We start from the raw sequence: 118,693 nt of genomic DNA on the forward strand, positions 1-118,693 counted from the left end.
TCTTTCACAAAGCAGAAGGCATTGGTATTTTTTAAAATAAGGTCAGCACTGCCCCTCCTATTACCCTTGCTTTCCAGTGAGCCATGACTCAGACTTCACATGGGACAATTTTCCGAGATTTTAGGGAATTTCACAATGTATTCTCTAACCTTTTTATACATAGCCCTCCTCCCACACAGAAAATGAGCACCACCCCTCCTGTATGCAAAGTCACACATGTAAATCATTGCTGCTTTAAACTGTCAGGTCATGTACTACGGAAAAAAAATATATAGATATTTGCACTCATTCTGGTTATTGCCTTTTCAAATTCTGGTTCTTCAAAGGTTTACCTGGAAGACAGGTTAAAAGGACCAAACAACACCTTAGCACAATGCTTCAGTTTGCAGGCTTTTCGTACTCGGTTATATGCTAATTTAATAAAGTCATAGAATGGCTTGGGATGGAAGGGACACCAAAAAACATTTAGTTCCAACCCCCTGCCATAGGCAGGGATGCCACCCAATAGATCAGGTTGATCAGGGCTTCATCCAACTTGGTGTTGAACACCTCCAGGGGTGGGGCATCCACAACCTCTCTGGGCACCATCTTGCAGTGCCTCACCACCCTCTGAGTGAAAATGGTGGTACGCCACCTGAGCTCCCGTAACCTCTCATCTAAATGTCTCCTCGTTTAGTTTAAAATGATTCCCACTCATCCTGTCAACATCCAAATGAGCAAAGAGTTGCTCACCATCCCTTCTACAAATCCCCTTCAAATACTGAAATGTTGCAATGAGGTCACCCGGGAGCCTTTGCTTCTGTAGGCTGAACAGCCCCAGATCTCTTAGCCTTTTTTCATATGAGACATGCTCCAGCCCCATGATCACATTTGTGGCACTCCTCTGGACCTGCTCTAACAGATCAAAATCCTTCTTGTGCTGGGAGCTCCCGACCTGGACACACTACCCCAAGTGGGGCATCACAAGGGCAGATTAGAAGGAGACAATCATCTCCCTCAATCTGATGGACAGTACTCTATTACTGCAGCACAGGATGCAGTTGGCCTTCTAGGCTGCAAGCACACAATTCTGGCTCACGTCAAGCTTTTATTCCAGCAGAACCCCCACGTCCTTCTCAGCAGGGCTGCACTCTAGGAGTTCTTCATCCAGTCTGTACTCATGTCTGGGATTGCTCTGGCCCAGGTGTAGCACCTTACACTTAGACTTGTGGAACCTCATTAGGTTCATGTGTGCCCACTTCTCAAGCATGTCCAGGTCCCTTTGGGTGGCATCCCTTCTTTCTATTCTATCAACAACAGAATTTGCCTACAGGACAAAGTGTGTGGATTTTCTGTGAGGGCTGGCATGCACAGGCGTATCTGTTGTTCTACATAGCCCACTCTCAAACGGATTTTGCTTGTAATTTCCTGAGAGCTTAGCCTCTTCCTCTGGACAGGTACACTGTAGCTACTTGCTGCCTCCTGGGTACTTGCAGTGCAATTAGGATGAGCCGTAGCCTGAGGCTAGGGTGGGAGAGAAGATTTTTGAGCAACAAGGGATTCTCCCAGTCTTTCCCATACTATCTTCTATGGAGTATCTCCTAGAGAAAGACCTTGGGCGCACTGCAGGAGATTCAGCAATCCCATTCTCTGCAGCAACTGTACAGGCCTAGGGCTGTAGTAGCCTCCTTGGCCCTTGTCTGGAGCAAGTACTGCCAACTGGGATGCTGCTGGTGACAGGCCATGTAAATATAAGAAGCTTTGAACCTATAAGTGCATTGCAGGGTTTCTGTGTACTGTGCTGAGCCCCTCAATGCAGACTTCATTGCTTGGATCGTACTGCCCTGAAACACAATTGGAGTCACAGCACAGCTCTTCACACAACTGCTTTTTTTTTTTTCCAGCTCATGGAAATGGCACAGGGATGGGTCACTGAGGGAAGTAACAATGGAAATAGGCAACATTTTTTCTAAAGCCCAAGTGAAGAAGTAGACCAAAGGCAGGCAGAGAGGGGCTGCAGGCAGCTAAAATAGGCAAGCTGTTTTGGTGGCCAGAAATATGCTGAACATCCTCCTCATATTACATTATGGGTTTTGGGGACTTTGGAGAAATAAAGAAGTGATTAAGAGAAAAGAGCTCTTGCAGAAAGGACAGGGCCATCGGTTGTATACAGTGATGCACCCTTGCTCCATGGGAGTAGCCTACAGCTGACACAGCCCAAACCAGCCCTTCAGCTCACAGTTTTCACAATGCCAAGGGAAGGGGTTTTTGTTAAAGCTCTGCTATATTTCCTGTCCCTGTGTGAGCAGCACAGAAATAGCGGGCTGAGTCCCCCACATGCAGATGCTGGAGGAACAGAGATGACTCGGCCCGTGAATTGTCCCGGGAGGCTGTGGCTCGACCTTGTACTGCAGCCCCGTATTGCTTTTTAGTACCATATGGCATGCTGATGTAAGACACCCATTCAAGACTGCCACCAGGTGCCTGACGGTACCACTGTATAGCAAATAAACTTAAGTTGAATCCAGATCCGTGGCAGGAGAGATTCACAGAGTTCCCACGTGTTCGCACACCTCCACCAGACTCCACCAACCTCCACTGTGCCCATACGCCTGGAGGAGAGTACATGGAGTGAGGCAGTGAGAACACAGAAAGAAGAGGATGCTAAACAGAAGGACCAACAACCCCAGGCCAGCACAGCCTCAGCCGCTAACGCCCTTACTCTTGAGAAAGCCCCTCGCTAGGGGCACTGCCCCGACTGCCCTCCTCGGGGCTCAGACGAGGCTGCTCCCAAAGCCTCCCCGACCCCGACAGCCTCCCTCTCCCGCACACACCGGACACGGCCCCGGCCCCGCTGCCCTCCCCGCCCGCCGCTCACCTGCCGGCCCCAAGGCCAAGGCCAAGGCCAGCAGCCGCGGCCCCAGCCCGCCCGCCATCGGGCCCTGCCGCGCCCGGCGGGAGGCGGACAGCAGCAGAGCGGGGCCAAGCTCGGGCCGCTCCTGCCCGCACCACAAGTCGGGCCCTCGCCGGGGCAGCGCCCACCGCTCCGCCCGCCCACGCCCGGCCCACACCGCCCCCCGCGGGGCCGCGGCCCCTTCGGCGGAGGAGGAGGCGGCCGCGGGGCGGGGCGCGGGGCAGCTCGGCGGGCAGCGGAGGAGCGCGGCGCCCCGGCAGCCGGAGGCAGGGAGGGAGCCTCCTGGCCCTGGCCTCACCGTCAGCTGCGCGGTGGACCAACAACCCATACATCAGGATGGATTCCACTGAGGCTAAATAGCAGAAAAGTCACAATTCAACCTGGTCTGTCTCAAATATTTTGAGTGCATTCCGGGAGAAAGTGATATTGGAGTGTTGCTTCATGCACGTGTCTTATTTGGAGTAAGGCCTTAAAAAATGCATAAATTGTAAATACCTCTCCCGAAGCTGTACAGAACTAAAAAACAAAAAACACAACAACAACAGCAACAAAACCAACAAAACCACTCATTTCTTTCTTTCTTTCTTTCTTTTAATGCATGCTCTGCAACAACTACAACATCAGTGTGTTAGCGACATTATTCTCATCATAGGTTCAAAACAGGACTCCCTACCAGATGCTTGGATGGAAAAATAACTCTATCCTGGCCAAAACCAGGATATGACTCACTTGTAATGAGGGATAGCTTGAGTAGTCCAACAATTTGAAAGAATCCCTGGACACCCCTCTACTGGTGTATCACACAGGAATTTGGACCTGTGTGCCTGCTGGTATCATGAGATGCTATAGTCATTGACAAGTAGCCTGCATCCCCAGCTGGCGACATGCATGGAAATCACAGAACTGTAGAATCATTAAGGCTAGAAAAGACCTGTAAGATTATCAAGTCCAACCATCAACCTTACCTAACAAATCCTGTCATGGATAGGATAAAAAATAACATACCACCGAGTGCCCATCTCGCCTCCCACAGGCCTGTAACTTTTTCCATTGGAGAAGGAGGTGGGCAGGGAGCAGTGGAGAGGAGTGTGTCACCCCAGCAGCCACAGGCTTCAGGCCCTAGCCTCCTCATGCTACCCCAGTCTCACAGAGCATGGCAAAGACGTTCCTACTGAGGGGATGGCAGACCTCCTGAGGAGGGCTTTAAACTATAAAGAAGGGGGGAAAGGAGAGAGTAACCAGAAGCCCTGTGAGGGAGTGACTGATGCAGCTGCTGAGCAAAAGGCATGGGGTGATGTGATAGGAAGGATTCACAAAATCATCAAAATGGGGCTTAAGCAGGACAAGCACTTCCCTAGTCCTGATGGCCACACTGTTTCTGATGCAAGTCAGGATGCCATTGGCCTTCTTGGCCACAGGGGCACACTGCTGGCTATTGTTCAGCTGGCTGTCAAACAAAACCCTCAGGTCCTCCTTTTCTATAAGGACACTTTTCATCCACTCTTCCACAAGACTGAATGAGATTGTTATTTCCACAAATCCTACTGAATGGGGTTGTAAGGACTCAAGAGCAGCACTCAGCACTTACTCTCATGAGGAAGCCTTTGCAACTCTTCTTGCTGCACTCCACCTGACCAGGCCATTTGCCCCTGACACTGCTGTTGATCCCATGTGCCCCGACGGGCAAAGTGGGAAAGTGCTGAGCTGAAGGCAGTTCTCTGCCCTCTTCAGCAAGGAAATATGGTTCTGTTGCCCCTCCTTGTTCTCTGTGGCAGCAATGCACATAGGAAAGGCAAGGGGAGTAGGTTTCTGCTAAAGCTCAGCTGAATTTCCCTGAAGTTCTCTGTGGCAGCAACACATGTAGAAAAGGAAAAGGACCCTGGGAGCAGGTTTGTGTTTAAGCTCAGCTGGGTTTCCTGTCCCTGTGGGAACTGCACAAAAGTAGTGGGCTGAGTCCTGGGGTAGTAGGGCATGTAGGGACAGATAAGCTTTGGACTGGGAATTGTCCTTGGAGGCTGTGACTCGGCCCTCCACTGCTTTGCCATATTTTGTTGTTCTAACATCAAATTTAATGTAGGACACCCACTCGAGGCTTCCAACAGGTGCCTGACGGTACCACCAGACAGAATGATCTTGGAATCTGAATCCGGATCCCTTGCAGGAGAGCTGCACGGAGTCCCCAGGTGCCCGCAGACCTCCACCAGACTCCACCAACTTCCACTGAGCAGCACCTGCAGCAGAGCACATGGAGTGGGGCAGTGTGTGCACATAGAAAGAAGAGGATGCTAACCAGAAGGACCAACAACCCCAGGCCAGCACAGACAGAAACGCCAACACCCTAATGCGCAAGAAAACCCCTGGCCAGGTGCACTGCCCCGACTGCCCTCCTCGGGACTCAGACGGGGCTGCTCCCAAAGCCTCCCCGACCCCGACAGCCCCCCTCTCCCGCACACACCGGACACGGCCCCCTACCAATCTGCCCTCCCCGCCCGCCGCTCACCTGCCGGCCCCAAGGCCAAGGCCAAGGCCAGCAGCCGCGGCCCCAGCCCGCCCGCCATCGGGCCCTGCCGCGCCCGGCGGGAGGCGGACAGCAGCAGAGCGGGGCCAAGCTCGGGCCGCTCCTGCCCGCACCACAAGTCGGGCCCTCGCCGGGGCAGCGCCCACCGCTCCGCCCGCCCACGCCCGGCCCACACCGCCCCCCGCGGGGCCGCGGCCCCTTCGGCGGAGGAGGAGGCGGCCGCGGGGCGGGGCGCGGGGCAGCTCGGCCTGCAGCGGAAGAATCGATCACCTGGCGAGACACATGATAAATCATCTCTAACTCACTCAGCCTCATTGACCTCCCGGGAAACTAGTGCTTCTTCCACAGCAAATAAATTCAGCAGTTCATCTCTTCTGCACAAGAAAATAGTCCCATTTAGGATCAGAGGGAAAAGCTGTCCAGTGTTTAACCATGGAATCATAGAAACATGGAGAACGACACCTCCATGTGAGGTGACACCTCCATTGCTGAAACCTTCTCTCAGACAGCTGCAGAGAATGATCGGGTCTCCCCTCAGCCTACTTTTCTCTACACTAAAAAAAAACAGTTCCCTCGGCTGCTGATGAGAACACTTGCTTTCTAGTCCCCTCACCAGCTTTGTTGCTCTTTGCACATACTCAAGCAACTCAATATCCTTCTGTGGTCATTTTACTTGGGTGGACAGCTGAGTTCCACCACAGTCGCTCTCTCACTCCCCCTCCTCAAAGAAAAAGGGGGAGAAAAAACAATACAAAGGCCTCAAGGTTTGACATAAGGATGATTTAATTAAAGGCAAAAATAAGAAGGGGAAAAAAAAAAAAGGCAAAGGCTGCACGGAAGCACAGAGAGAGAAAAGCAGTCACTCTCTACTTCCCATCAACGAGCAACATTCAGCCACATCCTGGGAAGCAGGGCCTCAATACACATAGTGGTTGTTTGGGAGAACACAGCCTTCCACAACGAGGCCCCCCACCTCTCCTTCACCTTTCCCACATTTATTGCTCAGAGTGACATCATATGGCATGGAATAGCCCTTTGGTCGATTTTGGTCAGCTGCCCCAGTGATGTCTCTCCCAATCACTTACACACTCCCAGCCTGATGGCTCTTGGGGGGATTGCAGGAGGACCTGATGCTGTGCCAGTAGTGGGCAACAATAAACGAAACGCTGGTGTGACACCAGTGCCCTTGTACCTACAAGTGCAGGGCACAGCATTGTATGGGCTGCTGCAGGGAGAGTTAGCATGTCAGCCAGACCCAGCACACCTCCTTGTAGTGAGGGGACCAAAATGAACCCAATGTCAGAGATGTGTTGTCACCAGAGCCACATACCAAAGGACCATTACTTCCCAACTCCTGATGGCCTCACTGTTTCTGATGAGATTGGCCTTCTTGACCGCAGGGGCACACCAATGGCTCATGTTCATCTGGCTGTCAAACAAAACCCTCAGGACCTCTTTGGCCAAGACACTTTCCATTCACTCTTCCACAAGCCTGAACGGGATTGTTACATCCATCAATCCCACAGAACGGGGTTGTTAGGACCCAAGAGTAGCACTAGGCACTTCCTTTCATGAGGAAGCCTGTGCAGCCCTTCTTGCTGCACTCCAGCTGACCTGGCCTTTTGCCCCTGACACAGCCGTTGATCCCATGTGCCCCGACAGGTAAAGTGGGAAACGGTTGAGAACTATATGGTTCTGCTTTTCCTCCCAGTTCTTGGTGGCAGCAACACATATAGAAAAGGGAAGGGACCCTGGGAGCAGGTTTGTGTTCAAGCTCTACTGGGTTTCCTGTCCCTGTGCGAACTGCACAGAAGTAGTGAGCAGAGTCCTGGGGTACCAGGGAGCTCAGGGACAGAGAAGACTTGGACTGGGAATTGTCCCGGGAGACAATGGCTCGGCCCTCCACTGCTTTGCCATATTTTGTTATTCTACCCTGATAGTTGATGTAGGACACCCACTCTAGACTGCCACCAGGTGCCTGACGGTACCACAAAACATGATAACTTCCAAAGGTGAATCCAGATCCCTGGCAGGAGAGACGCACGGAATCTCCAGGTGCTCGCAGACCTCCACCAGACTCCACCACACTCAACTGAGTCCAAACGCCTGCAGAAGGAGAGCACAGGGAGTGGGGCAGTGTGTGCCCATGGACAGGAAGGATGCTTTCTAGAAGCTTCGACTACAGCACAGCACAGCCTGAGTGACCAACCCCGTTGCTTCCTTGAAAGCCCGTGTCCAGGGGCACTGCCCCGACTGCCCTCCTCGGGACGCAGACGGGGCTGCTCCCAAAGCCTCCCCGACCCCGACAGCCTCCCTCTCCCGCACACACCGGACACGGCCCCGGCCCCAGCCCCGCTGCCCTCCCCGCCCGCCGCTCACCTGCCGGCCCCAAGGCCAAGGCCAAGGCCAGCAGCCGCGGCCCCAGCCCGCCCGCCATCGGGCCCTGCCGCGCCCGGCGGGAGGCGGACAGCAGCAGAGCGGGGCCAAGCTCGGGCCGCTCCTGCCCGCACCACAAGTCGGGCCCTCGCCGGGGCAGCGCCCACCGCTCCGCCCGCCCACGCCCGGCCCACACCGCCCCCCGCGGGGCCGCGGCCCCTTCGGCGGAGGAGGAGGCGGCCGCGGGGCGGGGCGCGGGGCAGCTCGGCGGGCAGCGGAGGAGCGCGGCGCCCCGGCAGTCGGAGGCAGGGAGGGAGCCTCCTGGCCCTGCCCTCCCGGCGCTGCCCCGGCCTCGAGCCCCGCGCAGCCCCGCGCAGCCCGGCAGAAATGTCCCGGCCTTCGGCTCAGCCATGCTGTCGGCCCGGAGCATCGCTTCTCAGGTGCCGCCACACACCCCAGTGTCGTGCAAGTTCGACACGGTGCCAGTGATGCCATGATGTCCCTGATGCTAAGTGCAAAGGAGGGAGATGTGATTTAAACCAGTGTAGATTCCAGGGGGAAACCAGTACTACAGGGGTTTCTCACGGAATGTGGATGAAAGTGTCAATTCACACACCTGTTATCTGGAGGAAGACCTTAAAGAGTGAGATGCCTGTAAATACCTGTCTAGCTGCAGTAGAGGAAAAAAAGCTTTTCCCTTCCCTTCCCTTCCCTTCCCTTCCCTTCCCTTCCCTTCCCTTCCCTTCCCTTCCCTTCCCTTCCCTTCCCTTCCCTTCCCTTCCCTTCCCTTCCCTTCCCTTCCCTTCCCTTCCCTCATCAGGTGGATCCCATCTGGCCCCATGGACTTGTGACAGTCCAGGTAGAGCAGCAGGTCTCTAATTTTTTCCACCTGAACTGTAGGGGGGTTTCTTTTACTCCCCATCGCAGACTTCCAGATCAGAAGGCTGAATACCCTGAGGATACATGGTCTGGCTAGTAAAGACAGATGTAAAGAAGGCATTAAGAACATCGGCCTTTTCCTTGTCCTTGGTAGTCATGTTCCCTGTCTCCAGTAAAGAATGGAGATTCTCCTTGGCCCTCATCCTGCTGTTAATATATTTACTAAAAAAAAATAAAAAAAATAATTAAAAAAAGTTATATTTAACCACAGTTGCCAGGTAGAGCTTGTATTGGACTTTGGCCTTCCTGATTTTTGATTTTTTCTCTGCGTATGCTGCCAACTTCCTTGTACTCTCTGTGAGTTGCCTGCCCCTTCTTCACAGAATCACAGAATTTCTAGGTTGGAAGAGACCTCAAGATCATCGAGTCCAACCTCTGACCTAACACTAACAGTCCCCACTAAATCATACCCCTAAGCTCCACATCTAAACATCTTTTAAAGACTTCCAGTGATGGTGACTCCACCACTTCCATGGGCAGCCTGTTCCAATGTCTAACAACCCTTTCAGTAAAGACGTTCTTCCTAAGATCCAACCTAAAACTCCCCTGGCGCAACTTAACCCATTCCCCCTCGTCCTGTCACCAGGCACGTGGGAGAACAGACCAACCCCCACCTCACTACAGCCTCCTTTAAGGTATCTGTAGAGAGCAATAAGGTCACCCCTGAGCCTCCTCTTCTCCAGGATGAACAATCCCAGCTCCCTCAGCCACTCCTCGTAGGACTTGTTCTCCAGGCCCCTCACCAGCTTCGTTGCCCTTCTCTGGACTCGCTCAAACACCTCGATGTCCGTCTTGTAGTGAGGGGCCCAATGTCTCTTTTTCTCCCAGGCACTCAGCAAAAGTTCCCTGTACAGCCACGCCAGTCTTCTTCCCCACTTGTTCATCTGTCATCCCAGTGTCTTTCTCTGACACATGGCAGGGAGTTGCTTCACCAGTCCAACTCCTGCTCACACTCCCTGATAGTCCTTAATCTATGCACCTTCTCCTGAAGCTCTGCCACCAGGATGATCAGATTCCCCACCTCCTCGTACCTCAAGCAGGCAATATCTCTGTCACCCTCCATTGGCAGCATCAGGCTCAGGCACTCCCTGTAGCCAAAGACCTGAAAAGCCGCATCTTTGGGCAGGCACTCGGTCTGAGTTGCCAGTCTTTTTGATGAGTGCATTGCCAAGCGCTTGCCGCCTGGTGGTGACCATGGCTGGGTTTGCTGTCTGGGAGGTAGCTGGTAGGTGAGCTGGTGGCCTGAGTGGGGAGGGATACTTCGCCCTCCTTGGTCACCCTGCTGTGCAAACTGATTCACCATGCCCTGTTTGCCTGCCTTGGTCGCCAGGCTGATGGTTTCTCATGCTCCCCAGGGGCTCCCTTTGTACCACACGGGGTTCTTCTGGCTCCGATTAAGCCTCATCAGCCACCCTCACGAAGGCTGACGGGTCCTGCCTGGCTGCCCTGAGAGGACTCCTGCAGAAAACTGAGTGGCCTCCATGCTTTACGGTAACAGGGGCACACCACTGGCTCGTGTTCAGCTGGCTGTCAAACAAAAAGCAATGCGCTCTTGCAGGTACTCTTTGGCCAAGACACTTTCCATTCACTCTTCCACAAGCCTGAACGGGATTGTTACATCCATCAATCCCATAGAACGGGGTTGTTGGCACCCAAGAGCAGCACTAGGCACTTCCTCTCATGAGGAAGCCTGTGCAGCCCTTCTTGCTGCACTCCAGCTGACCTGGCCTTTTGCCCCTGACACTGCTGTTGATCCCAAGTGTCCTGACAGGCAAAGTGGGAAAGGGCTGAGCTGAAGGCAATTCTCTGCCCTCTTCCGCAGCACAATATGGTTTTGCTTCTCCTCCTGGTTCTCTGTGGCAGCAATACATGTAGAAAAGGGAAGGGACCCTGGGAGCAGGTTTGTGTTAAAGCTCAGCTGGGTTTCCTGTCCCTGTGCGAACTGCACAGAAGTAGTGAGCAGAGTCCTTGGGTACTAAGGCATGCAGGGACAGAAAAGACTTGGACAGGGAATTGTCCCGGGAGACACTGGCTCGGCCCTCCACTGCTTTGCCATATTTTTTTATTCCACCCTGATAGTTGATGTAGGACACCCACTCTAGACTGCCACTGGGTGCCTGACGGTACCACAAGACATGATAACTTCCAAAGGTGAATCCAGATCCCTGGCAGGAGAGATGCACGGAGTCTCCAGGTGCTCGCAGACCTCCGCCAGACACCATCAACCTCCACTGTGCCCATACGCCTGTAGGAGAGCACATGGAGTGAGGTAGTGAGAATACAGAAAGAAGAGGATGCTAACCAGAAGGCCCACCAACCCCAGACCAGCACAGCCTCAGCCGCTAACCCCTTTATTCTTGAGAAAGCCACTCACCAGGTGCACTGCCCCGACTGCCCTGCTCGGGACTCAGACGGGGCTGCTCCCAAAGCCTCCCCGACCCCGACAGCCTCCCTCTCCCGCACACACCGGACCCGACCCCGGCCCCAGCCCCGCTGCCCTCCCCGCCCGCCGCTCACCTGCCGGCCCCAAGGCCAAGGCCAAGGCCAGCAGCCGCGGCCCCAGCCCGCCCGCCATCGGGCCCTGCCGCGCCCGGCGGGAGGCGGACAGCAGCAGAGCGGGGCCAAGCTCGGGCCGCTCCTGCCCGCACCACAAGTCGGGCCCTCGCCGGGGCAGCGCCCACCGCTCCGCCCGCCCACGCCCGGCCCACACCGCCCCCCGCGGGGCCGCGGCCCCTTCGGCGGAGGAGGAGGCGGCCGCGGGGCGGGGCGCGGGGCAGCCCTTTGAGGGAGTGACTGACTCGGGTGCTGAGCGAGGAGTAGTAATGTAAGAGTAAGTATCAGTAGAGATCCGCACTGGCCACTGTCTGCAACGGCCATTGGCTGCTCTATCTAGGAAGAGGTGTCTTTTGCCCCTTTAGTTGTGAACATAGTAGGGGAAAGAGAGGGGAACTCCAAATCACCCCTTTATGGTCTTACAGCCATGTGTACACACAACAACCTTCCAGGGTAGTTGGTGTGTGGCTGTTCTTATCCATGGGGGTTGCCACAAGGGTGAAGACAAAAGAGAGTTTTGCTTGGTTTATAAATATAAATCATGGTGCCACAGGGGACTTGGACCTGGTTTGTTGTGAGTCAACATGGAAAGTCACATTCTCCCAGTGCCACAATGCAGTCTATCTCATGCTTGAGCCCCAGGCTGTCCTACCCTTCATGGGGGGCCTGTGGGGATTAGAAGGGCCCCAGCCCAGGCCCCTACTACCTCATGGGAGGAAAGGGGAAAAGTGGGAGGTGGCAGGCACAGGGGACACCCTCTTCCCTGATGTCGTGATCTAAAGGGTTACTTGAGCTGCGAGTGTATAGAAATAGGTCAATACAGAAAATCAATCTCAGAAAATATTGACACCCAGAAAATGGCCCAGAAGTGGGGCTAAATAAATAACGAAGTCTCACTTTGAAGGTCCATGACATGGAGTTTGGAGTCAGTCAAATATCCCCAGTTAGGGTTTGATTTCTTTAGGAAATCTTGTAGGAGAAATACAAGTTTGTGTAGCATGGGAATTTGTTAGATAGAGAAGCTCCATTTTGGATAGAAAATGAGTCATCCTTACCTCACAGAGATATAAAAGATTGTAGGAAACCACCTCTTAGAACAGCCAGTAGGTGCTTCTAACTTCTATTTTTCATCTGAGACAACCTACAGATGATGATTACTTTCTCAGAAGATGACAAATTACTTTCTCAGACTCTCAGACTTTTTTATTTCCTTTCAGGTAAAATACACAATAGCAGTTGCCAGTTCCTAACTTCTCAGGATGTCTTCTCCTTTTTCCAGACAATTTTCACTTTTTCAGATAAGTTGTTTTTACAGTTCCTTGGTTTTGCGCTTATTGATGGTATCTTCAGGATGTCTCTAGTTTACAGGTATGCAGCTGCACTACAAAGAGGCCAGCTGCACTTCTCAAGGATGTTGCTTGTTCACCGACCTGGCAGTTCTCAGGCAGATGTGCATTTTCTTTTGTCAGTATTTTAGCAAACATTTTCTAATGGTATTTTTCCCATCGGGGATAGGTCACTTTTACAGCTGCTCCACATGAAAGAAGCTGGGAGGGTTTTCTTCCCAAGCACAGCAGGAGAGATGGGGCAAGAGCAGTTTCTTGTTGCCACGGGTAATGCTGAGTCCTACCTGAGCTCAGGACTGACCAAATCAAATTGCCTTTGGGTCCCCAGTGCTAACAGACACCAAGCAGAACCTACCCATCTTCATGTTCATTTTCATCTTCATCTCCATCTCCATGTTCGTCTTCATCTCATCTATTGCCGTCTCCTGGATCTCAGGAGTGGGGACACCTTTTATTAACATATAGATCCTCTCATTTTGTATGCACACACAAAAAACAAACAAACAAAGAAACAAACCCAATGGTTTCTATTGTTTGATTGAGCATTTCTTAGTTTTACTGTGCTTTCTTAAGATTTTCTCTGTGTTTTTACTTTGCAAAAAGCTGACTTCATACTGGCTGGGTGGTGGGAGGATCATCATCTGATCATCTGTAGAACAGGGAAGGATACTCAGCTCAGTGATCAGACATTAGGGTTTTGCCTGCTCTTTGGCAGCTCTGCAAAGAGGTGGAGGATGAAGGTCTGTGGACAATCAGATAGCTGTGGCAAAAGCTGGGAACAAAGCAGAGCCACAGAGACTCTGGTTCTGACCAAAGCTGGATCAGGACCTCTGCCAAAATACTGCTATACTTGTTTGACTGTATGCTGGGGTGTGAGCAGGTGATGTTGATGTGCGGGGAGATGTGCTAGTAGTCTCTGTTGCTGGCTCCTGCTGCACTTAGGCTCTGCCTGCAGCCACCGCTGAGAAAGGAGGAGGACAAGCCAAAGATCACTAGTGATCATGATCACTCAGCTCTGATGGCTCTTTTCCCAGAAAAAAAAAAAAAAAAGAGGAACATTGTTGGTGAGACAGAGCCAAGCCAGAATGTATGGAGGATTGTACCCTGCTGTACATGGGCTCTGTCTTCAGCCTCAGCTGAAAAGAAAAGAAGAATAAAACTCAGAAAATTACTTGCTCACTCAGCAGGAAAGGGGAGAAGAAGACAGTTCACAGATGAACATTTTTTTTGGACCATTACCCTGGAGTGACTAACTCAAGTTATACGCCTGGTAATTCCAATGAACACTGGTGTCTTAATTTCCCTATTCATAATTAATTACTCTGAATGCACAAGGAGTCTGTTAGTGGTAATATAAACCTGGGGTGAAGATCTTGATGAATGTCATTGGCATGAAACAAAAACAAAAACAAAACAAAACAAAACAAAACAACAGTGGGTGGGAGCTGCTGATGTGTTTGAACAAGGGAGCTCAGCTTGGATGAGACACCCACTAAGCTGAGCATCCCTCTGGTGCACAGGGAGATCATTTTACCCTCGTCACCATGTGATCCCTATGCTGTGAAATTCCTCACAGGAAGGAGCGACAGCTGCACTTTGCTTTCAGGAGAACCAGCCTGACATGGGCTGGATGGGAATCTGTCTCCTCTGCAATGCATTTCTGAGACAATGCTAGCAGGCCTTTATAAACAGGTGTGAGGAGATGAGCCTGACTCCAGCATTGACTCCCAGGAGGACTGGGCAGTGTCCAGGGGTGGAAATCCCTGACTGACAGTCAATATCAGGAGCATCACAGCAGTCTGCTTCTCCTATACATCCCAAGGCACAAGACAGAGGGGACTGGAAGAGATCTCTGATAGTCTTAAAAGATCTATGAGGTTTCCAGTGTCCTCCCTTCAGGCAGATCTGTCGGCCATGGCAGAGTTAACATTGAACATACCATTAATATGATATGGTTGAATGTTCACAGAAGGCAAAAAGAACTCAACATTCTCACCAAGAGGAGCACAGAGGCTGAGAGGAAGAGGCACAGGACTTGGGAGACACCCTGTAGCAGTGGGAGAAAGGCTAGGAAAGGAGAGGGGTACCCACAGAGTGAAAAGAGATTTCCCAAAGCTAAAGGTGAAAAAAGGACAAAGGGGGATCAAAGTGGCCATGAAGCAGCTGAGACTGGGTCTGAAGAAAGGAGAGAAGGAGTTTGGTCGAGGTGGTGTTAATGTGTTGTTTGTATTCACGGACGAGCTTTGCAAAAGTGGCTTCTGGTATGGAAAATAAGCCTTCAGGGATCGTGAGGCAAAGAAGCAAAACATTCCAGTCAGAGTCTCCTCGAGGTCTATGTTGTCATCTGTTGGCAGGAACCTGACACGGCCTGGAAGGCTTGGCATGGACAGTGACAGTCTGAAGGGCCTGCTGGGTTGTTCCTGCAGTCTGCAGGGCTGTTCCTTCAGGTGTCCCTGAGAGCCAGAGCCTTCAGGTGTCCCAAGAGGTCTTTGGAGCCAGACACAGTGCAGTAGCCAGGGCAGGCAAGGAACAGGGGAGGTGGTAGAGGAGATACAGGCATTGAGGAAAAAGACTTGCAATCATATGGCTGGGGCACATGGGTGAGCAAGGCTGGCTGTCGGGATGAGGACTTTCTCCATTAATGTGAGCACAGAGGGAGGGAGGGAGGGATAGGAAGGAAGGAAGGAAGGAAGGAAGGAAGGAAGGAAGGAAGGAAGGAAGGAAGGAAGGAAGGAAGGAAGGGAGGGAGGGAGGGAGGGAGGGAGGGAGGGAGGGAGGGAGGGAGGGAGGGAGGGAGGGAGGGAGGAGGGTTTGGGAGTGCCCTGAAGATTAACTCTGACCCCTGTGTATAATTTCCATCCTCTGTTGATTTGCAGATTTCTGCAAGGTTGCAACAGGAGAGAAACCAAGACAATAAGGGACAAAACAAGAAAAGCCAAAGCTCATCTAGAATTGACACTGGTCACTGTGGTGTCAGACAACAAAAAGTCTTTTATAAATACGTCAACAGCAAGGAAGGTCAAAATAAAACATTGAATGGATACCTGATGAAGATTGTCATCTTACAAGTAAGAATGAGGAAAAGGTGGAGACATTGAATGCCTTTTCTTTGTTTGCCTCAGTTTTTAATATTAATGGTAGACCTTGGGGTGCCTAGTCCTCTGAGTTAGAGGATGATGACTGGGGGAGCAGTGACTTTCCCTTTGTGGTCACTGAAATTGTAAGGGACCAGCTGTATCAGTTGAATGTTCATTATTCCACGGGTCCTGATGGGAATCACCCCAGAGTACTGAGGGAGTTAGCAGTTACTATAGATGGAACCCTCTCAACAGTTTAGCAAAGGTTTTGGGAATCTGGGGAGGTCCCTTATGAACGGAAGCTAGACAAAGTTATACCAATCTATGAGAAGTGCAGGAGAGAAGACCCAGAAAACTACAGATCTATTAGTCTAACCTCACTACCTGGAAAAATTGCTGAGAAGATTATCCTGAGGGCTATGAAAAGAAATTTCAAGAACAAAGCTATTATCAGACATAGTCAACAAGGGTTCATGAAGGCAAAGTCATGCCTTAGTAATCTGATATCCTTCTACAATAAGATCATCCACTTAGTGAATGAAAGGAAGGCAATGGGAGTTATCTTTTCATATTTCAGTAAGGCTTTTGATACCATCCCTCACAATGTCTTTCTGGATAGATTGTCCAACTGTGAAATGAACAGGTTTATGCAATGCTGGGTGAAGAACTGGCTCAATGGCAGGGCTGAAAGTGTTATAGTGAATGGGGCTAGATCTGGCTGGCAGCCAGTCACTAGAAGTGTTACAAACACAGAATCATAGAATGACTGGGGTTGGAAGAGACCTTAAATATCACCTAGCACCAACCTCCACTAGACCAGTTTGCCCAAAGTCCCATCCAGCCTGGCTTTAAACATTTCCAGGGATGGGGCACCCACAACTTCTCTGGGCAACTTGTTCCAGTGTCTCAGCACCCTCAGTGTACAAAATTTCTTCCTAATATCTAATCAAAATCTACCCTCTTTCAGTGTCCTATCACTACACTCCCTGACAAAGGGTCCTTCCCCAGCCTTCCTATAGGCACACTTTTGTTACTGGAGGGCTGCTAGAAGGTCTCCCCTGAGCCTTCTCTTTCCCAGGCTGAACAACCCCAACTCCCTCAGCCTGTCTTCATAGGAGAGGTGCTCCAGCTCTCTGATCATCTTTGTGGCCTTCATCTGGACTCATTCTAATAGGTCCATAGCCTTCTTGTGCTGGGGACCCCAGAGCTGACACTGCTCCAAGTGGGATCTCATAAGAGCAGAGTAGAAGGAGAGAATCACCTCCTTCTACCTGCTGGCCGCGCTTCTTTTGATGCAGCCCGGGATACAGTTGGCTTTCTGGGCTGGAAGTGCACATTGCTGGCTCATGTTGAGCTTCTTGTCAACCAGCACACCCTCAGGTACTTCTCCTCAGGGCTGCTCTCAATCCATTCTCCACTCAGCCCATATTTGTGTTTGGGATTGCCCTGGCCCATGAGCAGGACCTTGCACTTGGCATGAAGAAAATGGGGATTATGTTTCCCCTTTTTCAGTCAGTGGGAACTTCATTGGAAGTCTAGCCCCTAGTCTTCTTTTATCACAGATGTAGTCACAGAAACCTTTCTTCTTGTCCTCAATGTTCCTGGCCAATTTTAATTCTAAGACTACTTCAGTTTTCCTAGCCTGTATGCTCAGACAATTTCTGTGTATTCCTCCCAGGTTACCTGTCCTTTCTACAACCCTCTGTAGGCCTCCTTTTTTTTTTTTTTTTTTTTTTTTCTGTTTGAGTTTGGCCAGGAGCTCCTGCTTCATCCATGCTGGACTCCTGGCATTTTTGCCTGACATCATCACTCTTGGGATGCATCACTCTTGAACTGGGAGGAGGTGATCCTTGAATATTAACTAGTTTTCCAGGGCCCCTATTCTTAAGGACTCAATTGTAGGGGCAGTTTTGTTCAATATTTTAGTATGCGATCTGGAGGCAGGAGTGGAATGCATGCTTAGCAAGTTCATTGATGATATTAACACTGAAACATCCTCTCTGGAGGGAGGCCTTGCAAAGAGATCTTTATTGATTTAAGCACTGAGCCATCAGCAGCAGCATGAAATTTGACAAGAGCAAATGCTGGGTTCTGCACATGACATGGAGTAATTCTAGATGCAAGTACAGACTGACAGATGAGAGTCTTGAGAGTAGCCCTGCAGAAAGGTGTCTGGGAGTGCTGGTTGAGAGCAGGCTTAATATGAGTCAGCAGTGTGCCCTGGCATCCAAGAAGGTAAAACATTATTTTTGGGTGCATCAAATACCGCTTAGCCAGTCAGTCAAAAGAGGTGACTCTCCCACTATATTTATCATTGGTGTAGTCTCATCTGTAATAGTGTGTGCACTTCTGAGAACCACAACATAAAAATGATATTAAGATACTTGAAGGTGTCCAGAGGAGAGCAATAAAGCTGATAAACAGGCTGGAAGGCATGTCCAATGGGGAGAGGCTGAGGACACTTGGGTAATCTCGTACAGAGGAAAGGAGGCTAAGAGGCAACCTCATTGCTCTCTTACAGCTTCCTTTGGAGGGGAAATGGAGAGGAACGTCTCTTCTCCCTGGCAACCAATGAATGTTACATGAATGGTATAAAGCTGCACCAGGGGATGTTCAAACCAAATACTAGGAAAAAATTCTTTACTGTGAATCTTCAGCAATGCTAAGTCCTGACATTCACTTTTCAGCACATCCAGGGAGATACCACTGTGAAGGAAGGGAGAAGGATTAGCCTAATGTGCAATCAGTATCTGATGGATGATGGGGAGGAGGGAAAAAAAAAAGAAAAAAAAAAAAGAACAACATTTATAATGTAATTTTGGAATGAGTTAGCATTGCCCCCATCTTCAAGCACATTTATTATCTGGTCTTCCTGTTGTCCTTTTCTCACAAAATGCAGAACCCTCTTTCACATGGGTAATTCTCAAGCATGAGAACAGTATAAAATACATCTTTCTGCCGACACCCAAACCACAACTTTCTTGATCCATCCAGCAGTGGGACTGGGGCTAGCCACATACCTTCCTGTTACCACAGGCAAAGGCTATCTCTTTCAATTGCCTCCTTCTTGCATCCCTCCTATTTGCTCCACCTTGTCCCTCCTTGAGACACATCCTTCCCCTGTTCCCCTTAGCCCAAAGATGGAACTTTGTGTGTCACATTGGAAGGCCTCATTTCAAACACTTAAATATTTCCTTCCATTGTGAGCAAAATCCAACTAAGGTCACATTTAAGTCACCATGGCTCGTTATGTTGGCTTCCACCAGAGCTGCTCTCAAGGGACAGTTCACTGTGCCACCAAACAGACAGCATGTAAAGAGTACTGTGTGCAGATGGACAAACAAGTCTTGAGGTTTGGGATGACCAGCAGTTTTGTGATGGGCAGAGAATCTAGCACAGATGCAGGGACACAGAAACATCTCTAGATATTCACTGGTGATGCTCCAGAGCAGAAGGATGGTATGAAAAGGAGTGAGATACCTCTCTGCGGTGAACAGAAAGTCTTCCCCAGTCTCCAGCTGATGAAGGCTTTTCACTTGCTGAGGGTTTAGCTGATGCCTAGATGTAGGGCTGAGAAGGGAGTTTCCCTCCCTAGGCTGTTTTGCCTGGCAGGTAAAACCACAAGAGTAATCATATCTCTCAAGAAGAGCCCCATTCCCCAACAGCGGTCGTCAGTGTAGGCAGTGGGAAGCAGGTTAGTAGATGTGTCTTAATACTGACTCCCAGTCCCAGGTAGTTTCATGAGCTCATGTAGCAGCTCTCAACAGCTCTTTTCTGGCCTTATTGATTCCTTCCCCATGACCCTGGACATAGACACAGCTGCAAAAGATAATACAGCATGTTCTTAATAGTACTTGTCCCTGTTACACAGGCCATGGAGGGAGATAGCCAGCCCCATGACAAGCCCCATGTGTCCTTGCTAGGCAGGCTCAACTCAGAGCTCCATGTGAACACTAGTGAGAGGGAGCTGCTCTTCACAGCACCTGCACCTTCCTGTATAAAGCTGCAAGCTGAGGGCACCAGTGTGGGCTCAGTGCACACAGGTAGACAGCGCTGTCCTGGAGCTTGGCATCTTGCACGTGGAGAATGACCTGGGAGTTCTCCATGGAGAGCACAGAGGAGAACCTCCCAGAATCCTCACGAAACTTGTACGTGCTCACCAACAACAAGAACTGAGGGGACTGATTCAGGTGCTGCTGATACCAGAAGATGGAGAAAGTAGAGAAGCTGGTGGAGAAATTGCAGTGCAGAGTTGCATTGTGTCCCACCTGGATGGTGGTTTCTTCTGGAAACTGCAGCATGGTGTCCTTCTGTGCATGACCTGCAAAGCCAGAACAGCATTTCAGCACTGCTTGAAGGCCTATCTGTTCTCCCCCTCTCTCTCCCGTGTCTATCATTTCACCAACTTTCTCATTGTCTCCACTCTCCCATCTCCTTTTTCACGGGCTGTAAAATGCTGCGCTAAATACACAGGAACTCTTCTATCTGCAGATGCTATTCAATTCCAACACCCAAGTCTGTCAGTTTACCTGCTTTTTAGCAGTATCTCACCAGGCTTTGAGTCTATCTGTTCTCTCTGTCCCTCAGCTCAAACTGTCCCTCAGTTTGTCTCTATGCCTGCAGCACAAGAGATGAGCCATTCCTACCCTACCTCACTTCATCATTTCTTACTACAATGTTTACTCCGTAACTTCTCCTGATGTGGTATGTTCTTGCTTTTTCCTCGTGCAGCATCTCAGGTCTTGTATGGTTTTAGCCTTCTTTCCAAGTCTACCGAGGATTACATCCAACTCCACATATGCTGACATTATTTTGTCAAGGACATCTTAGGAGGGCACAAGCTCCTATCTACCATTCTGATCTGTTCCCTACCAAGAACCTCTCTTTCACCATCCATACCTATGAACAATGCATGTAAGAATGCTAGGCATCTGCAAAGAAAAATGCAGAAGCTTATTCATCCCTCTACATGCGTTGCTCCCATCTGCAGCCCCTGCTCTCCCTACAGAAAACACTTCCACTTCTTCCAGGGAGAAAAGGAGTCCAATTTCCCCCCTCCAGAAATGATGGGATGCCATCTTGACCCTAGCTTGCCCTCCTGAATGTCACATCTCACCAAAGTCTGACAGTGCCATCAAGGCTGCCAGGAAAAGCAGGACCATGTCACGCTCTCGCCTTCACAGGGTGCCCACGTAGTGCCTGGAAAGAGGGAGCTCAAGTTTGCAAGTTCACTTCCCCCTCTGCCAGCTCAAAGCAGCCTCTAAACCTCAGCACAGAGGGTGGAGCAAAGCTCTCCCCCTGCTGCTCCTTGGGGCTCACCTCTGCCCTAGCAAGGCTCTCAAGAGAGAGATGGACTAGTGGCTAAAGCAGTCAGAAAGGAATCCAGTCAGTCTTTGCTGTGCTCCACGTTCCCCATTGCCAGTTGCAGGTTTTCCAGCACCATGAGTGTCACACTTGTGCAGTTAGCTCACAGCTGCAGGCCTGTGAAGGCTAGGACATTTCACTTGGTCAGCGGTAAGGCAAAAGGACACCACCATGGCCACCGTGTGCTTCCCTCTTTTTGCCCCTTCTGGCAGGTGGGCAGCCCCAGCAAGGGGCAAGAATCCCCAGTGGCCTCCCCTTGCTATCCAGAACCCGTCCAGACACAGAGGCCTGCACCCACCTCTGCTGTCAATGGAGATGGGATGCCTTCTGCTGCCCTTGTCCTCTTCTTCCCTAGGGGCGGTCTGGACGGACATATGACCACGCACAAACAAAGGCACCTAGACCCAGATGCCCAACATTCTCTGCCAGTCTGGTTATCCTTCACCTCTTCCCTGGGCAAGGGGGAAGGTTCTGCAAGGAAATGTCTCTATGGACAGTGCCAGCTGCAGAAAGCCCCTCCCCCAAGGAGAGCCACACTCTCATGCTGGCAGGGAAGGACACCCCACCAGAACCCTCTGCTCAGCAGTCAGCACCTCTGCACACACACACAGGAGTGAATCCTGCACCAAGGGCAGACCTTCAACAGCGCTGGCTAGTGCAGCAAACTCCGCTACAACTTAGTCCTTTAGAAAGATCCAAGGTTCCAAAAGTTGTCATTAGAGTGAGTATCTAGTGAAGGTATTTGTTGTATTGCCAGGACATAATCACAGCGCCACAGGTGCTGGATTAGGCCTTGGGATAAAGCCTGTACAACAAGCTCTTAAAACACAACTACAGAGGATGAAGGAAACCAAACTTGACTGCTGTGATGCTCCCTCGGGCCCGTGCTGTTTAACTCCAGGCCCAGAAAGGGGACTTCCAAGCACCGGCAGCGCCCCCACGCGTCCGGGCTGTGGCTGTGCCCCCGCCTCGCCCTCGCCCCACCTGCCCGGCCCCACGCACTGCGGGGCACCCCTGGACCCCTCAGCTCCGCAGGCCGTTGGCTGCCTTTGCTGCAAGGGCACACTGCTGGCTCGTGTGTGGCTGGTTGCCTCCTGCACCCAAAACCCTTTCTTGAGTTTCTGCTTCCTTGGCAGCCAGCCCTGCATTAGTATAGGGGTGCTTCTTGACCAAGAGGAAAAGCCTTTTCTTTGCTCCTTTGCACCATCATGAGGCTCTGCTCTGACCCTTTCTCCAGCATGACCCCTTTTCTCTGAAGCCCACTTGTGACCCTATGCTGTCACCACCTGTGTGCCCTGGTAGGGGACCATGCACAAACTCACCAAGGGTGCCTTCCTTCTGACTGCTCATGGCCTTAATGAAAGGATTCAGCAGGACTGGATGTCTCTGGCATTGCCAGCTGCTACTCAGGCACAAGGTGCCCTCCATGCCAAAGCTGCTGGACAGGGCCCCTGGGAAGGGCTCCCAGGAACCACAAACATGGTGCAGATGGGGAGGGAAGGAAGCATTGTGTCTCTATGTGAGAAATCAACACCTGTTCATTTGCAGGCCTTTCTCTGCCAGGTGTTAGCAACTTGAAAGAAGCAGCAAGAGCACGACTGTGTGGAGGTCTCTCTGGTGCTACGCACACAGCTCATGCAGTCAGGTGTGCCCCTCCACTCTCTTGACATTGCTGGGTGTGACGTCTTGACCCCTCACACCCAAATGGGTCTGCCCGCACCTGACCCCCATCCTCGGACCCAGAAGAAACAAAGGGCCTCAGTGGGGACGGGTCTGGACTGGCGGGGGAACCCCCGCGGCTGCGGGACGAGGTGGTCCTGGCGGGCGGAGCGGCAGCGCCCCCTGGGGGCTGTGCCCCTGCCTCGCCCCCGCCACACACGCCCGGCCCCGCCCGCCACGGTTCCTGCACGGCCGCAGCCCCGGCTCCTCTCCCCGTGGCTCTCAGGGCGCAGTAATACACCGCCGCGTCCCGAAGACGGGGCCGGGCGAGCCACAGGGTGCTGGACCGGCGGTCTCCTGCCACCGAGAGCCGCCCTGCCGGGTCCGTCACATCTCTGGACCCACTATTAGCCCACACGAGGAATGCGGGTTCTCGGCCCGGGAGCTGACGGTACCAGTATATGTCGTCGTTTGACTGGATGTTGGGATGTGAGCAGGCGATGTTGATGCCTGTGCCCTCGGTGGTCTGTGCCCACGGCTCCTGCTGCACCTGGGCTCTGCCTGCAGCCACTGCCAAGACGGAAAGAAGGAAAAAACTCAGAAAATGGCTTTGCTTCCACCAAAAATGTCAGGAAAGGGGAAAGGGCAGAAGAAAACGGTTGATAGCCGATGCAAGCTTTTTCTCAGAAGAAAGCACACAAAGGACATTTCTCTGGGAAGGGTTATTTAGGGACCAGGTCGGAGCAGGGCTGTTTGGAAGGAGAGTCCGAGCCAGGAGGAGAAGGGAAGCAGGCAGGAATGAGTGGGGGTGTGCCGAAAGGAGAGGAGGAAGGCAGGGAGCAAGGCAAGGTGGGATGGAACTGCCAACTGAGCTCGCTGGAGGCAGGCGGGATGGCTGCAGAGGGAGGCCAGAGGGGAGCGAGGTCCGTAAGAAGCCGGCGGGCCAGAAGCGAGGGCAGCCCCGTCCCGTCCCGTCCCGTCCCCGGCGCCGGCAGCCCCGCGCACCCAGGAGCACCGCGGCCAGCGCCGCCAGCCCTGCGGCCCGGCCCTGCCGCATCCCGCCGCTCCGCCGCCCGCGCCGCGCTGCCCCCGCCAGCCCCGGCTCTGCTCCGCCCGCGGCGCCTCCTCCCCGCCGCCGCCGCCCGGCGCCGCCAGCTCCGCCCCGGGGCCGCTCGGGGGCTGGCCCGGGCTGCGAGTGCTGGGCGCCTGTGGGCGGGCAGGGCTTCGGCTGCTGCCCGCGGGGCTCTGCCCGTCCTGCAGCCCAGCCCGGGACGCGGAGGCGTGGAGGCGTGCGGGGAAAGGCTGAGGCAGCTCCTTCGGCACGGGAAACGAGAGGGGAGGGTAGGAGAAGGGAGTGGGAAAGGGAGAGGGAGCGGAGAAAGCAGCTGCCCATCTGCAGCGTCCCCAGCAAGAGGGGTAGGCGGAGGGCAGCGGGCCGGGGTGTACTCGGTCTGGTAGTGTGGTGATGCGAATCACTGGTTTCCCAGCTGTGGCCGGTAGTGTTTGGAGCTCCACGGGTATCGGAGCTGAGCACGTTTTTAGGGAGACACACAGACAGGGTAATTCACACCCCATTTGGGAAAGATACAGCCGGGCTGGTACCCCTAGTAGTTGCTTTTGGAGACCCAAACACTCCTGCCGTATTTGCCTGGAGGCTGAGACCTGCTTCCCCTTCTCCAGGATCTGCAGGATGATGCAGCTGACAGCACAGGCCAGGGGCGACCTTGGCCCCAGTCTGACTCAAGTTCCTGGCACCAAATCCACTCCTGCTGCTCCACCAGCAGCTGGCACTTTCTCCTTGCATTACTTGTGCACATGGGACAGAGCGAGACTATACAGAGGTAATCTCTGAGTAGACAAGTGCATGGAGTGGCCCCTTTTGCCCCCCCTGCTCTGTCTGCCCTCATGTGCTCCTCCTAGCTTCATGTGCCCTGCTGTCCCCTCATGGGTTTGTAGAGGTTTGTCCCTCACCCATCCCAGCCAGTGTCCTAGCCCACAGCTGTAGGAGGTGCAAGGCCCAGGCTGATCTCCCTGGCAGTGGCACCTGTGGCTTCTTGATAGGCCAACAACTGGTGTGAATGGTGAGGTTTGTCTCTTGTCACTGCCTCTGTGTTTGTTTTCCCTGGTCCCTGTCTCTGCATGCTTGTTGCTTGCCTCCTCGTTTCTTAGCATCCCCATTGACAAAGTCCCCAATGTGATAACTTCTGAGGCTTAAAGAGAGCCGCAGACCCATGAACCACACATAAGTCGTTCAAGTGCCCAGATTTGGTCTCCTCATTGCCTCCCTCATCATCTGTCAGTCAGGCTTGTGTCCGTGCATGTACTTCTTTCCAGCTTTCTGCTGTTCTTTCTCTCTGCCCCCCTCCCTAATGCTTGTAGAGAAGGCATCTATAAGTGTAAGAGGCATCCCGACCAAGACATGGCGCATGTCAGTGAAGGGGAGGTTGCCAAAGACAAACTACACAGAGGGATGCAAGTGCTGGTTGGGCACCACCATCACCATCACAGGTGTATTTTCAATTGGGATGAAGAGGTCGATGACTGAGTCCAGGATGAAGAGCAGCAGCTCTCAGCTATCAGACAAACTTGGCAGCAAGAAAAGAAAGCACTTTGTAGACCTTCCCCCACCTCTAGGCGAAGACAGCGGCAGCAGGAGGAAGGAGGAGATGGAGTTGCTGCTCAGGATTCATTGTCCTCCACCACTCGATATCTTCTGGACAGACAACACAGCAGGGCCTCAGCAAGCAAGGATGTTCCTGCAGAGACAGTAGAGATTAAGATCCCAACCCTGGGCTTCAAGTGGGCAGATTTTGCTCTCTTCACTGTGTGCACAGTTATGTCTGTGTGTGTAGTTGACAGTACTTCAAAATGCATCCAGGAGTGTTTGTGAGTGGACTGATGAGTTCATGTATGTTTTTATAAGAGCAGCAGTGTGCATGAGTGCTGTTCCCTCCACCTGCTTTTGATGTTATGAATGATATCAGTATGAGAACAAGCGGTACACTGGGAATTAACAGAAACAGTGATCTGACATCAGCATCAAACCAAGGCTGAGATGTGGTGATCATGCAGGTCGCCCCAAGACTCCTGAGCATTCCTAGCCAGTGGTCATCTGAGAAACCCTCCCAGAGGATCACAGGCTGCACCGCCAGCATGCACATAATCCAACCCTAAGTTCAGAGCAGGTCTCATCACATCAGGTTGCTCAGGATTTCTCAGCCTGTCTCCCTGGCGATGGTGGTCATGAGAGAGGCATTAGGAAAGGTGTGACTCAGAGACCGTGTAGGACCTGGCTGAGTTGGATTTTCATCTAAGAGAAGGGCAGCAGCCTTATTGGTCCTAACCACTCTTTTTATATCATGTCTGAATGAAGACATTTTGCTCCTCACTTTTCCCTGTGCTCTTCTTCCTGCCTGCCCTCTCTCCCAGGTTCACCTGCAGCCTTAAGACATGTCGCTGTATGACCAGTGCATGCTGTGCTGGCCCAGTGGCCCAACCCCACTGGTCAGCAGCCGCAATGAGCCCTGCTTCAGGCAGTGCCAGAACTCCACTGTCATCATTCAGCCCTCCCACAGGGAGAACACCTTGAGGGCAGGGCCTCTTTCACCACCTTCTCCTTCCTTTCAAGCCACTGACACCAGTCCCATTGGGAAAGAGGATCTGGCTGGCAGATCTCGGAGTGCACAGGGGAAGCAGTCAGCCAAAAGAGAGAAGAGGGCCCCATCCCAGAGCTCTGCCTTGCACACATACATCCCCTCCCCATCCGGGGTTGTTGCACAGCCAGTGTAGCTCCCTGCACCAGGGTGTCATTCACAGCACAGAGGTACAAGGCGCTGTCAGAGAGCTCGGCTTCCTTCAGCTGCAGAATGCTGGATTTCCCCACAGTGTTCATCTCCATGGTGAAATGGATATTCTGCATGCTGCCTGTTGTGGTGTAATATGCGAGCAGCTGAGGGGCTTGTCCCTTCTTCTGCTGGTACCAGTACAAGCCATACAAGCTGGGGATTTGATACGTGCAAGTGGTCTGGAACGTTTCTTTCTGTTTCACGGTGACTTGTCCTTCTTGCTGGGTGACGGAGGTCTGCCCCATGGCATCTGAAAGAAACCAAATGTCCCCAACTGATCACAGAAACCAAGGGGAGAATTAAGCTTTCTGGGTGGGATGGATCTTTATGCCTTTGACTGAAGCAAAAATCCCATGGATTTTGGCATCTTTGGGCAGAAGGTCTATGACCAGAGGTTAGAATGGATCCCAGAGCATGGTAATATCCATTACCTCCCACATGTAGGGCCATTACCATCCCCCCAGGGTAGAGCTGTCTTTAGTTCCTTCTCTCAGGAGAAGAAACTGCCCAGAGTGTCAGGAGAGAGAGGCAGAGTGGCATGGATGGTTGGCAACAGGAAAGGAAGGGAAGAAGATCTGAGATGATCAGGAGAGGAGGTTTTTTATGCTGCCTCATCTTTCTTCCCAGCAGTAAGAGCATCTTCAGAAAAGACGCACAAAACAGGCATGATCTAATACTAGCCATCATTTTCCCAGTAATTGATGAGCAGCTCCCTGCAGAGAGCTGTTGATGGGGGTGATGGTCTCCTGAAGAGAAGGAGAATCATGCTGCCATCCACAGGCAATGCTTACCCAGTGGTTGCCTCAGGAAGGCAGCGAGGATGAGATAAACAAGGCGCATTGTGAGACCAATCCTCCGGCATGTGTGAGAGAGCCTCAGAAGAACACACGTCCCCACCAAGAGCCCCGGGAGAGCAGAGCTGCAGGAAATGACTCGGCAGGGGGAACAAAGAATGCAAGTGGGAGGAGAAAATGCTTGTGCTTGGAGTGCTTGAAATACCCGGCTGGGGTCCTCCTCCACCAGTGACAGTACTGCTTCTGCAGCCAACATCTGCACAGCTGGGGAACATGGTGGCTCTTTTCTCCCCATGGTCGGAAGGGTCTGTTCCTGCACTGATCCTCCATTGGCATCCTCCCCACTACAGTGAGAAATTTCTGCTGTTCTACACCCTCCTGATGGCCCATTTAGAGTCTTCAGGGCTCATGCTCCACTGGGGTTTTACATCACCTCCTGGGGTCCTCCTCTCTCTAGGGATGGTTCTTTTTCTTCTGGGAACAACTTGCACCCTCTTTCTAACCACTCTCTTCTTTCTTTCCTATAGCAACTGGGAACATTGCCTTGTAAGCAAGTCCCCAGAAATTGGTGAGGAACCCTGTGGTGCAGCATCCCAGCAGTCCGGCTGTGTCCTGATGGGGTGGGATGAGGAATGGTGTAGTCACTGTATCATTCAAGGTTCCAGAGGTATCATTAGACTGAGTGTCCACTACTGACATTTCTTGCTGGGACGTTATCTCAGTCCCAAAGGTAGAATCAGAATCATTGAATATCCCGACTTGGAAGGGACTCAGAAGGATCATAGAGTCCAACTATTGGCACCACACAGGTCTACCCAAGTTCATATGACTAAGAGCATATTAAACTTCTTAAACTCCAACAGGCTTGGTGCCATGGCTACAGCCCTGTGGAGCCTGTTCCAGTGTGCAACTACCCTCTCAGTGAAGAACCACTTCCTGATATCCAAACTGAACCTCTCCGCAACTTGACACCATTCCCTTGGGTCCTATCACTGGTTACCAGAGAGAATACATTAGCTCGGGCCACTCTACTCCCCGTTGTGAGGAAGCTGGAGACCATGATGAGGTCTCTTTTCCAGGCTGAACAGGCCAAGTGACCTCAGCCACTCCTCAATGACTTCCCCTCAAGGACCTTCACCATCTTTGTAGTCCTTCTCTGGACACTCTCCAATAGTTTCATGTCTTTTTTTACTGTGGTGCCCAAGACTGCACACAGTACTCGAGGTGAGGTCACACCTGCACAGAGTAGAACAGGACAATCACTTCTCCCAACCAGATAGCAATGCTGTGCTTGAAGTATTGTGCTGGATTTGGGCTTGGGACAAAGCCTGTACAACAAGATCTTAAAATGTGACCATTACAGAAAATACAGGAAACCCAACATAACCACTCTGATGGTCTCTCAGGACAGTGTCGTTTAACCCCAAGCTCTGCAAGGGGACTTCCAAGGACCAGAAGCGTCTCCCAGCGAGCATGGCTGCAGCTGTGCCCCAGGCTCAACCCCACACACCGTGTGGCACTCCCTGTCCCTCCCAGCTCTGCAGGCCATTGACTGCCTTTGCTGTAAGGGCATGCTACGAAATTGTGTCCAGCTGGGTGCCTCCTGTACCCAAAAGGCTTTCCTGTGTGTCTGCTTCCTTGGCAGCCAGCCCCCACACTGCATTATTCTGGGGGTGCTTCCTGACCAAGAGGAAAAGCCTTTTCTTTGCTTCTTTGCACCATCATGAGGCTCTGACCCTTTCTCCAGCCTGCCCGCATTCTCCAAAACCCACTTGTGACCTACGCTGTCACCACCTGTGTGCCCTTTTCGGGGACCAGGCTTGGCCCATGCCAAGGGTGCCTTCCTTCCGACTGCTCATGGCCTTAATGAAAGGATTCAGCAGGGCTGGATGTCTCTGGCATTGCCAGCTGCTACTCAGGCAAACAGGTTACTCAGGTGCCCTCCATGCCAAAGCTGCTAGATAGGGCCCCTGGGAAGGGCTCCTAGGAACCACAAACATGGTGCAGATGGGGAGGGAAGGAAGCTTTGTGTCTCTATGTCAGAAATCAACACCTGCTCATATGCAGGCCTCTCTCTGCCAGGTGTTAGCAACTTGAAAGAAGCAGCGAGAGCACAACTGTGTGGAGGTCTCTGTGATGCTACACACAGCTCATGCAGTCAGGCGTGCCCCTCCACTCTCTTGACATCGCTGGGTGTGACGTCCTGACCCCTCACACCCAAATGGGTCTGCCCACACCTGACCCCCAGCGTCTGACCCAGAAGAACCGAAGGGCCTCAGTGGGGACGGGTCTGGACTGGCGGGGGAACCCCCGCGGCTGCGGGACGAGGTGGTCCTGGCGGGCGGAGCGGCAGCGCCCCCTGGGGGCTGTGCCCCTGCCTCCCCCCCGCCACACACGCCCGGCCCCGCCCGCCACGGTTCCTGCACGGCCGCAGCCCCGGCTCCTCTCCCCGTGGCTCTCAGGGCGCAGTAATACACCGCCGTGTCCCGAAGACGGGGATCGGTGAGCCACAGGGCGCTGGACCGGCGGTCTCCTGCCACCGAGAGCCGCCCTACCGGGTCCGTCATATCCTCGGACCCACTATAAGCCCTCACGAGGAATGAGGGTCCTTGGCCCGGGAACTGACGGTACCAGTGGATGTAGACGTTTGACTGGATGTTGGGGTGTGAGCAGGCGATGTTGATGCCGGAGCCCTGCCTGGTCTGTGCCCACGGCTCCTGCTGCACCTGGGCTCTGCCTGCAGCCACTGCCAAGAAGAAAAGCAGGAGAAAACTCAGAAAATGGCTTTGCTTCCACCAAAAATGTCAGGAAAGGGGAGAGGGCAGAAGAAAACGGTTGATAGCCGATGCGAGCTTTTTCTCAGAAGAAAGCACACAAAGGTATTTCTCTGGGAAGGGTTATTAGGGGACCAAGTCGGAGCAGGGCTGTTTGGGAGGAGAGTCCGAGCCAGGAGGAGAAGGGAAGCAGGCAGCAATGAGTGGGGGTGTGCCGAAAGGAGAGGAGGAAGGCAGGGAGCAAGGCAAGGTGGGAGGCAACGGCCGGCTGAGCTCGCAGGAGGCAGGCGGGATGGCTGCAGAGGGAGGCCAGAGGGGAGCGAGGTCCGTAAGAAGCCGGCGGGCCAGAAGCGAGGGCAGCCCCGTCCCGTCCCGTCCCGTCCCGTCCCCGGCGCCGGCAGCCCCGCGCACCCAGGAGCACCGCGGCCAGCGCCGCCAGCCCTGCGGCCCGGCCCTGCCGCATCCCGCCGCTCCGCCGCCCGCGCCGCGCTGCCCCCGCCAGCCCCGGCTCTGCTCCGCCCGCGGCGCCTCCTCCCCGCCGCCGCCGCCCGGCGCCGCCAGCTCCGCCCCGGGGCCGCTCGGGGGCTGGCCCGGGCTGCGAGTGCTGGGCGCCTGTGGGCGGGCAGGGCTTCGGCTGCTGCCCGCGGGGCTCTGCCCGTCCTGCAGCCCAGCCCGGGACGCGGAGGCGTGGAGGCGTGCGGGGAAAGGCTGAGGCAGCTCCTTCGGCACGGGAAACGAGAGGGGAGGGTAGGAGAAGGGAGTGGGAAAGGGAGAGGGAGCGGAGAAAGCAGCTGCCCATCTGCAGCGTCCCCAGCAAGAGGGGTAGGCGGAGGGCAGCGGGCCGGGGTGTACTCGGTCTGGTAGTGTGGTGATGCGAATCACTGGTTTCCAAGCTGTGGCCGGTAGTGTTTGGAGCTCCACGGGTATCGGAGCTGAGCACGTTTTTAGGGAGACACACAGACAGGGTAATGCACACCCCATTTGGGAAAGATACAGCCAGGCTGGTACCCCTAGTAGTTGCTTTTGGAGACCCAAACACTCCTGCCGTATTTGCCTGGAGGCTGAGACCCGCTTCCCCTTCTCCAGGATCTGCAGGATGATGCAGCTGACAGCACAGGCCAGGGGCGACCTTGGCCCCAGTCTGCCTCAAGTTCCTGGCACCAAATCCACTCCTGCTGCTCCACCACGACCTGACACTTTCTCCTTGCATCACATATGCACATGGGACAGAGCGAGACTATACAGAGGTAATCTCTGAGTAGACAAGTGCATGGAGTGGCCCCCTTTCACCCCCTGCTCTGTCTGCCCTCATGTGCTCCTCCCAGCTTCATGTGCCCTGCTGTCCCCTCATGGGTTTGTAGAGGTTTGTCCCTCACCCATCCCAGCCTGTGTCTTGGCCCATAGCTGTAGGAGGTGCAAGGCCCAGGCTGATCTCCCTGGCAGTGGCACCTGTGGCTTCTTGATAAGCCAACAACTGGTGTGAATGGTGAGGTTTGTCTCTTGTCACTGCCTCTGTGTTTGTTTTCCCTGGTCTCGGTCTCTGTATGCTTGTTGCTTGCCTCCTCGTTTCTTAGCATCCCCATTGACAAAGTCCCCAATGTGATAACTTCTGAGGCTTAAAGAGAGCCGCAGACCCATGAACCACACATAAGTCGTTCAAGTGCCCAGATTTGGTCTCCTCACTACCTCCCTCATCATCTGTCAGTCAGGCTTGTGTCCGTGCATGTACTTCTTTCCAGCTTTCTGCTGTTCTTTCTCTCTGCCCCCCTCCCTAATGCTTGTAGAGAAGGCATCTATAAGTGTAAGAGGCATCCCGACCAAGACATGGCGCATGTCAGTGAAGGGGAGGTTGCCAAAGACAAACTACACAGAAGGATGCAAGTGCTGGTTGGGCACCACCATCACCATCACAGGTGTATTCCCAGTCCGGATGAAGAGGTCGATGACTGAGTCCAGGATGAAGAGCAGCAGCTCTCAGCTATCAGACAAACCCGGCAGCAAGAAAAGAAAGCACTATATAGACCTTCCCCCACCCCTAGGAGGAGATAGCGGCAGCAGGAGGAAGGAGAAGATGGAGTTGCTGCTCAGGATTCATTGTCCTCCACCACTCGATATCTTCTGGACAGACAACACAGCAGGGCCTCAGCAAGCAAGGATGTTCCTGCAGAGACAGTAGAGAGTAAGATCCCAACCCTGGGCTTCAAGTGGGCTGATTTTGCTCTCTTCACTGTGTGCACAGTTATGTGTGTGTGTGTAGTTGACAGTACTTCAAAATGCATCCAGGAGTGTTTGTGAGTGGACTGATGAGTTCATGTATGTTTTTATAAGAGCAGCAGTGTGCATGAGTGCTGTTCCCTCCACCTGCTTTTGATGTTATGAGTGATATCAGTATGAGAACAAGCGGTACACTGGGAATGAACAGAAACAGTGATCTGATGTCAGCATCCCACCAAGGCTGAGATGTGGTGATCATGCAGGTCGCCCCAAGACTCCTGAGCATTCCTAGCCAGTGGTCATCTGAGAAACCCTCCCAGAGGATCACAGGCTGCACTGCCAGCATGCACATAATCCAACCCTAAGTTCAGAGCAGGTCTCATCACATCGGGTTGCTCAGGATTTCTCAGCCTGTCTCCCTGGCGATGGTGGTCATGAGAGAGGGATTAGGAAAGGTGTGACTCAGAGACCGTATAGGACCTGGCTGAGTTGGATTTTCATCTAAAAGTGAGGCAGCAGCCTTATTGGTCCTAACCACTCTTTTTGGATCATGTCTGAATGAAGACATTTTGCTCCTCACTTTTCCCTGTGCTCTTCTTCCTGCCTGCCCTCTCTCCCAGGTTCACCTGCAGCCTTAAGACATGTCGCTGTATGACCAGTGCATGCTGTGCTGGCCCAGTGGCCCAACCCCACTGGTCAGCAGCCGCAATGAGCCCTGCTTCAGGCAGTGCCAGTACTCCACTGTCATCATTCAGCCCTCCCACAGGGAGAACACCTCGAGGGCAGGGCCTCTTTCACCACCTTCTCCTTCCTTTCAAGCCACTGACACCAGTCCCATTGGGAAAGAGGATCTGGCTGGCAGATCTCGGAGTGCACAGGGGAAGCAGTCAGCCAAAAGAGAGAAGAGGGCCCCATCCCAGAGCTCTGCCTTGCACACATACATCCCCTCCCCATCCGGGGTTGTTGCACAGCCAGTGTAGCTCCCTGCACCAGGGTGTCACGCACAGCACAGAGGTACAAGGCGCTGTCAGAGAGCTCGGCTTCCTTCAGCTGCAGAATGCTGGATTTCCCCACAGTGTTCATCTACATGGTGAAATGGATATTCTGCATGCTGCCTGTTGTGGTGTAATATGCGAGCAGCTGAGGGGCTTGTCCCTTCTTCTGCTGGTACCAGTACAAGCCATACAAGCTGGGGATTTGATACGTGCAAGTGGTCTGGAACGTTTCTTTCTGTTTCACGGTGACTTGTCCTTCTTGCTGGGTGACGGAGGTCTGCCCCATGGCATCTGAAAGAAACCAAATGTCCCCAACTGATCACAGAAGCCTAGGGGAGAATTAAGTTTCTGGATGGGAAGGATCTTTATGCCTTTGACTGAAGCAAAAATCCCATGGATTTTGGCATCTTTGGGCAGAAGGTCTATGACCAGAGCTTAGAATGGATCCCAGAGCATGGTAATATCCATTACCTCCCACATGTAGGGCCATTACCATCCCCCCAGGGTAGAGCTGTCTTTAGTTCCTTCTCTCAGGAGAAGAAACTGCCCAGAGTGTCAGGAGAGAGAGGCAGAGTGGCATGGATGGTTGGCAACAGGAAAGGAAGGGAAGGGAAGATCTGAGATCATCAGGAGAGGAGGTTTTTTATGCTGCCTCATCTTTCTTCCCAGCAGTAAGAGCATCTTCAGAAAAGACGCGCAAAACAGGCATGATCTAATACTAGCCATCATTTTCCCAGTAATTGATGAGCAGCTCCCTGCAGAGAGCTGTTGATGGGGGTGATGGTCTCCTGAAGAGAAGGAGAATCATGCTGCCATCCACAGGCAATGCTTACCCAGTGGTTGCCTCAGGAAGGCAGCGAGGATGAGATAAACAAGGCGCATTGTGAGACCAATCCTCCGGCATGTGTGAGAGAGCCTCAGAAGAGCACACGTCCCCACCAAGAGCCCCGGGAGAGCAGAGCTGCAGGAAATGACTCGGCAAGGGGAACAAAGAATGCAAGGGGGAGGAGAAAATGCTTGTGCTTGGAGTGCTTGAAATACCCGGCTGGGGTCCTCCTCCACCAGTGAGAGTACTGCTTCTGCAGCCAACATCTGCACAGCTGGGGAACATGGTGGCTCTTTTCTCCCCATGGTCGGAAGGGTCTGTTCCTGCACTGGTCCTCCAATGGCGTCCTTCCCGCTACAGTGAGAAATTTCTGCTGTTCTACACCCTCCTGATGGCCCGTTTAGAGTCTTCAGGGCTCATGCTCCACTGGGGTTTTACAACACCTCCTGGGGTCCTCCTCTCTCTGGGGATGGTTCTTTTTCTTCTGGGAACAACTTGCACCCTCTTTCTAACCACTCTCTTCTTTCTTTCCTATAGCAACTGGGAACATTGCCTTGTAAGCAAGTCCCCAGAAATTGGTGAGGAACCCTGTGGTGCAGCATCCCAGCAGTCTGGCTGTGTCCTGATGGGGTGGGATGAGGAATGGTGTAGTCACTGTATCATTCAAGGTTCCAGAGGTATCATTAGAGTGAGTGTCCAGTACTGACATTTCTTGCTGGGACGTTATCTCAGTCCCAAAGGTAGAATCAGAATCGTTGAATATCCCGACTTGGAAGGGACTCATAAGGATCATAGAGTCCACCTATTGGCACCACACAGGTCTACCCAAGTTCATATGACTAAGAGCATATTAAACTTCTTAAACTCCAACAGGCTTGGTGCCATGACTACAGCCCTGTGGAGCCTGTTCCAGTGTGCAACCACCCTCTCAGTGAAGAACCACTTCCTGATATCCAAACTGAACCTCTCCGCAACTTGACACCATTCCCTTGGGTCCTATCACTGGTTACCAGAGAGAATACATTAGCTCGGGCCACTCTACTCCCCGTTGTGAGGAAGCTGGAGACCATGATGAGGTCTCTTTTCCAGGCTGAACAGGCCAAATGACCTCAGCCGCTCCTCAAATGTCTTCCCCTCAAGGACCTTCACCATCTTTGTAGTCCTTCTCTGGACACTCTCCAATAGTTTCATGTAGTTTTTGTTCTGTGGTTCACAAGACTGCACGCAGTAATCGAGGTGAGGTCACACCTGCACAGAGTAGAGCAGGACAATCACTTCTCTCAACCAGATAGCAATGCTGTGCTTGAAGCATTGTGCTGGATTTGGGCTTGGGACAAAGCCTGTACAACAAGATCTTAAAATGTGACCACTACAGAAAACGCAGGAAACCAAATATAACTGCTCTGACACTCCCTCAGGCCAGTGCCGTTTAATCCCAAGCTCTGCAAGGGGACTTCCATACACCAGAAGTGTCTCCCGGCGAGCTTGGCTGCAACTGTACCCCCAGCTCTCCCCCACAAACCGCATGGCACCACCTGTCCCTCCCAGCTCTGCAGGCCGTTGGCTGCCTTTGCAACAAGTGAACCCTGCTGGCTTGTGTGTGGCTGGGTGCCTCCTGCACCCAACAGGCTTTCCTGTGTGTCTGCTTCCTTGGCAGTCAGCCCCCACACTGCATGATTCTGGGAGTACTTCCTGACCAAAAGGAAAAGCCTTTTCTTTGCTCCTTTGCACCATCATGAGGCTCTGCTCTGACCCTTTCTCCAGCCTGACCCTTTTTCTCTGAAGCCCACTTGTGACCTACACTGTCACCACCTGTGTGCCCTGGCTGGGGACCATGCACAAACTTCCAAGGGTGCCTTCCTTCTGACTCCTTGTAGCCTTAGTGAAAGCATTCAGCAGGACTGGATGTCTCTGGCATTGCCAGCTGCTACTCAGGCACAAGGTGCCCTCAATGCCAAAGCTGCTGGACAGGGCCCCTGGGAAGGGCTCCTAGGAACTGCAAACATGGTGCAGATGGGGAGGGAAGGAAGCTTTGTGTCTCTATGTCAGAACTCAACACCTGCTCATATGCAGGCCTCTCTCTGCCAGGTGTTAGCAACTTGAAAGAAGCAGCGAGAGCACGACTGTGTGGAGGTCTCTCTGGTGCTACGCACACAGCTCATGCAGTCAGGTGTGCCCCTCCACTCTCTTGACATCGCTGGGTGTGACGTCCTGACCCCTCACACCCAAATGGGTCTGCCCGCACCTGACCCCCATCCTCGGACCCAGAAGAAACAAAGGGCCTCAGTGGGGACGGGTCTGGACTGGCGGGGGAACCCCCGCGGCTGCGGGACGAGGTGGTCCTGGCGGGCGGAGCGGCAGCGCCCCCTGGGGGCTGTGCCCCTGCCTCGCCCCCGCCACACACGCCCGGCCCCGCCCGCCTCGGTTCCTGCACGGCCGCAGCCCCGGCTCCTCTCCCCGTGGCTCTCAGGGCGCAGTAATACACCGCCGCGTCCCGAAGACGAGGCTGGGTAAGCAATAGGGTGCTGGACCGGCGGTCTCCTGCCAACACGAGCCGCCCTACCGGGTCGGTCACAGCTTCGGACCCAGTATGAGCCCTCACGAGGAATGCGGGTTCTCGGCCAGGGAGCTGACGGTACCAATAAATGATATCATACCACTGGATGTTGGGGTGTGAGCAGGTGATGTTGATGCCGGTGCCCTCGGTGGTCTGTGCCCATGGTTCCTGCTGCACCTGGGCTCTGCTTGCAGCCACTGCCAAGAAGAAAAGCAGGAGAAAACTCAGAAAATGTCTTTGCTTCCACCAAAAATGTCAGGAAAGGGGAAAGGGCAGAAGAAAATGGTTGACAGCCGATGCGAGATTTTTCTCTGAAGAATGCACACAAAGGACATTTCTCTGGGAAGGGTTATTTAGGGACCAGGTCGGAGCAGGACTGTTTGGAAGGAGAGTCCGAGCCAGGAGAAGGGAAGCAGGCAGGAATGAGTGGGGGTGTGCCGAAAGGAGAGGAGGAAGGCAGGGAGCAAGGCAAGGTGGGAGGCAACGGCCGGCTGAGCTCGCTGGAGGCAGGCGGGATGGCTGCAGAGGGAGGCCAGAGGGGAGCGAGGTCCGTAAGAAGCCGGCGGGCCAGAAGCGAGGGCAGCCCCGTCCCGTCCCGTCCCCGGCGCCGGCAGCCCCGCGCACCCAGGAGCACCGCGGCCAGCGCCGCCAGCCCTGCGGCCCGGCCCTGCCGCATCCCGCCGCTCCGCCGCCCGCGCCGCGCTGCCCCCGCCAGCCCCGGCTCTGCTCCGCCCGCGGCGCCTCCTCCCCGCCGCCGCCGCCCGGCGCCGCCAGCTCCGCCCCGGGGCCGCTCGGGGGCTGGCCCGGGCTGCGAGTGCTGGGCGCCTGTGGGCGGGCAGGGCTTCGGCTGCTGCCCGCGGGGCTCTGCCCGTCCTGCAGCCCAGCCCGGGACGTGGAGGCGTGCGGGGAAAGGCTGAGGCAGCTCCTTCGGCACGGGACAGGAGAAGGTTGCGGAGACAGCAGCTGCTCATCTTCAGCGTCGCCAGCAAGGGGGACATGCGGAGGGCAGCGGGCCGTGCTGAACTGGGCCTGGTACCGTGATGCTGCAAAGCGCTAGTCCGTTGGCTTGCAGTACTGGGAGCTCCACTGGTATTGGAGCTCCGATACCAGCGGAGGCGTGCGGGGAAAGGCTGAGGCAGCTCCTTCGGCACGGGAGAGGAGAGGGGAGGGTAGGAGAAGGGAGTGGGAAAGGGAGAGGGAGCGGAGAAAGCAGCTGCCCATCTGCAGCGTCCCCAGCAAGAGGGGTAGGCGGAGGGCAGCGGGCCGGGGTGTACTCGGTCTGGTAGTGTGGTGATGTGAAGCACTGGTTTCCCAGCTGTGGCCGGTAGTGTTTGGAGCTCCGCTGGTACCGGAGCTGAGCACGTTTTTAGGGAGACACACAGACAGGGTAATGCACACCCCATTTGGGAAAGATACAGCCAGGCTGGTACCCCTAGTAGTTGCTTTTGGAGACCCAAACACTCCTGCCGTATTTGCCTGGAGGCTGAGACCTGCTTCCCCTTCTCCAGGATCTGCAGGAGGACCCCCTGGTTCCAGTAGCTGACAGCACAGGCCAGGGGCGACCTTGGCCCCAGTCTGACTCAAGTTCCTGGCACCAAATCCACTCCTGCTTCTCCGCCAGCAGCTGGCACTTTCTCCTTGCATCACTTGTGCACATGGGACAGAGCGAGACTATACAGAGGTAATCTCTGAGTAGACAAGTGCATGGAGTGGCCCCTTTTGCCCCCCCTGCTCTGTCTGCCCTCATGTGCTCCTCCCAGCTTCATGTGCCCTGCTGTCCCCTCATGGGTTTGTAGAGGTTTGTCCCTCACCCATCCCAGCCTGTGTCCTGGCCCACAGCTGTAGGAGGTGCAAGGCCCAGGCCGATCTCCCTGGCAGTGGCACCTGTGGCTTCTTGATAATCCAACAACTGGTGTGAATGGTGAGGTTTGTGTCTTGTCACTGCCTCTGTGTTTGTTTTCTCTGGTCCCTGTTTCTGCATGTTGTTACTTGCCTCCTCTTTTCTTAGCATCCTCATTGAGAAGGTCCCCAACATGATAACTTCTGAGGCATAAACAGAGCCGCAGACCCATGAACTGCCCATAAGTCGTGCCCAGGTTTGGTCTCCTCACTGCCTCCGTCATCACCTGTCAGTCAGGCTTGTGTCCATGCATGTTCTTCCTTCCAGCTTCCTGCTGTTCTTTCTCTCTGCCCCCCTCCCTAATGGTTAAGGAATGATTCTAGGGAAGGAAAGAAGGAGGCGGAAGCTAAAAGGTAAGAAAGAAAGGTCCTCTCTGCAGAGAAGGCATCTAAAAGCATAAGAGGCATCCCGACCAAGACATGGCACATGTCAGTGAAGGGGAGGTTGCCAAAGATAAACTGCATGGAAGGATTCAAGTGTTGAGAGGTCAATGACTGAGTCCAGGACGAAGAGCAGCAGCTCTCAGCTATCAGACAAACTTGGCAGCAAGAAAAGAAAGCACTCTGTAGACCTTCCCCCACCCGTAGGCGAAGACAGTGGCAGCAGGAGGAAGGAGGAGATGGAGTTGCTGCTCAGGATTCATTGTCCTCCACCACTCGATATCTTCTGGACAGACAACACAGCAGGGCCTCAGCAAGCCAGGATGTTCCTGCAGAGACAGTAGAAAGCTCTCAACCCTGGGCTTCACATGAGCAGACTTTGCTCTCTTCACTGCGTGTGCACACACGTGTGTGTGTGTGCCTGACAGTACTTCAGTATTGTTGTGTTAAGTGGTGTAGTCAATTAACCGTTATTGGCCTGGTCGGATTCAGCGTACTATACTATCACAATCACAGATTCACCAATAACGCTTTAACCATTGGGGTCTGGTTGGATTCAGAGCACTGAACTGCCACGGTCACAGATTCACAAATAACATATTACCACTCTTACTCTAGTTGCGTTTAACGAGAACTATCATGACTAGGAACAATGCAATCAAGTGCAATTTATTACAGCAACAGGTACACACGTTCTTTGGATTGCCGGTGATAGTGACTGTCTGCAAAAGCAAGCTAGCATGCATGAAATACACAGGTGACACAGGTGTGTAGCCTGGAAATTAATGCGTTAAAAGGCTCAAAGACTCTAGAGAAATTTATAACCAAGCGTTCAAATATCACCTAAAGGTGTCCCAATTCAGGGGGAAGAGAGGCTCAGCTCATCAACTGGTCCTAGGAGTCAGGAGGTCCTCAGGATGTTGTATTACCTTGGGATGGTATCTCCCTTGACGGTGGTGTCTTCCCTAACAAGAATGCATCCAGGAGTGCCTGTGTGTGGACCCATGAGTTCATGCATCTTTTTACAAGAGCAGCAGTGTGCATGAGAGCTGTTCCCTCCACCTGCTTTTGATGTTATGAATGATATCAGTATGAGAACAAGCGGCACACTGGGAATGAACAGAAACAGTGATCTGACGTCAGCATCCCACCAAGGCTGAGATGTGGTGATTATGCAGGTTGCCCCAAGACTCCTGAACATTCCTAGCCAGTGGTCATCTGAGAAACCCTCCCAGAGGATCACAGGCTGCACCGCCAGCATGCACATAATCCAACCCTAAGTTCAGAGCAGGTCTCATCACATCAGGTTGCTCAGGATTTCTCAGCCTGTCTCCCTGGCGATGGTGGTCATGAGAGAGGCATTAGGAAAGGTGTGACTCAGAGACCGTGTAGGACCTGGCTGAGTTGGATTTTCATCTAAGAGAGGGGCAGCAGCCTTATTGGTCCTAACCACTCTTTTTATATCATGTCTGAATGAAGACATTTTGCTCCTCACTTTTCCCTGTGCTCTTCTTCCTGCCTGCCCTCTCTCCCAGGTTCACCTGCAGCCTTAAGACATGTCGCTGTATGACCAGTGCATGCTGTGCTGGCCCAGTGGCCCAACCCCACTGGTCAGCAGCCGCAATGAGCCCTGCTTCAGGCAGTGCCAGAACTCCACTGTCATCATTCAGCCCTCCCACAGGGAGAACACCTTGAGGGCAGGGCCTCTTTCACCACCTTCTCCTTCCTTTCAAGCCACTGACACCAGTCCCATTGGGAAAGAGGATCTGGCTGGCAGATCTCGGAGTGCACAGGGGAAGCAGTCAGCCAAAAGAGAGAAGAGGGCCCCATCCCAGAGCTCTGCCTTGCACACATACATCCCCTCCCCATCCGGGGTTGTTGCACAGCCAGTGTAGCTCCCTGCACCAGGGTGTCATTCACAGCACAGAGGTACAAGGCGCTGTCAGAGAGCTCGGCTTCCTTCAGCTGCAGAATGCTGGATTTCCCCACAGTGTTCATCTCCATGGTGAAATGGATATTCTGCATGCTGCCTGTTGTGGTGTAATATGCGAGCAGCTGAGGGGCTTGTCCCTTCTTCTGCTGGTACCAGTACAAGCCATACAAGCTGGGGATTTGATACGTGCAAGTGGTCTGGAATGTTTCTTTCTGTTTCACGGTGACTTGTCCTTCTTGCTGGGTGACGGAGGTCTGCCCCATGGCATCTGAAAGAAACCAAATGTCCCCAACTGATCACAGAAACCAAGGGGAGAATTAAGCTTTCTGGGTGGGATGGATCTTTATGCCTTTGACTGAAGCAAAAATCCCATGGATTTTGGCATCTTTGGGCAGAAGGTCTATGACCAGAGGTTAGAATGGATCCCAGAGCATGGTAATATCCATTACCTCCCACATGTAGGGCCATTACCATCCCCCCAGGGTAGAGCTGTCTTTAGTTCCTTCTCTCAGGAGAAGAAACTGCCCAGAGTGTCAGGAGAGAGAGGCAGAGTGGCATGGATGGTTGGCAACAGGAAAGGAAGGGAAGAAGATCTGAGATGATCAGGAGAGGAGGTTTTTTATGCTGCCTCATCTTTCTTCCCAGCAGTAAGAGCATCTTCAGAAAAGACGCACAAAACAGGCATGATCTAATACTAGCCATCATTTTCCCAGTAATTCATGAGTAGCTCCTTGCAGAGAGCTGTTGATGGGGGTGATGGTCTCCTGAAGAGAAGGAGAATCATGCCACCGGCCACAGGCAATGCTTACCCAGTGGTTGCCTCAGGAAGGCAGCGAGGATGAGATAAACAAGGCGCATTGTGAGACCAATCCTCCGGCATGTGTGAGAGAGCCTCAGAAGAGCACACGTCCCCACCAAGAGCCCCGGGAGAGCAGAGCTGCAGGAAATGACTCGGCAAGGGGAACAAAGAATGCAAGGGGGAGGAGAAAATGCTTGTGCTTGGAGTGCTTGAAATACCCGGCTGGGGTCCTCCTCCACCAGTGAGAGTACTGCTTCTGCAGCCAACATCTGCACAGCTGGGGAACATGGTGGCTCTTTTCTCCCCATGGTCGGAAGGGTCTGTTCCTGCACTGATCCTCCATTGGCATCCTCCCCACTACAGTGAGAAAATTCTGCTGTTCTGCACCCTCCTGATGGCCCATTTACTCTTCAGGGCTCATGCTCCACTTGTGTTTTACATCACCTCCTGGGATCCTCCTCTCTCTAGGGATGGTTCTTTTTCTTCTGGGAACAACTTGCACCCTGTTTCTAACCACTCTCTTCTTTCTTTCCTATACCAACTAAGAACATTGCCTTGTAAGCAAGTCCCCAGAAATTGGTGAGGAACCCTGTGGTGCAGCATCCCAACAGTCTGGCTGTGTCCTGATGGGGTGGGATGAGGAATGGTGTAGTCACTGTATCATTCAGGGTTCCAGAGGTATCATTAGAATGAGTGTCCAGTACTGACATTTCTGGCCGGGACGTTATCTCAGTCCCAAAGGTAGAATCAGAATCATTGAATATCCCGACTTGGAAGGGACTCATAAGGATCATCGAGTCCAACTATTGGCACCACACAGGTCTAGCCAAGTTCATATGACTAAGAGCATATTAAACTTCTTAAACTCCAACAGGCTTGGTGCCATGGCTACAGCCCTGTGGAGCCTGTTCCAGTGTGCAATCACCCTCTCAGTGAAGAACCACTTCCTGATATCCAAACTGAACCTCTCTGCAACTTGACACCATTCCCTTGGGTCCTATCACTGGTTACCAGAGAGAATACATTAGCTCGGGCCACTGTACTCCCCATTGTGAGGAAGCTGGAGACCATGATGAGGTCTCTTTTCCAGACTGAACAAGCCAAGTGACCTCAGCCACTCCTCAATGACTTCCCCTCAACGACCTATACCATCTTTGTAGTCCTTCTCTGGACACTCTCCAATAATTTCATGTTGTTTTTCACTGTGGTGCCCAAGACTGCACACAGTACTCGAGGTGGGGTCACACCTGCACAGAGTAGAGCAGGACAATCACTTCTCTCAACAAGATAGCAATGCTGTGCTTGAAGTATTGTGCTGGATTTGGGCTTGGGACAAAGCCTGTACAACGAGATCTTAAAATGTGACCATTAGAGAAAATGCAGGAAACCCAACATAACCACTCTGATGGTCTCTCAGGACAGTGTCGTTTAACCCCAAGCTCTGCAAGGGGACTTGCAAGCACCAGAAGTGTCTCACAGCGAGCATGGCTGCAGCTGTGCCCCAGGCTCACCCCCACACACCGTGTGGCACCCCCTGTCCCTCCCAGCTCTGCAGGCCGTTGGCTGCCTTTGCTGTAAGGGCATGCTACCAAATTGTGTCCAGCTGGGTGCCTCCTGCACCCAAAAGGCTTTCCTGTGTGTCTGCTTCCTTGGCAGTCATCCCACATCCCGCATTACTCTGGGGGTGCTTCCTGACCAAGAGGAAAAGCCTTTTCTTTGCTCCTTTGCACCATCATGAGGCTCTGACCCTTTCTCCAGCCTGCCCGCATTCTCCAAAGCCCACTTGTGATCTACGCTGTCACCACCTGTGTGCCCTTTTTGGGGACCAGGCATGGACCATGCCAAGGGTGCCTTCCTTCCGACTGCTCATGGCCTTAATGAAAGGATTCAGCAGGACTGGATGTCTCTGGCATTGCCAGCTGCTACTCAGGCAAACAGGCTACTCAGGTGCCCTCCATGCCAAAGCTGCTGGACAGGGCCCCTGGGAAGGGCTCCTAGGGACTGCAAACATGATGCAGATGGGAAGACAAGGAAGCTTTGCACCTCTGCGTCAAATTTCAACTCCTATCGATGTGCAGTCCTCTCTCTGCCAGGTGTTAGCAACTTGAAAGAAGCAGCAAGAGCATGACTGTGTGGAGGTCTCTCTGGTGCTACGCACACAGCTCATGCAGTCAGGTGTGCCCCTCCACTCTCTTGACGTCGCTGGGTGTAACGTCCTGACCCCTCACACCCAGATGGGTCAGACCCACACCTGACCCTCATCGTCTGACCCAGAAGAACCGAAGGGCCTCAGTCGGGATGAGTCTGGGCTGGGGCTTTGGCTCGGATGGCGGGGGAACCCCCGCGGCTGCGGGACGAGGTGGTCCTGGCGGGCGGAGCGGCAGCGCCCCCTGGGGGCTGTGCCCCTGCCTCGCCCCCGCCACACACGCCCGGCCCCGCCCGCCACGGTTCCTGCACGGCCGCAGCCCCGGCTCCTCTCCCCGTGGCTCTCAGGGCGCAGTAATACACCGCCGCGTCCCGAAGACGGGGCCGGGCGAGTCGCAGGGTGCTGGACCGGCGGTCTCCTGCCACCGAGAGCCGCCCAGCCGGGTCCGTCACATCTTGAGACCGACTATAAGCCGTCACTAGGAATGCGGGTTCTCGGCCCGGGAACTGACGGTACCAGTATATGTCGTCGTTTGACTGGATGTTGGGGTGTGAGCAGGTGATGTCGATACCGGAGCCCTCCCTGGTCTGTGCCCACGGCTCCTGCTGCACCTGGGCTCTGCCTGCAGCCACTGCCAAGACGAAAAGAAGGAAAAAACTCAGAAAATGGCTTTGCTTCCACCAAAAATGTCAGGAAAGGGGAGAGGGCAGAAGAAAACGGTTGATAGCCGATGCGAGCTTTTTCTCAGAAGAAAGCACACAAAGGACATTTCTCTTGGAAGTGTTATTTAGGGACTAGGTCGGAGCAGGGCTGTTTGGAAGGAGGGTCCGAGACAGAAGGACAAGGGAAGCAGGCAGCAATGAGTGGGGGTGTGCCGAAAGGAGAGGAGGAAGGCAGGGAGCAAGGCAAGGTGGGAGGCAACGGCCGGCTGAGCTCGCTGGAGGCAGGCGGGATGGCTGCAGAGGGAGGCCAGAGGGGAGCGAGGTCCGTAAGAAGCCGGCGGGCCAGAAGCGAGGGCAGCCCCGTCCCGTCCCGTCCCCGGCGCCGGCAGCCCCGCGCACCCAGGAGCACCGCGGCCAGCGCCGCCAGCCCTGCGGCCCGGCCCTGCCGCATCCCGCCGCTCCGCCGCCCGCGCCGCGCTGCCCCCGCCAGCCCCGGCTCTGCTCCGCCCGCGGCGCCTCCTCCCCGCCGCCGCCGCCCGGCGCCGCCAGCTCCGCCCCGGGGCCGCTCGGGGGCTGGCCCGGGCTGCGAGTGCTGGGCGCCTGTGGGCGGGCAGGGCTTCGGCTGCTGCCCGCGGGGCTCTGCCCGTCCTGCAGCCCACCCCGGGACGCGGAGGCGTGGAGGTGTGCGGGGAAAGGCAGAGGCAGCTCCTTCGGCACGGGAGAGGAGTGGGGAGGGTAGGAGAAGGGAGTGGGAAAGGGAGAGGGAGCGGAGAAAGCAGCTGCCCATCTGCAGCGTCCCCAGCAAGAGGGGTAGGCGGAGGGCAGCGGGCCGGGGTGTACTCGGTCTGGTAGTGTGGTGATGCGAATCACTGGTTTCCCAGCTGTGGCCGGTAGTGTTTGGAGCTCCGCTGGTATCGGAGCTGAGCACGTTTTTAGGGAGACACACAGACAGGGTAATGCACACCCCATTTGGGAAAGATACAGCCAGGCTGGTACCCCTAGTAGTTGCTTTGGAGACCCAAACACTCCTGCCGTATTTGTCTGGAGGCTGAGACCCGCTTCCCCTTCTCCAGGATCTGCAGGATGATGCAGCTGACAGCACAGGCCAGGGGTGACCTTGGCCCCAGTCTGACTCAAGTTCCTGGCACCAAATCCACTCCTGCTGCTCCACCACGACCTGACACTTTCTCCTTGCAGCACATATGCACATGGGACAGAGCGAGACTATACAGAGGTAATCTCTGAGTAGACAAGTGCATGGAGTGGCCTTTTTTACTCCCTTGCTCTGTCTGCCCTCATGTGCGCCTCCTAGCTTCATGTGCCCTGCTGTCCCCTCATGGGTTTGTAGAGGTTTGTCCCTCACCCATCCCAGCCAGTGTCCTAGCCCACAACTGTAGGAGGTGCAAGGCCCAGGCTGATCTCCCTGGCAGTGGCAACTGTGGCTTCTTGATAGGCCAACAACTGGTGTGAATGGTGAGGTTTGTCTCTTGTCACTGCCTCTGTGTTTGTTTTCCCTGGTCCCTGTCTCTGCATGCTTGTTGCTTGCCTCCTCTTTTCTTAGCCTCCCCATTGACGAGGTCCCCAATGTGATAACTTCTGAGGCTTAAAGAGAGCCGCAGACCCCTGAACCACCCACAAGTCTTGCAAATGCCCAGATTTGGTCTCCTCACTACCTCCCTCATCATCTGTCAGTCAGGCTTGTGTCCGTGCATGTACTTCTTTCCAGCTTTTTGCTGTTCTTTCTCTCTGCCCCCCTCCCTAATGCTTGTAGAGAAGGCATCTATAAGTGTAAGAGGCATCCCGACCAAGACATGGCGCATGTCAGTGAAGGGGAGGTTGCCAAAGACAAACTACACAGAGGGATGCAAGTGCTGGTTGGGCACCACCATCACCATCACAGGTGTATTCCCAGTCCGGATGAAGAGGTCGATGACTGAGTCCAGGATGAAGAGCAGCAGCTCTCAGCTATCAGACAAACTTGGCAGCAAGAAAAGAAAGCACTTTGTAGACCTTCCCCCACCTCTAGGCGAAGACAGCGGCAGCAGGAGGAAGGAGGAGATGGAGTTGCTGCTCAGGATTCATTGTCCTCCACCACTCGATATCTTCTGGACAGACAACACAGCAGGGCCTCAGCAAGCAAGGATGTTCCTGCAGAGACAGTAGAGATTAAGATCCCAACCCTGGGCTTCAAGTGGGCAGATTTTGCTCTCTTCACTGTGTGCACAGTTATGTGTGTGTGTGTAGTTGACAGTACTTCAAAATGCATCCAGGAGTGTTTGTGAGTGGACTGATGAGTTCATGTATGTTTTTATAAGAGCAGCAGTGTGCATGAGTGCTGTTCCCTCCACCTGCTTTTGATGTTATGAGTGATATCAGTATGAGAACAAGCGGCACACTGGGAATGAACAGAAACAGTGATCTGACATCAGCATCCCACCAAGGCTGAGATGTGGTGATCATGCAGGTCGCCCCAAGACTCCTGAGCATTCCTAGCCAGTGGTCATCTGAGAAACCCTCCCAGAGGATCACAGGCTGCACTGCCAGCATGCACATAATCCAACCCTAAGTTCAGAGCAGGTCTCATCACATCAGGTTGCTCAGGATTTCTCAGCCTGTCTCCCTGGCGATGGTGGTCATGAGAGAGGGATTAGGAAAGGTGTGACTCAGTGTCGTGGTTTGACCCGGCCGGCAGCTAAACACCACGCAGCCGTTCGCTCACCCTCCCCCCTCCCTCTCTGGGACGGGGGAGAGAAATGGAAAGTGAAGCCCGTGAGTTGAGATAAAGACAGTTTAATAAGACAGGAAAATAATAATAATAATAAAATAATAATAAAATAATAACAATAATAATACAATGGTGATAATAGGAAAGTAATAATAGTATGTACAAACAAGTGATGCACAATGCAATTGCTCACCACTCGCTGACCGATGCCCAGCCTAACCCCGAGCAGTCCGGCCCCCTCCCCCCGGCTAGCCACCCCTATATATTGTTTAGCATGACGTCAGATGGTATGGAATACCCCTTTGGCTAGTTTGGGTCACCTGTCCTGGGTCTGTCCCCTCCCAGCTCTTACTGCACCCCCAGCCTGCCCGTTGCCAGGACAGAGCAAAAGGCTGAGATGTCCTTGGCTTAGTATAAGCACTGCTCTGCAACAATTAAAGCATCGGGGTGTTATCAGCACTCTTCTCATCCTAAGCCAAAACACAGCATTCCACCAGCTACTAGGAAGAAAATTAATTCTGTGCTAACTGAAACCAGGACACTCAGAGACCGTATAGGACCTGGCTGAGTTGGATTTTCATCTAAGAGAGGGGCAGCAGCCTTATTGGTCCTAACCACTCTTTTTGGATCATGTCTGAATGAAGACATTTTGCTCCTCACTTTTCCCTGTGCTCTTCTTCCTGCCTGCCCTCTCTCCCAGGTTCACCTGCAGCCTTAAGACATGTCGCTGTATGACCGGTGCATGCTGCGCTGGCCCAGTGGCCCAACCCCACTGGTCAGCAGCCGCAATGAGCCCTGCTTCAGGCAGTGCCAGTACTCCACTGTCATCATTCAGCCCTCCCTCAGGGAGAACACCTTGAGGGCAGGGCCTCTTTCACCACCTTCTCCTTCCTTTCAAGCCACTGACACCAGTCCCATTGGGAAAGAGGATCTGGCTGGCAGATCTCGGAGTGCACAGGGGAAGCAGTCAGCCAAAAGAGAGAAGAGGGCCCCATCCCAGAGCTCTGCCTTGCACACATACATCCCCTCCCCATCCGGGGTTGTTGCACAGCCAGTGTAGCTCCCTGCACCAGGGTGTCATTCACAGCACAGAGGTACAAGGCGCTGTCAGAGAGCTCGACTTCCTTCAGCTGCAGAATGCTGGATTTCCCCACAGTGTTCAGCTCAGTGGTGAAACGGCCACTCTGCTTGGTGCCTGCTTCGGTGTGATATATGACCAGCTGAGGGGCTTGTCCCTTCTTCTGCTGATACCAATACAAGGCATAAAAGATGGGGATTTGATACGTGCAAGTGGTCTGGAACGTTTCTTTCTGTTCCACGGTGACTTGTCCTTCTTGCTGGGTGACGGAGGTCTGCCCCATGGCATCTGAAAGAAACCAAATGTCACCAACTGATCACAGAAACCAAGGGGAGAAGTAAGTTTCTGGATGGGAAGGATCTTTATGCCTTTGACTGAAGCAAAAATCCCATGGATTTTGGCATCTTTGGGCAGAAGGTCTATGACCAGAGGTTAGAATGGATCCCAGAGCATGGTAATATCCATTACTTCCCACATGTAGGGCCATTACCATCCCCCCAGGGTAGAACTGTCTTTAATTCCTTCTCTCAGGAGAAGAAACTGCCCAGAGTGTCAGGAGAGAGAGGCAGAGTGGCATGGATGGTTGGCAACAGGAAAGGAAGGGAAGAAGATCTGAGATGATCAGGAGAGGAGGTTTTTTATGCTGCCTCATCTTTCTTCCCAGCAGTAAGAGCATCTTCAGAAAAGACGCGCAAAACAGGCACGATCTAATACTAGCCATCATTTTCCCAGTAATTCATGAGTAGCTCCTTGCAGAGAGCTGTTGATGGGGGTGATGGTCTCCTGAAGAGAAGGAGAATCATGCCACCGGCCACAGGCAATGCTTACCCAGTGGTTGCCTCAGGAAGGCAGCGAGGAAGAGATAAACAAGGCGCATTGTGAGACCAATCCTCCGGCATGTGTGAGAGAGCCTCAGAAGAGCACACGTCCCCACAAAAAGCCCCGGGAGAGCAGAGCTGCAGGAAATGACTCGGCAAGGGGAACAAAGAATGCAAGGGGGAGGAGAAAATGCTTGTGCTTGGAGTGCTTGAAATACCCGGCTGGGGTCCTCCTCCATCAGTGACAGTATTGTTTCTGCAGCCAACGTCTGCACAGCTGGGGAACATGGTGGCTCTTTTCTCCCCATGGTCAGAAGGGTCTGTTCCTGCACTGATCCTCCATTGGCATCCTCCCCACTACAGTGAGAAAATTCTGCTGTTCTGCACCCTCCTGATGGCCCATTTACTCTTCAGGGCTCATGCTCCACTTGTGTTTTACATCACCTCCTGGGATCCTCCTCTCTCTAGGGATGGTTCTTTTTCTTCTGGGAACAACTTGCACCCTGTTTCTAACCACTCTCTTCTTTCTTTCCTATACCAACTAAGAACATTGCCTTGTAAGCAAGTCCCCAGAAATTGGTGAGGAACCCTGTGGTGCAGCATCCCAGCAGTCTGGCTGTGTCCTGATGGGGTGGGATGAGGAATGGTGTAGTCACTGTATCATTCAAGGTTCCAGAGGTATCATTAGAGTGAGTGGCCAGTACTGACATTTCTGGCCGGGACGTTATCTCAGTCCCAAAGGTAGAATCAGAATCATTGAATATCCCGACTTGGAAGGGACTCATAAGGATCATCGAGTCCAACTATTGGCACCACACAGGTCTACCCAAGTTCATATGACTAAGAGCATATTAAACTTCTTAAACTCCAACAGGCTTGGTGCCATGGCTACAGCCCTGTGGAGCCTGTTCCAGTGTGCAACCACCCTCTCAGTGAAGAACCACTTCCTGATATTCAAACTGAACCTCTCCGCAACTTGACACCATTCCCTTGGGTCCTATCACTGGTTACCAGAGAGAATACATTATCTCCGGCCACTCTACTCCCCATTGTGAGGAAGCTGGAGACCATGATGAGGTCTCTTTTCCAGGCTGAACAGGCCAAATGACTGCTCCTCAAATGTCTTCCCCTCAAGGACCTTCACCATCTTTGTAGTCCTTCTCTGGACACTCTCCAGTAGTTTCATGTTGTTTTTGTTCTGTGGTTCACAAGACTACACAGTACTCAAGGTGAGGTCACACCTGCACAGAGTAGAGCAGGACAATCACTTCTCTCAACCAGATAGCAATGCTGTGCTGGAAGCATTGTGCTGGATTTGGGCTTGGGACAAAGCCTGTACAACGAGATCTTAAAACATGACCACTACAGAAAACGCAGGAAACCGAATATAACTGCTCTGACACTCCCTCAGGCCAGTGCCATTTAATCCCAAGCTCTGCAAGGGGACTTCCATGCACCAGAAGCGTCTCCCGGCGAGCTTGGCTGCAACTGTACCCCCAGCTCTCCCCCACAAACCGCATGGCACCACCTGTCCCTCCCAGCACTGCAGGCCGTTGGCTGCCTTTGCAACAAGTGAACCCTGCTGGCTTGTGTGTGGCTGGGTGCCTCCTGCACCCAAAAGGCTTTCCTGTGTGTCTGCTTCCTTGGCAGTCAGCCCCCACACTGCATGATTCTGGGATTGCTTCCTGACCAAAAGGAAAAGCCTTTTCTTTGCTCCTTTGCACAATCATGAGGCTCTGCTCTGACCCTTTCTCCAGCCTGACCCTTTTTCTCTGAAGCCCACTTGTGACATACGCTGTCACCACCTGTGTGCCCTTTTTGGGGACCAGGCATGGACCATGCCAAGGGTGCCTTCCTTCCGACTGCTCATGGCCTTAATGAAAGGATTCAGCAGGACTGGATGTCTCTGGCATTGCCAGCTGCTACTCAGGCAAACAGGCTACTCAGGTGCCCTCCATGCCAAAGCTGCTAGATAGGGCCCCTGGGAAGGGCTCCTAGGAACTGCAAACATGATGTAGATGGGAAGAGAAGGAAGCTTTGCACCTCTGCGTCAAATTTCAACTCCTATCGATGTGCAGGCCTCTCTCTGCCAGGTGTTAGCAACTTGAAAGAAGCAGCGAGAGCACGACTGTGTGGAGGTCTCTCTGGTGCTACGCACACAGCTCATGCAGTCAGGTGTGCCCCTCCACTCTCTTGACATCGCTGGGTGTGACGTCCTGACCCCTCACACCCAAATGGGTCTGCCCACACCTGACCCCCATCCTCGGACACAGAAGAACCGAAGGGCCTCAGTGGGGACGGGTCTGGACTGGCGGGGGAACCCCCGCGGCTGCGGGACGAGGTGGTCCTGGCGGGCGGAGCGGCAGCGCCCCCTGGGGGCTGTGCCCCTGCCTCGCCCCCGCCACACACGCCCGGCCCCGCCCGCCACGGTTCCTGCACGGCCGCAGCCCCGGCTCCTCTCCCCGTGGCTCTCAGGGCGCAGTAATACACCGCCGCGTCCCGAAGACGGGGCCGGGCGAGTCGCAGGGTGCTGGACCGGCGGTCTCCTGCCACCGAGAGCCGCCCTACCGGGTCCGTCACATCTTGAGACCCACTATAAGCCGTCACGAGGAATGCGGGTTCTCGGCCAGGGAGCTGACGGTACCAATAAATGATATCATATGACTGGATGTTGGGGTGTGAGCAGGCGATGTCGATGCCGGTGCCCTCGGTGGTCTGTGCCCGTGGCTCCTGCTGCACCTGGGCTCTGCTTGCAGCCACTGCCAAGAAGAAAAGCAGGAGAAAACTCAGAAAATGGCTTTGCTTCCACCAAAAATGTCAGGAAAGGGGAAAGGTCAGAAGAAAACGGTTGACAGCCGATGCGAGCTTTTTCTCAGAAGAAAGCACACAAAGGACATTTCTCTGGGAAGGGTTATTTAGGGACTAGGTCGGAGCAGGGCTGTTTGGGAGGAGAGTCCGAGACAGAAGGAGAAGGGAAGCAGGCAGCAATGAGTGGGGGTGTGCCGAAAGGAGAGGAGGAAGGCAGGGAGCAAGGCAAGGTGGGAGGCAACGGCCGGCTGAGCTCGCTGGAGGCAGGCGGGATGGCTGCAGAGGGAGGCCAGAGGGGAGCGAGGTCCGTAAGAAGCCGGCGGGCCAGAAGCGAGGGCAGCCCCGTCCCGTCCCGTCCCCGGCGCCGGCAGCCCCGCGCACCCAGGAGCACCGCGGCCAGCGCCGCCAGCCCTGCGGCCCGGCCCTGCCGCATCCTGCCGCTCCGCCGCCCGCGCCGCGCTGCCCCCGCCAGCCCCGGCTCTGCTCCGCCCGCGGCGCCTCCTCCCCGCCGCCGCCGCCCGGCGCCGCCAGCTCCGCCCCGGGGCCGCTCGGGGGCTGGCCCGGGCTGCGAGTGCTGGGCGCCTGTGGGCGGGCAGGGCTTCGGCTGCTGCCCGCGGGGCTCTGCCCGTCCTGCAGCCCAGCCCGGGACGTGGAGGCGTGCGGGGAAAGGCTGAGGCAGCTCCTTCGCACGGGAGAGGAGAAGGGAGAGGACAGGGATTGGAGAAAGCAGCTGCTCATCTTCAGCGTCGCCAGCAAGGGGGGCAGGTGGAGGGCAGCGGGCCGGGCTGAACTGGGCCTGGTAATGTGGTACTGCCGAGCACTAGTCCTTTGGCTGGCACTCCTGGGAGCTTCACTGGTATCAGAGCTGAGCACGTTTCTGGGAGACACACAGACAGGGTCATGCAGACCCCATTTGGGGAAGATGCAGCCAGGCCTGTAACCCCAGTAGCTGCTTTGGGAGACCCAAAACGCTCCTGCCGCATTTGCCTGGTTGCTGAGACCGGCTTCCAGTGCTCGAGGAGCTACAGGGGGACAGCCTGGTTCCAGTAGCTGACAGTACTGGCCAGGGGTGACCTCGGCCCCAGTCTGATTCCAGCACCTGGTGCCAAATCCACTCCTGCTGCTCCACCAGCAGCTGGCACTTTCTCCTTGCATCACTTGTGCACATGGGACAGAGCGAGATCACACAGAGGTAAGGAAAGATTCCAGAAGAGGACAGGACAGACGATGGTGCTCAGGTGCAGGGCCTGACCAGACAAGTGCATGGAGTGGCCCCCTTTCACCCCCTGCTCTGTCTGCCCTCGTGTGCTCCTCCCAGCTTCATGTGCCCTGCTGTCCCCTCGTGGATTTGTAGAGGTTTGTCCCTCACCCATCCCAGCCTGTGCCCTGGCCCACAGCTGTAGGAGGTGCAAAGCCCAGGCTGATCTCCCTGGCAGTGGCACCTGTGGCTTCTTGATAAGTGTTGTGGTTCCGCTCGAGTGGGCAGCTGAGCTCTGTAATACACAATAAATGTTTGTTCATTGTCTTTTGTAAAAACAAGGAGTTCTGTTTGAGGAACGGGAGTTGTGAAAACTCCCTGCTGAAGTAAGGAGCTGTATAATGCTTAGCTAGACACTATGAAAATTCCTTTGCTTAATGTAACAAAAAAGAGAACCCTCTCCCCTTCTCTCCTTCTGCATCTCAGTAGCCTCTTTTGTTCAAAATAACACTGCTGCAAAGTTCATGTAACCATCTCCTGATAAGTTGTTAAACTAGTGTATCAACATCTTGCCTTCCTGTCTCACGCTGGGCCAACATGACCAAATAAAGAACGAAGTTGAACCACAACGCCGAGGAAGACTACGGCCTTCATCTTCACGACCACCAGAGGGACAGAGACGACCCCCTAGCAACAGTGCGCGCAGTCGCAGAACATACCCGGACGTGCTGCGTAATCCTGAAATCACCAAGATATAAAAAGGGACCCTGGGGGGGGTGAGGTGCGCGCCGTTGGCGGAGCCGAGACTCCCCGGCCGCCCAGCGCTGTTTTGCTTGCTGTTGCTTACTCAATAAATTCCTTTCTATTATTAATGCAATGCTCTCTGAAAATTAATTAAGGGGGCAACTTATAACAAGCTCCACTACAGCCGCTCTATCACTCCCCCTCCTCAAAGAGGAATGGGGAGAAAATATGATGAAAAGGGCTCCAAGATTGAGATAAGGACAAGAAGGTCACACAGTAATTATTGTAACGGGCAAAACAGACTGCATAGAGAGATAGTAAGATTTATTGCTTATTACTAACAAGCTAGAGAAGTGAGAAACAAAGGAAAGAAACCAAAAGCACCTTCCTCCCCCATCCTCCCTCTCCTACCTCCTCCCCTCGAGCGGTGCAGGGGAACGGGGGAATGGGGGTTATGGTCAGTCTACAGCTCTTCTTCTCTGTCGCTCCTTCTCGGTCACTCTCGTCCCCTGTGCTGTGGGGTCCCTCCCACGGGATGCAGTCCTTGATGAACTGATCCGGCATGGGCTTCCCACAGGCAGCAGCTCTTCCAGAACTGCTCCAGATATGGGACCGTGCTACGGGGTCCACCCCTCAGGAGAAAACTGCTCCAACCTGGGTCCCCCACGGGCAGCAGCTCCTGCCAGGTCACCTGCTCCTGCATGGTCTCCTCTCCACGGGCTGCAGCTCTGTCCTGGAATCTGCTCCGGCAGGAGTCTTCCACAGGCGGCAGCCTCCGTCGGTGCAGGGCTACCTGCTCCACCGTGGTCTCCTCCATGGGCTGCAGCGTGGAACCCTGCTGCATGGTGGTGCTCCATGGGCTGTAAGGGGACATCCTGCTTCACCATGGTCCTCACCAAAGGCTGCAGGGGACTTCTGCTCCGGCACCTGGAGCACCTCTCGCCCTCCTTCTTCACTGACCTTGGTGCCTGCAAGGCTGTTCCTCATTCCTCTCACTCTCCCAGCTGCTGTGTGGCGTAGTGTTTTGTTTGTTTGTTTGTTTGTTTGTTTTTCCCTGTCGTAAATATGCTCTCACAGAGGCGCAAAACAACATCGCTTATTGGCTCGGCTCTGGTCAGCAGTGGGGCCCTTACCAAACATGGGGCAACTTCTAGATCCTTCTCACAGACACCTATGGCCACCTGCTACCAAAACCTTGCCACGTAAACCCACTACAACAGGCCAACAACTGGTGTGAATGGTGAGGTTTATGTCTTGTCACTGCCTCTGTGTTTGTTTTCTCTGGTCTCAGTCTCTGTATGCTTGTTACTTGCCTCTTCTTTTATTAGCATCCCCATTGAAAAGATCCCCAACATGATAACTTCTGAGGCATAAACAGAGCCGCAGACCCATGAACTGCCCATAAGTCGTGCCCAGGTTTGGTCTCCTCATTGCCTCCGTCATCACCTGTCAGTCAGGCTTGTGTCCATGCATGTTCTTCTTTCCAGCTTCCTGCTGTTCTTTCTCTCTGCCCCCCTCCTTAATGGTGAAGGGCTGATTCTAGGGAAGGAAAGAAGGAGGGGGAAGCTAAAAGGTAAGAAAGAAAGATCCTCCCTGCAGAGAAGGCGTCTAAAAGCATAAGAGGCATCCCGACCAAGACATGGCACATGTCAGTGAAGGGGAGGTTGCCAAAGACAAACTACACAGAAGGATGCAAGTGCTGGTTGGGCACCACAATCACCATCACAGGTGTATTCCCAGTCCGGATGAAGAGGTCGATGACTGAGTCCAGGATGAAGAGCAGCAGCTCTCAGCTATCAGACAAACCCGGCAGCAAGGAAAGAAAGCACTCTATAGATCTTCCTCCATCCCTAGGTGAAGAAAGCGGCAGCAGGAGGAAGGAGAAGATGGAGCTGCTGCTCAGGATTCATTGTCCTCCACCACTCGATATCTTCTGGACAGACAACACAGCAGGGCCTCAGCAAGCCAGGATGTTCCTGCAGAGACAGTAGAGAGTAAGATCCCAACCCTGGGTTTCACATGAGCAGACTATACTCTCTTCACTGTGTGTGCACACCTGTGTGTGTGTGTGCCTGATGGTACTTCAGTATTGTCGTGTTAAGGGGTGTAACTGATTAACCGTTATGGGCCTGGTCGGAGTCAGGGTACTGAACTATCACAGTCACAGATTCACAAATAACGTATTACCACCCTTACTCTAGTCATGTTTAATGAGATCTATCACGACTAGGAACAATGCAATCAAGTGCAATTTATTACAGCAACAGGTACACAGGTTCTTTGGATTGCCGGTGATAGTGACTGCAAAAGCAAGCTAGCATGCATGAAATACACAGGTGACACAGGTGCGCAGCCTGGAAATTAATGCGTTAATAATAACAGTATGAGAACAAGCAGCACACTGGGAATGAACAGAAACAGTGATCTGTCTCATCACATCAGGTTGCTCAGGATTTCTCAGCCTGTCTCCCTGGCGATGGTGGTCATGAGAGAGGCATTAGGAAAGGTGTGACTCAGAGACCGTGTAGGACCTGGCTGAGTTGGATTTTCATCTCAGAGTGAGGCAGCAGCCTTATTGGTCCTAACCACTCTTTTTGGATCATGTCTGAATGAAGACATTTTGCTCCTCACTTTTCCCTGTGCTCTTCTTCCTGCCTGCCCTCTCTCCCAGGTTCACCTGCAGCCTTAAGACATGTCGCTGTATGACCAGTGCATGCTGTGCTGGCCCAGTGACACAATCCCACTGGTCAGCAGCCGCAATGAGCCCTGCTTCAGGCAGTGCCAGAACTCAGTGCCAGAACATAACCGCTCTGACGCTCTCTCAATACACTGCCGTTTAACCCCAAGCTCTGCAAGGGGACTTCCAAGCACCAGAAGTGTCTCCCAGCGAGCATGGCTGCAGCTGTGTCCCAGGCTCACCCCACACACCGTGTCACACCCCCTGTCCCTCCCAGCTCTGCAGGCCACTGGCTGCCTTTGCTGCAAGGGTGCACTGCTGGTTAGTGTCCGGCTGGGTTCTTCCTGCACCCACAATCCCTTCATGTGGGTCTGCTTCCATGGCAGCCAGCCCCCACCCTCCATTATTCTGTGGGTGCTTCCTGACTAAGAAGAAAATTCTTTTCTTTGCTTCTTTGCACCATCATGAGGTTCTGGTCAACCCCTTTTTCCAGCCTGCCCGTGTTCTCCGAAGCCCCCTTGTGACCTACGCTGTTACCACCTGTGTGCTCCAGCTGGGGACCATGCACATATTGGCCAAGGGCGCCCTCTTTCTGACAGTTTCTGATGGATAAAAGTAGCGATGAAGGAGCTTAGATTGCATCTGAAGGAAGGAGAGCAGTTTGGTGGTGGTAAATTCATGGTGTTGTTTGTATTTACAGAAGATCTTCTTCAAAAATGGCTCCTGGTATGGAACACATGCACTCATGGATCGTGACAAAAATTCCAAATGTACCTCAGGAGCCAGGGACTGGTCTGTTGTTGGCAGCAGCCAGGTGCAGTCTAGGCAGGCAAGGAACAGGGAAAGTGGTAGAGGAGGCGCAGGCATCAAGGAAAGTGACTTTCAAGCATATAGCTGGAGCACATGGGTCAGCAGGGCCAGCTGTCAGGGCATGGACTTGCTCCAGCATGGGGAGCACAGAGAGGAGAAGGGAAGTGCAGATGGAGAGGGAAGGAAGCTTTGCATCTCTCCATCAAATTTCAACACCTGTCAGTTAGCAGGCCTCTCTCTTAAAGTGTTAGTAATTTGAAAGAAGCAGTGGGAGCAGGACTGTGTGGAGGTCTCCCTGGTGCTACACACAGCTCATGCTGTCATGTGTGTTCCTTCCCTCACCTGACATCACTGCATGTGCCGTCTTGCCTCCTCACACCGAGATGGGTCTGACCCACATTGGACGCCATTGTCTGATCTGTAAGAACTGAAGGGGCTTGGAGGGGCCGGGATGGGGCCTGGCTGGCAGGTGAACCTCCGGGGCATAATTAGCATAGTGCTGACATGATAGAGTTATTCTGTGCATCCTCAGAGGCTGGTTGCAGTAAGGGAATCTGTTTAAGCGCCCTGTGCTCATGTGTGCTCCTGGGTGTCATGACAGAAATAAGCTTGCATCATACTGGGAGAAGATACAAGATTTTTTCTTACCTAAGAAAAGATTTTTTTCTTACCTTACCTTCTTTCTGTATGTAAGAGAAGGTGCCTGTATTGAGGAAACTTCCAGGGTGAGAAGGTAAGATGCAGCAGATATGGAAGGAATCTGTTCCATGGTTGTCCCTTTGGCAACTTAACCTGCAACCTTAGATGTTGGCAACACCAGAGCAGCATGGTGTGATGACTGTAAGAGAAATAGCATGGAGGGTGTAGCGGCGTGAAGACACCATGGCCATGCTCTGCGATATCACCACAGGGATGGGGAACTTGATGGTACAATGGGCCTAACAGACTGCATAGCCAGCCCTGAGCCAAACTGATAATCATGGATGAACTTTGCTCATTATAATCTCATTATGATGCCAAAACACACCTCCAGCCCAAAGGCTAGACACCCCCAAGGTGCAACCACCCCTCACTGAGCATGCACTCTGAATTTCTCTAAGCTCAAACCTCTAAGGTAAAGTGAGAAATTTTTATACCCTTAGTAGCAAAGGTATGTATGACTAGAGTCACTCAAGCTCTACCTAAAAGTAAGAAAGTAGTATGAAAATGGCCCAAGGGACGAAGAATGTTAGAGAAGATACCATCACAGACCAGTCAGGACATTGCTGACCTCTGGGATCTGTCAATGTGCTGAAGCTCTCTTCCCTCCATAGGGACACCTCTTGAGTGAGATCAAAACCTTTGTTATACCAAATGCTTCCCCAGGAAACCTAGCATTGCCAATAGAGTTATTTCATAAGTTAACTTACATGTAGTTGATTGTGCTAGTTCTCGATATTTCAACATGCTTTGCAAGCAGTGTGTTTATCACCAGTGATCCAAAAGAACCTCCAAAAGGAGCACAAGAAGGCAACACACATCCTGTATCATTAGCTGGGATGTTTTGAATTTAAGAGGAGCTTGTCAGAAAATAGTCCAATTAATCTTAAGAATGCTGCAAGAAAAGCAAAAAGTAAAATAAACTTCTAACAAGCAAGTTTTTTTCTCTAGTTTCTCTACTTTTCCCAGTTCATTTTTTTCTGAACAAAGTCACTGAATGCTCAGAAGATGATAACAGTGATTTAAATGCATTTCTTCTTTCCTCTAAGCAATACTGATCTTCCTTGTGGGATCTTTTGTTTCCTGTATTCATTCTACCTTTATAATTCTCAAACTGGAATTCAGAGGCTGCCTGGTCAGCCCCAGCCATATTCCCAGGCAAGAACCAGAGGGAAAGCATTGTTCCTGCAGAGGTGTTCAATGTCTCCAGAGAATCCTTGGGGCAATGATCCCGGGGGTAGGTCAGACCCTTGCTGAGACAAGGCTGAGGCTGGTGCTGCCTTCCCTGAGAGCACAGAGAAAAGAGGGCCCATGGCTGTCCCCTGCTGGGAGCTGCCTGGGCCAAGCTTTTCTTTCTCCTGGTTGCTTTGCTTCTTGCTCTTGCGAGCACACAACAGAGTTTCCTCAAGCCTGAGGATGTCAAAACACCACATTCAACATGGTTTGTGAGACAGAGAAGCTTCAACAGCACAGCCTCGTTTCTCCTGTCTGGTCTCGGCATTTACATCCTGCAAGATGCCCTTCTTCGCACAGACACGCAAATCCCCCATTGCTGCAGGAGCTGGTCACTACACCACTGCTTCACTACGACACTGCTCCCTGTACAGGAGCTGGAGATCATCACACATGCCCCCAGCTCCCCTGAGAAGATGACATCTAATACAACAGGTTGTAGGTCTTCATTTATCTCTTGCTCTGATTGCTTAAAGTGGTGAACATGGAGAACTCTTAGGCCTTTGGCACTAAGGGCTGTTCTATTTTTTCTGTCCCTCAGGCACAGGCTTTGGACATGGACTAGCTGAATGTAACCTGGAGATAACGTGGTGGCTGGGATGTGAATCAAGTTTACCGACTGACTCATTGAAGAGAGGGAAGAACCCTGCAAATCTCTGTCAGAATTTGTTCTAGGGGCCTGGGGCCTGGGCCTGGGGCCCAGTTTGAGAATTTGTTCTGGGCTGGCCTGGCCAGGGCTTGGAGCAAGCTGCTAAATCATGGGCTGCTATGAATTTACTCACCCTGGGGATGAAGGGCTTAGAGCAAGCCCCCGAGGGAGTCCTGGTTCCCAGCAGGCTTTGCCCTATTCTGGCAGTCTGGAAAGGGTACAACAGCAGAGCACTGTGGTCCAGGTCAGCCAGTCAGTCAGCCCTCTCTGCACAGCCATTACAAACAGACACTAGCCTGTTTGGGAAAGAGGATCTGCCTGGCAGATCTCAGGGTCCACAAGGGAAGAAGCACTACCAGGGGAGAGCTGAGGGCCCAATACCAGAGCTCTGCCTTGCACAGACACATCCTCTCCCCTTCTGGGGTTGTTGCACAGCCAGTGTACCTCCCTGCACTAGGGTGTCACGCACAGCACAGAAGTACAAGGCGCTGTCAGAGAGCTCGACTTCCTTCAGTTGCAGAACACTGGATTTCCTCTCAGTGTTCAGCTCTGTGGTAAAACGGTCCTTCTGCTTGGTGCCTACTATGCCTTGATGTGAAATCAGCTGAGGGACTTGGCCCTTCTTCTGCTGGTACCAGAATAAGCCCTGAAAGTTGGAGCTTTGGTATGTGCAAGTGGTCTGGAAGGTATTTCTGTGCTCCACGGTGACTTGTCCTTCTTGCTGTTTCACAGACACCTGCCCCATGGTTTCTGGAAGAAAGAGAAGGTCAGCAACTCTGTAGGGAAGTCTCCAGACAGCCAAACAGGAGTGGATTTAGACACGTGGGAGATAAGTTTACCAGGACGGAGCCCTGCCTGTGCCGACAAGCAGGAGGACATTGGAGGCCATGGCAGGAACACATCAGGCAGAAGACAGACTGGACACCCTGGTAATGTCCATGGGAGGAGAGCTTTCATGTCCTGTATTGACTTGGACACAATCTGTCTTTTTCTATAGGAAAGGGAGAAATGAGGGACTGCAGAGACTGATGAAATCTTCTCTGGTGACAGTAGGTAGACCAGAAGAGAGAGGCAGAAAAGGGATGGACTGAAAGGATGAGAGAAGCAGGAGAGGTCTCTTCTCCATCTCCTCTTTCTAAATTTCGAAGAATAATGGCATCATGAGAGAACTGGTCCAAGAACCAGAAACAGGAAACAACATTTACCAATATTTTCCCTGCGATTCATAAACTCTTCCCCACATAAATGTGATAAGGCTGATGAGGGCTTCCTGGGAAAAGAAGATTTATGTCTTGATTAAAAGCCAGCACTTACCCAGCAGGAGCTCCAGGAAGGCAGTGAAGACGAGATACCCACGGTGCATGCTGAGACTGACCCTCCTGTTTACTGCGGGAGGGAGAGTCAGAAAAGCACCTCCCAGCCCCAAGAGAACAGAGCTCAGGAAATGACTCTGCTGGGGGAACAAGGGCAGATTCAGTGACAAGATATGTTCTGTTCTGACTGTGCCCCAAATGCTCCCTGGGGTTTCTCCCTCCTCCAGCAGGAGCAACCTCTGAGGATTGTCACAGTCAGGGGAACTCTGGGAGCCGCATCATGTGCAGGGGCTGCTCTTGTCTCCTCTCCCAGTGGGGTCCTCACCTCCCCAGCTACATCTGCCTTCTCTTCTGCACAGGCACTGCTTGGCCATGGTTGATGTCAGGGCAGTCTTCTCCACTGAGATTGTGCACCTTCACCTGGGGTCCTCAGCTCCATGGGGATGTTCCTGTTTCCTGTGGGAGGACAAGACACTTTGATTTCTCTTTCACATCCCCAGAAAGAAGGGAGGAATCATGCTATGCAGCAGCCCAGGGTTTCTGGCTGTGTCCTGTTCTGGTGGGATAACCTAGCATTTGCAAGAGGAACGGGGCTCCATTGGGGTGTTGGATGGCACAAGCCCAGAGGGGACAAGGACAACCTGTTCCATAGGGCGAGGGGTGAGGAGTCAGCAGGGAAAAGGATGTGGGTTCAGGGGGTCACATGCATTTACAATGATGGGCCACAGGGGGCACCCACCCAGGGCCACGTCCCTGGCAGTTTCTGCTTCCCTGATGCTTGGGCTCCCTCTATCACCACCCCTAACACCTTGTCTGGCTAGGCTGTGCCTGGCTAGTTGCATTGTCTCCCCCCATACCTCCCTCAGCACACCTCAAATGTGGAATTCTCAGACACCCAAACGAATGACTCTCCAAGCCCTGCAGACACCTGGCGATGTCCCCTCCCTCCTCTTGCCCACCCTCCACTTCCTTGCTTTGGAGGGGTTGAAGAAAGACTCTTGATGCTGTGACAGCACTGCTCCATAACTACTCAAACATTGGAGCGATGGCAGTGGAGTTCTAGCTCCAAGTACAGAGTACAGCATGCTAGGGACTGCTGAAGGGATGGTTAATTCTGTCCCAGGCAGTCCCAGTACAGCTCCATAAATCAGGGTTCCCAGCTTCAGGAAAAAAAAAAAAAAAAAAAAGCCTATGCTATTCCGTTTTTCTTTGAGAGTTTGGCTCCATTTGACTTTTGAATATATCACCTAACAATGCAATTTGAATAGATAGCTAAACACAAAGATTAGACGTATTCTAATATGAACTCACTGTGTAGTATCCTAATTACAAGAGTAAAAATCACTCCCCTGTGCAGGGAGACCCTGGCCCAACATGGGACTCTTCCTCTCTGAGGATGTGCAGAAGGAAAAGTGCAGATGCTTATTCATCCCTGTACACTCGTTGCTCCTGACATCTCCCAGACTGTCTCCCGTACTGGTCTGCAGCCCCTGCTCTCCCTACAGAAAACACTTCCACTTCTTCCAGGGAGGCAGGACTCCAATTTCCCCCCTCCAGAAATGATGGGATGCCATCTTGACCCTAGCTTGCCCTGCCTCAAAGTCACATCTCACCAAAGTCTGACAGTGCCATCAAGGCTGCCAGGAAAAGCAGGACCATGTCACGCTCTCGCCTTCACAGGGTGCCCACGTAGTGCCTGGAAAGAGGGAGCTCAAGCTTGCAAGTTCACTTCCCCCTCTGCCAGCTCAAAGCAGCCTCTAAACCTCAGCACAGAGGGTGGAGCAAAGCTCTCCCCCTAGTCTCAAGACTAGTGGTTAAAGCAGTCAGAAAGGAATCCAGCCAATCTTTGCTGTGCCCTAGGATCCCCATGGCCAGCCAGAAGTGTTCAAGCACCGTGAGTGTCACACTTGTGCAGTTAGCTCAAAACTGCAGGCCTGTGAAGGCTAGGACATTTCACTTGGTCAGCGGTAAGGCAAAAGGGCAACGACATCGCCCCTGTCTGCTTCCCTCTTCTGGCCCCTTCTGGCAGGTGGGCAGCCCCAGCAAGGGGCAAGTGTCCCCATTGGCCTCCCTCTGCCATCCAACCTTCAAGGGGACTTCCAAGCAACGCCAGGACGCCCACGTGGCTCCGGCTGTGGCTGTGTCTCTGGCAGGCTGGTGCCATCTCCGTTCAGCTGCACCCAGGCTCCAGACCCTTTCAGCAGAACCGAAGTGCCTTGGAGGGGCCGGGCTGGCGGGGAAACCCCTGCGGCTGCGGGACGAGGTGGTCCTGGCGGGCGGAGCGGCAGCGCCCCCTGGGGGCTGTGCCCCTGCCTCGCCCCCGCCACACACGCCCGGCCCCGCCCGCCACGGTTCCTGCACGGCCGCAGCCCCGGCTCCTCTCCCCGTGGCTCTCAGGGCGCAGTAATACACCGCCGCGTCCCGAAGACGGGGCCGGGCGAGTCGCAGGGTGCTGGACCGGCGGTCTCCTGCCACCGACAACCGCCCTGCCGGGTCCGTCACATCTTGAGACCCACTACGAGCCCACACGAGGAATGCGGGTCCTCGGCCCGGGAACTGACGGTACCAGTAGATGTAGTCGTATGACTGGATGTTGGGATGTGAGCAGGAGATGTTGATGCCGGAGCCCTCCCTGGTCTGTGCCCGTGGCTCCTGCTGCACCTGGGCTCTGCCTGCAGCCACTGCCAAGACGGAAAGAAGGAAAAAACTCAGAAAATGGCTTTGCTTCCACCAAAAATGTCAGGAAAGGGGAAAGGTCAGAAGAAAACGGTTGACAGCCGATGCGAGCTTTTTCTCAGAAGAAAGCACACAAAGGACATTTCTCTGGGAAGGGTTATTTAGGGACCAGGTCGGAGCAGGACTGTTTGGAAGGAGAGTCCGAGCCAGGAGAAGAAGGGAAGCAGGCAGCAATGAGTGGGGGTGTGCCGAAAGGAGAGGAGGAAGGCAGGGAGCAAGGCAAGGTGGGAGGCAACGGCCGGCTGAGCTCGCTGGAGGCAGGCGGGATGGCTGCAGAGGGAGGCCAGAGGGGAGCGAGGTCCGTAAGAAGCCGGCGGGCCAGAAGCGAGGGCAGCCCCGTCCCGTCCCGTCCCCGGCGCCGGCAGCCCCGCGCACCCAGGAGCACCGCGGCCAGCGCCGCCAGCCCTGCGGCCCGGCCCTGCCGCATCCCGCCGCTCCGCCGCCCGCGCCGCGCTGCCCCCGCCAGCCCCGGCTCTGCTCCGCCCGCGGCGCCTCCTCCCCGCCGCCGCCGCCCGGCGCCGCCAGCTCCGCCCCGGGGCCGCTCGGGGGCTGGCCCGGGCTGCGAGTGCTGGGCGCCTGTGGGCGGGCAGGGCTTCGGCTGCTGCCCGCGGGGCTCTGCCCGTCCTGCAGCCCAGCCCGGGATAGGAGAGGCAGAGGGAGAGAGAGTGGGAGATGGAGCGGGAGCGAAAGGGCGAGGGAGCAGAGGCAGCATCTGCCCTTCTGCTACGGCATCTCCTTTGGGAGTGGGAAGGGGAGAGGAGGGCAGTGAATGGGGTAGGAGATGAGTAGGTAGAGAGGAGAGAAGGGGGAGAGGAGAAAGCAGCTGCCTGCCTGAAGCGTCCCCAGTGGAGGGCAACGGGTCAGGCTGGGCTGGGCCTGGGAGCTTGGTGCTGTGGTGTGCTGATATCACAGCTGTGGCCGGCACTGCTGCAGGTGTGGAAAGGCAGCAGCAGGAACGGGTCCGGGGACACAGTGCCCCGACAGCACCCCAAACCGTACGGGGCCCTGCTGTCTGGCACTGCCCATTGAGCTGTCATCGTCGGTCGAGCGTCTCTGCCCAGATTGAGGGGCACAGTTGCCACTTTCCCATTTACAGGCTTCACGGCAATAGTAGCTGAGCATGTACCCAGGAGACACACAGGCAGGGACAAGCATGCCCATTTGGGGAAGATAGACGCAGGCCAGTACCCCCAGTAGCTGCTTTTGGAGACCCCAAATGGACTTGCCACATTTTCCTGGAGGCTGAGACCCCCTTTCCCTGCTTGGGGGACCCCTGGCTCCAGCAGCTGACAGCACAGGGCAGGGATGTCCTCGTGCTGAGTCTGACTCCAGCAGCTAGCATCAAATCCACTTCTGCCACTCCATGAGGAATTGCTACGTTCTCCTTGCAGCACATGTGTTCACGGGACAGAGCGAGATTATGGAGACGTAAGGAAATATTCCAGAAGAGGACAGGACAGACAGCGGTGCTCATGTGCAGGGCCCAGCCATGCAAGTACAGGCTGCAGCCCCTTTTACACCCTGCTCTGTCTGCCCTAGTGTACTCCTCCCGGCTCCCATTTCCCTGCACGTCCCCTCATGGGGTTGTATAGGTCTGTCCTGCACCCACCCCAGCGTGTGTCCTAGCCCACAGCTGTAGGAGGTGCAAGGCCCAAGCTGATCTCCCTGTGGCTTCTTGATAGGCCACCAACTGGTGTTGTGACTGCCCACATTTGATCTCCTCTCTTCCTCCCTCATCATCTATCAGTCAGGTTTGTATCCCTGTGTGTTGTTTCCAGCTTCCTGCAGTTCTTTCTCTCGGCCCCCCTCCCAAGTGCTGAAGGGCTGCTTCTAGGGTAGCAAACAAGAAGGGAGGAGCTGAAAGCTATGAAAGAAAATAAGGGCTGCTGTGGAAGCAGTGATGGCAGCTTCCCCAAGAACTCCATGTCAGAAGAGAGTAGAGAAAACAGCATGGCCCTGAAAGCAGAGACAGCAAACACAGCAGAGGAAACAAAGAAACAACCTCCCTCTGTTTCTCAGGTTTCGCATGGCTTCCTTCACCTTCTCGGTCTTTACGCTGTAGGTTGGTGCATGGGGCGGAGGGAATCACAGCCCTGGAGAAGATGGACACCACTTTGTTGTGGGAGAAGTTTGCAATGGGTTGGGTATAGAGGAGGGAACGTAGCCCCCGGCATGATACAAGTGCAGGGAAGTGAGAGTGAGCAGACAGTGTCTTGTGTCTCCTCACACGTCTACGTTCAGAGGGAGACCAGGAGCACCCTGCAGGAGCTCAAGGAGCACAAGAAAACTGGTGGTGCTGTTGTATTTAAGGAGCACAGCAGTCCAGAAGCTCTCTGCAGAAGGCAGCTGCATGACTGACAGCGAGTCCCAGAAGGAGCTGTGATTGTGTAGGGCCAGAGCAGGGCAAACGAAGGGTGAGCGCCGCTTCCATGTATATTTCATCCATATAACCAAACCTACCAATTTCTGAAATTGCACGCATTAGCCCCAGACTAAGTATGCTTCATCTCCAGAGTTCAGCTCTGTGTCCTTTGAATCCCCCTGTGAAGTGGGAGTAGACGATACACATGTCTGTTTGGCTTTCTGTGTTGCACCCACAGGGTCTGTCCTTCCTCCCACAGCACAGCAACACCAGGACCCATGTTCCTCTGGTTCAGTACCACTTCTGCCCAAGGTTTCAGACCCTGCATGACTCAGCACCAGGCCCATGAGTCACAGATGTATGTGTGGCATTGGTTTCCCCATGGGGGACCTCTGTCCCACCCCACACACCACTGACACTGCACCGGCAGCAGATCCACGCAGGGCTGGGCCTGCACAAAGATGGCAGGATTTCTCAGCCTTTCTCCTTGTGCATAAAGCTAATGCCATCCTTTTGAACTCTCTAGCCATGGGGAGTGCAGCTGTGTCCTGGCCTGGAGAGGCAGGGAGGGGTGACTGCCACCATGCTCTTACACTCTGAATCCTGTGGTACAGAATTAAAGAAAGGATCCAAACTGTTGTGGGCCCATCCTTGTTGGGGACTGACATTGGCAATGAACTTCTTAGGGTCAGGAGAAAGAGGGCTTCAGATACAGAAGGCTGCATTTCAGCATATGTGCTGTGGGCACTTCTGGGCTATTTTGTTCTGTGATTGTTCAGCTGTTCTCAGGTTCCTTCTTCCTCTCTTCTTGCCAACTAAACATCCACCACACAGCTCTCTCACACCCCCTGCTGAAAGCAAGATGTTGGGAGAGAATGTGATTTAAGCTAAAGGGCTTACAAGTATAGATAGGGACAATATAATTAAATGAAAAAGGAAGCATAATTATAAAACTAAAGAGTGAAAAGTATTTGGAAACAAACTGAGAGAAAATTATACTCCACTTCCCATCAGCAAGTGATGTTCGTCGAAGTCTTTGGAAGCACTGACTTAGTATGCCCACCCCTGGTTTTCCTTCCCCTTTCACATCTTTCCTGCTGAGTGTGACATCATCCAGTACGGAATATCCCTTTGGTTGGTTTAGGTCAGGTGCCCTGGTGATGTCCCCTCCCAACCTCGTGCCCACCCCCCACCTTCCGGCTTTGGGGGGCTTGGAGAGAGTCTTGATGCTGTGTCAGCACTGCCCCACTATAGCCCCAATGTTGGTGTGATGGCAATGCTGTTCTAGCTCCAAGTGCTGAGCACAGCACTCTAGGGGCTGCTGTGGGGAATGTTGAGTCTGTCCCACATAGCCCCAACACAGGCCAGTGCCCACATGGGAGGAACATGTGCATGAACGTGACACAGTGTACAGCAAAGATTCTGGACAGCATTTGAGCAAAGCACATGGTTTGACGTGGTAGAGAGGGGAGGTGGACTGGGAGCCTTGCAGAAGGCGCTGGAGCCAGGGCTCTTGACAACATAATGTCAGCTTTCTTGGGCCTTGCACTTAAGGCCTGAGAATCCTATTTGTTAGCCTGAGTAGCAGTGGCAAGGAAAGTGCTGGAGTGCCCCGACTGATCACTGGTGGGTGTCATGACAGAAATAAGCTTGCGTCATGTGAGGAGATGGTGTATGATTTTATTCATTTTTTTTTTGAAGCAAAAAATGAAAGGCATCAAGTTATGGGAGTGAAGAAGGAATTCCCTATGGACAGGATCTGCACTGTGTGTCTTGGGAAAACCCACCCGGCTCTGTCCGATGCTGGTAGAAGGCAGGATCACCTGCACATGAAAGCATTCCTTTCTGTGTACATTCATCTTGTTATTCCTTCTAACTAAAACAGCCACTGACCTGTTGGGCCTTTCTTTTGTGATCCAGAAAGGGCCCTGCACAACCTCTCCCCCTTTACAGACACCCCTGGGTCAGAGCAGGAGGAGGCAAAACAGGCCAGCAGGTTTTCCCTGAGGGCAGTGTCAGCAGGGTTAGGGTCACAGGCAGGAGCTGGGTCACCTGTAATCAAAAGGGCCCCAGAGAGTCCCTAGGGAGTCACCCTGACTGAAAACATTTGCCTTTACTGGACTCTTCCAGCACGTGAGCTGAGTCTTCTGCCCACACTGACATGTGTTGCCTGGAAATACTTAGGCCTCCCTACCTGCCACTCAGGAGCTGCCTTCTCTGGGGAAAGGACATAAAGCAGGAAATGAAAAGCAGCATCACAGGAAGGCAACACACATCCCGTATCATTAGGTGGGATGTTTTGCATTCAAGAGCAGCTTGTCAGAAAATAGTCCCTGCTTCAAGGGATGCCTCTGGACATGGGGCAGCTAAGGCCCACTATAAAAGCCAGCCCAGCTCCGTGCTCTCTCATCCACTTCTCTGGCCTTCTTCTTGTTGGGATCCAGGTGAGTGTGAAGCACCTTCTTGTCTCCCTCATTCTCCCACAGGAGGACTCAGTTCCTTGGACCTTTCAGCTGCTATCAGCTGTGTGCCCTGCCAAATCTTGGGACTGCTGATTGTGGGAGAGTCAAGGGGTAGAAGGTTTGTCATGGAGGAAGATTGGGCCTTTGGTATGATGGCTCTTATGCTGGAGCCTAGGGTGTATCCTGGCTGCGGTGGCTCTTTTTGGGCCCTGTCAGGATGCAGCCAAGAATGCCTCGCACATCCCTGCACAGCCTCCAGCTCACAGTACTGCCTGTGCCTTGGATCTGTTAGGGTGGGGTGACTGGCTGCTCCTCATGCATGCCCATGTTAAACTTCCTATCTGCCCTCTCTCCCAGGTGCACCTCCTGCCCCCAGACATGTCCTGCTACGACCAGTGCCGGCCATGCCAGCCGTGCGGCCCAACCCCGCTGGCCAGCAGCTGCAACGAGCCCTGCGTCAGGCAGTGCCAGAACTCCACCATTGTCATCCAGCCCTCTCCCGTGGTGGTGACCCTGCCCGGCCCCATCCTCAGCTCCTTCCCGCAGAACACGGCTGTGGGATCCTCCACCTCTGCTGCCGTTGGCAGCATCCTCAGCTGTGACGGCGTCCCCATCAACTCTGGGTGCTGTGACCTCTCCTGCATTACCAGCCGCTACTGTGGCAGCAGGTGCCGCCCCTGCTAAAGATGCCAGACAGTGCCCCAGACCAGGACCCCAGGAACCCAGAACATGCTGCTGGCCAAAATGGATGGAAGAAGAGACCTCATGTTGTTGTTCTAAGAGGACCTGACCATCTCTGGCTTTCCTGTAAAGACAGATAGGAAGGGGCCAGCCCGGAGTCTATGACAACATGACCAACGTCTTCCTATCCTGTTTTCTACACACTCTTTTTCTTTCTTTGCTTTCTTGCCCTCTCCTTTGTGTGAGGCCCCCAGAAACCAGTCTGGAGAGACCTGGTAGACCCTCTCCCCATGTGGGCCAGGTAGATTGATGCCCTGTTGCAAGTCTGCCATTGGAAAAGCTGAACAGATTTTTGTCTGCTCCTGCTTGCTACGATCTTGGGGCCTCCTCTTGGAGTCACCTCCTTTCCCTCCTGAGCCTTGATAAACATTTGCAGCAACCCTGAGTGTGTCCCTGTGTGGTCTTTTCATCTGGATACTGATGGCCAAGGGAGAAAACCATTCCTTAGTGGGAATAGGCTGGGGGCACTGCCTCATTCCTCTAGGCACTGGAGGGTGGGGCATACTGCAGCAATTCCTCTTTCAGGCAGTGTCTCTTGAAGGTGAGGAAGACATCCCTAGTTCCATCACAGCCAATAGCCACCAGTCCTTGACTTCTGGCATCTCCGCCTAGACAAGCGCTGTTGACATTGTAGGCCCCAGCTCTTGGGGAAGAGTGTTTGTCTTGCTTTGGGTGGAGCTGTGCTAAGGATGGAGGCTGAGACCAATATGATCCCAAAGGAATGCAGAAACTGGGAATGGGTAATTGTCTTGGTGATGGCCCTCTGTCCCTCATCGACTTTCACATTTCCTCCACCACCTAATCATGGGCATCATGTCTGGGCATGGAGAGCAGGAACAGCTTCCCTGTGCATCCCCATCACACTACAGCACAGCGTCTGGCATGGCCCAGCTGTTGCCAAGATGCATAGGGCTGAGGAGATCCACAGGTTCGTACTGGTACCAGTCCCATCAGGCCACACACTGGAGCCCCCAGGCCCTGTGAACTCAATTCCTTTTTCATAAAGGCAGGCCCAGGGCAGGGACCAATGCCCAAACACTCACGGCTGCTCAGTCTTGCTTTCTTTTCCCCAAGCATGGATCAGCTTTCATCAGGCCCTGGAACTCAGAGACCCCATAGGTGGCACAATTGCACCATGCTCCAGAAAAGACATTCTGTGGTGGCAGGGATCCCAGAGTCTCTGCTGAGACATAGCAGTGAGAATGGGACCTGATTGTGCACTCAGCAAGATCTGTGTATGGGCCCTGAACGTCACAGGGCATGCACCAGCCCAACCACAGGGCACACGCTGGGGGATCTTCTCCCAGGCACCAAGCTCCTCTGTCATTCCCAGAGCCATGAGGATGATGTGGCCCTTGTGCTCCATGTAGCCCCACTGCTCTCCACACCCAGGTGAGGGCCTTCCCACAGTAGCACACCTCGGGGCCCTGTGGTGTGGGGGTACTTTACTTTCACAAGAACTCTTGGCCCCTAGTCCAAAGACTCTGCTCAAGCTCAGGCCTAGCATGGCATTGCCCCAGCTCTGCTGCCTGTGTGCCTGTGCCTGGCCAAATCTTGTCAGCCTGGCCTAGCCAGCCTCTTAGGTGGTGCAGGGCCATCACTGGATGGAGCCTTCATCCAGGCCTCTCTGGAGTCTGGCCTATCAGGTATTAGCCCCGGCCCAGCTCTCACGCTGGGACCGAGACTTTCTACGTGTAACACATCCATTGCTTGGGTTAGAGCAATAATCAATAGGTGCTTCTGAGCCAGAATTATCTCCTGGCTAACACTGAAGTCTGAGATGGAGGAGCATATTCACAATTTGGAGATTCACAATTGTCTTGGAAATGACAGAATCCTTCTGGAGAACAAGTCCCCTCCACATCCAGAGTTGTTGCACAGCCAGGGCACCTTCCTGCACCAGCGTGTCACTCACAGCACAGAAGTACAAGGCGCTGTCAGAAAGCTCGACTTCCTTCAGCCGCAGAACACTGGATTTCCTCTCAGTGTTCAGCTCCGTGGTGAGACGGTCACTCTGCTTGGTGCCTGCTCCTGCTTGATAGGAAATCCGTTGAGGGGCTTGTCCCTTCTTCTGCTGGTACCAGAGCAAGCCATTAAAGTTGGAGGTTTCATATGTGCAATTGGTCTGGAAGGTGTTTCCCTGCTCCACGGAGACTTGTCCTTCTTGCTGGATGACGGACACCTGCCCCGTGGTTTCTGGAAGAAAGAGAAGTTCAGCAGTTCTGTGGGGAAATCTCCAGACAGCCAAACAGGAGTGAATTCAGACCTGTGGGAGATAAGGCCCCCTGTCCTTTACTGGGCTGAAAGGTCCCCACGGCTGGGGCACAGCAAGGTGGTGTGGGGGCAGAGCTCAGAGCTCCCTGGCCAGAGCGGACCCTGAGGAGAGCTGTGCTGTGTGCCTGCTCCTCCTGCCTCACACATCAGGCAGAAGACAGACTGGACACCCTGGTAATGTCCATGGGAGGAGAGCTTTCATGTCCCTGTATCCACTTGGACACAATCTGTCTGTTTCTATAGGAAAGGGAGAAATGAGGGACGGCAGAGACTGATGAAATCTTCTCTGGTTACAGTAGGCGGACCAGAAGAGAGACGCAGAAAAGGGATGGACTGAAAGGACGAGAGAAGCAGGAGAGGTCTCTTCTCCATCTCCTCATTCCAAATTTCGAAGAATAACAGCAATGTGAGATAACCAGTCCAAGAACCAGAAACAGGAGACAACATTTACCAACATTTTCCCTGTGATTCATAATCTCTTTTTCACATAAATGTGGTAAGGCTGACGAGGGCTTCCTGGGAAAAGAAGATTTATGTCTTGATTAAAAGCCAGCACTTACCCAGCAGTTGCCCCAGGAAGGCAGTGAGGATGAGATACCCACGGTGCATGCTGAGACCGACCCTCTTGTTTGCTGTGGGAGAGAGAGTCAGAAAAGCACCTCCCAGCCCCAAGAGAACAGAGCTCAGGAAATGACCCTGCTGGGGGAACAGGAGGAGATTCAGCAAAGATAAATTTTCTGTTCTGACTGTGCCCCAAATGCTCCCTGGGGTTTCTCCCTCCTCCAGCAGGAGCAACCTCTGAGGATTGTCACAGTCAGGGATCCTGGGAACTCTGGGAGCCGCATCATGTGCAGGGGCTGCTCTTGTCTCCTCTCCCAGTGGGGTCCTCACTTCCCCAGCTACATCTGCCTTCTCTTCTCTCTTCTGCACAGGCACTGTTTGGCCATGGCTGATGTCAGGACAGTCTTCCCCACTGAGCTTGTTCTTTCTACCTTGGGGTCCTCTGCTCCATAGAAATGTTTCTGTTTCCTGTGTGAGGAGTAGATGCCTTTCACATCCCCAGAAAGAAGGGAGGAACCATGCTACGCAGCAGACAGGGTTTCTGGCTGTGTCCTGTTCTGGTGGGATAACCTAGCATTTGCAAGAGGAACGGGGCTTCATTGGGGTGTTGGATGGCATGAGCCTAGAGGGGACAAGGACAACCTGTTCCATCGGGCAAGGGGTGAGGCGTCAGCAGGGAAAAGGATGTGGGTTCAGTGGGTCACGTGCACTCACAATGATGGGCCACAGGGGGCACTCACCCAGGGCCACATCCACAGCAGTTTCTGCTTCCCTGATGCTTGGGCCCCCTCTATCACCACCCCTAACACCTTGTCTGGCTAGGCTGTGCCTGGCTAGTTGCCTTGTCAATGCCTCAGATGTGTACTTCTCAGACATCCAAAGGAATGACACTCCAAGCCCTGCAGCCCCCAACTGCTCCTTTCATAGCCCCCAGGCAGTGTGAACGTTCTCCCTCTCTCCAAAAATATTTACCGCATGAAGCAGTGAATCCTCTTCACTGCCTGTGGTGTCCCGAAACAGAAGGAGATTGTTCATGGAGAAGTTTGGGATCTGCATGGCAGCTCACCTGAGTAGGCACAGAGCTCTGCTGTGCTGTACAGAGCTGTGCTGTCCACATCCTTTGGCACGTGGTAGTGTGCATGTGGCAAGTCTGTAGGAGTGAAGCAACGTGTTGTTGTTCGATGAATAGAGCTCTCCATTTCAAAGAAGAATTACACAAAATCCCAGAAAATCTCCAAAGAAAACAATGCCAGTGAATCTCAGCAGGAGCAGGATCTGCAGCATGTGCCTTGCCCTGACAAGTGGTCTGTCTTATGTTCCTTGGTGAGCTCCACCACAACCACTCTCTTACTCCCCCTCATCAGAAGAGGGTGAGAAGAAAAAAAAATAATATAAGGGAAAAGTAAGAGAGAGAAATAAGCAAGGGCTGCACAGAAGCACAGAGAGAAAAGAAAATTATTCTCTACTTCCCCTCAAAAAGTGATGTTTGGCCATCTCCTGGCAAGCAGGGCCTCAATACTCATAGCGATTGTTTGGGAGGACAGATGTCTTCATAATGAGAGCTCCCCGCTTTCCTTCCCCTTTGCCGCCTTTTATTGCTGAGTGTGACATCACATGGAATGGAATATCCCTTTGGATGATATGGGTCAGCTGCCATGGTGATGTCCCCTCCCTCCTTTTGCCAACCCTCCACTTCCTGGCTTTGGAGGTGTTGGAGAAAGAATCTTGATGTTGTGCCAGCGCTGGTCCATAATTGCCCAAACATTGTTGCGATGGCAGTGGAGTTCTAGCTCTAAGTGCAGAGCACAGCACCCTAGGGGCTACTGTGGGGAATGTTAATTCTGTCCCAGACAGTCCCAGTACAGCTCCATAAATCAGGGACAACTCTTTGGGCCTGACTATTCAGCCAGTTTCTAACCCAATGAAGCATGCGCCAGTCCAAGCCATGAGCAGCCAGTTTCTTGAGGAGAATGCTGTGGGAAACGGTGTCAAAAGCCTTGCTGAAGTCAAGGTAGAACACATCCACAGCCTTTCCCTCATCCACCCAGAGCGTCACAGAGTGTCATAGAAGGAGATCAGGTTCGTCAAGCAGGACCTGCCTTTCATAAACTCATGCTGACTGGGCCTGATCGCCTTCCAGCCCACTCCTTCTCAATTTTCCACATTGCAGCTAACAGCCAGCTAACTCTCCTTCCTTCCTTTTCTCTTTCCTTACTGTACATGCATCTTTCCATTTATTAAATTCATTCCTTGAGGGATTTGGATTGTGGTGTATTGAGCTTAGCCATTGCTGCTTTGCATCTTGCCTTCCATTTCCAAGAAAACCCTTTCACAGTGGGGCCCATTTCTCAAGGGAACCATTCATTATTCTAACACAAGGCTCCTGCTGACTACACCCAGCTCTGTCTCCCAACACTACAGAGCACTGGCAGGTTCTCTACGGATCCTTGGCGGAATGAGGACTGGTCACAGGTTGTGGTTGTAAATAGGGATGTATTGTTTCATAATAAATTACTAGAAATACTAAAAATTACTACAAAATCCTAAAGCTTACTACAAATAAATTGCTAGTTTGATTACTAGCTTGATAACACCAATGCCCTTTCTCGCCACAATGGTGGGTATCTCAGCATGCTGGGGCCAGTGAGAGGGAGAGACAAGGAGGCAGGGGTGCACATTAACAGCCCCTTCCACATGATGAATGTTTGCCTTGCTGTTGGTTATGCTAACCACACTGCCAGGCATCAGGAGCAGGGGCTGCTGGCTCACCACAAGCCCCAGGTGTCCTTGCTGGGCAGGCTCAGCTCAGAGCGCTATGCAAACTGTGATGAGACGGAACTGCACCTCACAGCACCCGCACCTTCCTGTATAAAGCTGCAAGCTGAAGGCACCAGTGTGGGTTCAGTGCACACAGGTAGACAGCGCTGTCCTGCAGCTTGGCATCTTGCACGTGGAGAAGCACCTGGGAGTTCTCCATGGAGAGCACAGAGGAGATCCTCTCAGAATGCACATGAGGCTTGAACTTGCTCACCTGCAGCAAGAACTGAGGGGACTGGGTCAGGCGCTGCTGGTACCAGAAGATATAGGGTGTAGAGGTGCTGGTGGAGAAATTGCAGTGCAGAGTAGCGTTGTGTCCCACCTGGATGGCAGTTTCTTGTGCAAACTGCACCACAGAGTCCTTCTGTGCATGACCTGCAAAGCCAGAACAGCATCTCAGCACTGCTTGAAGATGTATCTGTTCTCCCTCTCTCTCTCCTGTGTCTATCAGCTCACCAACTTGTTCACTGTCCCCACTCTCCATCTCCCTTTTCATGGGCTATAGAATGCGGAGCTAAGTACACATGCACTCTTCTTTCTGCAGGTGTTATTCAATTCCCATAACCAAGTCTGTCAGCTTACCTACTTTTTAGGAGTATCTCACCATGATTTGAGTCCTTATGTACCTATGAACAATGCGTGTATGACTGCTAGGCATCTGCAAAGGAAAAGTGTAGAAGCTTATTCATCCCTGTACACTCGTTGCTCCTGACATCTCCCAGACTGTCTCCCATACTGGTCTGCAGCCCCTGCTCTCCCTACAGAAAACACTTCTAGTTCTTCCAGGAGGAAGGAGTCCAATTTCCCCCCTCCAGAAATGATGGGCTGCCATCTTGACCCTAGCTTGCCCTGCCTCAAAGTCACATCTCACCAAAGTCTGACAGTGCCAACAGGGCTGCCAGGAAAAGCAGGACCATGTCACGCTCTCGCCTTCACAGGGTGCCCACGTAGTGCCTGGAAAGAGGGAGCTCAAGCTTGCAAGTTCACTTCCCCCTCTGCCAGCTCAAAGCAGCCTCTAAACCTCAGCACAGAGGGTGGAGCAAAGCTCTCCCCCTGCTGCTCCTTGGGGCTCACCTCTGCCCTAGCAAGGCTCTCAAGAGAGGGATGGACTAGTGGCTAAAGCAGTCAGAAAGGAATCCAGTCAGTCTTTGCTGTGCTCCAGGACCCCTTGGCCAGCCAGTAGTGTTCCAGCACTGGGGGAGCATCACACTTGTGCAGTTAGCTCACAACTGCAGGCCTGTGAAGGCTAGGACATTTCACTTGGTCAGCTGTAAGGTAAAAGGACACCAACATGGCTGCTGTGTGCTTCCCTCTTTTTGCCCCTCCCAGCAGGTGGGCAGCCCCAGCAAGGGGCAAGTGTCCCCAGTGGCCTCCCCCTCCCATCCAGAACCCAGCCCCAGACACAGAGGTCTGCACCCACCTCTGCTGTCAATGAAGATGGGATTGCTTCCCCCACCCCTTCCCCACAACCCCCTTGGAAAAGCCACGTTCTCTCAAGTTGGCAGGGAAGGACGCCCCACCACAGCGCTCTGCTCAGCAGTCAGCACCTCTGCACACACAGACGGGAGTGAATCCTGCACCAAGGGCAGACCTTCAGCAGCGCGGGCTAGTGCAGCAAACCCCTTCGTGACTCAGTCCTTTGGCAAGATCCAAGGTTCCAATATGTGTCATTAGAGTGAGTGACCAGAACAGATATTTGTTGTATTGCCAGGACGTCATCTCAGCGCCAGAGGTCCTGGATTTGGGCTTAGGAAGAAACCTGTACAACAAGCTCTTGGAAAAAAAGACCACTGCAGAAAACGGAGGAAACCCAGTGTGGCTGTTCTGAGGCTCCCTCAGGCCCGTGCTGTTAAACTCCAGGCCCTGCAAGGGGACTTCCAAGCACCGGCAGCGACCCCACGCGGCCCGACTGTGGCTGTGCCCCCGCCTCGCCCACGCCCCACCTGCCCGGCCCCACGCACTGCGGGGCACCCCCTGATGCCTCCAGCTGCACAGGCCGTTGGCTGCCTTTGCTGCAAGGGCGCGCTGCTGGCTCGTGTGTGGCTGGGTGCCTCCTGCACCCAAAAGCCTTTCCTGAGGGTTTGCTTCCCTGGCAGCCAGCCCCCATCCTGAATTACTCTGGGGGCTCTTCCTGCCCAAGAGGAAAATCCTTTTCTTTGCTCCTTTGCACCAAAATGAGGTTCTGGTCACCCCCTTTCTCCAGCCAGCCTGTGTTCTCCACAGCACATTTGTGACCTACACAGTCACCACCTGTGTGCCCTGGCTGGGGACCATGCACAAACTCACCGAGGGTGCCCTCCTTCGGACTGCTTGTGGCCCTAATGAAAGCATTCAGCAGGACTGGATGTCTGGCACTGCCAGCTGCTACTCAGGCAGAAGGTGCCCTCCACGCCAAAGCTGCAGGCTTGGGCCTCCGGGAAGGGCTCTCAGGAGCTATGAACACTGTGCCAGACAGTCAGCCATACTGAAGACTCCAAATGCTGAGAATTCATTTGGCACAAGGGGGAGTGGGATGGGGACACACAAATTACTCTTGCTATTGTGTGATCCCTTTGCTGTGATATTCTACACATGGAGGAGTGACAGCTGCTCCTTTACCCTCAGGCGAACCAGCCAGTCCAGGCAGAACCAGCCATGGGAATCTGTCCCCTCTACGATGCATTTCTGAGACAATGCTGGCAGGCCTTTATAGACAAGTGAGAGGAGATGGGCCTGGCACTAGCATTGACTCCCAGATGAACCTGGCAGTGTCCAGGGTTGGAAATCTCTGACTGACAGACACTCTCAGGAGCCTTACAGCAGTCTGCTTCTCCTATACATCCCAAGGTCAACGATGGACAGCCACTCAGAGGCACTCCAAATGTTGCTATCCTGAATTAAACCAAGGATCCAAACTGTCCTGATACGGTCCTTGTTTGGGCCTGAAGATGGCAGGAACAGAGGGTGATTGTTGCAGCGGGACGAAAAGGAGGGCTCAGGAGAAAGGAGCTGTATTTTCCAGTGCCTCTTCACTGCACACACCTCTGAGAGGCTGGTGCCATCTGCGTTCAGCTGCTCTCAGGCTCCTTCTGACAATGGGAACCCGCTCCCCTGCAGGACTCATGCACAGAGCACAGGAGAGTGCTACAACTGTGCACATTCCCTCGTGATAAAGGGGAAACAAGGACACAGTCACGTGCTCATCTATACCTGCATGGAGTCCTGGACAAATCTCTGCACCCACGTGCCTTCACACAAAGCTAGCTGCACAGTGGTTGTCACAAGACAAGAGCAGATGTGTGAACAAAAGCAACCGGGCACTCAGACGAGTGCACAAGGTGAGCCTACAAGGACAGGTGCTATATTATGGACCTCGTTCTCATAGTACCTGGGGTTGGTGGGACTGTGAAGCTCAAGGGCAGCCTTGGCTGCAGTTACTGTGAAATGGTGGAAGTTAGGTTCCTGAGCACAGTGAGGAGGAAGCACAAGAAACTTGCTGCCCTGGACTTCTGGAGAGCAGACTTTGGCCTGCTCAGGCATCTGCTTGGTAGAGTACCATGATACAAACCCCTGACGGGGAGATGGGCCCAAAAAGGCTGCTTAATATTCCAGGAATATTCAAGCAATATTCAAGGATTACCTCCTCCAAGCTCAGGAGTGATGCATCCCAAGAGGGAGTCAGGCAAAATGCCAGGAGACCTGCATGAATGAACATGGAGCAACTGGCTGAACTCAAACATGACAGAGAAGGCCATAGAGGGTAGGAGCAAGGACAGGTAGACTGGAAAGAATATAGATACATAGTCTGATGAGGCAAGATAGGAATCAAGTTAGGAGAGCTAAATCAAAGCCAGAATTGAATTTGGCCAAGGAAAGAAGCTTTGTTTCCATGCTTGTCTGCCTTGACAGTAGCATGTCCAGAACATGGAGGGAGGTGATTCACGGCCTGTGCTCCGCTCCATTGAGACCCGACCTGTGATATAGTATAAACTCACTTTAGGATAGAATAAAACTTGTGGTTAAAAGTTAGCAAGGACAAAGTAAACGACATCTTGTTATCTGTAGACCTTCTGTTATGTTTAAGCATCTTGTTATTTGAAAACATCCCAGTATCTGTTAACCGTTAGTCAGGCTGAGACTTGAGATAACTTGAGTCAACTGTCTTGTCTTGTTAACTGAGACTTCCTGTTATCTGCCGACCCTCAGTTAAACTGAAAGCCAACTCAGCATTTTTACAGCTTGGAAAACAACTGATTAAACAAAGGTGAAAAGTGCATTAAGAGGAAGACCTACGGCCTTCCTCCCAAAGACCACTGCCCACATCCTGGAGACCCCGGCCCACAATTCTTGGAAGACTTATGCGCAAGCGCAAGGACTGATAAGCTAATTAGCATACGAAGCGAGGGTAGGCGGGGATAGGTAATGAATATGTATGGGTGCTAATTGAATATTCATTGTTTCGCTGTATAAATATGAGATATTTTGTCACTTCGAACGTACACGATAGGCGGAAGGATCCCCCGTGCATCCAGCGCTGCAATAAAGAATATACCACTTAAAGAAATTTTGGCTTTGATCTTTAAATCACCTGGAGTGCTGTGTTCAGCTTTGGGGCCCCCAGCACGAGAAAGATATAGCCCTGTTCAAGTGGGTTCAGAGCAGAGCCATGAAGATGATCAGAGGGGACCCATCCAGCACGTCCAGTGAGTCTTCTGCCCTCCACTGATGCATTCCTGCCCTAGAAATCCTTGGACATTTCATCCTAGCACTCTAAAGAAACCATCACTGCAGAATGGCCATGGCCTAGATCTGCAAATGAAAAGGCAGCAGTGCAGGAAACCGGTGCACAGCCCATATCATTTGTTGGGATGGTTTGCATTCAAGATGAGCTTGTCAGAAAATTGTTACCTCTGCCAAGGGTGCCTCTGGGCCTGCGGCAATGAAGTACCAGTATAAAAGGCAGCCCAGCTCTCTGCTCTCTCATCCAATTCTGTTGCCTCATCCTCCTTGGTAACCAGGTGAGTCTGAAGCCCTCTCTCCTCTTCTTCTCAACTAGAAGGGATCTTGCATTAATAGACATCTCATCTGGTGGTGGTTCAGAGCGATGCTGGGCCTTGGAGTTCCTTCCCATCTGAGAGGGGTGGAGAGAGATGTTCTGTGTAGAGAGAGGCTGGGATATGGTGCAGAGGTAGACTTTTGGGTTATGTGCAACATGATTGTCTCATTGGATCAGCCTGCGCTTTGAAGGGCCCTGTCAGTACAAAGCGATGAAGACCATGAACCTCCTGGCACAACCCCACATCCACCCTCACCAGTTGCCTTAGCTCCTTTGTGGTGGGATAATGGGGCTGCTCCTCACCATATGCTCTGCTTCCTCTCTGCCCTCTCTCCCAGGTGCATCTCCAGCCCAAGACATGTCCTGCTACAACCAGTGCCTGCCATGCCGGCCCTGTGGCCCGACCCCGCTGGCCAGCAGCTGCAACGAGCCCTGCGTCAGGCAGTGCCAGAACTCCACCGTCGTCATTGAGCCCTCTCCCGTAGTGGTGACCCTGCCCGGCCCCATCCTCAGCTCCTTCCCGCAGAACACCGTTGTGGGATCCTCCACCTCTGCTGCCGTTGGCAGCATCCTCAGCTGTGACGGAGTCCCCATCACCTCCGGGTGCTGTGATCTCTCGGGCATTTCCAGCCGCTACTGTGGCAGAAGATGCCTGCCCTGCTAAAGCCACTGCCCATGGCCCTGGGGTTCCAGCACGACCATGGTGCTGGACAACAGAAGGAGGAGTCTTCAGGCCATTGCTTTCAGAATGACTGACCTTCCTCACCTCCTCTGGCAAACATTGGCAGGAGCCTGACCAGGGGCTAGTCTGAGATCTCTGAAAACACGGTCCATGTCTCTCCTTCCATTCTAACACCTACCCCCCTGTCTCAATTTTCATAGTGTTCTTCTCCTCCCCTGTGCTGTGGGGATCCTCAGATCCAGCCCTGCCACCGTGGTAACAGCAGACTAATGCCCTGCATGAACTCCTCCATGGGCAAAGGATGCCGCCTCTTGGTTGGCCCTGGTGATCCCTGCACTGAAGGGCCTCTGCTCAGAGTGACCTCCTTTTCCTCTGTACACTCTTTAAAGTTTCCGGCAACCCAGCCTTGGCTGTAGATGTTTCTTCCCTCTGCGTATGCCCTCCTGAGCCGCCCAGCGAGAATTGTCTTGCCCTTGGTGGGTATAAGATGGGCGTTTAAGGAGCCTTTTCCCCACTCCCAGAACAATGGGAGGTTGCGACATGCTGCAGAGGGTCCTCTCTTGGACAATGCCCCTTGGGGCTGAAGAAGACATTCCTCACTTTCACAGAGCTAGGGGCAATCTACCCTTGCCTTGCAGCATCTCTGCCCACAGCTCCCCCCTGTCCTGCAAACAGAGAGCACAACCTCTGCTGTCCTCATGGAAGAAGCTACGAGTCTATGGGAGGCTGTGGAGGCTTGGCACCCTGTAGGCTCTTAGGAACGGGCTTCTTCTTGCTCAGGACAGTGCTGTGCTGGGGAAGCAGGTGGGGACAGAAGATGGATGGCAGATGTGGGGAATGGGTGGAATAAGTGCAGGGATGCCCGACTGCTTCTACTCCACCCTCATCTTCCCTCGTTTGCCCTACCTCAGGGCTATGGCCAGCACACATGGGCATGTGTGGCAGGAACACATGTCCCATGAGGCCCAACCGCCCCCAGCACGGCACTTGGCAGGGCCCAGGTGATGGCACACATGCAGGGCTGATCCCCTTCTACAAGACAGCATTGGTGTTCCCCGTCATGGAACATACACGTAAATCTCTAGTCCCTGAGGACCCTGAACCCATATGGGGTGGGTCAATGCAAAGACAGCAGGCAGTTCGCATGCCCCCACACTGCTCTAGGGTGCCCACTTGCCCCCAAGCATGCAACAGCTTTCCTCAGGTGCAGGACTTGCACTCACAGGGACTTCCTCACGCTCATTTCCACTTTTCCTGACCATTTGCTTTGCTCCTGCTCAGGCAAGTTGTTTCTCTGTTTCTTCTTTTGGTTATGTAGAGGCTATGTTCAGGACGCGTGCAGCTCTCTGTTGCCCAGTTGCACTTCAAGGATGCCCATTGTTTCCAGGCCCTGCTTGAGTGCTGGCAGACATTTTTCCTGTCAGTGCTTTGCAGCCCTTTGATGTTTCTCATCAGTATCTTATTAGAGCCTGGTTACATCTATGACAGGTCGCATCAGAAGGGCACCTTGTCCTTCCCTGCTCAATTACAGAGCTGTGTTCTTATGGATCCACTTATGGCCCTGCTTGGTACAGCCTTGTCATGTCCAGAAGGAATCAGCCATGCAGGCAAGAGAGATGAGCCAAAGGTGCACTGGGGTAAACCCTTTGTCTTTCCTGGTGCCAGAGGAATGGAGTCAGCCACAGCTGCAAGAGAATGCAACCAATTTAGCCCAGGTGAACGTATGGCACTGCCAGGGCTAAGGTGTGGGGTAGACCACAGGAAAGAGCTCTGACAAACATTTCTGCTTTGTTGGGATGGCCCATTGCCCTGGAAGGGCTTGGCCCGTGTTGCAACCCAAAACATGACTGGTAGTTCCTGGAGACATTGGTTTCTTAATTGCTCTGCTGTTTATTGCCTACCTTGAATGCCCCAGGACACTGATAGCAATATATAAACCTTGTGTGTAGTTCTGGGTGCATGTCATTGGCAAACAGATAAAAGTGTGGTTGGGATCTGCCTCTGAGTTTGAACAAGGCAGATTATCTTGGGTGAGACACCCAATACGCTGAGAAAACACATTTGCTCTGAAATACGACATGTGAAGCTGCCCCCTTGCCTTCAGGAGAACCAGCCAGACATGGGTTGGATGGGATTCTATATCCTCTGCGATGCATTTCTGAGACAATGCTGGCCAGCCTTTATAGACAGGTTTGAGGAGATAGGCCTGGCTTCAGCACTGACTCCCAGGAGGACCTGGCAGTGTCTACGGGTGAAAATCTCTGACTGACAGGCACCATTAGGAGCCTCACAACAGTCTGCTTCTCCTATATATCCCAAGGTCATCGATGGACAGCCACGCTGAGGCACTCCAAACATTCAGTTACCCTGAAATAAACCAAGGATGCAAACTGTCCTGATTCGGTCCTTGTTTGGGCCTGAATTTGGGAGAAACTGAGGAACATTGTTGCAGCGTGAGGAAAAGGAGGGCTCAGGAGAAAGGGGCTGTGTTTCAGTGCCTCTTCCCTGCACACACCTCTGGCAGGCTGCTGCCATCTCCGTTCAGCTGCACCCAGGCTCCAGACCCCTTCAGCAGAACCGAAGTGCCTTGGAGGGGCCGGGCTGGCGGGGGAACCCCCGCGGCTGCGGGACGAGGTGGTCCTGGCGGGCGGAGCGGCAGCGCCCCCTGGGGGCTGTGCCCCTGCCTCGCCCCCGCCACACACGCCCGGCCCCGCCCGCCACGGTTCCTGCACGGCCGCAGCCCCGGCTCCTCTCCCCGTGGCTCTCAGGGCGCAGTAATACACCGCCGCGTCCCGAAGACGAGGCTGGGTAAGCAATAGGGTGCTGGACCGGCGGTCTCCTGCCACCGAGAGCCGCCCTACCGGGTCCGTCACATCTCTGGACCCACTCTGAGCCGACACGAGGAATGCGGGTTCTCGGCCCGGGAACTGACGATACCAATAAATGATTTCATATGACTGGATGTTGGGGTGTGAGCAGGCGATGTTGATGCCGGTGCCCTCGGTGGTCTGTGCCCGTGGCTCCTGCTGCACCTGGGCTCTGCCTGCAGCCACTGCCAAGAAGAAAAGCAGGAGAAAACTCAGAAAATGTCTTTGCTTCCACCAAAAATGTCAGGAAAGGGGAAAGGGCAGAAGAAAACGATTGACAGCCGATGCAAGCTTTTTCTCAGAAGAAAGCACACAAAGGACATTTCTCTGGGAAGGGTTATTTAGGGACCAGGTCGGAGCAGGGCTGTTTGGGAGGAGAGTCCGAGCCAGGAGGAGAAGGGAAGCAGGCAGCAATGAGTGGGGGTGTGCCGAAAGGAGAGGAGGAAGGCAGGGAGCAAGGCAAGGTGGGAGGCAACGGCCGGCTGAGCTCGCTGGAGGCAGGCGGGATGGCTGCAGAGGGAGGCCAGAGGGGAGCGAGGTCCGTAAGAAGCCGGCGGGCCAGAAGCGAGGGCAGCCCCGTCCCGTCCCGTGCCGTCCCCGGCGCCGGCAGCCCCGCGCACCCAGGAGCACCGCGGCCAGCGCCGCCAGCCCTGCGGCCCGGCCCTGCCGCATCCCGCCGCTCCGCCGCCCGCGCCGCGCTGCCCCCGCCAGCCCCGGCTCTGCTCCGCCCGCGGCGCCTCCTCCCCGCCGCCACCGCCCGGCGCCGCCAGCTCCGCCCCGGGGCCGCTCGGGGGCTGGCCCGGGCTGCGAGTGCTGGGCGCCTGTGGGCGGGCAGGGCTTCGGCTGCTGCCCGCGGGGCTCTGCCCGTCCTGCAGCCCAGCCCGGGATAGGAGAGGCAGAGGGAGAGAGAGTGGGAGATGGAGCGGGAGCGAAAGGGCGAGGGAGCTGAGACAGCAGCTGCCCTTCTGCTACGGCATCTCCTTTGGGAGTGGGAAGGGGAGAGGAGGGCAGTGAACGGGGTAGGAGATGAGTAGGGAGAGAGGAGAGAAGCGGGAGAGGAGAAAGCAGCTGCCTGCCTGAAGCGTCCCCAGTGGAGGGCAACGGGTCAGGCTGGGCTGGGCCTGGGAGCTTGGTGCTGTGGTGTGCTGATATCACAGCTGTGGCCGGCACTGCTGCAGGTGTGGAAAGCCAGCAGCAGGAACGGGTCCGGGGACACAGTGCCCCGACAGCACCCCAAACCGTACGGGGCCCTGCTGTCTGGCACTGCCCATTGAGCTGTCATCGTCGGTCGAGCGTCTCTGCCCAGATTGAGGGGCACAGTTGCCACTTTCCCATTTACAAGCTTCACGGCAATAGTAGCTGAGCACGTACCCAGGAGACACACAGGCAGGGACAAACATGCCCATTTGGGGAAGATAGATGCAGGCCAGTACCCCCAGTAGCTGCTTTTGGAGACCCCAAATGGACTTGCCACATTTTCCTGGAGGCTGAGACCCCCTTTCCCTGCTTGGGGGACCCCTGGCTCCAGCAGCTGACAGCACAGGGCAGGGATGTCCTCGCGCTGAGTCTGACTCCAGCAGCTAGCATCAAATCCACTTCTGCCACTCCATGAGGAATTGCTACGTTCTCCTTGCAGCACATGTGTTCATGGGACAGAGCGAGATTATGGAGACGTAAGGAAATATTCCAGAAGAGGACAGGACAGACAGCGGTGCTCATGTTCAGGGCCCAGCCATGCAAGTACAGGCTGCAGCCCCTTTTACACCCTGCTCTGTCTGCCCTAGTGTGCTCCTCCCAACTCCCATTTCCCTGCACGTCCCCTCATGGGGTTGTATAGGTCTGTCCTGCACCCACCCCAGCGTGTGTCCTAGCCCACAGCTGTAGGAGGTGCAAGGCCCAAGCTGATCTCCCTGTGGCTTCTTGATAGGCCACCAACTGGTGTTGTGACTGCCCACATTTGATCTCCTCTCTTCCTCCCTCATCATCTATCAGTCAGGTTTGTATCCCTGTGTGTTGTTTCCAGCTTCCTGCAGTTCTTTCTCTCGGCCCCCATCCCAAGTGCTGAAGGGCTGCTTCTAGGGTAGCAAACAAGAAGGGAGGAGCTGAAAGCTATGAAAGAAAATAAGGGCTGCTGTGGAAGCAGTGATGGCAGCTTCCCCAAGACCTCCATTGCAGAAGAGAGTAGAGAAAACAGCATGGCCCTGAAAGCAGAGACAGCAAACACAGCAGAGGAAACAAAGAAACAACCTCCCTCTGTTTCTCAGGTTTCGCATGGCTTCCTTCACCTTCTCGGTCTTTACGCTGTAGGTTGGTGCATAGAGCAGAGGGAATCACAGCCCTGGAGAAGATGGACACCACTTTGTTGTGGGAGAAGTTGGCAATGGGTTGGGTATAGAGGAGGGAACGTAGCCCCCGGCATGATACAAGTGCAGGGAAGTGAGAGTGAGCAGACAGTGTCTTGTGTCTCCTCACATGTCTACATTCAGAGGGAGACCAGGAGCACCCTGCAGGAGCTCAAGGAGCACAGGAAAACTGGTGGTGCTGTTGTATTTAAGGAGCACAGCAGTCCAGAAGCTCTCTGCAGAAGGCAGCTGCATGACTGACAGCAAGTCCCAGAAGAAGCTGTGATTGTGTAGGGCCAGAGCAGGGCAAACGAAGGGTGAGCGCCGCTTCCATGTATATTTCATCCATATAACCAAACCTACCAATTTCTGAAATTGCACGCATTAGCCCCAGACTAAGTATGCTTCATCTCCAGAGTTCAGCTCTGTTTCCTTTGAATCCCCCTGTGAGGTGGGCGTAGACAATACACACGTCTGTTTGGCTTTCTGTGTGGCACCCACAGGGTCTGTCCTTCCTCCCACAGCACAGCAACACCAGGACCCATGTTCCTCTCGTTCGATGCCATTTCTGCCCAAGGTTTCAGACCCTGCATGACTCAGCACCAGGCCCATGAGTCACAGATGTATGTGTGGCATTGGTTTCCCCATGGGGGACCTCTGTCCCACCCCACACACCACTGACACTGCACCAGCAGCAGATCCACGCAGGGCTGGGCCTGCACAAAGATGGCAGGATTTCTCAGCCTTTCTCCTTGTGCATAAAGCTAATGCCATACTTTTGAACTCTCTAGCCATGGGGAGTGCAGCTGTGTCCTGGCCTGGAGAGGCAGGGAGGGGTGACTGCCACCATGCTCTTACACTCTAAATCCTGTGGTACAGAATTAATGAAAGGATCCAAACTGTTGTGGGCCTATCCTTGTTGGGGACTGAAATTGGCAATGAACTTCTTAGGGTCAGGAGAAAGAGGGCTTCAGATACAGAAGGCCGCATTTCAGCATGTGTGCAGTGGGCACTTCTGGGCTGTTTTTGTTCTGTGATTGTTCAGCTGTTCTCAGGTTCCTTCTTGCTCTCTTCTTGCCAAGTAAACATCCACCACACAGCTCTCTCACACCCCCTGCTGAAAGCAAGATGTTGGGAGAGAATGTGATTTAAGCTAAAGGACTTACAAGTTGAGATAGGTATAATATAATTAAGTGAAAAAGAAAGAAAAATTATAAAACTAAAGAGCGAAGGGTGTTTGGAAACAAACTGAGAGAAAATTATACTCCACTTCCCATCAGCAAGTGATGTTCGTCGAAGTCTTTGGAAGCACTGACTCAGTATGCCCACCCCTTTTTTTCCTTCCCCTTTCACATCTTTACTGCTAAGTGTGACATCATCCAGTACGGAACATCCCTTTGGTTGGTTTAGGTCAGGTGCCCTGGTGATGTCCACTCCCAACCTCTTGCCCACCCCCCACCTCCTGGCTTTGGGGGGCTTGGAGAGAGTCTTGATGCTGTGTCACCACTGCTCCACTATAGCCCCAATGTTGGTGTGATGGCAATGCTGTTCTAGCTCCAAGTGCAGAGCACAGCACTCTAGGGGCTGCCGTGGGGAATGCTGAGTCTGTCCCACATAGCCCCAATACAGGCAAGTGCCCACAAGGGAGGAACATGTGCATGAACGTGACACAGTGTACACCAAAGATTCTGGACAGCATTTGAGCAAAGCACATGGTTTGACATGGTAGAGAGGGGAGGTGGACTGGGAGCCTTGCAGAAGGCGCTGGAGCCAGGGCTCTTGACAAGACAATGTCAGCTTTGTTGGGCCTTGAACTTCAGGCCTGAGAATCCCATTTGTTAGGCTGAGTAGCAGTGGCAAGGAAAGTGCTGGAGTGCCCCGACTGATCACTGGTGGGTGTCATGACAGAAATAAGCTTGCGTCATGTAAGGAGACGGTGTATGATTTTATTCATTCTTTTTCTGAAGCAAAAAATGAAAGGCATCAAGTTATGGGAGTGAAGAAGGAATTCTCTATGGACAGGATCTGCAGTGTGTGTCTTGGGAAAACACACCCGGCTCTGTCCGATGCTGGTAGAAGGCAGGATCACCTGCACATGAAAGGTTTCCTTTCTGTGTACATTCATCTTGTTATTCCTTCTAACTAAAACAGCCACTGACCTGTTGGGCCTTTCTTTTGTGATCCAGAAAGGGCCCTGCACAACCTCTCCCCCTTTACAGACACCCCTGGGTCAGAGCAGGAGGAGGCAAAACAGGCCAGCAGGTTTTCCCTGAGGGCAGTGTCAGCAGGGTTAGGGTCACAGGCAGGAGCTGGGTCACCTGTAGCCAAAAGGGCCCCAGAGAGTCCCTAGGGAGTCACCCAGAATGACAACATACGCTTTTACTGGACTCTTCCAGCATGTGAGCTGAGTCTTCTGCCCACACTGACATGTGTTGCCTGGAAATACTTGGGCCTCCCTACCTGCCACTCAGGAGTTGCCTTCTTTGGGGAAAGGGCATAAAGCAGGAAATGAAAAGCAGCATCACAGGAAGGCAACACACATCCCGTATCATTAGATGGGATGTTTTTCATGCATGAGTAGCTTGTCAGAAAATAGTCCCTGCTTCAAGGGATGCCTCTGGACATGGGGCAGCTAAGGCCCACTATAAAAGCCAGCCCAGCTCCGTGCTCTCTCATCCACTTCTCTGGCCTTCTTCTTGTTGGGATCCAGGTGAGTGTGAAGCACCTTCTTGTCCCCCTCATTCTCCCACAGGAGGACTCAGTTCCTTGGACCTTTCAGCTGCTCTCAGCTGTGTGCCCTGCCATATCTTGGGACTGCTGGTTGTGGGAGAGTCAAGGGGTAGAAGGTTTGTCATGGAGGAAGATTGGGCCTTTGGTGTGATGGCTCTTATGCTGGAGCCTAGGGTGTATCCTGGCTGTGGTGGCTCTTTTTGGGCCCTGTCAGGATGCAGCCAAGAATGCCTCGCACATCCCTGCACAGCCTCCAGCTCACAGTACTGCCTGTGCCTTGGATCTGTTAGGGTGGGGTGACTGGCTGCTCCTCATGCATTTCCATGCTAAACTTCCTATCTGCCCTCTCTCCCAGTTGCACCTCCTGCTCCCAGACATGTCCTGCTACGACCAGTGCCGGCCATGCCAGCCGTGCGGCCCAACCCCACTGGCCAGCAGCTGCAACGAGCCCTGCGTCAGGCAGTGCCAGAACTCCACCATTGTCATCCAGCCCTCTCCCGTGGTGGTGACCCTGCCCGGCCCCATCCTCAGCTCCTTCCCGCAGAACACGGCTGTGGGATCCTCCACCTCTGCTGCCGTTGGCAGCATCCTCAGCTGTGACGGCGTCCCCATCAACTCTGGGTGCTGTGACCTCTCCTGCATTACCAGCCGCTACTGTGGCAGCAGGTGCCGCCCCTGCTAAAGATGCCAGACAGTGCCCCAGACCAGGACCCCAGGAACCCAGAACATGCTGCTGGCCAAAATGGATGGAAGAAGAGACCTCATGTTGTTGTTCTAAGAGGACCTGACCATCTCTGGCTTGTCCTGTAAAGACAGATAGGAAGGGGCCAGCCCGGAGTCTATGACAACATGACCAACGTCTTCCTATCCTGTTTTCTACACGCTCTTTTTCTTTCTTTGCTTTCTTGCCCTCTCCTTTGTGTGAGGCCCCCAGAAACCAGTCTGGAGAGACCTGGTAGACCCTCTCCCCATGTGGGCCAGGTAGATTGATGCCCTGTTGCAAGTCTGCCATTGGAAAAGCTGAACAGATTTTTGTCTGCTCCTGCTTGCTACGATCTTGGGGCCTCCTCTTTGAGTGTCCTCCTTTCCCTCCTGAGCCTTGATAAACATTTGCAGCAACCCTGAGTGTGTCCCTGTGTGGTCTTTTCATCTGGATACTGATGGCCAAGGGAGAAAACCATTCCTTAGTGGGAATAGGCTGGGGGCACTGCCTCATTCCTCTAGGCACTGGAGGGTGGGGCATACTGCAGCAATTCCTCTTTCAGGCAGTGTCTCTTGAAGGTGAGGAAGACATCCCTAGTTCCATCACAGCCAATAGCCACCAGTCCTTGACTTCTGGCATCTCCGCCTAGACAAGCGCTGTTGACATTGTAGGCCCCAGCTCTTGGGGAAGAGTGTTTGTCTTGCTTTGGGTGGAGCTGTGCTAAGGATGGAGGCTGAGACCAATATGATCCCAAAGGACTGCAGAAACTGGGAATAGGTAATTGTCTTGGTGATGGCCCTCTGTCCCTCATCGACTTTCACATTTCCTCCACCACCTAATCATGGGCATCTTGTCTGGGCATGGAGAGCAGGAACAGCTTCCCTGTGCATCCCCATCACACTACAGCACAGCGTCTGGCATGGCCCAGCTGTTGCCAAGATGCATAGGGCTGAGGAGATCCACAGGTTCGTACTGGTACCAGTCCCATCAGGCCACACACTGGAGCCCCCAGGCCCTGTGAACTCAATTCCTTTTTCATGAAGGCAGGCCCAGGGCAGGGACCAATGCCCAAACACTCACGGCTGCTCAGTCTTGCTTTCTTTTCCCCAAGCATGGATCAGCTTTCATCAGGCCCTGGAACTCAGAGACCCCATAGGTGGCACAATTGCACCATGCTCCAGAAAAGACATTGTGTGGGGGCAGGTATCCCACAGTCTCTGCTGAGACATAGCAGTGAGAATGGGACCTGATTGTGCACTCAGCAAGATCTGTGTATGGGCCCTGAATGTCACAGGGTATGCACCAGCCCAACCACAGGGCACACGCTGGGAGATCTTCTCCCAGGCACCAAGCTCCTCTGTCATTCCCAGAGCCATGAGGATGATGTGGCCCTTGTGCTCCATGTAGCCCCACTGCTCTCCACACCCAGGTGAGGGCCTTCCCACAGTAGCACACCTCGGGGCCCTGTGGTGTGGGGGTGCTTTACTTTCACAAGGACTCTTGGCCCCTAGTCCAAAGACTCTGCTCATGCTCAGGCCTAGCATGGCATTGCCCCAGCTCTGCTGCCTGTGTGCCTGTGCCTGGGCTGGCCAAATCTTGTCAGCCTGGCCTAGCCAGCCTCTTAGGTGGTGCAGGGCCATCACTGGATGGAGCCTTCATCCAGGCCTCTCTGGAGTCTGGCCTATCAGGTATTAGCCCCGGCCCAGCTCTCACGCTGGGACCGAGACTTTCTACGCATAACACATCCATTGCTTGGGTTAGAGCAATAATCAATAGGTGCTTCTGAGCCAGAATTATCTCCTGGCTAACACTGAAGTCTGAGATGGAGGAGCATATTCACAATTTGGAGATTCACAATTGTCTTGGAAATGACAGAATCCTTCTGGAGAACAAGTCCCCTCCACATCCAGAGTTGTTGCACAGCCAGGGCACCTTCCTGCACCAGCGTGTCACTCACAGCACAGAAGTACAAGGCGCTGTCAGAAAGCTCGACTTCCTTCAGCCGCAGAACACTGGATTTCCTCTCAGTGTTCAGCTCCGTGGTGAGACGGTCACTCTGCTTGGTGCCTGCTCCTGCTTGATAGGAAATCCGTTGAGGGGCTTGTCCCTTCTTCTGCTGGTACCAGAGCAAGCCATTAAAGTTGGAGGTTTCATATGTGCAATTGGTCTGGAAGGTGTTTCCGTGCTCCACGGAGACTTGCCCTTCTTGCTGGATGACGGACACCTGCCCCGTGGTTTCTGGAAGAAAGAGAAGTTCAGCAGTTCTGTGGGGAAATCTCCAGACAGCCAAACAGGAGTGAATTCAGACCTGTGGGAGATAAGGCCCCCTGTCCTTTACTGGGCTGAAAGGTCCCCACGGCTGGGGCACAGCAAGGTGGTGTGGGGGCAGAGCTCAGAACTCCCTGGCCAGAGTGGACCCTGAGGAGAGCTGAGCTGTGTGCCTTCTCCTCCTGCCTCACACATCAGGCAGAAGACAGACTGGACACCCTGGTAATGTCCATGGGAGGAGAGCTTTCATGTCCCTGTATCCACTTGGACACAATCTGTCTGTTTCTATAGGAAAGGGTGAAATGAGGGACGGCAGAGACTGATGAAATCTTCTCTGGTGACAGTAGGCGGACCAGAAGAGAGACGCAGAAAAGGGATGGACTGAAAGGACAAGAGAAGCAGGAGAGGTCTCTTCTCCATCTCCTCATTCCAAATTTCGAAGAATAACAGCAATGTGAGATAACCAGTCCAAGAACCAGAAGCAGGAGACAACATTTACCAACATTTTCCCTGTGATTCATAATCTCTTTTTCACATAAATGTGGTAAGGCTGATGAGGGCTTCCTGGGAAAAGAAGATTTATGTCTTGATTAAAAGCCAGCACTTACCCAGCAGGAGCTCCAGGAAGGCAGTGAAGACGACATACCCACGGTGCATGCTGAGACCGATCCTCCTGTTTGCTGTGGGAGAGAGAGTCAGAAAAGCACCTCCCAGCCCCAAGAGAACAGAGCTGCCGGAAATGACTGCTGGGGGAACAAGGGCAGATTCAGCGATGAGAAATGGTCTGGTCTGACTGTGCCCCAAATGCTCCCTGGGGTTTCTCCCTCCTCCAGCTGCAGCAACCTCTGAGGATTGTCACAGTCAGGGATCCTGGGAACTCTGGGAGCCGCATCATGTGCAGGGGCTGCTCTCGTCTCCTCTCCCAGTGGGGTCCTCACTTCCCCAGCTACATCTGCCTTCTCTTCTCTCTTCTACACAGGCACTGCTTGGCCATGGCTGATGTCAGGGCAGTCTTCCCCACTGAGATTGTTCATGGAGAAGTTTGGGATCTGCATGGCAGCTTGCCTGAATAGGCACAGAGCTCTGCTGTGCTGTACAGAGCTGTGCTGTCCACATCCTTTGGCACGTGGTAGTGTGCATGTGGCAAGTCTGTAGGAGTGAAGCAACGTGTTGTTGTTTGATGATTAGAGTTCTCCATTTCAAAGAAGAATTACACAAAATCCCAGAAAATCTCCAAAGATAACAATGCCAGTGAATCTCAACAGGAACAGGATCTGCAGCATGTGCCTTGCCCTGACAAGTGGTCTGTCTTATGTTCCTTGGTGAGCTCCACCACAACCACTCTCTTACTCCCCCTCATCAGAAGAGGGTGAGAAGAAAAAAAATTAATATAAGGGAAAAGTTAGAGAGAGAAATAAGCAAGGGCTGCACAGAAGCACAGAGAGAAAAGAAAATTATTCTCTACTTCCCCTCAAAAAGTGATGTTTGGCCATCTCCTGGCAAGCAGGGCCTCAATACTCATAGCGATTGTTTGGGAGGACAGATGTCTTCATAATGAGAGCTCCCCGCTTTCCTTCCCCTTTGCCGCCTTTTATTGCTGAGTGTGACATCACATGGAATGGAATATCCCTTTGGATGATATGGGTCAGCTGCCATGGTGATGTCCCCTCCCTCCTTTTGCCAACCCTCCACTTCCTGGCTTTGGAGGTGTTGGAGAAAGAATCTTGATGTTGTGCCAGCGCTGGTCCATAATTGCCCAAACATTGTTGCGATGGCAGTGGAGTTCTAGCTCTAAGTGCAGAGCACAGCACCCTAGGGGCTACTGTGGAGAATGTTAATTCTGTCCCAGACAGTCCCAGTACAGCTCCATAAATCAGGGTTCCCAGCATCAGAAAAAAAACCTTGCCTATGCTATTCCCTTTTTCTTTCTTGTGTTACCTCCAACTTACGGTGTTTAAATCGGTACTAAAAGGCCCCTCTTGCTGGCATCCATCTATATTCACAATCCACCCTCAAGAAAAGCAACAGAAGTCCCAATTTCTAGCAGGAATTTTTCATGTTCCAGACTGTGCACATTGCCTTGTGTTCTTTTGCTCATTCAAGAAGAGTGTGGCTTCATTTGGCTTTTGAATATATCACCTAGCAATGCAATATGAATAGACAGCTGAAAAACAAAGATTAGGAGTATTTACATATGAAGTCACCATGTACTATCCTAATTACAGGAGTAAAAATCACGCCTGTGTGCTGGGAGATCCCGGCCCAACAAGGGACCCTTCCTCTCTGAGGATCACAGAATCACAGAATGTAAGAGACCTTCAAGAACACCTAGTCCAACCTCTGACCTAACACTAACCAGTCCTCCACTAAACCATATCACTAAGCACTACATCTAAATGTCTTTTAAAGACCTCCAGGGAGGGTGACTCAACCACTTCCCTGGGCAGCCTATTCCAATGCCTAACAACCCTCTCGGTAAAGAAGTTCTTGCTAATATCCAACCTAAAACACCCCTCGCGCAACTTTAGCCCATTCCCCCTTGACCTGTCACCAGAAACGTGGGAGAATAGACCAACCCCCACCTCACTACAGCCTTCTTTAAGGTATCTGTAGAGAGTGATAAGGTCACCCCTGAGCCTCCTCTTCTCCAGGCTGAACAAGCCCAGCTCCCTCAGCTGCTCCTCGTAAGACTTGTTCTCCAGACCCCTCACCAGCTTCGTTGCCCTTCTCTGGACTCACTCGAGCACCTCCATGTCCTTCTTGTAGTGAGGGGCCCAAAACTGAACACAGTACTGGAGGTGCGGCCTCACCAGAGCCGAGTACAGGGGGACGATCACTTCCCTACACCTGCTGGCCACACTGCTTCTGATACAAGCCAGGATGCTGTTGGCCTTCTTGGCCCCCTGAGCACACTGCTGGCTCATATTCAGCCGACTATCAACCAATACTCCCAGGTCCTTCTCTGCCAGGCAGCTCTCCAACCACTCATCTCCCAGCCTGTAGCTCTGCTTGGGGTTATTGTGCCCCAGGTGCAGGACCCGGCACTTGGCCTTGTTGAACTTCATGCAGTTGACCTCAGCCCATCAGTGTAGCCTATCCAGATCCTCCTGCAGAGCCTTCCTACCCTCGAGCAGATCGACACACGCGCATAGCTTGGTGTCATCTGCAAAATTACTGAGGGTGCACGCAATGCCCTCGTCCAGATCATCGATGAAGATATTAAAGAGGACCGGCCCCAGCACCGAGCCCTGGGGAACGCCACTAGTGACTGGCCTCCAACTGGACTTGATTCCATTTACCACGACTCTTTGTGCCCGGCTATCCAGCCAGTTTCTAACCCAATGAAGCATGCGCCAGTCCAAGCCATGAGCAGCCAGTTTCTTGAGGAGAATGCTGTGGGAAACGGTGTCAAAAGCCTTGCTGAAGTCAAGGTAGAACACATCCACAGCCTTTCCCTCATCCACCCAGAGCGTCACAGAGTGTCATAGAAGGAGATCAGGTTCGTCAAGCAGGACCTGCCTTTCATAAACTCATGCTGACTGGGCCTTCCAGCCCACTCCTTCTCAATTTTCCACATTGCAGCTAACAGCCAGCTAACTCTCCTTCCTTCCTTTTCTCTTTCCTTACTGTACATGCATCTTTCCATTTATTAAATTCATTCCTTGAGGGATTTGGATTGTGGTGTATTGAGCTTAGCCATTGCTGCTTTGCACCTTGCCTTCCATTTCCAAGAAAACCCTTTCACAGTGGGGCCCATTTCTCAAGGGAACCATTCATTATTCTAACACAAGGCTCCTGCTGACTACACCCAGCTCTGTCTCCCAACACTACAGAGCACTGGCAGGTTCTCTAGGGATCCTTGGCGGAATGAGGACTGGCCACAGGTTGTGGTTGTAATTAGGGATGTATTATTACATAATAAATTACTAGAAATACTAAAAATTACTACAAAATCCTAAAGCTTATGCCCTTTCTCGCCACAATGGTGGGTATCTCAGCATGCTGGAGCCAGTGAGAGGGAGAGACAAGGAGGCAGGGGTGCACATTAACAGCCCCTTCCACATGATGAATATTTGCCTTGCTGTTGGTTATGCTAACCACACTGCCAGGCATCAGGAGCAGGGGCTGCTGGCTCACCACAAGCCCCAGGTGTCCTTGCTGGGCAGGCTCAGCTCAGAGCGCTATGCAAACTGTGATGAGACGGAACTGCACCTCACAGCACCCGCACCTTCCTGTATAAAGCTACAAGCTGAAGGCACCAGTGTGGGCTCAGTGCACACAGGTAGACAGCGCTGTCCTGGAGCTTGGCATCTTGCACGTGGAGAAGCACCTGGGAGTTCTCCATGGAGAGCACGGAGGAGATCCTCTCAGAATGCACATGAGGCTTGAACTTGCTCACCTGCAGCAAGAACTGAGGGGACTGGGTCAGGCGCTGCTGGTACCAGAAGATATAGGGTGTAGAGGTGCTGGTGGAGAAATTGCAGTGCAGAGTAGCGTTGTGTCCCACCTGGATGGCAGTTTCTTGTGCAAACTGCACCACAGAGTCCTTCTGTGCATGACCTGCAAAGCCAGAACAGCATCTCAGCACTGCTTGAAGATGTATCTGTTCTCCCCCTCTCTCTCCTGTGTCTATCAGCTCACCAACTTGTTCACTGTCCCCACTCTCCATCTCCCTTTTCATGGGCTATAGAATGCTGAGCTAAGTACACATGCACTCTTCTTTCTGCAGGTGCTATTCAATTCCCATAACCAAGTCTGTCAGCTTACGTACTTTTTAGGAGTATCTCACCAGGATTTGAGTCCTTATGTACCTGTGAACAATGCGTGTATGAATGCTAGGCATCTGCAAAGGAAAAGTGTAGAAGCTTATTCATCCCTGTACACTCGTTGCTCCTGACATCTCCCAGACTGTCTCCCATACTGGTCTGCAGCCCCTGCTCTCCCTACAGAAAACACTTCTAGTTCTTCCAGGAGGAAGGAGTCCAATTTCCCCCCTCCAGAAATGATGGGCTGCCATCTTGACCCTAGCTTGCCCTGCCTCAAAGTCACATCTCACCAAAGTCTGACAGTGCCAACAAGGCTGCCAGGAAAAGCAGGACCATGTCACGCTCTCGCCTTCACAGGGTGCCCACGTAGTGCCTGGAAAGAGGGAGCTCAAGCTTGCAAGTTCACTTCCCCCTCTGCCAGCTCAAAGCAGCCTCTAAACCTCAGCACAGAGGGTGGAGCAAAGCTCTCCCCCTGCTGCTCCTTGGGGCTCACCTCTGCCCTAGCAAGGCTCTCAAGAGAGGGATGGACTAGTGGCTAAAGCAGTCAGAAAGGAATCCAGCCAATCTTTGCCGTGCCCTAGGATCCCCATGGCCAGCCAGAAGTGTTCCAGCACTGGGGGAGCGTCACACTTGTGCAGTTAGCTCACAGCTGAAAGCCTGTGAAGGCTAGGACATTTCACTTGGTCAGCTGTAAGGCAAAAGGACACCAACATGGCTGCTGTGTGCTTCCCTCTTTTTGCCCCTCCCAGCAGGTGGGCAGCCCCAGCAAGGGGCAAGTGTCCCCAGTGGCCTCCCCCTCCCATCCAGAACATGGCCACACACAGAGGCCTGCACCCACCTCTGCTGTCAATGAAGATGGGATTGCTTCCCCCACCCCTCTTCCACCCAATCCCCTGGGAGAGCCACACATTATCTGGCAGGGAAGGACGCCCCACCACAGCCCTCTGCTCAGCAGTCAGCACCTCTGCACACACAGACGGGAGTGAATCCTGCACCAAGGGCAGACCTTCAGCAGCGCGGGCTAGTGCAGCAAACCCCTCAGTGACTCAGTCCTTTGGCAAGATCCAAGGTTCCAACACGTGTCATTAGAGTGAGTGACCGGCACAGATATTTGTTGTATTGCCAGGACATCATCTCAGCGCCAGAGGTCCTGGATTTGGGCTTAGGAAGAAACCTGTACAACAAGCTCTTGGAAACAAGACCACTGCAGAAAACGGAGGAAACCCAATGTGGCTGTTCTGAGGCTCCCTCAGGCCCGTGCTGTTTAACTCCAGGCCCTGCAAGGGGACTTCCAAGCACCGGCAGCGACCCCACGCGGCCCGACTGTGGCTGTGCCCCCGCCTCGCCCACGCCCCACCTGCCCGGCCCCACGCACTGCGGGGCACCCCCTGATGCCTCCAGCTGCACAGGCCGTTGGCTGCCTTTGCTGCAAGGGCGCGCTGCTGGCTCGTGTGTGGCTGGGTGCCTCCTGCACCCAAAAGCCTTTCCTGAGGGTTTGCTTCCCTGGCAGCCAGCCCCCATCCTGAATTACTCTGGGGGCTCTTCCTGCCCAAGAGGAAAATCCTTTTCTTTGCTCCTTTGCACCAAAATGAGGTTCTGGTCAGCCCCTTTCTCCAGCCAGCCTGTGTTCTCCACAGCACATTTGTGACCTACACAGTCACCACCTGTGTGCCCTGGCTGGGGACCATGCACAAACGAGGGTGCCCTCCTTCGGACTGCTTGTGGCCCTAATGAAAGCATTCAGCAGGACTGGATGTCTGGCACTGCCAGCTGCTACTCAGGCAGAAGGTGCCCTCCACGCCAAAGCTGCAGGCTTGGGCCTCCGGGAAGGGCTCTCAGGAGCTATGAACACTGTGCCAGACAGTCAGCCATACTGAAGACTCCAAATGCTGAGAATTCATTTGGCACAAGGGGGAGTGGGATGGGGACACACAAATTACTCTTGCTATTGTGTGATCCCTTTGCTGTGATATTCTACACATGGAGGAGTGACAGCTGCTCCTTTACCCTCAGGCGAACCAGCCAGTCCAGGCAGAACCAGCCATGGGAATCTGTCCCCTCTACGATGCATTTCTGAGACAATGCTGGCAGGCCTTTATAGACAAGTGAGAGGAGATGGGCCTGGCACTAGCATTGACTCCCAGATGAACCTGGCAGTGTCCAGGGTTGGAAATCTCTGACTGACAGACACTCTCAGGAGCCTTACAGCAGTCTGCTTCTCCTATACATCCCAAGGTCAACGATGGACAGCCACTCAGAGGCACTCCAAATGTTGCTATCCTGAATTAAACCAAGGATCCAAACTGTCCTGATACGGTCCTTGTTTGGGCCTGAAGATGGCAGGAACAGAGGGTGATTGTTGCAGCGGGACGAAAAGGAGGGCTCAGGAGAAAGGAGCTGTATTTTCCAGTGCCTCTTCACTGCACACACCTCTGAGAGGCTGGTGCCATCTGCGTTCAGCTGCTCTCAGGCTCCTTCTGACAATGGGAACCCGCTCCCCTGCAGGACTCATGCACAGAGCACAGGAGAGTGCTACAACTGTGCACATTCCCTCGTGATAAAGGGGAAACAAGGACACAGTCACGTGCTCATCTATACCTGCATGGAGTCCTGGACAAATCTCTGCACCCACGTGCCTTCACACAAAGCTAGCTGCACAGTGGTTGTCACAAGACAAGAGCAGATGTGTGAACAAAAGCAACCGGGCACTCAGACGAGTGCACAAGGTGAGCCTACAAGGACAGGTGCTATATTATGGACCTCGTTCTCATAGTACCTGGGGTTGGTGGGACTGTGAAGCTCAAGGGCAGCCTTGGCTGCAGTTACTGTGAAATGGTGGAAGTTAGGTTCCTGAGCACAGTGAGGAGGAAGCACAAGAAACTTGCTGCCCTGGACTTCTGGAGAGCAGACTTTGGCCTGCTCAGGCATCTGCTTGGTAGAGTACCATGATATAAACCCCTGAAGGGGAGATGGGCCCAAAAAGGCTGCTTAATATTCCAGGAATATTCAAGCAATATTCAAGGATTACCTCCTCCAAGCTCAGGAGTGATGCATCCCAAGAGGGAGTCAGGCAAAATGCCAGGAGACCTGCATGAATGAACATGGAGCAACTGGCTGAACTCAAACATGACAGAGGCGGCCATAGAGGGTAGGAGCAAGGACAGGTAGACTGGAAAGAATATAGATACATAGTCTGATGAGGCAAGATAGGAATCAAGTTAGGAGAGCTAAATCAAAGCCAGAATTGAATTTGGCCAAGGAAAGAAGCTTTGTTTCCATGCTTGTCTGCCTTGACAGTAGCATGTCGAGAACATGGAGGGAGGTGATTCACGGCCTGTGCTCCGCTCCATTGAGACCCGACCTGTGATATAGTATAAACTCACTTTAGGATAGAACAAAACTTGTGGTTAAAAGTTAGCAAGGACAAAGTAAACGACATCTTGTTATCTGTAGACCTTCTGTTATGTTTAAGCATCTTGTTATTTGAAAACATCCCAGTATCTGTTAACCGTTAGTCAGGCTGAGACTTGAGATAACTTGAGTCAACTGTCTTGTCTTGTTAACTGAGACTTCCTGTTATCTGCCGACCCTCAGTTAAACTGAAAGCCAACTCAGCATTTTTACAGCTTGGAAAACAACTGATTAAACAAAGGTGAAAAGTGCATTACGAGGAAGACCTACGGCCTTCCTCCCAAAGACCACTGCCCACATCCTGGAGACCCCGGCCCACAATTCTTGGAAGACTTATGCGCAAGCGCAAGGACTGATAAGCTAATTAGCATATGAAACGAGGGTAGGTGGGGATATGTAATGAATACGTATGGGTGCTAATTGAATATTCATTGTTTCGCTGTATAAATATGAGATATTTTGTCACTTCGAACGTGCACGATAGGCGGAAGGATCCCCCGTGCATCCAGCGCTGCAATAAAGAATATACCACTTAAAGAAATTTTGGCTTTGACCTTTAAATCACCTGGAGTGCTGTGTTCAGCTTTGGGGCCCCCAGCATGAGAAAGATATAGCCCTGTTCAAGTGGGTTCGGAGCAGAGCCATGAAGATGATCAGAGGGGACCCATCCAGCACATCCAGTGAGTCTTCTGCCCTCCACTGATGCATTCCTGCCCTAGAAATCCTTGGACATTTCATCCTAGCACTCTAAAGAAACCATCACTGCAGAATGGCCATGGCCTAGATCTGCAAATGAAAAGGCAGCAGTGCAGGAAACCGGTGCACAGCCCATATCATTTGTTGGGATGGTTTGCATTCAAGATGAGCTTGTCAGAAAATTGTTACCTCTGCCAAGGGTGCCTCTGGGCCTGCGGCAATGAAGTACCAGTATAAAAGGCAGCCCAGCTCTCTGCTCTCTCATCCAATTCTGTTGCCTCATCCTCCTTGGTAACCAGGTGAGTCTGAAGCCCTCTCTCCTCTTCTTCTCAACTAGAAGGGATCTTGCATTAATAGACATCTCATCTGGTGGTGGTTCAGAGCGATGCTGGGCCTTGGAGTTCCTTCCCATCTGAGAGGGGTGGAGAGAGATGTTCTGTGTAGAGAGAGGCTGGGATATGGTGCAGAGGTAGACTTTTGGGTTATGTGCAACGTGATTGTCTCATTGGATCAGCCTGCGCTTTGAAGGGCCCTGTCAGTACAAAGCGATGAAGACCATGAACCTCCTGGCACAGCCTTCACATCCACCCTCACCAGTTGCCTTAGCTCCTTTGTGGTGGGATAATGGGGCTGCTCCTCACCATATGCTCTGCTTCCTCTCTGCCCTCTCTCCCAGGTGCATCTCCAGCCCAAGACATGTCCTGCTACAACCAGTGCCTGCCATGCCGGCCCTGTGGCCCGACCCCACTGGCCAGCAGCTGCAACGAGCCCTGCGTCAGGCAGTGCCAGAACTCCACCGTCGTCATTGAGCCCTCTCCCGTAGTGGTGACCCTGCCCGGCCCCATCCTCAGCTCCTTCCCGCAGAACACCGTTGTGGGATCCTCCACCTCTGCTGCCGTTGGCAGCATCCTCAGCTGTGATGGAGTCCCCATCACCTCCGGGTGCTGTGATCTCTCGGGCATTTCCAGCCGCTACTGTGGCAGAAGATGCCTGCCCTGCTAAAGCCACTGCCCATGGCCCTGGGGTTCCAGCACGACCATGGTGCTGGACAACAGAAGGAGGAGTCTTCAGGCCATTACTTTCAAAATGACTGACCTTTCTCACCTCCTCTGGCAAACATTGGCAGGAGCCTGACCAGGGGCTAGTCTGAGATCTCTGAAAACACAGTCCATGTCTCTCCTTCCATTCTAACACCTACCCCCCTGTCTCAATTTTCATAGTGTTCTTCTCCTCCCCTGTGCTGTGGGGATCCTCAGATCCAGCCCTGCCACTGTGGTAACAGCAGACTAATGCCCTGCATGAACTCCTCCATGGGCAAAGGATGCTGCCTCTTGGTTGGCCCTGGTGATCCCTGCACTGAAGGGCCTCTGCTCAGAGTGACCTCCTTTTCCTCTGTACACTCATTAAAGTTTCCGGCAACCCAGCCTTGGCTGTAGATGTTTCTTCCCTCTGCGTATGCCCTCCTGAGCCGCCCAGCGAGAATTGTCTTGCCCTTGGTGGGTATAAGATGGGTGTTTAAGGAGCCTTTTCCCCACTCCCAGAACAATGGGAGGTTGCGACATGCTGCAGAGGGTCCTCTCTTGGACAATGCCCCTTGGGGCTGAAGAAGACATTCCTCACTTTCACAGAGCAAGGGGCAATCTACCCTTGCCTTGCAGCATCTCTGCCCACAGCTCCCCCCTGTCCTGCAAACAGAGAGCACAACCTCTGCTGTCCTCATGGAAGAAGCTACGAGTCTGTGGGAGGCTGTGGAGGCTTGGCACCCTGTAGGCTCTTAGGAACGGGCTTCTTCTTGCTCAGGACAGTGCTGTGCTGGGGAAGCAGGTGGGGACAGAAGATGGATGGCAGATGTGGGGAATGGGTGGAATAAGTGCAGGGATGCCCGACTGCTTCTACTCCACCCTCATCTTCCCTCGTTTGCCCTACCTCAGGGCTATGGCCAGCACACATGGGCATGTGTGGCAGGAACACATGTCCCATGAGGCCCAACCGCCCCCAGCACGGCACTTGGCAGGGCCCAGGTGATGGCACACATGCAGGGCTGATCCCCTTCTACAAGACAGCATTGGTGTTCCCCGTCATGGAACATACACGTAAATCTCTAGTCCCTGAGGACCCTGAACCCATATGGGGTGGGTCAATGCAAAGACAGCAGGCAGTTCGCATGCCCCCACACTGCTCTAGGGTGCCCACTTGCCCCCAAGCATGCAACAGCTTTCCTCAGGTGCAGGACTTGCACTCACAGGGACTTCCTCACGCTCATTTCCACTTTTCCTGACCATTTGCTTTGCTCCTGCTCAGGCAAGTTGTTTCTCTGTTTCTTCTTTTGGTTATGTAGAGGCTATGTTCAGGACGCGTGCAGCTCTCTGTTGCCCAGTTGCACTTCAAGGATGCCCATTGTTTCCAGGCCCTGCTTGAGTGCTGGCAGACATTTTTCCTGTCAGTGCTTTGCAGCCCTTTGATGTTTCTCATCAGTATCTTATTAGAGCCTGGTTACATCTATGACAGGTCGCATCAGAAGGGCACCTTGTCCTTCCCTGCTCAATTACAGAGCTGTGTTCTTATGGATCCACTTATGGCCCTGCTTGGTACAGCCTTGTCATGTCCAGAAGGAATCAGCCATGCAGGCAAGAGAGATGAGCCAAAGGTGCACTGGGGTAAACCCTTTGTCTTTCCTGGTGCCAGAGGAATGGAGTCAGCCACAGCTGCAAGAGAATGCAACCAATTTAGCCCAGGTGAACGTATGGCACTGCCAGGGCTAAGGTGTGGGGTAGACCACAGGAAAGAGCTCTGACAAACATTTCTGCTTTGTTGGGATGGCCCATTGCCCTGGAAGGGCTTGGCCCGTGTTGCAACCCAAAACATGACTGGTAGTTCCTGGAGACATTGGTTTCTTAATTGCTCTGCTGTTTATTGCCTACCTTGAATGCCCCAGGACACTGATAGCAATATATAAACCTTGTGTGTAGTTCTGGGTGCATGTCATTGGCAAACAGATAAAAGTGTGGTTGGGATCTGCCTCTGAGTTTGAACAAGGCAGATTATCTTGGGTGAGACACCCAATACGCTGAGAAAACACATTTGCTCTGAAATACGACATGTGAAGCTGCCCCCTTGCCTTCAGGAGAACCAGCCAGACATGGGTTGGATGGGATTCTATATCCTCTGCGATGCATTTCTGAGACAATGCTGGCCAGCCTTTATAGACAGGTTTGAGGAGATAGGCCTGGCTCCAGCAATGACTCCCAGAAGAACCTGGCAGTGTCCAGGAGTGGAAATCCCTGACTGACAGGCACCATCAGGAACCTCACAGCAGTCTGCTTCTCCTATACATCCCAAGGTCATCGATGGACAGCCACGCTGAGGCACTCCAAACATTGTTACCCTGAATTAAACCAAGGATGCAAACTGTCCTGATTCGGTCCTTGTTTGGGCATGAATTTGGGAGAAACTGAGGAACATTGTTGCAGAGTGAGGAAAAGGAGGGCTCAGGAGAAAGGGGCTGTGTTTCAGTGCCTCTTCCCTGCACACACCTCTGGCAGGCTGCTGCCATCTCCGTTCAGCTGCACCCAGGCTCCAGACCCTTTCAGCAGAACCGAAGTGCCTTGGAGGGGCCGGGCTGGCGGGGAAACCCCCGCGGCTGCGGGACGAGGTGGTCCTGGCGGGCGGAGCGGCAGCGCCCCCTGGGGGCTGTGCCCCTGCCTCGCCCCCGCCACACACGCCCGGCCCCGCCCGCCACGGTTCCTGCACGGCCGCAGCCCCGGCTCCTCTCCCCGTGGCTCTCAGGGCGCAGTAATACACCGCCGCGTCCCGAAGACGAGGCTGGGTAAGCAATAGGGTGCTGGACCGGCGGTCTCCTGCCACCGAGAGCCGCCCTACCGGGTCCGTCACACCCTCGGACCCAGTATAAGCGTTTACGAGGAATGCGGGTTCTCGGCCCGGGAACTGACGATACCAATAAATGATTTCATATGACTGGATGTTGGGGTGTGAGCAGGCGATGTTGATGCCGGTGCCCTCGGTGGTCTGTGCCCGTGGCTCCTGCTGCACCTGGGCTCTGCCTGCAGCCACTGCCAAGAAGAAAAGCAGGAGAAAACTCAGAAAATGTCTTTGCTTCCACCAAAAATGTCAGGAAAGGGGAAAGGGCAGAAGAAAACGATTGACAGCCGATGCAAGCTTTTTCTCAGAAGAAAGCACACAAAGGACATTTCTCTGGGAAGGGTTATTTAGGGACCAGGTCGGAGCAGGGCTGTTTGGGAGGAGAGTCCGAGCCAGGAGGAGAAGGGAAGCAGGCAGCAATGAGTGGGGGTGTGCCGAAAGGAGAGGAGGGAGGCAGGGAGCAAGGCAAGGTGGGAGGCAACGGCCGGCTGAGCTCGCTGGAGGCAGGCGGGATGGCTGCAGAGGGAGGCCAGAGGGGAGCGAGGTCCGTAAGAAGCCGGCGGGCCAGAAGCGAGGGCAGCCCCGTCCCGTCCCGTCCCCGGCGCCGGCAGCCCCGCGCACCCAGGAGCACCGCGGCCAGCGCCGCCAGCCCTGCGGCCCGGCCCTGCCGCATCCCGCCGCTCCGCCGCCCGCGCCGCGCTGCCCCCGCCAGCCCCGGCTCTGCTCCGCCCGCGGCGCCTCCTCCCCGCCGCCGCCGCCCGGCGCCGCCAGCTCCGCCCCGGGGCCGCTCGGGGGCTGGCCCGGGCTGCGAGTGCTGGGCGCCTGTGGGCGGGCAGGGCTTCGGCTGCTGCCCGCAGGGCTCTGCCCGTCCTGCAGCCCAGCCCGGGACGCGGAGGCGTGGAGGCGTGCGGGGAAAGGCAGAGGCAGCTCCTTCGGCACGGGAAACGAGAGGGGAGGGTAGGAGAAGGGAGTGGGAAAGGGAGAGGGAGCGGAGAAAGCAGCTGCCCATCTGCAGCGTCCCCAGCAAGAGGGGTAGGCGGAGGGCAGCGGGCCGGGGTGTACTCGGTCTGGTAGTGTGGTGATGCGAATCACTGGTTTCCCAGCTGTGGCCGGTAGTGTATCGGGTATCGGAGCTGAGCACGTTTTTAGGGAGACACACAGACAGGGTAATGCACACCCCATTTGGGAAAGATACAGCCGGGCTGGTACCCCTAGTAGTTGCTTTTGGAGACCCAAACACTCCTGCCGCATTTGCCTGGAGGCTGAGACCTGCTTCCCCTTCTCCAGGATCTGCAGGATGACCCCCTGGTTCCAGTAGCTGACAGCACAGGCCAGGGGCGACCTTGGCCCCAGTCTGACTCAAGTTCCTGGCACCAAATCCACTCCTGCTGCTCCACCACGACCTGACACTTTCTCCTTGCAGCACATATGCACATGGGACAGAGCAAGACTATACAGAGGTAATCTCTGAGTAGACAAGTGCATGGAGTGGCCTTTTTTACTCCCTTGCTCTGTCTGCCCTCATGTGCTCCTCCCAGCTTCATGTGCCCTGCTGTCCCCTCATGGGTTTGTAGAGGTTTGTCCCTCACCCATCCCAGCCTGTGTCCTAGCCCACAGCTGTAGGAGGTGCAAGGCCCAGGCTGATCTCCCTGGCAGTGGCACCTGTGGCTTCTTGATAAGCCAACAACTGGTGTGAATGGTGAGGTTTGTCTCTTGTCACTGCCTCTGTGTTTGTTTTCCCTGGTCCCTGTCTCTGCATGCTTGTTGCTTGCCTCCTCTTTTCTTAGCCTCCCCATTGACGAGGTCCCCAATGTGATAACTTCTGAGGCTTAAAGAGAGCCGCAGACCCCTGAACCACCCACAAGTCTTGCAAATGCCCAGATTTGGTCTCCTCACTACCTCCCTCATCATCTGTCAGTCAGGCTTGTGTCCGTGCATGTACTTCTTTCCAGCTTTTTGCTGTTCTTTCTCTCTGCCCCCCTCCCTAATGCTTGTAGAGAAGGCATCTATAAGTGTAAGAGGCATCCCGACCAAGACATGGCGCATGTCAGTGAAGGGGAGGTTGTCAAAGACAAACTACACAGAGGGATGCAAGTGCTGGTTGGGCACCACCATCACCATCACAGGTGTATTTTCAATTGGGATGAAGAGGTCGATGACTGAGTCCAGGATGAAGAGCAGCAGCTCTCAGCTATCAGACAAACTTGGCAGCAAGAAAAGAAAGCACTCTGTAGACCTTCCCCCACCTCTAGGCGAAGACAGCGGCAGCAGGAGGAAGGAGGAGATGGAGTTGCTGCTCAGGATTCATTGTCCTCCACCACTCGATATCTTCTGGACAGACAACACAGCAGGGCCTCAGCAAGCAAGGATGTTCCTGCAGAGACAGTAGTGATTAAGATCCCAACCCTGGGCTTCAAGTGGGCAGATTTTGCTCTCTTCACTGTGTGCACAGTTATGTGTGTGTGTGTAGTTGACAGTACTTCAAAATGCATCCAGGAGTGTTTGTGAGTGGACTGATGAGTTCATGTATGTTTTTATAAGAGCAGCAGTGTGCATGAGTGCTGTTCCCTCCACCTGCTTTTGATGTTATGAGTGATATCAGTATGAGAACAAGCGGCACACTGGGAATGAACAGAAACAGTGATCTGACATCAGCATCCCACCAAGGCTGAGATGTGGTGATTATGCAGGTTGCCCCAAGACTCCTGAACATTCCTAGCCAGTGGTCATCTGAGAAACCCTCCCAGAGGATCACAGGCTGCACTGCCAGCATGCACATAATCCAACCCTAAGTTCAGAGCAGGTCTCATCACATCAGGTTGCTCAGGATTTCTAAGCCTGTCTCCCTGGCGATGGTGATCATGAGAGAGGCATTAGGAAAGGTGTGACTCAGAGACCGTGTAGGACCTGGCTGAGTTGGATTTTCATCTAAGAGAGGGGCAGCAGCCTTATTGGTCCTAACCACTCTTTTTGGATCATGTCTGAATGAAGACATTTTGCTCCTCATTTTTCCCTGTGCTCTTCTTCCTGCCTGCCCTCTCTCCCAGGTTCACCTGCAGCCTTAAGACATGTCACTGTATGACCGGTGCATGCTGCGCTGGCCCAGTGGCCCAACCCCACTGGTCAGCAGCCGCAACGAGCCCTGCTTCAGGCAGTGCCAGTACTCCACTGTCATCATTCAGCCCTCCCACAGGGAGAACACCTTGAGGGCAGGGCCTCTTTCACCACCTTCTCCTTCCTTTCAAGCCACTGACACCAGTCCCATTGGGAAAGAGGATCTGGCTGGCAGATCTCGGAGTGCACAGGGGAAGCAGTCAGCCAAAAGAGAGAGGAGGGCCCCATCCCAGAGCTCTGCCTTGCACACATACATCCCCTCCACATCCAGGGTTGTTGCACAGCCAGTGTAGCTCCCTGCACCAGGGTGTCACGCACAGCACAGAGGTACAAGGCGCTGTCAGAGAGCTCGACTTCCTTCAGCCGCAGAATGCTGGATTTCCTCTCAGTGTTCAGCTCCATGGTGAAACGGCCGCTCTGCTTGGTGCCTGCACTGGTGTGATATATGACCAGCTGAGGGGCTTGTCCCTTTTTCTGCTGGTACCAATACAAGGCATAAAAATAGGAGCTCTTGTACGTGCAAGTGGTCTGGAACGTTTCTTTCTGTTTCATGGTGACTTGTCCTTCTTGCTGGGTGACGGAGGTCTGCCCCACGGCATCTGAAAGAAACCAAATGTCACCAACTGATCACAGAAACCTTGAGGAGAAGCAAACTTTTGTATGGGAAGGCTCCCTGTGCCTTGGACTGCAGCAAGATCCCCATCAATCAAAGAGCTCCCACAGGTAGGGCCATTACCGTCCCCCCAGGGTAGAACTGTCTTTAATTCCTTCTCTCAGGAGAAGAAACTGCCCAGAGTGTCAGAAGAGAGAGGGAGAGTGGCATGGATGGTTGGCAACAGGAAAGGAAGGGAAAAAATCTGGGATGATCAGGAGAGGAGGTTTTTTATGCTGCCTCATCTTTCTTCCCAGCAGTAAGAGCATCTTCAGAAAAGACGCGCAAAACAGGCATGATCTAATACTAGCCATCATTTTCCCAGTAATTCAAGAGCAGCTCCTTGCAGAGAGCTGTTGATGGGGGTGATGGTCTCCTGAAGAGAAGGAGAATCATGCCACCGGCCACAGGCAATGCTTACCCAGTGGTTGCCTCAGGAAGGCAGCGAGGATGAGATAAACAAGGCGCATTGTGAGACCAATCCTCCGGCATGTGTGAGAGAGCCTCAGAAGAACACACGTCCCCACCAAGAGCCCCGGGAGAGCAGAGCTGCAGGAAATGACTCGGCAAGGGGAACAAAGAATGCAAGGGGGAGGAGAAAATGCTTGTGCTTGGAGTGCTTGAAATACCTGGCTCTGGTCCTCCTCCACCAGTGACCGTACTGCTTCTGCAGCCAACATCTGCACAGCTGGGGAACATGGTGGCTCTTTTCTCCCCACGGTCGGAAGGGTCTGTTCCTGCACTGATCCTCCATTGGCATCCTCCCTGCTACAGTGAGAAATTTCTGCTGTTCTACACCCTCCTGATGGCCCATTTAGAGTCTTCAGGGCTCATGCTCCACTGGGGTTTTACATCACCTCCTGGGGTCCTCCTCTCTCTAGGGATGGTTCTTTTTCTTCTGGGAACAACTTGCACCCTGTTGCTAACCACTCTCTTCTTTCTTTCCTATAGCAACTGGGAACATTGCCTTGTAAGCAAGTCCCCAGAAATTGGTGAGGAACCCTGTGGTGCAGCATCCCAGCAGTCTGGCTGTGTCCCGATGGGGTGGGATGAGGAATGGTGTAGTCACTGTATCATTCAAGGTTCCAGAGGTATCATTAGAGTGAGTGGCCAGTACTGACATTTCTTGCCGGGACGTTATCTCAGTCCCAAAGGTAGAATCAGAATCGTTGAATATCCCGACTCGGAAGGGACTCATAAGGATCATCGAGTGCAACTATTGGCACCACACAGGTCTACCCAAGTTCATATGACTAAGAGCATATTAAACTTCTTAAACTCCGACAGGCTTGGTGCCATGGCTATACCCCTGTGGAGCCTGTTCCAGTGTGCAACCACCCTCTCAGTGAAGAACCACTTCCTGATATCCAAACTGAACCTCTCCGCAACTTGACATCATTCCCTTGGGTCCTATCACTGGTTACCAGAGAGAAGACATTAGCTCGGGCCACTCTACTCCCCGTCGTGAGGAAGCTGGAGACCATGATGAGGTCTCTTTTCCAGGCTGAACAGGCCAAATGACCTCAGCCACTCCTCAAATGTCTTCCCCTCAAGGATCTTCACCATCATTGTAGTCCTTCTCTGGACACTCTCCAATAGTTTCATGTAGTTTTTGTTCTGTGGTTCACAAGACTGCACACAGTAATCGAGGTGAGGTCACACCTGCACAGAGTAGAGCAGGACAATCACTTCTCCCAACCAGATAGCAATGGTGTGCTTGAAGCATTGTGCTGGATTTGGGCTTGGGACAAAGCCTGTACAACAAGATCTTAAAATGTGACCACTACAGAAAACGCAGGAAACCAAATATAACTGCTCTGACGCTCCCTCAGGCCAGTGCCATTTAATCCCAAGCTCTGCAAGGGGACTTCCATACACCAGAAGCGTCTCCCGGTGAGCTTGGCTGCAACTGTACCCCCGGCTCGCCCCCACAAACCGCATGGCACCACCTGTCCCTCCCAGCACTGCAGGTCGTTTGCTGCCTTTGCAACAAGTGAACACTGCTGGCTTGTGTGTGGCTGGGTGCCTCCTGCACCCAAAAGGCTTTCCTGTGTGTCTGCTTCCTTGGCAGTCAGCCCCCACACTGCATGATTCTGGGAGTACTTCCTGACCAAAACGAAAAGCCTTTTCTTTGCTCCTTTGCACAATCATGAGGCTCTGCTCTGACCCTTTCTCCAGCCTGACCCTTTTTCTCTGAAGCCCACTTGTGACCTACACTGTCACCACCTGTGTGCCCTGGTTGGGGACCATGCACAAACTTCCAAGGTTGCCTTCCTTCTGACTCCTTGTGGCCTTACTGAAAGCATTCAGCAGGACTGGATGTCTCTGGCATTGCCAGCTGCTACTCAGGCACAAGGTGCCCTCAATGCCAAAGCTGCTGGACAGGGCCCCTGGGAAGGGCTCCTAGGAACTGCAAACATGGTGCAGATGGGAAGAGAAGGAAGCTTTGTGTCTCTATGTCAGAACTCAACACCTGCTCATATGCAGGCCTCTCTCTGCCAGGTGTTAGCAACTTGAAAGAAGCAGCGAGAGCACGACTGTGTGGAGGTTAGAGGTTGGACTCGATGATCTTGAGGTCTCTTCCAACCTAGAGATTCTGTGATTCTGTGAGGTCTCTGTGATGGTACACACAGCTCATGCAGTCAGGTGTGCCCCTCCACTCTCTTGACATCGCTGGGTGTGACGTCCTGACCCCTCACACCCAAATGGGTCTGCCCGCACCTGACCCCCATCCTCGGACCCAGAAGAAACAAAGGGCCTCAGTGGGGACGGGTCTGGACTGGCGGGGGAACCCCCGCGGCTGCGGGACGAGGTGGTCCTGGCGGGCGGAGCGGCAGCGCCCCCTGGGGGCTGTGCCCCTGCCTCGCCCCCGCCACACACGCCCGGCCCCGCCCGCCACGGTTCCTGCACGGCCGCAGCCCCGGCTCCTCTCCCCGTGGCTCTCAGGGCGCAGTAATACACCGCCGCGTCCCGAAGACGGGGCCGGGCGAGTCGCAGGGTGCTGGACCGGCGGTCTCCTGCCACCGAGAGCCGCCCTGCCGGGTCCGTCACATCCTCGGACCCACTATAAGCCCTCACGAGGAATGAGGGTCCTTGGCCCGGGAACTGACGGTACCAGTAGATGTAGTCGCTTGACTGGATGTTGGGGTGTGAGCAGGTGATGTTGATGCCGGAGCCCTCCCTGGAGCCCGCCCGTGGCTCCTGCTGCACCTGGGCTCTGCCTGCAGCCACTGCCAAGAAGAAAAGCAGGGGAAAACTCAGAAAATGTCTTTGCTTCCACCAAAAATGTCAGGAAAGGGGAAAGGGCAGAAGAAAACGGTTGATAGCCGATGCGAGCTTTTTCTCAGAAGAAAGCACACAAAGGACATTTCTCTGGGAAGGGTTATTTAGGGACCAGGTCGGAGCAGGGCTGTTTGGAAGGAGGGTCCGAGCCAGGAGAAGGGAAGCAGGCAGCAATGAGTGGGGGTGTGCCGAAAGGAGAGGAGGAAGGCAGGGAGCAAGGCAAGGTGGGAGGCAACGGCCGGCTGAGCTCGCTGGAGGCAGGCGGGATGGCTGCAGAGGGAGGCCAGAGGGGAGCGAGGTCCGTAAGAAGCCGGCGGGCCAGAAGCGAGGGCAGCCCCGTCCCGTCCCGTGCCGTCCCCGGCGCCGGCAGCCCCGCGCACCCAGGAGCACCGCGGCCAGCGCCGCCAGCCCTGCGGCCCGGCCCTGCCGCATCCCGCCGCTCCGCCGCCCGCGCCGCGCTGCCCCCGCCAGCCCCGGCTCTGCTCCGCCCGCGGCGCCTCCTCCCCGCCGCCGCCGCCCGGCGCCGCCAGCTCCGCCCCGGGGCCGCTCGGGGGCTGGCCCGGGCTGCGAGTGCTGGGCGCCTGTGGGCGGGCAGGGCTTCGGCTGCTGCCCGCGGGGCTCTGCCCGTCCTGCAGCCCAGCCCGGGACGCGGAGGCGTGCGGGGAAAAGCTGAGGCAGCTCCTTCGGCACGGGACAGGAGAAGGGTGCGGAGAAAGCAGCTGCCCATCTTCAGCGTCGCCAGGCCCGTGCTGAACTGGGCCTGGTAGCGTGATGCTGCGAAGCGCTAGTCCGTTGGCTTGCAGTACTGGGATCTCCACTGGTATTGGAGCTCCGATACCAGCGGAGGCGTGCGGGGAAAGGCTGAGGCAGCTCCTTCGGCACGGGACAGGAGAGGGGAGGGTAGGAGAAGGGAGTGGGAAAGGGAGCAGAGAAAGCAGCTGCCTGTCTTTACCGAGAGGGGTAGGCGGAGAGCAGCGGGCCGGGGCGTAATTGGACTGGTAGTGTGGTGATGTGAAGCACTGATTTCCCAGCTGTGACCAGTACTGCTTGGAGCTCCACTGGTACCGGAGCTGAGCACGTTTTTAGGGAGACACACAAACAGGGTAATGCACACCCCATTTGGGAAAGATACAGCCGGGCTGGTACCCCTAGTAGTTGCTTTTGGAGACCCAAACACTCCTGCCGTATTTGCCTGGAGGCTGAGACCCGCTTCCCCTTCTCCAGGATCTGCAGGATGACCCCCTGGTTCCAGTAGCTGAAAGCACAGGCCAGGGGCGACCTTGGCCCCAGTCTGACTCAAGTTCCTGGCACCAAATCCACTCCTGCTTCTCCACCAGCAGCTGGTACTTTCTCCTTGCATCACTTGTGCACATGAGACAGAGCGAGACTATACAGAGGTAATCTCTGAGTAGACAAGTGCATGGAGTGGCCTTTTTTACTCCCTTGCTCTGTCTGCCCTCATGTGCTCCTCCCAGCTTCATGTGCCCTGCTGTCCCCTCATGGGTTTGTAGAGGTTTGTCCCTCACCCATCGCAGCCTGTGTCCTGGCCCATAGCTGTAGGAGGTGCAAGGCCCAGGCTGATCTCCCTGGCAGTGGCACCTGTGGCTTCTTGATAAGCCAACAACTGGTGTGAATGGTGAGGTTTGTCTCTTGTCACTGCCTCTGTGTTTGTTTTCCCTGGTCCCTGTCTCTGCATGCTTGTTGCTTGCCTCCTCGTTTCTTAGCATCCCCATTGAGAAGGTCCCCAACATGATAACTTCTCAGGCATAAACAGAGCCGCAGACCCATGAACCGCCCATAAGTCGTGCCCAGGTTTGGTCTCCTCATTGCCTCCGTCATCACCTGTCAGTCAGGCTTGTGTCCATGCATGTTCTTCTTTCCAGCTTCCTGCTGTTCTTTCTCTCTTCCCCCCTCCCTAATGGTGAAGGGCTGATTTTAGGGAAGGAAAGAAGGAGGGGGAAGCTAAAAGGTAAGAAAGAAAGGTCCTCTCTGCAGAGAAGGCATCTAAAAGCATAAGAGGCATCCCGACCAAGACATGGCACATGTCAGTGAAGGGGAGGTTGCCAAAGATAAACTGCATGGAAGGATTCAAGTGTTGAGAGGTCGATGACTGAGTCCATGACGAAGAGCAGCATTTCTCAGCTATCAGACAAACCCGGCAGCAAGAAAAGAAAGCACTCTGTAGACCTTCCCCCACCCGTAGGCGAAGACAGTGGCAGCAGGAGGAAGGAGGAGATGGAGTTGCTGCTCAGGATTCATTGTCCTCCACCACTCGATATCTTCTGGACAGACAACACAGCAGGGCCTCAGCAAGCAAGGATGTTCCTGCAGAGACAGTAGAAAGCTCTCAACCCTGGGCTTCACATGAGCAGACTTTGCTCTCTTCACTGCGTGTGCACACACGTGTGTGTGTGCCTGACAGTACTTCAGTATTGTTGTGTTAAGGGGTGTAGCCAATTAACCGTTATTGGCCTGGTCGGATTCAGGGTACTATACTATCACAATCACAGATTCACCAATAACGCTTTAACCATTGGGGTCTGGTTGGATTAAGAGCACTGAACTGCCACGGTCACAGATTCACAAATAATGTATTACCACTCTTACTCTAGTTGCGTTTAAGGAGAACTATCATGACTAGGAACAATGCAATCAAGTGCAATTTATTACAGCAACAGGTACACACGTTCTTTGGATTGCCGGTGATAGTGACTGTCTGCAAAAGCAAGCTAGCATGCATGAAATACACAGGTGACACAGGTGTGTAGCCTGGAAATTAATGCGTTAAAAGGCTCAAAGACTCTAGAGAAATTTATAACCAAGCGTTCAAATATCACCTACAGGCGTCCCAATTCAGGGGGAAGAGAGGCTCAGCTCATCAACTGGTCCTAGGAGTCAGGAGGTCCTCAGGATGTTGTACTCCCTTGGGATGGTATCTCCCCTGACGGTGGTGTCTTCCCTAACAAGAATGCATCCAGGAGTGCCTGTGTGTGGACTGATGAGTTCATGTATGTTTTTATAAGAGCAGCAGTGTGCATGAGTGCTGTTCCCTCCACCTGCTTTTGATGTTATGAGTGATATCAGTATGAGAACAAGCAGCACACTGGGAATGAACAGAAACAGTGATCTGATGTCAGCATCCCACCAAGGCTGAGATGTGGTGATTATGCAGGTTGCCCCAAGACTCCTGAACATTCCTAGCCAGTGGTTATCTGAGAAACCCTCCCAGAGGATCACAGGCTGCACCGCCAGCATGCACATAATCCAACCCTAAGTTCAGAGCAGGTCTCATCACATCAGGTTGCTCAGGATTTCTAAGCCTGTCTCCCTGGCGATGGTGGTCATGAGAGAGGCATTAGGAAAGGTGTGACTCAGAGACCGTGTAGGACCTGGCTGAGTTGGATTTTCATCTAAGAGTGAGGCAGCAGCCTTATTGGTCCTAACCACTCTTTTTGGATCATGTCTGAATGAAGACATTTTGCTCCTCACTTTTCCCTGTGCTCTTCTTCCTGCCTGCCCTCTCTCCCAGGTTCACCTGCAGCCTTAAGACATGTCGCTGTATGACCGGTGCATGCTGTGCTGGCCCAGTGGCCCAACCCCACTGGTCAGCAGCCGCAATGAGCCCTGCTTCAGGCAGTGCCAGAACTCCACTGTCATCATTCAGCCCTCCCACAGGGAGAACACCTTGAGGGCAGGGCCTCTTTCACCACCTTCTCCTTCCTTTCAAGCCACTGACACCAGTCCCATTGGGAAAGAGGATCTGGCTGGCAGATCTCGGAGTGCACAGGGGAAGCAGTCAGCCAAAAGAGAGAAGAGGGCCCCATCCCAGAGCTCTGCCTTGCACACATACATCCCCTCCCCATCCGGGGTTGTTGCACAGCCAGTGTAGCTCCCTGCACCAGGGTGTCATTCACAGCACAGAGGTACAAGGCGCTGTCAGAGAGCTCGGCTTCCTTCAGCTGCAGAATGCTGGATTTCCCCACAGTGTTCATCTCCATGGTGAAATGGATATTCTGCATGCTGCCTGTTGTGGTGTAATATGCGAGCAGCTGAGGGGCTTGTCCCTTCTTCTGCTGGTACCAGTACAAGCCATACAAGCTGGGGATTTGATATGTGCAAGTGGTCTGGAACGTTTCTTTCTGTTTCACGGTGACTTGTCCTTCTTGCTGGGTGACGGAGGTCTGCCCCATGGCATCTGAAAGAAACCAAATGTCACCAACTGATCACAGAAACCAAGGGGACAAGTAAGCTTTTGGATGGGAAGGATCTTTATGCCTTTGACTGAAGCAAAAATCCCATGGATTTTGGCATCTTTGGGCAGAAGGTCTATGACCAGAGGTTAGAATGGATCCCAGAGTATGGTAATATCCATTACTTCCCACATGTAGGGCCATTACCATCCCCCCAGGGTAGAGCTGTCTTTAGTTCCTTCTCTCAGGAGAAGAAACTGCCCAGAGTGTCAGGAGAGAGAGGCAGAGTGGCATGGATGGTTGGCAACAGGAAAGGAAGGGAAGAAGATCTGAGATGATCAGGAGAGGAGTTTTTTTTATGCTGCCTCATCTTTCTTCCCAGCAGTAAGAGCATCTTCAGAAAAGACGCGCAAAACAGGCATGATCTAATACTAGCCATCATTTTCCCAGTAATTCATGAGCAGCTCCTTGCAGAGAGCTGTTGATGGGGGTGATGGTCTCCTGAAGAGAAGGAGAATCATGTCACCGGCCACAGGCAATGCTTACCCAGTGGTTGCCTCAGGAAGGCAGCGAGGACGAGGTAAACAAGGCGCATTGTGAGACCAATCCTCCAGAATGTATGAGAGAGCCTCAGAAGGGCACACGTCCCCACCAAGAGCCCCAGGAGAGCAGAGCTGCAGGAAATGACTCGGCAAGGGGAACAAAGAATGCAAGGGGGAGGAGAAAATGCTTGTGCTTGGAGTGCTTGAAATACCTGGCTCTGGTCCTCCTCCACCAGTGACCGTACTGCTTCTGCAGCCAACATCTGCACAGCTGGGGAACATGGTGGCTCTTTTCTCCCCACGGTCGGAAGGGTCTGTTCCTGCACTGATCCTCCATTGGCATCCTCCCTGCTACAGTGAGAAATTTCTGCTGTTCTACACCCTCCTGATGGCCCATTTAGAGTCTTCAGGGCTCATGCTCCACTGGGGTTTTACAACACCTCCTGGGGTCCTCCTCTCTCTAGGGATGGTTCTTTTTCTTCTGGGAACAACTTGCACCCTGTTGCTAACCACTCTCTTCTTTCTTTCCTATAGCAACTGGGAACATTGCCTTGTAAGCAAGTCCCCAGAATTTGGTGAGGAACCCTGTGGTGCAGCATCCCAGCAGTCCGGCTGTGTCCTGATGGGGTGGGATGAGGAATGATGTAGTCACGGTATCATTCAGGGTTCCAGAGGTATCATTAGAGTGAGTGGCCAGTACTGACATTTCTTGCCGGGACGTTATCTCAGTCCCAAAGGTAGAATCAGAATCATTGAATATCCCGACTTGGAAGGGACTCAGAAGGATCATAGAGTCCACCTATTGGCACCACACAGGTCTACCCAAGTTCATATGACTAAGAGCATATTAAACTTCTTAAACTCTGACAGGCTTGGTGCCATGACTACAGCCCTGTGGAGCCTGTTCCAGTGTGCAACCACCCTCTCAGTGAAGAACCACTTCCTGATATCCAAACTGAACCTCTCTGCAACTTGACACCATCCCCTTGGGTCCTATCACTGGTTACCAGAGAGAATACATTATCTCCGGCCACTCTACTCCCCGTTGTGAGGAAGCTGGAGACCATGATGAGGTCTCTTTTCCAGGCTGAACAGGCCAAGTGACCTCAGCCACTCCTCAATGACTTCCCCTCAAGGACCTTCACCATCTTTGTAGTCCTTCTCTGGACACTCTCCAATAGTTTCATGTCTTTTTTTACTGTGATGCCCAAGACTGCACACAGTAATCGAGGTGAGGTCACACCTGCACAGAGTAGAGCAGGACAATCACTTCTCCCAACCAGATAGCAATGCTGTGCTTGAAGTATTGTGCTGGATTTGGGCTTGGGACAAAGCCTGTACAAGATCTTAAAATGTGACCATTACAGAAAATACAGGAAACCCAACATAACCACTCTGATGGTCTCTCAGGACAGTGTCGTTTAACCCCAAGCTCTGAAAGGGGACTTCCAAGGACCAGAAGCGTCTCCCAGCGAGCATGGCTGCAGCTGTGCCCCAGGCTCACCCCCACACACCGTGTGGTGCCCCCTGTCCCTCCCAGCTCTGCAGGCCGTTGGCTGCCTTTGCTGTAAGGGCATGCTACGAAATTGTGTCCAGCTGGGTGCCTCCTGCACCCAAAAGGCTTTCCTGTGTGTCTGCTTCCTTGGCAGCCAGCCCCCACACTGCATGATTCTGGGAGTGCTTCCTGACCAAAAGGAAAAGCCTTTTCTTTGCTCCTTTGCACAATCATGAGGCTCTGCTCTGACCCCTTCTCCAGCCTGACCCTTTTTCTCTGAAGCCCACTTGTGACCTACGCTGTCACCACCTGTGTGCCCTGGTTGGGGACCATGAACAAACTTCCAAGGGTGCCTTCCTTCTGACTCCTTGTGGCCTTAGTGAAAGCATTCAGCAGGACTGGATGTCTCTGGCATTGCCAGCTGCTACTCAGGCTCAAGGTGCCCTCCATGCCAAAGCTGCTAGATAGGGCCCCTGGGAAGGGATCCTAGGAACTGCAAACATGGTGCAGATGGGAAGACAAGGAAGCTTTGCACCTCTGCTTCAAATTTCAACTCCAATCGATGTGCAGTCCTCTCTCTGCCAGGTGTTAGCAACTTGAAAGAAGCAGCGAGAGCACGACTGTGTGGAGGTCTCTGTGATGCTACACACAGCTCATGCAGTCAGGTGTGCCCTTCCACTCTCTTGACGTCGCTGGGTGTGACGTCCTGACCCCTCACACCCAGATGGGTCAGACCCACACCTGACCCCCATCCTCGGACCCAGAAGAAACAAAGGGCCTCAGT

At 53.6% G+C, this 118,693-nt stretch overlaps 8 protein-coding genes, 6 long non-coding RNA genes and 1 gene segment (V, D, J or C); 4 read left to right on the forward strand and 11 right to left on the reverse strand.

Annotated features, from left to right (window-relative positions):
• Positions 1-17,703: 17,703 nt before the first annotated feature.
• Positions 17,704-22,697, reverse strand: LOC137844705 (uncharacterized). 4 transcript variants are annotated; one of them, XR_011089999.1, is made up of 3 exons: positions 22,389-22,697; positions 21,365-21,537; positions 17,704-20,023 (listed from the first exon to the last, which is right to left on the reverse strand). It is a non-coding gene; the product is annotated as an uncharacterized lncRNA (long non-coding RNA). The 4 variants fall into 4 exon arrangements; XR_011089996.1 differs by lacking the exon at positions 21,365-21,537; XR_011089997.1 differs by lacking the exon at positions 22,389-22,697 and having other exon boundaries at positions 21,365-22,378.
• Positions 22,698-24,792: 2,095 nt separating this feature from the next.
• Positions 24,793-31,417, reverse strand: LOC137844683 (uncharacterized). 2 transcript variants are annotated; one of them, XM_068661220.1, is made up of 4 exons: positions 30,550-31,417; positions 29,996-30,110; positions 26,540-26,820; positions 24,793-25,481 (listed from the first exon to the last, which is right to left on the reverse strand). In XM_068661220.1, the coding sequence occupies exons 1-4, from the start codon at positions 31,117-31,119 to the stop codon at positions 25,356-25,358; spliced, it is 1,092 nt and encodes a 363-aa protein (XP_068517321.1). In that variant the 5' UTR covers positions 31,120-31,417; the 3' UTR covers positions 24,793-25,355. The 2 variants fall into 2 exon arrangements, with proteins under 2 accessions (XP_068517321.1, XP_068517322.1); XM_068661221.1 differs by lacking the exon at positions 24,793-25,481 and having other exon boundaries at positions 26,038-26,820; positions 29,946-30,110; positions 30,550-30,601.
• A 999-nt stretch (positions 31,418-32,416) lies between these two features.
• On the reverse strand, positions 32,417-37,665 carry LOC137844704 (uncharacterized). The gene is made up of 3 exons (XR_011089995.1): positions 37,355-37,665; positions 34,181-36,927; positions 32,417-33,638 (listed from the first exon to the last, which is right to left on the reverse strand). It is a non-coding gene; the product is annotated as an uncharacterized lncRNA (long non-coding RNA).
• A 1,416-nt stretch (positions 37,666-39,081) lies between these two features.
• LOC137844682 (uncharacterized) lies at positions 39,082-45,542 on the reverse strand. Its single transcript, XM_068661219.1, has 4 exons — positions 44,950-45,542; positions 44,405-44,519; positions 40,931-41,211; positions 39,082-39,339 (listed from the first exon to the last, which is right to left on the reverse strand). Exons 1-4 carry the CDS (start codon positions 45,517-45,519, stop codon positions 39,160-39,162), a joined length of 1,146 nt encoding a protein of 381 aa, XP_068517320.1. The 5' UTR covers positions 45,520-45,542; the 3' UTR covers positions 39,082-39,159.
• Positions 39,664-52,467, reverse strand: LOC137844687 (uncharacterized). Its single transcript, XM_068661228.1, has 4 exons — positions 52,361-52,467; positions 51,766-51,930; positions 47,826-48,641; positions 39,664-40,409 (listed from the first exon to the last, which is right to left on the reverse strand). The coding sequence occupies exons 1-3, from the start codon at positions 52,410-52,412 to the stop codon at positions 48,118-48,120; spliced, it is 741 nt and encodes a 246-aa protein (XP_068517329.1). The 5' UTR covers positions 52,413-52,467; the 3' UTR covers positions 39,664-40,409; positions 47,826-48,117.
• Positions 52,468-54,228: 1,761 nt separating this feature from the next.
• LOC137844691 (T cell receptor alpha variable 1-2-like) lies at positions 54,229-116,556 on the reverse strand. The segment is given in 3 exon segments: positions 54,229-55,897; positions 115,597-115,877; positions 116,419-116,556. Coding segments are annotated over 3 exon segments (456 nt in total).
• Positions 58,253-64,448, reverse strand: LOC137844706 (uncharacterized). The gene is made up of 3 exons (XR_011090000.1): positions 64,414-64,448; positions 61,304-63,983; positions 58,253-59,002 (listed from the first exon to the last, which is right to left on the reverse strand). It is a non-coding gene; the product is annotated as an uncharacterized lncRNA (long non-coding RNA).
• Positions 68,665-69,978, forward strand: LOC137844703 (feather keratin Cos2-3-like). Its single transcript, XM_068661243.1, has 2 exons — positions 68,665-68,850; positions 69,220-69,978. Exons 1-2 carry the CDS (start codon positions 68,746-68,748, stop codon positions 69,544-69,546), a joined length of 432 nt encoding a protein of 143 aa, XP_068517344.1. The 5' UTR covers positions 68,665-68,745; the 3' UTR covers positions 69,547-69,978.
• On the reverse strand, positions 75,346-76,707 carry LOC137844708 (uncharacterized). Its single transcript, XR_011090002.1, has 3 exons — positions 76,127-76,707; positions 75,578-75,630; positions 75,346-75,481 (listed from the first exon to the last, which is right to left on the reverse strand). It is a non-coding gene; the product is annotated as an uncharacterized lncRNA (long non-coding RNA).
• Positions 79,643-81,634, forward strand: LOC137844694 (feather keratin Cos1-1/Cos1-3/Cos2-1-like). Its single transcript, XM_068661233.1, has 2 exons — positions 79,643-80,252; positions 80,629-81,634. Exon 2 carries the CDS (start codon positions 80,649-80,651, stop codon positions 80,952-80,954), a length of 306 nt encoding a protein of 101 aa, XP_068517334.1. The 5' UTR covers positions 79,643-80,252; positions 80,629-80,648; the 3' UTR covers positions 80,955-81,634.
• Positions 88,466-90,490, forward strand: LOC137844702 (feather keratin Cos2-3-like). The gene is made up of 2 exons (XM_068661242.1): positions 88,466-88,897; positions 89,267-90,490. The coding sequence occupies exons 1-2, from the start codon at positions 88,793-88,795 to the stop codon at positions 89,591-89,593; spliced, it is 432 nt and encodes a 143-aa protein (XP_068517343.1). The 5' UTR covers positions 88,466-88,792; the 3' UTR covers positions 89,594-90,490.
• LOC137844711 (uncharacterized) lies at positions 96,159-97,465 on the reverse strand. The gene is made up of 3 exons (XR_011090005.1): positions 96,939-97,465; positions 96,390-96,442; positions 96,159-96,293 (listed from the first exon to the last, which is right to left on the reverse strand). It is a non-coding gene; the product is annotated as an uncharacterized lncRNA (long non-coding RNA).
• LOC137844697 (feather keratin Cos1-1/Cos1-3/Cos2-1-like) lies at positions 101,452-102,304 on the forward strand. The gene has a single exon (XM_068661236.1). The coding sequence runs from the start codon at positions 101,452-101,454 to the stop codon at positions 101,755-101,757; it is 306 nt and encodes a 101-aa protein (XP_068517337.1). The 3' UTR covers positions 101,758-102,304.
• LOC137844710 (uncharacterized) lies at positions 102,564-105,460 on the reverse strand. Its single transcript, XR_011090004.1, has 2 exons — positions 105,256-105,460; positions 102,564-104,825 (listed from the first exon to the last, which is right to left on the reverse strand). It is a non-coding gene; the product is annotated as an uncharacterized lncRNA (long non-coding RNA).
• LOC137844686 (uncharacterized) lies at positions 107,063-112,210 on the reverse strand. The gene is made up of 3 exons (XM_068661227.1): positions 112,063-112,210; positions 111,466-111,630; positions 107,063-108,347 (listed from the first exon to the last, which is right to left on the reverse strand). The coding sequence occupies exons 1-3, from the start codon at positions 112,112-112,114 to the stop codon at positions 107,809-107,811; spliced, it is 756 nt and encodes a 251-aa protein (XP_068517328.1). The 5' UTR covers positions 112,115-112,210; the 3' UTR covers positions 107,063-107,808.
• Positions 116,557-118,693: the final 2,137 nt, after the last annotated feature.

Source organism: Anas acuta, chromosome 25 (assembly GCF_963932015.1).
Source record: "Anas acuta chromosome 25, bAnaAcu1.1, whole genome shotgun sequence".
NCBI classification, from domain to species: domain Eukaryota; kingdom Metazoa; phylum Chordata; class Aves; order Anseriformes; family Anatidae; genus Anas; species Anas acuta.

What these genes read in the sequence shown, in the direction of transcription:
- LOC137844683 (XM_068661220.1), bottom strand. Translation starts at nt 31,119, where the DNA reads ATGGGGTGTGCATTACCCTGTCTGTGTGTCTCCCTAAAAACGTGCTCA. An exon ending in GCTGGCCGCGGTGCTCCTGG is followed by an intron (nt 30,111 to 30,549) that starts GTGCGCGGGGCT and finishes TCTTCTTGGCAG; the next exon opens with TGGCTGCAGGCAGAGCCCAG. An exon ending in GCGCCTTGTACCTCTGTGCT is followed by an intron (nt 25,482 to 26,539) that starts GTGAATGACACC and finishes CTGTCTCTGCAG; the next exon opens with GAACATCCTTGCTTGCTGAG.
- LOC137844682 (XM_068661219.1), bottom strand. Translation starts at nt 45,519, where the DNA reads ATGGGGTGTGCATTACCCTGTCTGTGTGTCTCCCTAAAAACGTGCTCA. An exon ending in GCTGGCCGCGGTGCTCCTGG is followed by an intron (nt 44,520 to 44,949) that starts GTGCGCGGGGCT and finishes TCGTCTTGGCAG; the next exon opens with TGGCTGCAGGCAGAGCCCAG. An exon ending in GCGCCTTGTACCTCTGTGCT is followed by an intron (nt 39,340 to 40,930) that starts GTGAATGACACC and finishes CTGTCTCTGCAG; the next exon opens with GAACATCCTGGCTTGCTGAG.
- LOC137844687 (XM_068661228.1), bottom strand. Translation starts at nt 52,412, where the DNA reads ATGCGGCAGGGCCGGGCCGCAGGGCTGGCGGCGCTGGCCGCGGTGCTC. An exon ending in GCTGGCCGCGGTGCTCCTGG is followed by an intron (nt 51,931 to 52,360) that starts GTGCGCGGGGCT and finishes TCTTCTTGGCAG; the next exon opens with TGGCTGCAAGCAGAGCCCAG. An exon ending in ATTCCTCGTGACGGCTTATA is followed by an intron (nt 48,642 to 51,765) that starts GTGGGTCTCAAG and finishes GGTTTCTTTCAG; the next exon opens with ATGCCATGGGGCAGACCTCC.
- LOC137844703 (XM_068661243.1), top strand. Translation starts at nt 68,746, where the DNA reads ATGCCTCTGGACATGGGGCAGCTAAGGCCCACTATAAAAGCCAGCCCA. An exon ending in TTGTTGGGATCCAGGTGAGT is followed by an intron (nt 68,851 to 69,219) that starts GTGAAGCACCTT and finishes CCTCTCTCCCAG; the next exon opens with GTGCACCTCCTGCCCCCAGA.
- LOC137844694 (XM_068661233.1), top strand. Translation starts at nt 80,649, where the DNA reads ATGTCCTGCTACAACCAGTGCCTGCCATGCCGGCCCTGTGGCCCGACC.
- LOC137844702 (XM_068661242.1), top strand. Translation starts at nt 88,793, where the DNA reads ATGCCTCTGGACATGGGGCAGCTAAGGCCCACTATAAAAGCCAGCCCA. An exon ending in TTGTTGGGATCCAGGTGAGT is followed by an intron (nt 88,898 to 89,266) that starts GTGAAGCACCTT and finishes CCTCTCTCCCAG; the next exon opens with TTGCACCTCCTGCTCCCAGA.
- LOC137844697 (XM_068661236.1), top strand. Translation starts at nt 101,452, where the DNA reads ATGTCCTGCTACAACCAGTGCCTGCCATGCCGGCCCTGTGGCCCGACC.
- LOC137844686 (XM_068661227.1), bottom strand. Translation starts at nt 112,114, where the DNA reads ATGCGGCAGGGCCGGGCCGCAGGGCTGGCGGCGCTGGCCGCGGTGCTC. An exon ending in GCTGGCCGCGGTGCTCCTGG is followed by an intron (nt 111,631 to 112,062) that starts GTGCGCGGGGCT and finishes TCTTCTTGGCAG; the next exon opens with TGGCTGCAGGCAGAGCCCAG. An exon ending in ATTCCTCGTGAGGGCTTATA is followed by an intron (nt 108,348 to 111,465) that starts GTGGGTCCGAGG and finishes GGTTTCTTTCAG; the next exon opens with ATGCCGTGGGGCAGACCTCC.